Consider the following 144179-nt stretch of genomic DNA (forward strand, 5'->3'; position numbering starts at 1 on the left):
CTGATGAATTTTTTTCTATAGAAAAAAGTTGCATCAGGGGTCCTGATGAATTTTTTTCTATAGAAAAAAGTTGCATCAGGGGCCCTGATGAATTTTTTTCTATAGAAAAAAGTTGCATCAGGGGCCCTGATGAATTTTTTTCTATAGAAAAAAGTTGCATCAGGGGCCCTGATGAATTTTTTTCTATAGAAAAAAGTTGCATCAGGGGTCCTGATGAATTTTTTTCTATAGAAAAAAGTTGCATCAGGGGTCCTGATGAATTTTTTTCTATAGAAAAAAGTTGCATCAGGGGTCCTGATGAATTTTTTTCTATAGAAAAAAGTTGCATCAGGGGTCCTGATGAATTTTTTTCTATAGAAAAAAGTTGCATCAGGGGTCCTGATGAATTTTTTTCTATAGAAAAAAGTTGCATCAGGGGTCCTGATGAATTTTTTTGCTATAGAAAAAAGTTGCATCAGGGGTCCTGATGAATTTTTTTGCTATAGAAAAAAGTTGCATCAGGGGTCCTGATGAATTTTTTTGCTATAGAAAAAAGTTGCATCAGGGGTCCTGATGAATTTTTTTGCTATAGAAAAAAGTTGCATCAGGGGTCCTGATGAATTTTTTTGCTATAGAAAAAAGTTGCATCAGGGGTCCTGATGAATTTTTTTGCTATAGAAAAAAGTTGCATCAGGGGTCCTGATGAATTTTTTTGCTATAGAAAAAAGTTGCATCAGGGGTCCTGATGAATTTTTTTGCTATAGAAAAAAGTTGCATCAGGGGTCCTGATGAATTTTTTTGCTATAGAAAAAAGTTGCATCAGGGGTCCTGATGATTTTTTTGCTATAGAAAAAGTTGCATCAGGGGTCCTGATGAATTTTTTTCTATAGAAAAAAGTTGCATCAGGGGTCCTGATGAATTTTTTTCTATAGAAAAAAGTTGCATCAGGGGTCCTGATGAATTTTTTTCTATAGAAAAAAGTTGCATCAGGGGTCCTGATGAATTTTTTTCTATAGAAAATAGTTGCATCTGGGGTCCTGATGAATTTTTTTCTATAGAAAAAAGTTGCATCTGGGGTCCTGATGAATTTTTTTCTATAGAAAAAAGTTGCATCAGGGGTCCTGATGAATTTTTTTCTATAGAAAAAAGTTGCATCAGGGGTCCTGATGAATTTTTTTCTATAGAAAAAAGTTGCATCAGGGGTCCTGATGAATTTTTTTCTATAGAAAAAAGTTGCATCAGGGGTCCTGATGAATTTTTTTCTATAGAGAAAAGTTGCATCAGGGGTCCTGATGAATTTTTTTCTATAGAGAAAAGTTGCATCAGGGGTCCTGATGAATTTTTTTCTACAGAAAAAAGTTGCATCAGGGGTCCTGATGAATTTTTTTCTATAGAAAAAAGTTGCATCAGGGGTCCTGATGAATTTTTTTCTATAGAAAAAAGTTGCATCAGGGGTCCTGATGAATTTTTTTCTATAGAAAAAAGTTGCATCAGGGGTCCTGATGAATTTTTTTCTATAGAAAAAAGTTGCATCAGGGGTCCTGATGAATTTTTTTCTATAGAAAAAAGTTGCATCAGGGGTCCTGATGAATTTTTTTCTATAGAAAAAAGTTGCATCAGGGGTCCTGATGAATTTTTTTCTATAGAAAAAAGTTGCATCAGGGGTCCTGATGAATTTTTTTCTATAGAAAAAAGTTGCATCAGGGGTCCTGATGAATTTTTTTCTATAGAAAAAAGTTGCATCAGGGGTCCTGATGAATTTTTTTCTATAGAAAAAAGTTGCATCAGGGGTCCTGATGAATTTTTTTCTATAGAAAAAAGTTGCATCAGGGGTCCTGATGAATTTTTTTCTATAGAAAAAAGTTGCATCAGGGGTCCTGATGAATTTTTTTCTATAGAAAAAAGTTGCATCAGGGGTCCTGATGAATTTTTTTCTATAGAAAAAAGTTGCATCAGGGGTCCTGATGAATTTTTTTCTATAGAAAAAATTTGCATCAGGGGTCCTGATGAATTTTTTTCTATAGAAAAAAGTTGCATCAGGGGTCCTGATGAATTTTTTTCTATAGAAAAAAGTTGCATCAGGGGTCCTGATGAATTTTTTTCTATAGAAAAAAGTTGCATCAGGGGTCCTGATGAATTTTTTTCTATAGAAAAAAGTTGCATCAGGGGTCCTGATGAATTTTTTTCTATAGAAAAAAGTTGCATCAGGGGTCCTGATGAATTTTTTTCTATAGAAAAAAGTTGCATCAGGGGTCCTGATGAATTTTTTTCTATAGAAAAAAGTTGCATCAGGGGTCCTGATGAATTTTTTTCTATAGAAAAAAGTTGCATCAGGGGTCCTGATGAATTTTTTTCCATAGAAAAAAGTTGCATCGGGGGTCCTGATGAATTTTTTTCTATAGAAAAAAGTTGCATCAGGGGTCCTGATGAATTTTTTTCTATAGAAAAAAGTTGCATCAGGGGTCCTGATGAATTTTTTTCTATAGAAAAAAGTTGCATCAGGGGTCCTGATGAATTTTTTTCTATAGAAAAAAGTTGCATCAGGGGTCCTGATGAATTTTTTTCTATAGAAAAAAGTTGCATCAGGGGTCCTGATGAATTTTTTTCTATAGAAAAAAGTTGCACCAGGGGTCCTGATGAATTTTTTTCTATAGAAAAAAGTTGCATCAGGGGTCCTGATGAATTTTTTTCTATAGAAAAAAGTTGCATCAGGGGTCCTGATGAATTTTTTTCTATAGAAAAAAGTTGCATCAGGGGTCCTGATGAATTTTTTTCTATAGAAAAAAGTTGCATCAGGGGTCCTGATGAATTTTTTTCTATAGAAAAAAGTTGCATCAGGGGTCCTGATGAATTTTTTTCTATAGAAAAAAGTTGCATCAGGGGTCCTGATGAATTTTTTTCTATAGAAAAAAGTTGCATCAGGGGTCCTGATGAATTTTTTTCTATAGAAAAAAGTTGCATCAGGGGTCCTGATGAATTTTTTTCTATAGAAAAAAGTTGCATCAGGGGTCCTGATGAATTTTTTTCTATAGAAAAAAGTTGCATCCGGGGTCCTGATGAATTTTTTTCTATAGAAAAAAGTTGCATCAGGGGTCCTGATGAATTTTTTTCTATAGAAAAAAGTTGCATCAGGGGTCCTGATGAATTTTTTTCTATAGAAAAAAGTTGCATCAGGGGTCCTGATGAATTTTTTTCTATAGAAAAAAGTTGCATCAGGGGTCCTGATGAATTTTTTTCTATAGAAAAAAGTTGCATCAGGGGTCCTGATGAATTTTTTTCTATAGAAAAAAGTTGCATCAGGGGTCCTGATGAATTTTTTTCTATAGAAAAAAGTTGCATCAGGGGTCCTGATGAATTTTTTTCTATAGAAAAAAGTTGCATCAGGGGTCCTGATGAATTTTTTTCTATAGAAAAAAGTTGCATCAGGGGTCCTGATGAATTTTTTTCTATAGAAAAAAGTTGCATCAGGGGTCCTGATGAATTTTTTTCTATAGAAAAAAGTTGCATCAGGGGTCCTGATGAATTTTTTTCTATAGAAAAAAGTTGCATCAGGGGTCCTGATGAATTTTTTTCTATAGAAAAAAGTTGCATCAGGGGTCCTGATGAATTTTTTTCTATAGAAAAAAGTTGCATCAGGGGTCCTGATGAATTTTTTTCTATAGAAAAAAGTTGCATCAGGGGTCCTGATGAATTTTTTTCTATAGAAAAAAGTTGCATCAGGGGTCCTGATGAATTTTTTTCTATAGAAAAAAGTTGCATCAGGGGTCCTGATGAATTTTTTTCTATAGAAAAAAGTTGCATCAGGGGTCCTGATGAATTTTTTTCTATAGAAAAAAGTTGCATCAGGGACCTGATGAATTTTTTCTATAGAAAAAACATGCATCAGGGAGCTGATGAATTTTTTTCTATAGAAAAAAGTTGCATCAGGGACCTGATGAATTTTTTCTATAGAAAAAACATGCATCAGGGAGCTGATGAATTTTTTTCTATAGAAAAAACATGCATCATGGACCTGATGAATTTTTTTTATAGAAAAAAGTTGCATCAGGGACCTGATGAGTTTTTTTTCTATAGAAAAAAGTTGCATCAGGGACCTGATGAGTTTTTTTCTATAGATAAAAGTTGCATCAGGGGTCCTGATGAATTTTTTTCTATAGAAAACAGTTGCATTAGGGGTCCTGATGAATTTTTTTCTATAGAAAAAAGTTGCATAAGGGGTCCTGATGAATTTTTTTCTATAGAAAAAAGTTGCATCAGGGGTCCTGATGAATTTTTTTCTATAGAAAAAAGTTGCATCAGGGGTCCTGATGAATTTTTTTCTATAGAAAAAAGTTGCATCAGGGGTCCTGATGAATTTTTTTCTATAGAAAAAAGTTGCATCAGGGGTCCTGATGAATTTTTTCTATAGAAAAAAGTTGCATAAGGGGTCCTGATGAATTTTTTTCTATAGAAAAAAGTTGCATCAGGGGCCCTGATGAATTTTTTTCTATAGAAAAAAGTTGCATCATGGGCCCTGATGAATTTTTTTCTATAGAAAAAAGTTGCATCAGGGACCTGATGAATTTTTTTCTATAGAAAAAACATGCATTAGGGACCTGATGAATTTTTTTCTATAGAAAAAACATGCATTAGGGACCTGATGCATTTTTTTCTATAGAAAAAAGTTGCATCAGGGACCTGAGGATTTTTTCTATAGAAGAAATTTGCATCAAGGACCTGATGAATTTTTTTCTATAGAAAAAAGTTGCATCAGGGACCTGATGAATTTTTTTCTATAGAAAAAAGTTGCATCAGGGACCTGATGAATTTTTTCTATAGAAAAAGTTGCATCAGGGACCTGATGAATTTTTTTCTATAGAAAAAAGTTGCATCAGGGACCTGATGAATTTTTTTCTATAGAAAAAAGTTGCATCAGGGACCTGATGAATTTTTTTCTTTAGAAAAAAGTTGCATCAGGGACCTGATGAATTTTTTTCTTTAGAAAAAAGTTGCATCAGGGACCTGATGAATTTTTTTCTATAGAAAAAAGTTGCATCAGGGACCTGATGAATTTTTTTCTATAGAAAAAAGTTGCATCAGGGACCTGATGAATTTTTTTCTATAGAAAAAAGTTGCATCAGGGACCTGATGAATTTTTTCTATAGAAAAAAGTTGCATCAGGGACCTGATGAATTTTTTTCTATAGAAAAAAGTTGCATCAGGGACCTGATGAATTTTTTTCTATAGAAAAAAGTTGCATCAGGGACCTGATGAATTTTTTTCTATAGAAAAAAGTTGCATCAGGGACCTGATGAATTTTTTTCTATAGAAAAAAGTTGCATCAGGGACCTGATGAATTTTTTTCTATAGAAAAAAGTTGCATCAGGGACCTGATGAATTTTTTTCTATAGAAAAAAGTTGCATCAGGGACCTGATGAATTTTTTTCTATAGAAAAAAGTTGCATCAGGGACCTGATGAATTTTTTTCTATAGAAAAAAGTTGCATCAGGGACCTGATGAATTTTTTTCTATAGAAAAAAGTTGCATCAGGGACCTGATGAATTTTTTTCTATAGAAAAAAGTTGCATCAGGGACCTGATGAATTTTTTTCTATAGAAAAAAGTTGCATCAGGGACCTGATGAATTTTTTTCTATAGAAAAAAGTTGCATCAGGGACCTGATGAATTTTTTTCTATAGAAAAAAGTTGCATCAGGGACCTGATGAATTTTTTTCTATAGAAAAAAGTTGCATCAGGGACCTGATGAATTTTTTTCTATAGAAAAAAGTTGCATCAGGGACCTGATGAATTTTTTTCTATAGAAAAAAGTTGCATCAGGGACCTGATGAATTTTTTTCTATAGAAAAAAGTTGCATCAGGGACCTGATGATTTTTTTTCTATAGAAAAAAGTTGCATCAGGGACCTGATGAATTTTTTTCTATAGAAAAAAGTTGCATGAGGGCCTGATGAATTTTTTTTTATAGAAAAAAGTTGCATCAGGGGCCTGATGAATTTTGTTCTATAGAAAAAAGTTGCATCAGGGACCTGATGAATTTTTTTTTCTATAGAAAAAAGTTGCATCAGGGACCTGATGAATTTTTTTCTATAGAAAAAAGTTGCATCAGGGACCTGATGAATTTTTTTCTATAGAAAAAAGTTGCATCAGGGACCTGATGAATTTTTTTCTATAGTAAAAAGTTGCATCAGGGACCTGATGAATTTTTTTCTATAGAAAAAAGTTGCATCAGGGACCTGATGAATTTTTTTCTATAGAAAAAAGTTGCATCAGGGACCTGATGAATTTTTTTCCCGTTGGGCATTATTTAAATACCGTATGGCTACAGTTTATACAACGTCGCCACGGTAACAATCTTTGTCACCGATAATTTCAACAAATGGTGTCACCATAAGGCGAAAAAAAATCAACGTCACGTATAGAAAAAAAAATCATCAGGTTCCTGATGCAACTTTTTTCTATAGAAAAAAAAAACTCATCAGGTTCATGATGCAACTTTTTTCTATGAAAAAAAAAACTCATCAGGTCCCTGATGCAACTTTTTTCTATAGAAAAAAAATTCATCAGGCCCCTGATGCAACTTTTTTCTATAGAAAAATGTTGCATCATGAACCTGATGAGTTTTTTTTTTCTATAGAAAAAAGTTGCATCAGGAACCTGATGATTTTTTTTTTTCTATACGTGACGTTGATTTTTTTTCGCCTTATGGTGACACCATTTGTTGAAATTATCGGTGACAAAGATTGTTACCGTGGCGACGTTGTATAAACTGTAGCCATACGGTATTTAAATAATGCCCAACGGGAAGCAATCAGATTCTCATTTGATATGAATAAATGTGGTTAAACCGGAGCAACTTCAAACAATACACACGTTACAATATGGGACATGGAGAGGAAATGGAGCTGTTGTCAAACATTTGTTTCAATCAACTGATTCAAGTATGAGTGTGTGCACATATACACACATTTGATTAAACAGAGGCTATTGGATTGAGTTTCAATAAATTGTTACGCTGACTTGAACATTTAAATGTTTCTACCATCCTGTAAAATAGCCGATGGCGAATATTGATTGTCCTTGTCCTTTAACTATTAAATTTTTTATTTGGCTCTTTGTGTCCTGATTCTTAATGGTTTATTTAACTGCACATATTTTCCTTTATGGAGTTTGGCATTTCATGTGCATTATGCTTTTCGTCTTAAGGCGAACAATCATGGCCAATATCCCATCGATTGACTTTGACAGGTTTATTTCTTTCTGTTTACTTTTACAGCTGTAAGGGGTTTTAGTTCACCTGAGGTAATCAAAAATTCTGTGAATCATTCTTGTGTACATGACAGAATAAACTAGCTAAGGCAGAATAACCTAGCTGGTCATTCCATTGGCTGATGTTATTTAAAATTTAATTTCAAATCGATTCAATAGGTATTCTAAAAATGAATTTGAGAGAGATATTGTAGGTGACCTATAAGGATCTATGTATGTTTTCAGCAGAAGCTGACTATTAACAACCCAGACAAATTTGAAGGAAGGGGTTATTTGCGATGACGTGATTTCATGTCATCTTTTGCATTGGTTCAAAGGAAGTCGTGAAAGATCCGATTTTTTCATTAGGATTTGAACCAATGCAAAGGAAGTCGTGAAAGATCCGATCCTTTCATCAGCATTTGTACCCATTCCATCGATCCAATAGAGATGATGTTTGTGTTTTTATTTACACACCTGTTTATTTTCATTTTGGTATGTTCCAGTACTGCAAAAATCTACTAATTTTTACTATTTTTTCTGATAACATAAAGGAAAAATTGTTATCATAGTAAAAATTAGTAGATTCTTGCAGGTTCTGAAAGTTGTTAGAACTGTCGTCGTGATGTTGTCTTACATTTCCTGTATATCAGACAAATAAAACTTCTAAACAATTGGTATTGTATGAAGCTCGAAATGTCTGCAATAAAAATGAAGTCCCAATCATCGAGCTAAAAATAGAATCGGACTGCACACATTGCTATTTTAAAAGTTCCCTTGTCTGTTTTAAATCTGACATAGAACGAAATCAAACAAATCTCGCTTCTTGTAATTTGAAAAAAGTCCGAAACGAAAAGGAACAAGAATCTGAAAATAAAGAAGAAACGACTTTTGGGAAGAAACAATTAAAAATAAATTAATTAAGCATAAATGGTATTTTCCAGAAAAAGTCTCTCCTCCCCGTTCATTACATTTTGTTCTTAGAGATCCCTAAAGCAAGCCGGGTTGTAGATCCCTACATATTTTTGTCGCTAAACAAAAGAGTATAAATTTCCAAAATGTTGTTATAAAATAACAAAATTATAAAATAAAAGTAATTTACGAAATAAAAATACTTAAAGGAGTGCATTTGGAGTCCATGTCGAAATCTGAACTGATAATGGGAAGATAATAGAAAAACCTTTTGTAAGATGAAAGAATATCAGTTGCGGAGAACGGAGGAAGTAATCTTTTGCGTTGCAGCGGTGGTTATTACATTGCAATTTTGGATGTAAGCTGTTTGCTGATCAATAAACTGTAGTTTTTTCGTGAATTCGTTTGAATTAATAAAGAGTTTTGTTTGCCCATATTTCAATAGAGCATTTCCATTTTCCAAACAAGACATGAAAATGTCATGCCAAGGGGTTGGTGACAATGACATGTCAAAGCATTGGTTAAAATGACATGTCAAAGAATGGGTGAAAATGACGTGTCAATGCATTGGTTAAAATTACATGCCAAAGCATTAGTGGAAATGACATGTCAATGCATTGGTTAAAATGACAAGCTTAGGATCCAAAAAAGAACGACATCTTTTGGGGGTCACGCTCATATAAAATTCATGAGTGAAAATGACAAAAAGATGACATGCCAGATCACTTGCACCCATGATTCAACTCATGATTTTTCATCGAATATTTTACTGGGAAGTAAAAAGTAGTTAAGTTCTGCCGGACCGAACTTTTTGTACCCTCCACCATGAAATAAGGTGCCGTTATTTAGAATTTTAGTTAAAATCCTCAAAATAACGAAAATCGTGAGGTACCGTTATACGGGGGCTATATCAAAACAAAGACCTATTCTTACAATTTTTGGTTTAAAAGTGTTGTTACCACCGAGAACTACAAATGTCAAATTACAGCTAGATCCGATAAAAATTGTAGCTAAAACCCTCAAAATACCGAAAATTGGGAAGTACCGTTGTATGGGGGTTATTCTAAAACATAGACCTCCCCCTCCCCGAAAAACATCAGCCTACTATGAAAAAACAAAAGAAGAGAAAAACAAACGCCTCTAATGTTGTCGAGCCCGCAAACGTTGTAAGGACCATGATCTGCGAATCTGCACCTAGTATGTTCGCACTCTTTATAGATAAGGTCTTCGCATTGACAGACGTACTTGAAAAGTACAAGGCCGATGTTACAGCCATACAGGAAATACGATGGATTGGGAAAGTCGTCACAACAACACCTAAAGGTGACGCACTGTATTATAGCTGCCATGACGTAAAGCATGAGTTTGGTTGCGGATTCGTAGTTAGTCGGAGACTAAAACATCTGAATCCATCTTCACGCCAGTGAATGAAAGACTTGCTGCAATTCGTATAAAAGCTAAATTCTTCAACATCAGATTTATTTGCGCTCATGCTCCCACTGCAGACAAAGACGAACAGACCAAAGATATATTTTACGAGCGCTTAGAAGAAACATATGACCGTTGCCCTGCCCATGGCATTGAAATCATTCTAGTCTGGAAATTCAGTCTCCACAGTGAAACATCTGACAATGGTATGAGGCTGATAGACTTTGCAGCTGCAAAAAACATGGTAGTTAGCAGTACCAGATTTAATCATCTCGATATTCATAAGAGCACCTGGCTGTCTCCAGATCAAAGAAGAAGTAATCAAATTGATCATGTTGTGATAGATGAAAGACATTCATCCAGCGTGTTGGATGTACGATCGTTCCGAGGCGCAAACATTGATTCGGACCACTACCTTGTTGCAGCAAAGGTACGCACCCGCTTAAACGTAGCAAACAAAGTACGAACAGACACAACACGAAAGTTAGACATCGGTAAGCTGCAATCACAACAGATAGCCACAGCATATTCCCCTCAACTAGCCCAATTGCTTAATCAAAGCACTCCTCATCCCGATAACATATCAGCGCAATGGCAAAACATGGCCCACTCCATGCAAACAGCGAACGACTAAAGCCTATGGTCAACGAGATAATTAGACCATACCAATGCGGCCTTAGACCTGGCAAGTCCACCATTGACCAGATATTTACCCTGCGGCAAATCCTGGAGAAGACCCAAGAGATGCAGATCGACACCTACCACATTTTTGTCGATTATAAAGCAGCCTTCGACAGCCCGTTGCGTTCAAAGGTATTCAAAGCAATGTCTGAATTTGGTATCCCCGCAAAGCTCATCCGGCTTTGTAAAATGACTTTAACTGACACGAGGTCCTCAGTTAAAATAGGAAAGAACCTCTCCGAAGAGTTTGGTACCAAAAGAGGTTTCAGACAAGGAGGCGTGTGATCTCTTCAACATCCTGCTGGAAAAGGTTATTCGAGAGGCAAACGTCAAAAGATGTGGCACAATCTACACCAATAGCCTCATGTTACTTGCTTATGCTGATGATAAAGACATCATGGGACGATCAGTAAAAGAAGTAACAGATACCTTTATGAAGGTCGAAGGAGAATCTGCTAAAGTGGGTCTGGCGGTAAACGGCGGGAAGGCTAAGTTGATGGTGTCGACGCGCAATGCGTCCATTGAGCTCGGACCGACTGTGGAAGCTGGTTCCTATAATATTGAGGTAGTAAAAGACTTCGTCTACCTCGGCAACTCCGTAAACACAACAAACGACATCAGTTGTGAAATAAAAAGAAGAATTGTATTGACCAACAGATGATACTTTGGTTTAAGTAAGCAGTTTAAAAACAAAGCCACATCTCGTCAAACAAAAATAACGCTCTACAAAACACTGATACTACCCGTGCTGATGTATGGCTCCGAAGCCTGGGTACTTGCGCAAGCAGACATGGCAGTGCTTGGTGTGTTTGAAAGGCAAATTCTTCGAAAGATCTACGGTCCGATTTGCGTTGACGGTGAATATCGACGTCGTATAAGCCACGAGCTATATCAGCTATATAAAGACATGAATATAGTTAAACGTATCGAGATGCAACGATTGCGCTGGCTAGGCCATATCATAAGAATGAGCGATGATGAACCCGCTAAAAAGGCGTATGAATACATGCCACATGGCGGTGCACGCAGAATCGGCTGACCTAAGCTTCGATGGAGCATACAAGTGAATGAAGTAATGAAAAGGCGCGGTATTCCAAAAAGCGAAGCGAAAAACAGAGAGGATTGGAGATATTTTCTTAGTTCGGCTTATAGAACAAATGTTCTGTAATGGGCCAGCTAAGTAAGTAAGAAGTGTTGTGACCACTGAGAACCTAAAATGTCATATTACAGCTAGTTATGTTTAAAATTTTAGCTAAAGTCATCAAAATACCGAAAATCGGGTGGTACTCTTATATGAGGGTTATACCGGAACATGGACCTATGGTGACGGTTATAAGTGAAGATGTTTTTACAGCTAAATAGTTTAAAAAATTTTACCTTAAAATACCGAAAATCGCGAGGTACCGTTCTATGGGGGTTATACCAAAACATAGACCTAGTTTGACAATTTTTGATGGAGAAGTGCTGTGACCACTGAGAACCTCAGATGTCAAATTACAGCTAGTTCGATTAAGAATTTTAGCTAAAATTCTCAAAGTAGCGAAAATCGGAAGGTACTGTTATACGGGAGCTATACCAAAATATATACCCATGTAGACAATTTTTGGTGGAGAAGTGAACCTCATATTCCAAATTCTTTCCGTAATTTGGTTAAAAATTGTAGATAAAATCCTCAAAATACCGAAAATCGGGATATACATTATATGGTGGCTATATCAAAACGTGGGCCGATATAGCCCATTTTCGAACACTTCCTGCCTATGCCAAAAAGACACTCTGGTGCAAAAATATAATGCTCTAGCTCAATTATTGTGAACGCTAGAGTGGGTACAACAGAGGGACATTGCTATATCCACTCATAATTTGATCCTGATCAAGAATATATATACTTTATAGGGTCGCAAGTTTTTACTTCAATACGTTACAAACGGAAAAACAAACATAATATACCCTTTATACTATGTTGGAGGTTATAAACATAGCGTACAGTGTGAGTTTGGTAAATATTTTTTAAGGATCGGGAGATTTTTTGAAAACATTTCAAGGAACAGCTTTTCAATAAATAATAAAATTTTCTCTTCTTCTTCTAAGTAGGCTAAAACAAGGCATTTTCTCTCGAAGACGGTCTTGAGATGGACTTCGAAGTGGCTTGCCGTTTGGACGCTTCAAGATTCAACGGTCAGTGTTTTCTTGAATCCGCAAAAGAGATATCTTGGTGGAGCTAAAGACTTGTCTCGTCGATCCAGCGATCTCAGTCACTGGTAATTTTGTCAGTCATACACTTTCCCAGGATAAGCTGAGCTGCCTGTGACATTCTTGTGTCTTCTATCCCTATCAAACCTTCTAAATACCTTCTATCCATAGAATACTATATAAACGTATTCTATCTTAAAAGGACCTCATACATGGGTCTTTGTTATATTCAATCCAATCAGGACCTTAACTATCTTTGCAATATTTCTCTCCACGCGTAAAGCATTTACCCCTTTAGTTATAACATAAACGACTTGCATCAATTATTTCCCGCAACGTTTGCCATCGTTTGCAAAGCTTTTTCTCTGTAAGTTTCCTAACAGAATTTCCATTTAACATTGCATTAACATTATTGGAAAGCAGCTACACATCTAGTTAACATTCTACATGCTAGCCACTGCCACTGCACACACAATGATAAGATGAAAGAGCAACATGTTTTCCGATGGCGCGGCTGTGGCGTCGTGCAATTTTGTGAATGGAAATGGAAGGAAAAATCAAAAGTTCATGCAACTTGCAAATGCAAAAGGAAACCAGCCAGACAGACACACACGTCGTGTTGAACACAACAAAACGCATTTTCGCCGGCAAAACATGAAATAGTTGGCAAAAAAACGTTGAAACGTGCACAGCATAACGACGAAACGAAGTGGCTTAGCGGTTACGTGTAGACAGGCAAATTATAATACGAAAACACATGCATCAGAAAACAAGCACAGAAAGAAAATAAACACAACAGAACCACAACGATAGAAAGACCGCATTACCAAAAAAAAAAAAAATCCAATCAAAAGAAAACAACATTCTCTTCTCCCCCCAAAAGAATAACAAAAATTATAACAAATGTGAAGTGTTTACAAAAAATGTTTTCTTTTTTTTAATGATACACATATCAAAAGAAATAAAAAAGCGTGTAAAAAATCTCTTCGAAAATAAACAAATTGAATTTTGTTCCGAAATATAATTTGAAATTCAAAGATTTTAAGTAAGAAAAAAATCAAATTTAATTTAAAATCAAAAAAACTTACCAAAGGAAAAAAGGAAAACTTAGCAAGCATTCGTTGTCGGGTTTTTTCTGACATGAGCTATAGTTCAAATAAACTGTCTCAAACTTATGAAAAAGTTCTCGGCCGCAAAAGTGCAAAGGAATCCGCACACACACCAACAAAGCCAGAGGAAGACTTAAAATAAAACATCCAAGACGTTACAACGGCAGCAGTCTGGCACAGTAACAAAGGAAACGGAAGTGTAAAACAAAGTTTTATTCCTTCTTCTTGCTCTTTCCCGTTCGTTTATTGCTGGTTGTTTGGTTAGATGTATTACCAAATTCCATTATCCATCAAGTGTTAAAGAGTGTAAGTTTTGTTCAATTCCCTTTACATGTTTTCGAACTTTTGTAGCTGGTAAGGACAACCAATCAACCCTATCCCCACCACCAACCATAGCCCGCACGTTCAAGTCTCCTGCTATAGGACTTTCAATTGGTTTTTGTTGTTGTTTTTTTGTCATCTTGTGGTTTGTCGATTCCATGCTCTGACATTGTTTTTTTTCTACCCTGTGCTGCGATTCATTTAGCAAGCTTTGTTCTGAAGTGGAGTGTAAAAAAATCTGTAGCTAGCAAAAAACCGAGAAAAAAGAAATGCAACAACACCCAACTTCCCACATACCACGTTCCAGCTATGAAAGCATGTCATGTGTTGCATGCATTTCAAATAAGAAGAAAATAAAATGAAGTTGAGTGGAATAACCAGTTTGTGTCGAATCGTGAAAAAATTACTTTGATATGGCAAACGATTTGTTCTTAGTGGAAGGTATAGAGGAAGAGAGTGGCACCCTATAGTGGGCCAGAGGAGTTTCACTGATAAGATCCGGCTTAAAAAATATACAAAAATTGCAAAATAGATATCAGTAGAGTATTTTCTATTTAATCCATGTCCTGAGGTATATACATATAATATTTTATAACTCCCAAGTTATAAAATATATTATATTAGAATGAATCCGAAGCTTGCCAAAAGATTTATCACAGACAGTAGGAGCAAAAATTTTTTGAAATTTTCGTAAATATAAGTGAGATAATAGGTCTGTTCGATAACTTCACACGTAAAAAGTACTTGCAAATACTTGCAACAACTTTCCATTTCTCGTTTACTTAACAAGTTTGTTATCGAACAGCATTTTGTAAAATTTTTACTAATTTGTAGAAACTTTTGTGTTATCGAATAGACCTAATAATTGAAATGTGTTGAAAACAAAGAAGATGAAAAATAACAAAATATGTAAAAGGAAAACAAAAAGAAATCGATGATTTTCTTTAATAAGTTTACAACTGTTTTTGCATTTGTCGGAACGCCTACGTTTTTGACAATCAATGCATAAACTCAATTGTCATGTCATGTGTAAACCCAGGGTACTAGCATGAGCCAGACTCAAGTGCGAAGTATGTCGCCTAGTGTTTAGTCATGACTATTTCTCTGGCATTATTTTTCATTTACAAAAACCTTGTGATTATTCAACTCATCTCGAAAGAGAAAAATACGAAAAAAATCAATCAAAGGATTTTTTGGATCTTTTACAACCTTTTTTGACAATAGAGGACGTTCCGGTTGGAAAATATGCCTAAAATATATTCATAACTAAAACCGCTTGATATGGTTATATATGCGTTTAAACTAACACGTGGACAATAACAATAATTTGAAAGGAGATTTCCTGTCCACAGATAATTGTAAAAAAGTAAAAAAGTGTCAGTCGGCTATGCCGACAGAGATATACCCGCAGCCTACATGAATTGAAACTTTCATCTACGGACAGATCAAATGTATTTAGGGTCTTTTCCGAATTTTGTGGCCCTTTTTGGACATTTAAACTTACAGACAAAAATGTGGATTATGATTAAAGTTTAAAAGTGTTGTGGGGGAGGTACTTGAAGGATGGACCGACATGGAAGTGGATATTATTTTGAGAGTCATATCTTTTCGATAGTATGTCAGGAAGCATGAACTTGTTCACGGAAAAACATAATATTGCTGTAATCAGGACCGCAACGAATAGCATTGGTATACATTTCCAAAGGATCTTGTAACAAACCCTAAACTGCACTTAAACAAAAATTTTGTTCTTTTTATTTGAAAATTTTGCCTATTAGGCGAAGGTAATTTTTTTATTAATTTTTAATTAATTTCTCGTTGAGGACGAGCTTACTGACCAAGATGCTTTTTGAAAAACCCACACAACCACCACTGTGTGACATGACATGTTTCGCCTTTGGTTTAGGAAGGCTCCTCAGACACATCGATTGTGGGGCGGCTTCGCTATCATCTAACTTTTTTCCTCTTTCAAATGCAATTTGTTTTTTTACAAAGTTGAATTTTTTGTTCAAATCTTTGTATGGCTTTCATGACAAACGCTTAGCGTAGCCTTTGAAAGTTATTAGTTTGGTTCTGAAAACAAACATGCCGTGACAACACTTTTTCCATGTGGTTTTCAAGGACGTGGGTTCGAACCCCAGTCTGGCTCAAGCAGATTTTTATTTTTATTTGAAAATTTGAAAATTTTGCCTATTAGGCGAAGGCAATTTTTTATTAAATTTAATAAATTTCTCGTTAGAGACGAGCTTACTGACCAAGATGCTTTTTGACGTGACATGTTTTGCCTTTGGGTTAGGAAGTCTCCTCAGACACATCGATTGTGGGGCGGCTTCGCTGTTCTGTTGTTCTTTTGTAGGGGGTTACCTTAATGAGAGAACCAATATGCGATTTTTTTAAATTTTTCTGGGGGGATGTACTGGAAGTTGTGGACGGGCAATACCGGAACTGAAACTAAGTTTGGACAAAATATGAGTTCGAGTTTTATAGTGCGCTGCAGCCCCTACACATGGTGTCATAGGGATTTTTTAGAACTTTCGGTCTATTTTCTCAGGAAGTATTTACTTGCCCCTGAAAAAAATTGTATCATCGTAAAGGGGGTTAGTGAATGCAAGTTGCTTAAACAAAAATCAAGGTGATTTGAGAGTAGGTCTTATAGTGAAATTTGTCGCAGTGGACAAATATAGTCCATATTCGAACCTGATCTACATATACCTGTAGTGGAATTCTGTAACTCATTTTTCGAGTTACCGACAAATATGGGTAAAATTAAAATGCTTATAATTTCGGCAATTAAGGGGTTAACCCTAGTTGTGCAGACTAAAAACCCATTTTTCATGAATTTTTTTCAAAGAAACTACAAATATTTTTTGGTAGATGTTTTTTCCTGTTGAAAGAACACATCTTAAACTACTTCTGGAATTTTTGTTGTTGAAAAATGTTGCATAGTTTTGTGGTAAATGGTTACCTGCCAAACCCCTTTTTTTGTAAAAGCGTTTTGCGGTGCCAACGATAGCTCGAAAACGGATGGGCCGATCTGCGTATAATTTTGTAGGCGTTTTAAGAACCAATAATCTTGTCTTTAAGCGAAACTGAATTATAAAAAATCGATTTTAAACAAAATTATGAGCTGTCAAAGTCAAAACTTCGATTTTAGCGAAAAAATTGACCGATTTTTTTTGGCCAAAAATCGGCCAAAAATTTTTTTAAAGAAAAATCTGTCTCGCTTAAAGACAAGCTTTTTATTATGTATATAATAAGCTCAATTATATGAAGATCGGTCAATTCGTTTTCGAGCTATCGTTGGCACCGCAAAACGCTTTTACAAAAAAAGGGTTTCGAGAAAAACGCGTTTTAAGTTGAGCCTCTACACACACAACGGATTCTTCAATTTTAAACGGTCATATCTCAGCCAATTTTGCTCCCATCTACTTGAAAATTTTTGTGGTATACTCTATAATACCTATACATCAAAATAACCTAATACAACTTTTTCCCATTTTTTGAAAGTGACAAGTAGGGGTATCCCCTTAACGAAATATGTCGGTAAGATAACAACCAAAATAAAGCTGTTGCTATATCCTATCGATATCAACATTCATGTCAACTTTTATTGATACTTTTCACTCAAAATTTTGCGTTTTAATGTTACCGATTTTTTGTCGGTAACTCAAAAAATGAGTTAGAGAATTCCACTACTGGTAGATATATTAGGATGTCTAAAGTATGGACCAAACCGGTCACTCCCTTCAAGAGTTATCGTGCGTACAATTTTCCGAACCTTTTTCAACATTTGTGGGGAGGGAACTGAAAAGGTTGACCGATATGGCTTTTTTTCGAACTTAAACTAAGTTTGGGCAAAATAATATGAAGACCAAATTTTGGGCCGAACCGGCAGATGCGTTCGAGCGTTTTTTTGCGCTCCAACCACTACACACGGTGTCATAGGATATTTCCTCATGAAGTATGGACTTGCGCCTGATAAAACTTGTACCGCCGTGTGTGGGGGCAGTGAGTAAAAGTACAAGTTGCTACACCAAAAATCATTCGAGAGTAGGTCCTAAACTGAACTTATCCGAAATGCGGGAGGTACCCAAAGAAGTGGACCGATTGAGTTCATATTGGTCTGATAGAAATTTGACGACGTGCAAAGCATGAACCAAATCGGTCACTCCCTTCAAGAGTTATCGTGCGTACAATATTTCCGAACATTTTCGAACTTTTGTGGGGGAGGTACCGGAAGGTTTGGACCGAATTAACCCATCTTCGAACTTAAACTAAGTTTGGACAAAATATTACGAAAGGCAGATTTGGACAGAATCGGTTGATCCGTTCGAGAATTATCGTGTGCTCCAGCCAGCCACATATTGCTGAATCAACTCCAAATTGTCTGAAACGGATTTCATACTTGGAGTCTAAAACCATTATTTCGATGAGGCACATTTGTGTGTCCGTCCGTGGAGAGGTCGGAATGGACAAAAAAACTTATTTGGAGAAAAAAGTCAAAGTTTTATTCCAAAGCAATTATCTCAGCGTCTATAAGGAGTATACCAAAAGAGTATACCAAATGAAAGTAGAAAATATCGCCTTTCTAACGATGTAAAGTAGGTTGTCGTAGGTGGTCAATCAACGAAGATATCGCAATAGTCGCTAAAGAAACCCAACTTTTCATTTTTGCGATTTTTATTATAATGACGAATGCCACAGCTTTGGTTGGGGACCTTCCAAAAGCAAAGCCTGACTATGAAAGTAGAAAATCCCATTTTTACAATGATGCAAAGTAGGTTGGCGTAGGTGGCCAAATAGCGGAGATATCGCAATAGTCGGTAATAAATCCCATTTTTCCATTTTTTATAATCACGCTACAGTTCGCAATTTTGATGGGATCGTCACGAAATTTTTGGAGGCTAATGGGGCTCCCAGTGAGGAAGAAGCCTATTGGGTGTGGTAATAGTCGGATAATGTTCAGGGGTCGGAATGGGTAACGTATGTGAAGAAAATTTAAAGTTTTATTCATATGCGAATTTCTCCGCTTCTATTTGGGTATTCCAAAAGGAAAGCTCGTCAATGAAAGAAGAAAAGTTCTCCTTTACATTGATGCAAACTAGGTTGGCGTTGGTGGTTAAAAGACGGAGATATTGCAAATGTCGGTAATGAATTCCATTTTTTTAATGATGCTGTAGGTCCCTTACCTCCTAGTATTAAAAAAATCTTTAAATAACCTATGTTTTTTGGATCTAAGAAAATTATATTTTTAAAAGAAAAAATATACTCTAAAAATCCATGTTTCTTTCGTCCAAGGAAAAGTTACTTTTTTAAAACCACGTTTCTTTAAAAAATCCCCGTGTATTGAGCTCAAAAAAAAATTATTTTGAAAAATTCTTTTTTTTTTTTTTGAAAAAAATATTGTTTAAAAATAAATTTTTCTTACTTTTATGGCAAAAAATTCTTAAAAATCCATGGTTCTTACTTTTGTGAGAAAAATATTATTAAAAGTTCCATGTTTCTTAGTTTTATGAGAAAAATATTGTTTTTAAATCGACGTTATGTGGTTACTTAAATAAACATTCTTTAAAAAATCCAGTTCCTGTGGTTATCTAAAAAATATTCCTTGAAAAATCCATTTCCTGTGGCTACTTAAAAATATTCTTTAAAAAATGTTCGTCATGTGGTTACTTCACAAAATATATTCTTTAAAAAATTCACGTCCTGTGGTTACTTCAAAAAAGATATTCTTTAAAAAATTCACGTCCTGTGGTTACTTCACAAAATATATTCTTTAAAAAATGCACGTCCTGTTCAAAAAATATATTCTTTAAAAATCCACGTCATTTAAAAAATTCACGTCCTGTGGTTACTTCAAAAAAAAAATATTCTTTACAAAATCCACGTCCTGCGGTTACTTCAAAAAAATCTTTAAAAAATCCACGTCCTGCGGTTACTTCAAAAAAAATTCTTTAAAAAAAAAAATCTTTAAAAAATCCCACGATCTGTGGTTACTTCAAAAAATATATTCTTTAAAAAATCCACGTCCTGCGGTTACTCCAAAAAATATTCTTTAAAAAATGCATGTCCTTTAAAAAATTATATGACCTGTGGTTACTTCAAAAAAGATATTCTTTAAAAACACTGTGAACACAAATTTTGGGGAAGATATAATTCCTTTTGGATATGAAAGCCCTTGGTGAGTATATTAAGAACACCGAAGGACAGATCCGCCGTGAGTCGAACTTCCGCGTTATGGCGTGATGAATTTTTTGCTAGAGACCCTGTAAGCCATCAGGAATTAGCGTTATATCTTTGTTCACTGTTGATTTAGCTTATTTTTGAGATGACATGTCTTCAGTGAAATCGAATGAGTATTATTTTCGACCTTCTAACTCGCTTCCTTCAATGTCCTTTTCATCCTTTATTTTAAAAGCCGCTATAAAAGTAGCACAACATTACGTTTTTCAGCTTTGAAATGTTCTGCAAAAATGTCGCTCAGAAAATTTTAGGTACTGCTCTCACTGACAACTAATCGAGTTTGTCCAAAAAAAATTCGTTAAAAATACAAGTCTTGTGGATACTTAAAAAAATTAAAAAAAAATCCAAGTCTTGTTAATATTTCCAAAAAAGAATCTTTAAAAAATTCAGGTCTTGTGGATACTTCAACAAAAAAAAATCTTTAAAATATCCACGTCTTGTGGATTCTTCAAAAAAATCTTTAAAATATCCAAGTCTTGTGGATTCTTCAAAAAAATCTTTAAAAAAGTCCACGTCTTGTGGATTCTTAAAAAAAAAACTTTAAAAGAGTCTTGTGGATATTTCCAAAAAATCTTTAAAAAATTCAGGTCTTGTGAATAGTTCAAAAAAATCGTTAAAAAAATATTCTTTAAAAAATCGAAGTCCTGCGGTTACTTCAAAAAAAATCTTTAAAAAATCCACGTCCTGCGGTTACTTCAAACAAAATATTCTTTAAAAAATCCACGTCCTGCGGTTATTTCAAAAAAATATTCTTTAAAAAATGCACGTCCTGTGGTTACTTCAAAAAAAAAAATATTCTTTAAAAAGTCATATGACCTGTGGTTACCTCAAAAATATAATTTAAAAAAATTAAGCTTCAGTGTTTTATTTAGAAATGCACTTAAAACTAGGAAATGATTTGTCGCTTAGCCTCAATAAATATATCCTTTCCCATGATGGAATCTCTCAAATATAACGCTTACATTTAAATTATAAATGGTGGCAAAATTAAGCGGCAAGCATTTTATTTGAGAGATTCCATCATGAGAATGAATATACTTATTGAGGATAATCGACAAATTATTTTCTAGTTTTAAGTGCATTTCTAATAAAACACTGAAACTTAATTTTTTAAATTAAATTTTATTTTTAAGTTTTTAGTAAATACATTTTTTTGACACTGAGAACAAAATTATAGTCAATTTAGGCCGAAAGTTTAGATAAAAACTTTAAAATGCCTGAAATCGTGTAGTATCGTTATATAAAGGCTATACCAAAACCTGGACTTATGTTTATATTTTTTGGTGGGGAAGTTTCTGTACCATTGTGGACTCCAAATGCCAAGTTACAGCCAATTCTAGCTGAAAATGAAGATAAAATCTTTAAAACGCTTGAAATCGGGTGGTACCACTATATGGGGCCTATATCAAAACCTGGACCTATGGCAACAATTTTTGGTGGAGAAGTTTTTGTACCATTGGGGACTCCAAATGCCATGTTACAGCCAATTCGGCCTCAAAATGAAGATAATATCCTTAAAACACTTGAAAACGGGCCGTACCGTTTTATGGGGGCTATACCAAAACCTGGACCTATATCCACAATTTTTGGTGGAGAAGTTTTTGTCCCATTAGGAACCCCAAATGCCAAATTACAGTCTATTCGGGTTAAAAATGAAGATAAAATCTTTAAAACACTTGAAATCAGGTGGCACCGCTATAAGGGGGCTATACCAAAACGTGTACCTATGTCCATCATTTTTAGCGAGGAAGTTTCTGAACCAAGGGGGGTTCAATTGCCCAGTTACAGCCAATACGGCCTAAAAATGAGAATAAAATCCTCATAATACTTGAATTCGGATGGTACCGCTATAAGGGCTCTATACCAAAACCTGGACCTATGTTCACAATTTTTGGTAGGGATATGTCTGTATCATTGGAAATCCTAAATGCAAAATGACAGCTAGTTCGGGCAAAAATGAAGATAAAATCCTCAAAATACCTGAAATCGGGTGGTACCGCTATATGGGGGCTGTAGAAAAAATGGGTTCATATTCATATATTGTCATTCCAATCTGAAAAGTGTGCAAAGTTTCAGTTCGATTGGTCAACTGCAACTGCGTTAAAAATGTGTTACTAGATTTGAACTAAATCGGGTGGTACCGCTATTTGGGGGCTATAGGAAAAATTGGACCCATATGGGAAGTTTCAGTTCAATTGGTCAACTGCAACTGTGTGGAAAATGAGTTACCTGTTTTGAAAAGCAAGTTAAATAAACCACCATAAAAACACTGTAAAAATGGTAAAAATTGACCAATCTTTGTTTTAATTTCATATTCATGTATTGTCATCCAAATCTGAAAAGTGTGCAAAGTTTTAGTCCGATTGGTCAACTGCAACTGCGTTAAAAATGAGTTACCAGATTTGAACTAAACGGGCACCAAAGCAAGTTAAATAAAACACTGTAAAAATCCATCCAAAAATAATAATTAAAAAATCCACGAGTTGTGGTTGCTTGAAAAAAATATTCATTAAAAAAATCCACGACTTGTGGTTGCTTGAACAAATATTTATTAAAAAATCCACGTGTTGTGGTTGCTTGAAAAAATATTCCTTAAAAATCCGCAATTTGTGGTTGCTTGAAAAGATTTTCATTAAAAAAACCACAACTTGTGGTTGCTTGAAAAATATTCATTAAAAAATCCACAACCTGTAGTTGCTTGAAAACATTTTCATTAAAAAACATCTTATGGTTGCTTGAAAAAATATTCCTTAAAAAATCCACAACTTGTGGTTGCTTGAAAAAATATTCATTAAAAAATCCACAACCTGTAGTTGCTTGAAAAAATGTTCATAAAAAAATCCACGACTTGTGTTTGCTTGAAAAAAATATTCATTAAAAACCCAGACTTGTGGTTGCTTGAAAAATATGGATTAAAAAATCTACGACTTGTGGTTGCTTGAAAAAATATTCTTTAAGAAAATCCACGTCTTGTAGTTGCTTAAAAAATATACTTTAAAATATCCACATCTTGTGGTTCTATAAGAAATCCACGTCTATAGGCTCTTAGACTAAATAAAAGCACGGAGTAGAATCTTTGGTCCTATATTATTGAAAATTCCACGTTTCTTCGTTCCTTGGTGCTAGAAAAAGATTTCAAACAAGTGCTAGAGGTGTTCGATCGAAGACACAATTTTATCGAACAATATAAAACCACGTTCATTGATGTGTGTGTTTAACAAACAAATATTACTTCCTTAATTAGTGAAGGGTATTCAAAACTAAATAAAATTGTGGTCTTTATCTAAAACGTTAAATGACATTTATTGTTGTGGTTGTTGTTTCTGTTTTATTGTTGAACAGCTGCTACTGCTGCTGTTGATAGGAAATTGAATATTGTGTTTTTTCTCGATAACAATCAAGTTTTGTGGTACAACTGTGTGGTGGTATTAAAGTTCGTGTGGCATAGGAAAACAATAAAGTAGATTATTTCAATGAAAATCCGTTAGCGGAATTAAATTCCTTACACAATTTACCAGAAAAGTCATTATCACAACAATATAAATAATAAGTTTTAAGAACTTTAAGTTTATCTTGGAAATTTTCTAAAACCCCTTTGCAGGTAAGCTATTTATCATAGAATGCCAATGGTAGGCAAGTGGAAGTAACTTTAGAACATGCTAAATGTTTGTTAATTAAATTGCTAAAACTTTAATACATAAGCTAAGCGTGCTGGGGAAATGTTTTAATTTATGAGAAAAATAGAACCAAAGGAATTTCCAGTACAAAGGAGATAAATTTGTATATTCTTAGCATTTACATTGCCTTAAGCCATAATGATGAAGTTCTTTTAAAACTTAAATCCTTTGTGTAACAAAAGGGGAGGGAAATGTAATGAATTTCCATGAAATAAATGACCATTTAGGAATACGAGTGTGTATATGTGTTCAAAGTTACATGTATAATTTTACTAAAGGAATGTTTCCCTTTGTGACATAATACATTAATACAAAAAAATTTTGAAATTAAAATTCCAAATAGCTAAGCTAGAAATTGTTTCCAAAATGTGGATAAAACTAATTTGTTATGTAATTACATAGAATGCCTGAAAGTGTGCTTTATATTACTGTTTTTAACATACAGAAACAAGTATGCTATTAAATATTCCCAACATTCTGTGAAATTCTATTCAAATGCAAAACATTTCTTCTTTCCATGTGATTTTTATTCAATTTCAATAAAACTTTCTGCATGACAGATCAGAATTAATTATTGCCTTGTGTACCAAAATTTTCCTAAACCTTCCAAAATATTCCCAAACAAAACAGCCAATATTTCAAGAATTTTAAGTTCGTAAATTTTGTTATTAAAATTTTAATTTCGTACTTATTTTATTCAAATTCACCTAAAGCCAACAACAGATTGTTCTGGAGCTCTGGTAGTTGACTTTATTTTCAGAGATTAAAATATTTTATTAGTCCCCCGAAAAGCATACTGTAACATTTTTAAATGTAAATTAACACCACAAAATTGGATGGCTAATAAATGAGTGCTTTCATTTTGTCGTCTGTCTGCATTCGAAAAAGGACATCTACTAAAAACGTGACAATCATCTGTAAATTCTTTAAAGCCACCACCAGATTTATGCAAATCCCAACAAATGTGATTTGGTGTGTTGGCAAAACTGTTTCATTATAATGACATTCATAAAGCTATGCTGCTCTCTGGATGTCGTCTGTCTGCTTGACTGCTGCCTACTAAACACAAACCAAAATTGACAAAGTTAATTTGTGGCACAAACATAATTTCCTTGCAACAACACGTACTCACACATATACAATTTATGGCTATTGTAGGGGAATGCTGACAGGACAGATGGGAAAATTAAATATTGTATTTAACCCTTAAACAGCTGACATGGAGATCTAGGAATTATAACATTTTGGATTTCTAGATTATGACCTCCAGTTTGAAATCAAAATGGCACAAGTAGTGCTATATTGAAGATCTCCATATTGGAGATACCCAGACATTTTGTGAACCCTGAAAAATGTTATGTCCTGGTCGGGGTGATTTGGTTTCTGCTCCTATACAAAGAATCAAAATCATAGATAATCTCAAATTTATTCCCATTAGATCATATAAGGGTTAAATAACGGTATTGCTATTTCAGTCATTCATTATTGGCCATAATTCTCAAAGCCTGCTTACGAACAGGTTCTTAATTTGATTAATATTAATAAACCTACCAATCGGCCAGATCCCTTTAGTACATACTTAAAAGTCAACTTTATTTTGAACACAAAGTTAATTTATTAAATTAATATTTGAAATTAATTCCTCTTCAAGTGCCATTATAAATTTGTTTAACAATTAAATTTACATTTTGTTGAAACTTTATTACCCAAAATGCCAAAGATTCTAACAACCGTTCTGGTGGTCATAAATTTGCTATCTTCTTATGCAGTGTGCAAATGTTTGCCAGCAGCTGTCATTAGGCAACGTGTAAATATTTACAACATATTTTGCAGTTATCATTGGATGGACCATTAATAGAGTATTTATTAAAATGTTGGCCCGAAATTTAGTGGATTAGTAAATATCACAAATTGTTTATTTTATAATTGCACAAAACATGCGGTGGAATATGAAAATCGTGTTAGGAAATAACAATTTAAATTATTACAACTTAAAATGTAATGGAAACATTAATAATGTATTTCAAATTGAGGAAGAGCATTTAAATTGTGGATATTATTTAAGATTTTGGCAACATTTTATTATGGCAGGTGGCTAAAGTTGCAATGATATAATTTTATATTCGAAAAGACCATATTTTCCGCACAAACAGAAATTTTCCAACAACCCTCTTGACCAAGTTGAGATATTCTACAGGCAACAGAAGACCTCGTGAGGATTTCTATAGGCAACAGAAAACCTATTTAGGTATTTTATAGGTAACAGAACACCTATTGGAGGCTTCTATAGGAGGCTTCTATAGGAACTACAAAAACTTCTGTAGGCAACAGAAAATCCTTTGACGTCTTCTGTAGGCGACGGAAGAAATTTAAGTCTGAAATAGGGAAGAGAAGAATTTTGAGGCCTTGTATAGGCAACAAAAACCTATTGAAGCCTTGTATAGGCAACAGAAGACCTAATGAGGTGTTACTTAGGCAACAGAAGACCTACTGAAGTCTTCAATAGACAATACATGACATTAAGAAGATGTTTTTTGTAGTCTTCTATAGGCAATAGAAGACCTCTAGACAAATTCTATACACAACAGCGGACCTCTTGAGGACTTCTATATGTAACAGAAGACCTTTGATGTTTTCTATGTACAACAGGGGTCTTCTTGAAGGCAACAGAAGACCTCCAAAAACTTCTGAAGGGAACATAAGAATTTTTGAGGTCTTATATAGGTAACAGAAGATCACTCAGGTATTCTATGGACAGAAGGGCAACACTAGAGGTTTTCTGTGTCAACCGACCTCTTGAGGTCTTCGGACTTTGCTTAAGACCACTTGAGGTCTTCGATATATATCAGAAGTCCCTTCGAGGTCATTTATAGGTGAAAGAAGGACTCCAGAGGTATTCTATAGACAACATAATACCTTTTGAGGTTTCCAACAGGCAACAGAAGACCCACTGAGTTCTCCTATATACAACAAAAGACCTCTTCAGGTCTTCTATAAACAAAAGAACACCACTTGAGGTTTTATGTGGCAACATATGCATTCATGAAGTCTACAGTGGGCAACATAAGACCTCTTGAGGTCTTCTCTTATAGAGCCCTTGAGGTATTCTATAGGCGACAGAAGACCTCCTGAGGCCCTCTATAGACAACATAATACCTCTTGAGGCAACAGAAGATACATTGAGTTCTTTTATATCCAAGAGAAGACCTCTTGAGATCTTCAATAGGCAAAATATTTCCTCTTGAAATCCTTTATAGGCAACATAAGACCTTTTGAGGTTTTGTAGACAGCAGAAGACTTACTGAGATCTACTGCACGCAGCAGAAGACCTATTTAAGTTTTTGTAGGAAACGGAGAAGTTCTTGTTGCCTCTATAGGTAACAGGAGAATTCTTAAATATTTCGATAGGCAACAAAAGATCTCTTAATATTTTGTATATTATGAAGAAGATGTCTTGGGGTCTTGTATAGACAACAAAAGACCTCTTGACATCTGCTATAAGTCACAGAAGACGTCTTGAAGTTTTCTTGAAGTTTTTAGAAAACCTCTTGGAATCTGCTATAGACAACAGAAAACATCTGGTGGTCTCCTTTAGAAGACAGAAGACCCGCATAAAGTCTTCTTAACAACATAAGTCCTCTTGAGGGCAGCTATAGGCCATAGACTGATTGAAGTCTTCTGTAGACAACAGAAGACTTATTGATATCTCCCTAGGTTGATAGGCAATATAAGACCCCTTAAAGTCCTCTATACCTAGCAGAAGATGCAGAAGATCTCATGATGTCTTCTATAAGACCACTTGCAGTCTTCTGTAGGTCACAGAAGACCGCTTGACGTCTTCTATAGGTAACAGAATACTGTTTGAGGTCTTCTTAAGGTAACATAAGACCTCTTGAATTGTTTTGTAGTCATAGAGAAGGCATCTTGAGGTATTCTATTGTTAACAGAATAGGGTTCGAGGTCTTCTTAAGATAACGAAGACCTTTTTGATGTCTTCTTAAGGTAGCAGAAGACCTCTTGATGCCTTCTATAGATAACAGAAAACAACTTGACGTCTTCTGTAGGCAACAGAAGAGCTCTTGAGGTCTTTTGTGGTCAACAGTCGACTTCTATATACTGGAGAGGGCATCTTGAGGTCTTCTAGTGGTAACAGAATATGGTTTGATGTCTTCTTAAGATAACGAAGGCCTTTTGAGATCATTTGGGTGTATTAGATGAACTCTTGAGGTCTTCTTTGGGCCACCGTAGACCACTTGAGGTCTTATTTTGGGTTACGGAAGACCTCTTGAGGTCTTTTATAGGTAACAGAAGACTCTTTGAAGTCTTCCTAAGGTAACAGAAGACCTCTTGATGCCTTCTATATCTAACAGAGACCACTTGATGTCTTCTATAGGCAACAGAAGACCTATTGAGAGTAGTAGTCAACGGTCGACTTCTAGAGTTCTTCTATATACTGCAGAGGACGTCTTGAGTCTTGTATTGGTAACAGAATACAGTTTGAAGTCTTCTATAGGCAACGAAAGACCTTTTAAAGTCTTCTATTGGTAACAGAATACGGTTCGAGGCATTCTTAAGATAACGGAGAGAGATCCTTTCTTGAGGTCTTCTTTGGTTTACGGACGACCTCTTGAGGCCTTCCTTGGTTTACGGAAGACCTGTTGAGGTCTTCTATAGGTAACAGAAGATGCGGTCTTCTTGAGGTAACAGAAGACCGCTTGAGGTTTTCTTGAGGTAACAGAATTCCTCTTAATGCGTTCTTTACCTAGCAGAAGACCACTTGACGTCTTTTTAGGCAATAGAAGATCTCTTGGGGTATTTTATAGAAAACGGTCGAGTTCTTGAGGTCTTCTGTATTCAGTAGGCAACATAAGAACCCTTTGAGATCTTCCTTAAACAAGAGAAGACCACTTTTGGTCTTATAGAGGTTTTCTCTAGGTAACAGAACATAACAGAAAACCTTTTCGTATCTTCTTAAGGTAGCAGAAGACCTCTTGATGCCTTCCATAGGTAACAGAAAAGAACTTGACGTCTTCTGTAGACAGAAAAGAGCTATTCATTTATAGGTCTTTTATATACTGCAGAGGAGGTCTTGAAGTCTTTAGGAAACAGGAGACCTCTTGATGCTCTCTATTGGTAACAGAATACGCTTTGAGGTATTTTTAAAGTAACAGAAGACTTCTTTAGGTCTTCTTGGGATAACGGAAGACCTCTTAAGGTAACAGAAGACCTCTTGTGGTCTTCTATTGATAACAAAAGACCTCTAGAAGTCATTCTTGAAAGTCTTCTTGAAATCTTCAGTTTGAGTTCTTCCTTAAACAAAAGAAGACATCTTTTGTAAACGAAGACCGTTTCAGTAATGGGATTCTCTACGTAATTTTTTGAGTTACCGACAAAAATCGGTAACATTAAAACCCAAAATTATGAACCAAAAGTTTAATAAAAGTTGACAACACTGTAACTATCGGTAGAGCTTTACGACTAGTTTTTATTCGTCGCTAGCTTACCGAAAAATATCGTTAATTACCGAATTTATAAACATTCTCATTTTACCGATTTTTGTCGGTAACACAAAAAATGGGTTAGAGAATCGCACTACAGGCCTTCTTAAGGTAACAGAAAACCTCTTGAAGTTTCCTATATGTGACAGAAGACCTCTTGAGGCCTTCTTTGGATAACATAAGACCAATTGAGGTCTTCTTAAGGTAACATAAGACCTCTTGAGGTCTTCTATGGGTAAAAGGTGGTCATCTTGAGGTGTTCTGACACTTGACTTTTCCAGTTCGTATATATATTAGTCGAATTTGTGTTAGTCTTTGATCTACTGGGTTGAATTTTTGGATGTTTTACAGACGCTCAGATAATTTAGCTTAGTCTTATGACAGTTATAACTTTATTTTCTTCTCATTCTTGAATTGGTCCTAGGGATGGCGATCCCGAAATCCCGAACTTCGAAAACCCGGGGTTTTTTGGGATTTTGCAAATCCCGAATCTTGGGCTTTATTTCTTTCGGGTCTTGAGATTTTCAATGTTACTTATTGCATTTTATTCACATATGGAAAATAATCATCTGTAAAATGAGTTGTTGAAAATAGAATTGATCAATTACGCCACTAAGGGTATAATTGTATATATATTTAGAGCATGTTCCATAAATGAATACACCAAACAGAGTTTCTTAAAAAGTAGTTTAAATATGAATGAACATTATACTTTTGAAATAAAAATGCTGTGATAACTACTTCAAAGCAATGCAGGTCATTGGAAATACCATACGAAAGCTATCGGAGTTATACCCCTAGAACTCGCTTCGCGTCGTTAATAGGACCCTAAAAACGGCAACTCAAGGTGAAACTAGGCAAAGTGTCTACAAGGAACATCGGTAATTTAATAACACAAAGGTCGTAGTGTTATAAGAAAACATCTTACGAATAAGCTTTTTGTTAAGGGAGTAATTTCTTAGGGTTCGTTGGATACAGCTTTATTTTTCATAATATTATTTTGTTTTTTATTCAAATACTATTTTCTAGAGTTGGGCAATCTCGTTCAATTGAACGATCCGGATCACTGTCCTCTTTCGAAAACGAATGAGTAACATCATAAAAACCAAAGTGTGAAATTAAGTATACGCAGTTTTGTCAAAGAAACCACCGGTGTCCATTGAACGAGATAATGATCCGGATCGTTCATTTGAACGAGATTGCTCATCTCTACTATTTTCCTATTCTAATTGGATTAATTTATTTCATTTTTCAATTAAAACTGAAATTTTTAGTTTACAAAATACTTTTAAAGCGGCAAGTCCCGACAAATCTCGCAGTCCCGAAATTGCCCCGAAAAATCCCAAAAATCCGGCATAAGGAATTTTGAAATCCCGAATCCCGGGATTTTTGGAAAACTTTCCCGTTCGACATCCCTAATTGGTCCACATGTTATTTTCAATCCCTTGGGTTACTTAATTGTTTCCTATCTCTTATTTACCTGTTTAGCGACACACAATCGGCGGTTAAGGGAACGGATGAGGAAGAGTGGCGTCTTCCGAAACTATAGTCTTCCCTGTCTTCGTCCATAGTAATCAATTTCTTTATCCACTGTTGAACTTTTAATTCTTCAAATATTGAAGCAACAAAATATGGACTTTAGCTGTGTTTAGTTCAGCTTTATATTATTATAAATATTTTAATGAAAATGCCCATAAAGTGTGCCTAAAAGCAGACTTTAAAATATTCATGTATATGTGAACGTAAAATATGCTATATATTTTTATGTGAACAAATTGAAGTAATTTGTTGTTAAAAATGATGTACCAAACACCCAACACACTGTGTTGATTATGTTCATAATATACGTATACGTAAACGAGTCATAAAACCAAGAAGGTTCTACCTGTTTGGTAGTTGTTCAATAATTTAACAAAATATAGGTTATAAAAGGAAAGTGTGATGCGTGATAAGTTTTATGAGGTAGTTTTAAATTTAAAATATATATTTTAGCTTAAAAACACATCACACAAAGCTGAAATCATTTTACGAACATTAATGTTAAACCCTTTGATGTATGTTTTGCAATTTTCCAAAAGGAATTCAACAGTCTCAATATCTTAGATCTGAGTCCAGTAATACATATGAATGAGATGAATGCAACAATCAGAAGCACAAGAAGAAATGGGAAATGCGAATACAATTACTCTTTCTCTGATTCTGTTTGGCACTTCCGTTGCTCAGAAACATATTAAGCCACAGACACCATACATATGTGCAAATGTATGTATGTATGTAGTGTAAACCATGATAACATGAAAGCTTTTAGTTTGGATTTGATGACGACGAGCCAGGAATTTAGCGCCAAAAACAACCGGCTGGTACTTGTGTTTGTGCCTTACGTTCTTCATATGGTTTCCTCATATTCATCCCATTGCAGTTCTCTGAATTGCTTTGTGTTGCTGCATGTTGTGGCAGATACCTACCACATATCCTTTAATTTCATTCAATTTCATAGGAATAGAAAACATATTCAAAGTTGTTGCAACATACTATGCCACTCTGAGGATATTGGCTCACACTAGCCAAAATGCCGGAAAGCTGACAAAGTATTTCATGCGGAAATTGACTGGAGCTACGTGGTGGCTGTTAGCTGCCATATAACGATTTATGAACAACACAATGCAAAATGTCGACATGCAGACACTACTAGGATGAAGAGAAAAGTCGTTGTACGAAGACGATGGTGATGATGACAACACGATATTGGCATGTCTTGAGTTGTGAACTATAAGGAAGAAAATGAAAAGGAATAACTCACGCACACATGTAACTGCAACAAAAGCTATTGCCGGCCATAGGAGCAAATCAAGAACGGAAGGAAATGGTATTCCACTCTGCCATGTTTAGATGAATGGAATATCACTAACAGCGATCATCAGGAAATTAGTTTGGTAATCAAATAAATGATGGTAACAATATAGTTTCAATAAAACTAACAAAACTATTGTTCAGTACGGGGGAAGAAGGTGTTACTGAGGATTTTTAAGACAAGGACTTTTATTTGCATAACCTCAACTTAATAAAATTTGAGAAGTAAAAGTTGAGAACTAAAAGTTAATGGAGAAATGGGAATGTAAACATTTAACAATTTGAAAGCGAATAATTATGACCAAACTAGGCACCAGGCCGTATGCTGTATGGCAACACTTATACGCCATAAAGTTTGCTCTCGAAATATTTCTAACACATACGAATATATCTTTTATTTTTGCATATTTTCTAAAAATTCGAAAGAAGCTATTCCTGCCATTTCCGGAAATGTGTATTTGTCTTTAATATTTCCCCTAACCCTACAATGAAGATTTATTTTTCTTTAATTTACCCGCCATATCTTACATACACGTTAACTGCATCCCACCATAAACTTCTACTGTCATTTGGTATGTGGAAAAAAATGCCATAAACTCCATATTTATATTTCAGTAAAAAATATTTATGGCATAACCACAATGACATTTAAAAACACACACACACTCTCACTTTCCTTCGAAGAAAGCAAGCATGCAAAACAGAATTGTTTGCACGAAGGGAAAATATGACAAATGTGTGAAGGAAGATATATTGTCGTTAATCCACATGCTGAGTTCCATTTCCGATTGTTTGTGTTCCATTTTCGAAGTGTTGGGGAAATTTATAGCTTTTTTTTATAAAAAGGTGAAGTATTGATGACTGATCTGAGTTTAAATGTAAAACATGTTAGCCGAATTGATGTATTTTATAGTACATACTTTTTCTCAGAACTGCTTTTTCTGACAAAAACCTTCCAGTCCTGACGGAACATTTTCTACATAGAAAAAGTGTCCTGACGGAACATTTTCTACATAGAAAAAGTGTCCTGACGGAACATTTTCTATAGAAAAAGTGTCCTGACGGAACATTTTCTATAGAAAAAGTGTCCTGACGGAACATTTTCTATAGAAAAAGTGTCCTGACGGAACATTTTCTATAGAAAAAGTGTCCTGACGGAACATTTTCTATAGAAAAAGTGTCCTGACGGAACATTTTCTATAGAAAAAGTGCCCTGACGGAACATTTTCTATAGAAAAAGTGCCCTGACGGAACATTGTCTATATAGAAAAAGTGTCCTGACAGAACATTTTCTATATATAGAAAAAGTGTCCCGACGGAATATTTTCTATATAGAAAAAGTGTCCTGACGGAACATTTTCTATATATAGAAAAAGTGTCCCGACAGAACATTTTCTATATAGAAAAAGTGTCCTGACGGAACATTTTCTATATATAGAAAAAGTGTCCTGACGGAACATTTTCTATATATAGAAAAAGTGTCCTGACGGAACATTTTCTATATATAGAAAAAGTGTCCTGACGGAACATTTTCTATATATAGAAAAAGTGTCCTGACGGAACATTTTCTATATATAGAAAAAGTGTCCTGACGGATCATTTTCTATATATAGAAAAAGTGTCCTGACGGAACATTTTCTATATATAGAAAAAGTGTCCTGACGGAACATTTTCTATATATAGAAAAAGTGTCCTGGCGGAACATTTTCTATATATAGAAAAAGTGTCCTGTCGGAACATTTTCTATATATAGAAAAAGTGTCCTGACGGAACATTTTCTATATATAGAAAAAGTGTCCTGACGGAACATTTTCTATATATAGAAAAAGTGTCCTGACGGAACATTTTCTATATATAGAAAAAGTGTCCTGACGGAACATTTTCTATATATAGAAAAAGTGTCCTGACGGAACATTTTCTATATATAGAAAAAGTGGGGGAAATTTATAGCTTTTTTATAAAAAGGTGGAATATTGATGACTGATCTGAGTTTAAATATAAAACATGTTAGGCGAATTGATGTATTTTATAGTACTTTTTCCCAGAACTGCTTTTGGTAAAAAACCTTCCAGTCGAGAAAATGCCCTGACGGAACATTTTCTATAGAAAAAGTGCCCTGACGGAACCTTTTCTATAGAAAAAGTGCCATGACGGAATATTTTCTCAAGAAAAAGTGCCCTGACGGAACATTTTCTATAGAAAGAGTGCCCTGACGGAACATTTTCCATAGAAAAAGTGCCCTGACGGAACATTTTCTATAGAAAAAGTGCCCTGACGGAACATTGTCTATATAGAAAAAGTGTCCTGACGGAACATTTTCTATATATACAAAAAGTGTCCCGACGGAACATTTTCTATATAGAAAAAGTGTCCTGTCGGAACATTTTCTATATATAGAAAAAGTGTCCTGACGGAACATTTTCTATATATAGAAAAAGTGTCCTGACGGAACATTTTCTATATATAGAAAAAGTGTCCTGACGGAACATTTTCTATATATAGAAAAAGTGTCCTGACGGAACATTTTCTATATATAGAAAAAGTGTCCTGACGGAACATTTTCTATATATAGAAAAAGTGTCCTGACGGAACATTTTCTATATATAGAAAAAGTGTCCTAACGGAACATTTTCTATATATAGAAAAAGTGTCCTGTCGGAACATTTTCTATATATAGAAAAAGTGTCCTGTCGGAACATTTTCTATATATAGAAAAAGTGTCCTGACGGAACATTTTCTATATATAGAAAAAGTGTCCTGACGGAACATTTTCTATATATAGAAAAAGTGTCCTGACGGAACATTTTCTATATATAGAAAAAGTGTCCTGACGGAACATTTTCTATATATAGAAAAAGTGTCCTGACGGAACATTTTCTATATATAGAAAAAGTGTCCTGACGGAACATTTTCTATATATAGAAAAAGTGTCCTGACGGAACATTTTCTATATATAGAAAAAGTGTCCTGACGGAACATTTTCTATATATAGAAAAAGTGTCCTGACGGAACATTTTCTATATATGGAAAAAGTGTCCTGACGGAACATTTTCTATATATGGAAAAAGTGTCCTGACGGAACATTTTCTATATATAGAAAAAGTGTCCTGACGGAACATTTTCTATATATAGAAAAAGTGTCCTGACGGAACATTTTCTATATATAGAAAAAGTGTCCTGACGGAACATTTTCTATATATAGAAAAAGTGTCCTGACGGAACATTTTCTATATATAGAAAAAGTGTCCTGACGGAACATTTTCTATATATAGAAAAAGTGTCCTGACGGAACATTTTCTATATATAGAACAAGTGTCCTGACGGAACATTTTCTATAGAACAAGTGTCCTGACGGAACATTTTCTATAGAAAAAGTGTCCTGACGGAACATTTTCTATAGAAAAAGTGTCCTGACGGAACATTTTCTATAGAAAAAGTGTCCTGACGGAACATTTTCTATAGAAAAAGTGTCCTGACGGAACATTTTCTATAGAAAAAGTGTCCTGACGGAACATTTTCTATAGAAAAAGTGTCCTGACGGAACATTTTCTATAGAAAAAGTGTCCTGACGGAACATTTTCTATAGAAAAAGTGTCCTGACGGAACATTTTCTATAGAAAAAGTGTCCTGACGGAACATTTTCTATAGAAAAAGTGTCCTGACGGAACATTTTCTATAGAAAAAGTGTCCTGACGGAACATTTTCTATAGAAAAAGTGTCCTGACGGAACATTTTCTATAGAAAAAGTGTCCTGACGGAACATTTTCTATAGAAAAAGTGTCCTGACGGAACATTTTCTATAGAAAAAGTGTCCTGACGGAACATTTTCTATAGAAAAAGTGTCCTGACGGAACATTTTCTATAGAAAAAGTGTCCTGACGGAACATTTTCTATAGAAAAAGTGTCCTGACGGAACATTTTCTATAGAAAAAGTGTCCTGACGGAACATTTTCTATAGAAAAAGTGTCCTGACGGAACATTTTCTATAGAAAAAGTGTCCTGACGGAACATTTTCTATAGAAAAAGTGTCCTGACGGAACATTTTCTATAGAAAGAGTGTCCTGACGGAACATTTTCTATAGAAAGAGTGTCCTGACGGAACATTTTCTATAGAAAGAGTGTCCTGACGGAACATTTTCTATAGAAAGAGTGTCCTGACGGAACATTTTCTATAGAAAAAGTGTTCTGACGGAACATTTTCTATAGAAAAGTGTCCTGACGGAACAGTTTCTATAGAAAAAGTGTCCTGACGGAACAGTTTCTATAGAAAAAGTGTCCTGACGTAACATTTTCTATAGAAAAAGTGTCCTGACGTAACATTTTCTATAGAAAAAGTGTCCTGACGTAACATTTTCTATAGAAAAAGTGACCTCACGGAACATTTTCTGTAGAAAAAATGACCTGACGGAACATTTTCTGTAGAAAAAGTGTCCTGACGGAACATTTTCTATAGAAAAAGTGTCCTGACGGAACATTTTCTGTAGAAAAAGTGTCCTGACGGAACATTTTCTATAGAAAAAGTGTCCTGACGGAACATTTTCTATAGAAAAAGTGTCCTGACGGAACATTTTCTATAGAAAAAGTGTCCTGACGGAACATTTTCTATAAAATAGAAAAAGTGTCCTGACGGAACATTTTCTATAGAATAGAAAAAGTGTCCTGACGGAACATTTTCTATAGAATAGAAAAAGTGTCCTGACGGAACATTTTCTATAGAATAGAAAAAGTGTCCTGAAGGAACATTTTCTATAGAAAAAGTGACCTGACGGAACATTTTCTATAGAAAAGGTGTCCTGACGGAACATTTTCTATAGAAAAAGTGTCCTGACGGACAGAAGTATTGTGTTTGCTTATTTTCTTTGGGACCGAGGCTGAAGGTATATCTCTGCCGTAGAGTTGATACTTTCTTAGTTGTTCTAATGAAAAAGTGTCCTGATTAATTCTTTAATTCATAAACTGGTATTTGCGTATAAGTATTGTCATAAATATACGACCTATGATGCGTATATCGCATTTTTTATGACATAATTTTTATAAGTAACATTTCACTAATTCCTTATCCTTTTTACATACAATTTTATTAGACATATTAAAGACTTAATGCCAGGATTTCTCTCATTAAGTTTGCTACATAATTTGTATTTTTCAGTTTGAATATTTGCATAACAAAATTCCATTCGCATTGTTTTAGATAATTAACAGGAATAATGTTGTAGCTGCAAACATTTCACTTGAAACCGTTATTCCCAGTGGAAGTTTTAATTTTCCATTCTAATTTAAATTTATGCTCTTTTACATCGACAACAATTATTGGGGAAATCCTTGAACTGCACACTTGTCCTTAACACAAAGACATATTAATTGGATCTGTTGCTGGTGCTGCTACTCGTGCATTTTCTCTCTCTCTCTCTTTCTTTCTATTACTGATTCCCATTCGATATCCACTTGACAGTCATTGCAGCAGAAATAGTAAGGAAATGGAAAAAAATCTAATAACTTTTAATTAAAAGAGTTGAAATTCAAGTAATATTGCCAAACGCAATGATGATGCCCCTTATCATTTGGATTTTTTTGTGTTTTTTGCCTTCATTAATGATGGAGGTTTGTTGTAGGTCCTTTTTGTTTCATTTGTTTTGTTTTTGCTTTTGGGTTCTATTGCTACACTTTTACGTTTAATTTGATCATTAATCACAGTCAGCCTGTGTAATACAAGTAACAATTGATGATGATGCTGCTGCTGTTGTCGCTACCCTTAGCGACAACGACGAAGATGATGATGACGATGCTGACGACAATGACACAGCAAGCAACAGACTTACACAATGCTACAGAAATATGTATTAGCCTTTAGCATTCTCGTGTTACCTTATTGCAGACCATAATATGCCGGTATTCCCTCACTCTCTCTCTCTCTCTCTCTGTCTGCCGTACGTTTCCCCTCCTCAAATATCTCCCAATGAAACACAATGCCATATTGTTAAACATAACTAATTGATGTTATAATGTTTGTACAATAACCAAGAACAACCGTAGCAAAGTGAACTATTATAGTGTATGTGTGTGTGTGGGCAATGAACTAGTCAAGCAGAGAAAGGGGTTAATCAATTGGCAAATGTGAGAGTGGGTTAAGTGGGGAGTAGGAAAACGAAATGAAATAGAATGTTAAATTAGAAATTGGCAATAGAATAGATTGAATGAACTTAACTAATTTTAGGAAGACTGCAATGCAAATATTAACAAAAACTGTAGGATGCCCTTGTTTGGCAATTATTGAGCTATTGTTCTTCCTACAATTAGAGATGCGCCATGGAATTGCAAGGGATTAAGTGGATATTATTACACCAGGATAAAAATATAATGCATTTTCGAAAGTAATTTTGCAATTAGAGATAAGGTAGCACAGAAGAAAGCTGAACAATTGAAATTGAAATTTCCGAACATTTCAAACAAATACCTAAATGTGAATGTATGTATTAATGTGTGTATGTTCTGTCTAAAGGGTTCTGTCTCAAGTGATATATTCCTGGAAATTTGCTCATTAAAGATAAGACATTTTTTGTAATAACAAATTACTTACTCGACCTCTCAAAGTTTTACACGACACATGTTAGAGTTATCTCTATGGTCACCGTCCACTTCTGATTAAAGAATGACCAAGAAATGTCATGGATGCTGCTTGTTATCTATTTTCTATTGCGTCATCCATAGGAAGTGTCCAATTTGCCTCTTTTTATTTCTGCTTTAGTAAACTCTCGTCAGTTATTTTTGGAAAAGTAAATGTTATGAAAATAATAAGCCAACATGTGTCCTTTAAGGAAGACACGATAACATGATAAGGGTTTACCATATTCCCAAAAAATATTGACATGTCCTATTGCATGGCTTATTTTCCAAAACAAATTTTTCTTGGTAGACATTAGGAGAGCATTACGTTTTATTTTTGGAAATATCCTACAAATGTCCTTAAAAGGAATTAAAATCTTCATTACCAATTATATTGGCTGCCATTGAGAAGATTGCCACATACCGTTTTGGGAATATTCGTTACGACGAGGGAAAACCAAATTTTTTATTGCTTGCCAACACTCACTTGTAAGGGCTATCATATTACTTAGGGTGCCACAGGCAACATTAAACGTGGAAGTTGTGGTTATACGTTTATCTCAATTTTGGCTAAATTTACTGAGTTTTTGATTATTCTACAAGTGACTGTTTCTATAGAAAAAGTCCTGGCATGACGTTAAAAAAACAAGTAAGAAAGTATCAGTCAGTTCTGCTGACAGAGGGTATATCTCTCGGACATAAAGAAAAGAAGCAAACGAAACACCTTTGGCGCCTATAGGTTTTTTTTTTACTTTTTGGGCCCATTTCGCAGAAAGTATGGATTTGCCCCGAAACAAAATTGTACAATACAAACATGTTGCCGAAAATTTAAAAACGATCCCTGGCGAGTCCTTAAACATCACTATTTTTAAACTTTTTGTGGGAGGTAAACGAAAGAGTTGTCCGATGTAGTCGATATTTGAAGATAATTCGAGGCTGTAAGAAATAATACGAGATGTGCAACGTTTGGACTACCTCGATTTCTCCATTCAAGGGTTATCTTACGTACTACCCAATTTAGTATCGTACCGGCTTTTTTGGAGATTTGGGGTCATTATCTCAGGAAGTAAGGACTTTTGGAAGAAATATGGAGGCCAAAACCTTCCAAAAGCCGAAAATCGGGAAGTACCGTTCTATGGCGGCTATATGAAGGCGTGGACCTATACCGACAAAATTCTAGGGGAAAGTTTTATACCTCCAGCGAAGGCTAAATATTAAACTATAGCAATTTCGGAGGAATATTGAAGCCACAACCTCAAAAATGCCGAAAATCGTGTGGTACCGTTATATGGGGGCTATATGAAGGCGTGGACCTATACCGACAAAATTCTAGGGGAAAGTTTTATACCTCCAGCGAAGGCTAAATATTAAACTATAGCAATTTCGAAGGAATATTGAAGCCACAACCTCAAAAATGCCGAAAATCGGGTGGTACCGTTATATGGGGGATATATGAAGGCGTGGACCTATACCGACAAAATTCTGGGGGAAAGTTATATACCCTCAACGAAGACTAAATACCAAATTTTAGTCATTTCGGTGTGATAATGAAGCTAAAACCTTAAAAATAAGGAAAATCGGGTGGTAGCGTTATATGGGGACTATATCAAAATGTGTACCGATATGGCCCATTTGCAATACCAAACATCCGAGGAGTAAAAGAAACTTCTATACTAAATTACAAAGCTCTATCTTAAAAATTGCGAGCTATATCTTGATTTCAACAGACGAACGGACAGACGGACATGGTTATATTGACTTAGAATTTTACCGTGATCAAGAGTATATATACTTTATAGGGTCTCCGATGAATATTTCGATGTGTTACAAACGGAATGACAAATTTAATTATTCTCTCCATATTATGGTGAAGGGTATAAAAAAACTGTGCCGTTGTAAAGCGCAATGATCTGTTAACTTTTCACAAATTTTGTGTTGAAGGTACCCGATGGCCGGAAATATGGACTATTCCAACTTAATACATGACTAGATGAAATAATAGGATGTGCAAAATATGAACCAATCACAATTTCCCTGCTAGAGTTATCATGCGGATTTTCCATTTTTTGTTGGAAAAAATTTACAGGAAAAAATTGTACAGTTGTAAACTGCTGAAATTAAAAATTAAAAACGATTCGAGAGGAGCTCTTAGATTTCACCCGAAGGAATGGAACGATATAGTCTATATTCAAAACCGAAGCCTTAAAGTAATATTACCATATGCAAGGTTGTGATCAATTATGTTACTCACTTCGAGAGTTATCGTACACACCATTTCAGTGAAGAAGTTTTCAACTTTTGTGGAGGAGGTTCTGGTTCCGAACCGAACTTAAACTAAGATTGGCCAAAATATTACAAATGCCAAATTTTGGACCGGATCAGTTGCTTCGTTCCAGAGTTATCGTATGCACCAGCCAGCCAGTCAGACAGACATACGGAGGACATCGATCAATCGACTGAATTGACTGAAACTGATTTCGTCCAAATATACTCGTTCTTTTGATGAGACACTTTTTTTGTCATATCAAAGTGTATATACCCCCTTTAGCCTTAAGGCTGAGGGTACAGAGAGTCTTACCTTAACCTGTTCTATAAAAAGTTTTCTCGGTTAACAGTGTCCTGGCTGCACTGTTACAAGGGAAAAAAATGCTAGCTGGATTTCATTTTGTATAGAAAGTATGCTGGATTTTCGTTCTCCAGACTCCAGAATTGACTTTTTTGTTTGCATCATTTTTTTTCGGAGAAAATATCTCCCATGGAGTTTTTGAATAAAGTCTTTCTATAGAAAAGTCGTTTGACTGTAGTATTGGAAAAAAAATGTGGATAATTGAATTTTTCGTAACGACTCTGTTCAATGAAATATGCGAAAAAATATTTTGACTTTCTGAAAGGTAGAAAAGTCTCACGGTGTCCCACTATCCTCCAGAGGCCATTAATTACTACCCAAGAGGTCTACAATGTTTCTTCAACTGCACTCCAAGTACCGACAAGGGACGTAGACCTTATGCCTACTTTACAGCTTGCCACAAAAAAATATTACAAACGCGGGCAACCTAAACATTCTGTCGAATTTAACTTCAAGTAGCTTGGAGTAATTAGTAGCCGAAATTATTCTATGGTCCACCAGGACATTCCGTGTCATTCACATGTCCACACTCTATTGGTGAACTGTGTAGCGTAGATTCAATGCCGTTAAAATCTATTAAACATCCCAAAAAGGACAAGGGAGATTTCTCTCATATCAATGAGCGCATCCGATTCTTATTATCTCGATCATATGGGATGTAATTTTGTCGGCGAGTCCGAATGGCGTGTATTAAAACCCCACTTGTTAAGAAGTCTAACATGGCTAAAATACTCAGGAATTGTCGCCTATATTACGCTCAAGGGTATTTACGTTTCATTTGAAAATGTGACGTTTTCTGGCCTGGACATCCAAGAAGGGCATTCAGTATGCAAGGCGGGTGTGTAAGTTAGTATTCTATGTTTAACAATTCGCAAATTTCATCAATGAAGGGACCCGACGTGAAGATTGTACAATCATCGTTATAAATACAAGTAGTTAAACTGATCCTGAGTTATCACACCTCCATGAAAAACTTCCTGTTTGACTCGACGGAGCTTCGAACTTTTGTTCCTGAATTCTACGTATGACTGGCCTCCTCACATATACAGAATTCAATATCTAACGATTTAAACTTAGCCGATGTGTGCTTTGATCGATGTCTTCAAAGTGTTTGGCGAGTGTAACGGTATCAAAGGCTTTTGATAATTCAAACTCCACCAATACATTTCTATGGCACAGCCTGTTTTGTTTAAGTTTGTGGAGACTTTTGTCCTGTTTTCAGAATCCATGCTGCTTATCGGAACCTGGTGAGATATTTCTGAAGTTGGCGAGGAAATAAGCTTCAGTGACCTCTCATTCTGACGATAAAGGTGATATTGTTTTGAATGATTCATCTTCTGCTGGCATCCTTATTAGCTTCAGTGGAACGATCAAACTGTCATATTTCATCACTATAGAAATATGAGGGTGACTATCCAAAATTGGTGGACTTTTGTAAGATACCCGACGCAAGCTGTTTAAGCTTAACTCCATGCTGGTAATCGACAACTGGATAGATATTTCTGACTGCTATCTCTGCTTCTACTTACAAAATTAAATTGGTTTGAATGGTTCATCTTTTTTGGCATCATAACTAGCTTCAAAGCGGGACTATGCTTTTCTATTTGTATAGTTTAGGAAGTTGAGGATTGCTTTCGACAAGTTGAGGACTTTTTGAAGATACTTGACTCCTTGCTCTTCCGGCTGTTTAACAGCTTGCAGAATTCCTGCATATGTTCGCTAACTGTAGAGCTTTTCTCATTCAGATATGGAATAAAGCTCCAGAAATATCTGCTCCTTGGAAAAAGTTAAATAATTTTGATTTGACACAGCTCTTGTTGTACACTTTAGTAAGATGTCTAATTGAGTGCTCGGGTAAGATACTCGTTTATAGGCTCAGCCGTTTAAAAAGCCCGCAGAATATATGCTGGTGATAGGCAACTGCGGTGTTATTTCCAATCCCGGGTAGGAGTGAAGCATCAAAACAAAAATGTTCTCTATTTACCAGCTCCAGTTCGGCGATTCTGGTCCCATTTATGTTGGTTCGGCTAGTCTCGCCTATTCTGCTGTGAAATTTGGTCTTTAAGGTCTGCTGTGAAATGTTGACTGCATACTCGTATGTGGCCATATAGACTCTCGAGAGGACTCAACAGAAACGTATAGGTATTTACAATAATTAAGTCTTAGTCAAATATGCTTCAGTTCATCTCAGAACATCATTACTTAACATATATTTTTTACGGATTTTGGTCCATTATCTCAGAAAGTATAGACTTGATCCCGAAAAAAGTTGCTCATCGAAACATACTGGGAAAAAATCCAAAACTTTCCGAATATCTCCTTAAATTGCACTTTCAGGGACAAATTTAAAATTTGGTGTGGGATGTACCGGAAATAGTGGACCGATATAGTCCATATTCCGTCCTGAACTATTTTTATACCCTCAGCATTTATGCTAACGAGGGTATATACACTTTCATAAGTGCAAAATATGCTTCATCGAAATAATGGTTTTAGACCCCAAGTATGTTTGGACGAAATGTGTTTCAGACAATTTGAAGTCGATTTAGCAATGTCTGTCCGTCTGTCTGTCTGGTTGGTGCACACGATAAATCTCGAACGGATGAACAGATTTGGTCCAAAATTTGGCTTTCGCAATATTTTGTCCAAACTTAGTTTAAGTTCGAAGATGGGTTATATCTGTCCACTCCTTCCGGTAATTCCCCCACAAAAGTTCATAAATGTGCGGAAAATTTGTGCGCACGATAACTCATGCAGGGAGTAACCGATTTGGTCCACACTTTGCATACCGTGAAATTTGTACCAAACTTAGATAAGGTTCCAATATAGACTCAATCGGTCCACGCCTTCGGTTACTTTCCACACAAAATTTCGAAAAGTTCAGTTTAGGACCTGCTCTAGAATCGTTTTGATTTTTGTTATAACAACTTGTATTCACGGCCCCCATACGGCGGTACAAGTTTCATCCGGAGCAAAACCATACTTACTGAGAAAATAGAATGAACGTTTCAAAAAACCCATATGACATTCGATCCAAATTTTGGCCTTCATAATATTTTGTCCGATGTGGTTTAAAATTTGGCCTTCGTCATATTTTGTCCAAACTTAGTTTAACTTATAAAATGGCCCATATCGGTCTTCCACTTAGGATACCTCCTCCACAAAAGTTCAACATTTGTGTCCAAGTGCAGTTTAGGGTCTGTTAGGAGATCCTTTGGAAATTTATACCGACATTGTTTTTGTGGTCCTTTTTACAGCCATATTATGTTTTCCGTGGACAAGTCCATGTTTCCTCGCATACTGGTCCAACAAGTGTACGATAACCCACTGAAATGACTAGTGAGCTCGATATCTATCGAAAAGATATGGCTCTCAAAATAAGATCCACTTTCGTAATGCACTATGTCGGTCCATTCCCTCCTCCGCAAAACTTTGCAACTTTAATCCTAATCCACATTTTATTCGGCAAGTTCAAATGTCCAAAATGTGGCACAAAATTCTGAAAAGACCCTAAATACATTCGATCTGTCCGTAGATGAAAGTTCCAATTCACATGGGCTGAGGGTATATCTCTGTCGACAGAGCCGACTGATACTTTTTTACACACAATTTTATCAAACAATTTTGAACTTTCGTGAGGGAAGTACCTCAAGGTGGCCCATCTTTGAACTTAAACTAAATTTCTATAAAATATTACGATATCCAAAGTTTGAGAAAAATCTGTTGATCCGTTCGTTGTTATCGTCAGCTCGTCCTCAAATTGTCTGAAACGAATTTTGTCCAAACATATTTGGGGTCTAAAACTATTATTTCCATGAGATACGGCTTTATCGTATGAAAGTTTATATAAAAACGTCAGTGGAGTTTTAAGCTGAATTTCCTTACAGGAATAAACTTTCTGTTGTAGGTATATTTATTTTGATTACACTATTCAACAGGAAAATTATTAACCATATTCTGACACCGCAGCGGGATAGAAGACCAAAAATAAGAAGACAAGTGTCGCGGCGTTATTCCCTATCACTTCCCCTTTCGCGGTTATGGGCCCCCAAAGACCTGAGGCCTTGATGTCAAAAGGGATCATTTTATCAAGCTCATATCTTCTACACCTTTGAGAATTTGAGTTTACTCGTTGAAGCAAAGTTGTAGCTCTCGACTTAAGGAATAATAATTGTGAACACATAAAATCAATTCAACCTCATCTTCAAGGTCAAAATCGTCAAGGTCAAATTTCCCATATAATTTTTTCTCGGATTTTAGGCTACAGATATCAAACCGATCAGAATTGATGCAAACAAACATCTGCAAAAATGTACCTTAGGTCTCAATAAACAACTTTCTAGAAGATACGAACTCTGTAGAAACGGTTCTTAATGACCAAAATAGCAATACAATTGCGATTTTTATCCTCTTTTATCAGTTCCTGCTCCATAGATATTAAACCATTGAAAATTCAAGAAAAGAATTAACCACATTAATTTAGCAAAAATATCAGTAAACAACTTTCTGGAACATACGCACTCTCTGAACGCTCCATAATGTTGAAAATAGCGAAGAACTTTTGCAAATATTCGATTTTTGTACTTTTTTCTCAGAGTCTGGTCCATAGATACCAAACCGTCCAATATTTAAGGATACCGTCAACTACAAAAATGTACCTAAGATAACAATGAACAGCTATTTGGAACATATGAAGTTTCTAGGAATGATTGTTTAAGCTGAAATTCACAGACAATTTTGTTACTTACGGACCTGAACAGGAAATAATGATTTAAAATGATCGAATTTTGAGCTTGAAGGACCGTTCCTGGGATATTCATATGTTCTAGGAAGTTGTTTATTGAGATCTTAGGTACATTTTTGTAGTTGATTGTACTCTTAATTTTTGGGCGGTTCGCTATCTGCGGACCAGAATCGGAGAAAAAAGTATAAAAATCGAATATTTTCAAAAGTTTTTCGCTATTTTCGCCAATAAGGAGCGTTCATAGACAGTTGGTATGTTCCAGATATTACTGATATTTTTGCTACATTAATGTTTGCTTCAATACTGATCGGTTTGATATCTGTAGCCTAAAATCCTAGAAAAAATTATAAGGGAAATTTGACCTTGACGATTTTGACCTTGAAGATGATGTTGAATAGATTTTATGTTTTCACAATTATTATTCTACAGAGCTACAACTTTGCTTTCACGAGTAAACCTTTAGAAGACATGAGCCACATATGTCTCAGGTCTTTCTGGGCCCATAACCTCGAAAGTTGAAGTGATAGGAAAAATCACCGGAACACGCGTTAATAAATCATGACTCAAAAAATGACACACAGTGTTATTATACCCTACAACACCTTGTGGTAAGGGTTATTATGTCTTTGAGCATTTGTATGCAACATACAAAAGGAAACGAGATAGAATCACAGTTCCTTATAGGGATATACAAACAATCACATTCTGAGTTGATTTATGGATGTCCGTTCGTCCGTTCGCAACGTACAGGTCGCATTTAGAACGCTTCTGTTTTTGGTGAAAATCGGTTCAGATTTGGATATAGCTCCCATATATATTTTCGGCCGATTTTATGTATTTGATGCACAAAGCACGCTATTTACATACAGTTTGTCAAGTAATTGTTTTCGAACCAAGAAAACTAACATTTTTCTGTATTAATCTATGAAAAATTACTGATAATTGGGATAAAAATGTCGGGTTTTTTGCAAAAAATAGTTGGTAGACTTATTAAAGACAAGATAGGATGTATAAATAAAAATTGACCCACGTAGTCCAAGAAAAGATAACGAAAACCCATAACTACATATAATTCAAGCTGTCAAATAAATGTTTTCGAAATTTAATGCAGGTTCCAAAATAACCCATATTTTTGGTAAATTCTTGAACATCATGACATTTTATGAATGCTATTCTTAAAAAGGGTATAATACTAACAAGTATCAACAATATTAGGCATATAATATCCCTACTAGGAGGTTTACCATATGGACCAAGGGAGTACCAGGTCATATTACATTTAAACAGGGTCCTATAGGTCTTATACCGGGAATATCTGAAAACTAAGGCGTTTTATGAGTTTTTTTAGTTCACCAGGATGGACTGTTATCAATTACTATAAATATTACCCACAGAATAATTAGATCAGGGGTGTTGCCAGATCTACTAAAAGGTGCCAGGTTATAAACAGTAAACGAGGCCACATGGATCCATCACCAGGGCTTAAAATTTGTTTATTTAACACAAATTGAATTAAGGGATAAGGGAAATAAACCAAAATATGACATAAAAGTACAAAAATCGCTTAGAAATGCATATATAAGATATTGTCAGTCTATGCTGATTTTTAATAGACCTCCGATTTCCACTGTTTATAGTCAGTTCAGAGGAATTCTCTAAATTTTTTTGCTTCCATGCTAACACTGAAGCATTATTTACCCATCAACATAATTTTCCCCTTAAAATGTACTACAGTAGTACTGCAGAGTACTGCAGAGTACGCGAAATATGTCGAAGTATGCATTTCTAAAAATTGTCGAAACCTTTACCCCATACATTTCTAAGCAATATTGGTCTCCTACTGTGATATTTCCGATTGTTTACTGAAATGCCATTATCTCTTAATTAATTTTAAGTAAAAAAAACAAACTTCGGTGCCTGTTTTGGGGCACAGGAGGCCTCGTTCACTGTTTATATAACCTGGTACCTTTTTAGTCGATCTGGCAACCCTTCTGATCTAATTATTCTGTAGGTAATTTTTATTGTAATTGATGGCAGTCCATCCTGGTGAACTAAAAAAACTCATAAAACGCCTTAGTTTTCAGATATTCCCGGTATAAGACCTATAGGACCCTGTTTAAATGTAATATGACCTGGTACTCCCTTGGTCCATATGGTAAACCTCCTAGTAGGGATATTATATGCCTAATATTGTTGATACTTGTTAGTATTATACCCTTTTTAAGAATAGCATTCATAAAATGTCATAATTTTCAAGAATTTACCAAACATATGGGTTATTTTGGAACCTGCATTAAATTTCGAAAACATTTATTTGACAGCTTGAATTATATGTAGTTATGGGTTTTCATTATTTTTTCTTGGACTACGTGGGTCAATTTTTTATTTATACATCCTATCTTGTCCTTAATAAGTCTACCAACTATTTTTTGCAAAAAACCCGACATTTTTATCCCAATTATCAGTAATTTTTCATAGATTAATACAGAAAAATGTTAGTTTTCTTGGTTCGAAAACAATTACTTGACAAACTGTATGTCCGATATCAATGAAATTTGGAATGTGTACCGCGATTTGGAATAGAAATAAGTGTGCCAAATTACATCGAAATCGGTTCAGATTTGGATATAGCTCCCGTATATATTTTCGTCCGATTTGAGCTATTTGATGCACCAAACAAGCTATATATGTCCAATTTTGAAGAAATTTGGAATATGTGACGGAATTCGCTCTAAAAATAAATGTGCCAAATTATATCGAAATCTGTTCAGACCTCAATTTAGCTCCCATATATATTATACATGTGCTCAGTGGTGTAGGGTGTCATAGAGTCGGAACCGCCCGACTTTGATCCTTTCCTTACTGTGTTTGTAAAGGATTTAATGCCCTACCCAGATTTGTTGCTGATATTTGTCGTACTTTCGTCGAGCTTTCATTACTATATCGCTCGAAGCATTGTTTGAAGTTGGCTTACCTTCCGAAGGCAAAAGAAAAAGGGTTCTGAAAAAGAGATCTTTGCAGAAACAAGTTATTTCATCGCCATCAAAACTTTACACATTCTTTTGGAGAGTATATTTTTTTTTTAATTTACGAGAACAATTTTCAATATACATATGTACAGGAATGAACCCTCGACTTTGCTAAAACCCTGCCAAGTTATTGTGCTTGTTTTAACATTAGCATAGCAGATATCTCATTAGTCAAATTGTCTTCCTATTTATTCTATCTAGCTTGGTGTTTTTGTTTTTTGCTGCTTCCACTCTCGATTCTAAACTCAATTTATATGTTCGAGTGGTTTGTTTGTCTAAAAGTCCTTAGTCTATTTCGCAGGCGTTGTTTGTGTCTAAATGTGTGCATTTGTATTTACTAGTCTGTTTGTCATTTCTGGCTTGTTGTTGGCTGCTCTTGTATTCGTTTCTGTTTAATGTACGTTTATTTATTTTGAGGTCATAAGCCTTTATTAGCTTTTTTGTTGTTTGTAAACTGTTTGAAAATATGTGTTTGTGAGCGGTGTTAATAAAATGACGTTTCAACGGCCACCATATGTGGTTCAACAACGCCGACTACGACGACGACAACTCATTTTTGTTTGGTTTCACACTCTATTGAATTGCTCTTTGCCTTTTGATAATAACAATTGTTTAGTGTCAGTCATAAACTATATATTTACCACAATTATGTATGGAATGGCATGACGAACCGGTACAGGGAGAGAGAGGCAAACGGGAATTGCTTACTTGCAATATTGGCAAAATAAGTCACACGACTATGGCCTCTATCTGCACACTATTTTTTCATTAATTGATTATTTTTTGTTTGCCTATGTAGCTGGTTGGTTGCTGTCGTCTATGTTTGTTGTTAATATCAGTAGTTTACTAGCTATTACCAGCTAACTGTCAGTTTCGACTTGCCAAGGAAAGGCGGTGTTGCAGTGGAAAAAATCGATTATGACAATGTATGGTAATCTAATGCTGAATTCTGTGTGAAAATTAAAATTGCTGGCGAACTGATAACATTGTTTGTTAACATCGTAAAAATATTTAATAAACCCTAATAGGAATTTATTAGAGGAAATTGCAATAGGCCATTTGTGATGGCTACGTTATTATCATTCGATTATATCAAAAGCAAACGTTGTAATGGCTGAAGGCCATTTATGTTTGCTGAATATTAATTTTTCCCGGCATTTTTGTGACGAAATTCGAAATAAAAGGGGTTTCATGGAATGAGTTGAATTTTAGTAATTGCAAAATTTGACGGCATGTGAAGGATAAAACTTGGAATATTGTTTAAATAATCCACGTTTTGTGGCCTGATGGTCCATGAAAAAAATTGTTTAAATAATCCACGTTTTGTGGCCTGATGGTCCATGAAAAAAATTGTTTAAATAATCCACGTTTTGTGGTCTGATGGTCCATGAAAAAAATTTTTTAAATAATCCACGTTTTGTGGTCTGATGGTCCATGAAAAAATTGTTTAAATAATCCACGTTTTGTGGCCTGATGGTCCATGAAAAATATTGTTTAAAAAATCCACGTTTTGTGGCCTCTTAGTCCATGAAAAATATTGTTTAAAAATCCACGTTTTGTGGCCTCTTAGTCCATGAAAAATATTGTTTAAAAAATCCAGGTTTTGTGGCCTGATGTTGCTTGAAAAATATTGTTTAAAAAATCCACGTTTTGTGGCCAGATGTTGCTTGAAAAATATTGTTTAAAAAATCCACGTTTTGTGGCCTGATGTTGCTTGAAAAATATTGTTTAAAAAATCCACGTTTTGTGGCCAGATGTTGCTTGAAAAATATTGTTTAAAAAATCCACGTTTTGTGGCCTGATGTTGCTTGAAAAATATTGTTTAAAAAATCCACGTTTTGTGGCCAGATGTTGCTTGAAAAATATTGTTTAAAAAATCCACGTTTTGTGGCCTGATGTTGCTTGAATTTGAGTTCGTTGATACAATTTTTTAATAAATTCACATCTTGTGGTTTCCTCGAATTTCCGCTGTTCCTTACAATTTATTATTTAAAAAACATGAATACAAATTTTGATACAGTAGTATGTGGTGTTAATGACGTTTTGAACATAAAATTTTATTAACCACATTAAATTCAAATTCTCGATTTTATTGTCAATCTCAGCTAAAAATCAAATAAATATGTAAATTTATTTACACTTGGGAATATACTCTTACGCGAATGTGGCTAATAAAATGCGGTGTGATATGAAACCAAGCTGTTTTGAATAGTCAATGATGTTGTTTGTTTACAAAACCCACCAAGTTAATTTCACGTCTTTTTTGTGCTGAATGTAAACTATGAAACTAATTTCAATGGCTTTTGTATAACCGGTTCCTATTTGCATCTACAGATCACTAACAAAACAATGTTGTGGTTGCACATTGTGTAATGCAATCAATGGTAACCAAATATAACAAATATAAGTACACACACACATACTCGTACATATTTGTGTATGTGTATTTAACAAAATCTGTGCTGCAACCAAATTGTTAGTGGCAAACATTTCAACAGTAAATTTATTACTTTGTAGCTGCAAACTAAAATATATTTCAAATACATTTGCAAACTGAATGGCTAACAGACCTCAAAGTGTATAAGTGCGATGAGATGCATGTATGGGTGTTTGTTGATGGGTGTGTGGGTGTATATTGCCAGCTTTGATTTCCATGAGTGTTACCATTTCGAAACATAAAAAGTTTCTACCAAAATCGTTATACGTAAAACATGATGAATAAGAAATGTTCCCGAAAGAGAGAAAATTGGGAAAATGTAGACCAGAGTGAGGCAGAGTAAATGTTTGGATCTCTCTTGTGCTCTCAATGAGCGTAAATTTGTTGTTGTTTAAATTTTAAATATTTGGCCCTTTTTCTGACCAATGTTTGTTTAGGAATATCCCAAAATTGCTCCAAAATCCTTGCCCAAAATCCATATCATTTCAATCGACAAACCTCAAAGACCATTTTATGATGCTGTATTTTCTACGAAATCCTTTCATGTTATTGTGTGGTTGCTTGTTCTGCTGCCGAATTGCTGCTGTAATATTTCATAAAAATCTATTTTAAAATCATTGTTGCATCATCGTAAATCTCAGCAATGATACTTAAATTTCATTTGCTCCTGGCTCTACTTGGAAAATGAATGAATGTGGGAAGGACAAGTTTTAAGTTTATTTAAGTAAACTTTAATTGATCTAATTTATTGGATTAAAATCTCTTATCGGTTAATTATGTCGTCGTCGTTGTTGTTACATAAAAATTCCCCAGGCTCTATAAAATGCAAATAACATAAAAGGATATTACAATCACTGAAGATTAGTTTGTTACAACTTATGGATGACAAGCCATGGGAAAGAATGATGGTCATGAGGGATTAGTTAAGAGGGCAATTAAAAGCAAACAAGATAATACTGACAACCAAGTGAGTGGGAAGTTTTATAAGATTTATAACAGGTCATAAAATATGAAAAGATGGAGGAAAAAAATTAATAATTAATTGCATTAAAATTAAGAGAATTTATTTCTAACATATTAATTAAAATGTCTAACATGTATCTGATTCAAAGCAAGTTTAGATAATAATTTATCGGATTTTGTTTGCCATCTCTCAAAACAAACTGAAAACAACTTCCTTCCTATTTGGTTTGCAATTGCATTTGAAATCCAATCTCTTACTCAACTTTGTTGTCATTTAATTAAAACTTTGTATCAATCGTTTGCAACGACTATCGACAAGATTGTTTAAAGGAATTTTTTTTAACACTTATACCAGACGTTAGGAAAAAAAAAAACAAAAGGTAAAGTATTCTTCGTATAAATCCTGTTGACATAAGTTTAAAGTATGCCTTGGGTAAAAGTACGTTTTTTGAAATCTTTTAAAATCAGATTAAGATGTGCTCTTTTTGGAAATGCCAGACATGTCATGAAAACAACAACGGATTGTGAATTTAAAGATATTTTGGACATTTGAGTTGAAAGAGAGATTGACTGGAAAAGAGAAAGGGGATTTAACTTGACTTCACTTCTAAAGAACAAACTTCTTTCAATAGTGAACATATTGCATATTGAGATTTTTTAGATTTCTTAATGGGCTATCGAGTTTTAACAATTCAGCATCAAGTTTTTCTTTATTAAAAACGAGTTAACCTGTTTTTTGTTAGGGCTTTCTTTGCATTAAAAAAGAAACTTTAAAGGAATTTGAGGTATTTATGACATGTTTATACCGCCAGCCTTTATGTTAACGAGGATATGTACACTTTGATACAATAAAAAGAACATGCTTATCGAAATAATGGTTTTGGTCCCTATGTAATTTTCGAGGAAATCTGGTTCAGTCGGTTTAGTCTTATCCGTCCCTCTTGTCTGTATGTCTGTCTGGTACAAATGACAATTCTAGAAAACAGTAACCAATTTGCCTCAAACTTCGTTTTTTTAAAAGAATACTTTTCAAGGACCATCCACAAAACTTCGATTTTTAAAGAATATTTTTCAAGGAACATCAGGCCACAAAACGTGGATTTTTAAAGAATATTTTCCACAAAACGAGTATTTTTTAAACAATATTTTTCAAACACCATCAGACCACAAAACGTTGATTTTTAAAGAATATTTTTCAAGGAACAGCAGTCCACAAAACGTGGATTTTTAAAGAATATTTTTCAAGGAACAGCAGGCCGCAAAACGTGGATTTTTAAAGAATATTTTTTCAAGGAACAGCAGGCCAAAAAACGTGGATTTTTAAAGAATATTTTTCAACGATCAACAGGCCACAAAACGTGGATTTTTAACGAATATTTTTCAAGGATCAACAGGCCACAAAACTTGGATTTTTAAAGAATATTTTTTCAAGGAACAGCAGGCCACAAAACTTGGATTTTTAAAGAATATTTTTCAACGATCAACAGGCCACAAAACGTGGATTTTTAAAGAATATTTTTCAACGATCAACAGGCCACAAAACGTGGATTTTTAACGAATATTTTTCAAGGATCAACAGGCCACAAAACGTGGATTTTTAACGAATATTTTTCAAGGATCAACAGGCCACAAAACATGGATTTTTAACGAATATTTTTCAAGGATCAACTGGCCACAAATCGTGGATTTTTTAAACAATATTTTTTCAAGGAACAGCAGGCCACAAAACTTGGATTTTTAAAGAATATTTTTCAACGATCAACAGGCCACAAAACGTGGATTTTTAAAGAATATTTTTCAACGATCAACAGGCCACAAAACGTGGATTTTTAACGAATATTTTTCAAGGATCAACAGGCCACAAAACGTGGATTTTTAACGAATATTTTTCAAGGATCAACAGGCCACAAAACTTGGATTTTTAAAGAATATTTTTTCAAGGAACAGCAGGCCACAAAACTTGGATTTTTAAAGAATATTTTTCAACGATCAACAGGCCACAAAACGTGGATTTTTAAAGAATATTTTTCAACGATCAACAGGCCACAAAACGTGGATTTTTAACGAATATTTTTCAAGGATCAACAGGCCACAAAACGTGGATTTTTAACGAATATTTTTCAAGGATCAACAGGCCACAAAACGTGGATTTTTAACGAATATTTTTCAATGATCAACAGGCCACAAAACGTGGATTTTTAACGAATATTTTTCAAGCAACATCAGGCCACAAATCGTGGATTTTTTAAACAATATTTTTCAAGCAACATCAGGCCACAAATCGTGGATTTTTTAAACAATATTTTTCAAGAAACATCATTCCACAAATCGTGGATTTTTAAACAATATTTTTCAAGCAACATCAGGCCACAAATCGTGGATTTTTTAAACAATATTTTTCAAGCAACATCAGGCCACAAATCGTGGATTTTTTAAACAATATTTTTCAAGCAACATCAGGCCACAAATCGTGGATTTTTTAAACAATATTTTTCAAGCAACATCAGGCCACAAATCGTGGATTTTTTAAACAATATTTTTCAAGAAACATCAGGCCACAAATCGTGGATTTTTAAACAATATTTTTCAAGCAACATCAGGCCACAAATCGTGGATTTTTTAAACAATATTTTTCAAGCAACATCAGGCCACAAATCGTGGATTTTTTAAACAATATTTTTAAAGGACCAGCAGGACACAAAACTTGGATTTTTTAAACAATATTTTTCAAGCAACATCAGGCCACAAATCGTGGATTTTTTAAACAATATTTTTAAAGGACCAGCAGGACACAAAACTTGGATTTTTTAAACAATATTTTTCAAGCAACATCAGGCCACAAATCGTGGATTTTTTAAACAATATTTTTCAAGCAACATCAGGCCACAAATCGTGGATTTTTTAAACAATATTTTTCAAGCAACATCAGGCCACAAATCGTGGATTTTTTAAACAATATTTTTCAAGAAACATCAGGCCACAAATCGTGGATTTTTAAACAATATTTTTCAAGCAACATCAGGCCACAAATCGTGGATTTTTTAAACAATATTTTTCAAGCAACATCAGGCCACAAATCGTGGATTTTTTAAACAATATTTTTAAAGGACCAGCAGGACACAAAACTTGGATTTTTTAAACAATATTTTTCAAGCAACATCAGGCCACAAATCGTGGATTTTTTAAACAATATTTTTCAAGCAACATCAGGCCACAAATCGTGGATTTTTTAAACAATATTTTTCAAGCAACATCAGGCCACAAATCGTGGATTTTTTAAACAATATTTTTAAAGGACCAGCAGGACACAAAACTTGGATTTTTTAAACAATATTTTTCAAGCAACATCAGGCCACAAATCGTGGATTTTTTAAACAATATTTTTCAAGCAACATCAGGCCACAAATCGTGGATTTTTTAAACAATATTTTTCAAGCAACATCAGGCCACAAATCGTGGATTTTTTAAACAATATTTTTAAAGGACCAGCAGGACACAAAACTTGGATTTTTTAAACAATATTTTTCAAGCAACATCAGGCCACAAATCGTGGATTTTTTAAACAATATTTTTCAAGCAACATCAGGCCACAAATCGTGGATTTTTTAAACAATATTTTTCAAGAAACATCAGGCCACAAATCGTGGATTTTTAAACAATATTTTTCAAGCAACATCAGGCCACAAATCGTGGATTTTTTAAACAATATTTTTCAAGCAACATCAGGCCACAAATCGTGGATTTTTTAAACAATATTTTTAAAGGACCAGCAGGACACAAAACTTGGATTTTTTAAACAATATTTTTCAAGCAACATCAGGCCACAAATCGTGGATTTTTTAAACAATATTTTTCAAGCAACATCAGGCCACAAATCGTGGATTTTTTAAACAATATTTTTCAAGCAACATCAGGCCACAAATCGTGGATTTTTTAAAGAATATTTTTCAAGCAACATCAGGCCACAAATCGTGGATTTTTTAAAGAATATTTTTCAAGCAACATCAGGCCACAAAACGTGGATTTTTTAAACAATATTTTTCCAGGACCAGCAGAACACAAAACGTGGATTTTTTAAACAATATTTTTCCAGGACCAGCAGAACACAAAACGTGGATTTTTAAAGAATATTTTTCAAGGACCAGCAGGGCACCAAACGTGGATTTTTAAAGAATATTTTTCAAGGACCAGCAGGGCACAAAACGTGGATTTTTAAAGAATAATATTCAAACACCATCAGGCCACGAAACGTGGATTTTTAAAGAATATTTTTCAAGGACCAGCAGGGCACCAAACGTGGATTTTTAAAGAATATTTTTCATGGACCAGCAGGGCACAAAACGTGGATTTTTAACGAATATTTTTCAAACACCTTCAGGCCACAAAACGTAGATTTTTAAAGAATATTTTTCAAACACCATCAGGCCACAAAACGTGGATTTTTAAAGAATATTTTTCAAACACCATCAGTCCACGAAACGTGGATTTTTAAAGAATATTTTTCAAGGACCAGCAGGTCACCAAACGTGGATTTTTAAAGAATATTTTTCAAGGACCAGCAGGGTACAAAACGTGGATTTTTAAAGAATATTTTTCAAGGACCAGCAGGGTACAAAACGTGGATTTTTAAAGAATATTTTTCAAACACCATCAGGCCACAAAACGTGGATTTTTAAAGAATATTTTTCAAACACCATCAGGCCACGAAACGTGGATTTTTAAAGAATATTTTTCAAGGACCAGCAGGGCACCAAACGTGGATTTTTAAAGAATATTTTTCAAACACCATCAGGCCACAAAACGTAGATTTTTAAAGAATATTTTTCAAACACCATCAGGCCACAAAACGTGGATTTTTAAAGAATATTTTTCAAACACCATCAGGCCACAAAACGTGGATTTTTAAAGAATATTTTTTTAACACCATCAGGCCACAAAACGTAGATTTTTAAAGAATATTTTTTAAACACCATCAGGCCACAAAACGTAGATTTTTAAAGAATATTTTTGAAACACCATCAGGCCACAAAACGTGGATTTTTCAAACACCATCAGGCCACAAATCGTGGATTTTTAAAGAATACTTTTCAAACACCACCAGGCCACAAAACGTGGATTTTTAAAGAATATTTTTCTAAAACCATCAACAAAACGTTGATTTTTAAAGAATATTTTTCAAACACCATCAGGCTACAAAACGTGGATTTTTAAAGAATATTTTTCAAGGAACATAAGGCCACCAAGCGTGGATTTTTAAAGAATATTTTTCAAACACCATCAGGCCACAAAACGTGGATTTTTAAAGAATATTTTTGAAACACCATCAGGCCACCAAGCGTGGATTTTTAAAGAATATTTTTCAAACACCATCAGGCCACAAATATGATTTTTTAAACAATATTTTTCAAGGGCCGTCAGACCACAAAACTTGGTCACAAATCCATTAAAGTTTGAAATTAAAAATATTTAAGGATATTCCTCATTTTTAGGAATATTTGTGAAGGACTTTCCAGAACCATGCATTTCGAAGCCTATGCAGGTTCAAGTTCAAATGACTTATTATCCGTGGAAAGCCCACATACACTCTAACGACAATATCAAGAGAGGCAGAATGGTCAATAGTTTTTATTTTAAGTACCGTCCTGTCAGCTTCCGCACCTTTGTTTCTTGGAAACTCTTTGGCTACCAAAAGCCCCTCAATAACCGCAAATAGGTGGTAGTTGTCTTCTTCATTTTAACAATATATGACGTAAGGTATATCAGGTTGACGGTCCAGGTTTAAAACGCCAATGATAGCTCTATCTCGTTCACACAGATTGCGCCATAGTATTTTGTATGCGGTGATAAAGTTGTGTTTTTATACCTACACATCTTTAAGATACCTTGGTATATTCCGCTTCCGCTTTATTATCCGTTTTCTATTAATTAGCCTATTTATATATATTTTTATCAGATTCATTAGTTTTTCCATTCTTAACACCGATGAGAATATTATCCATACCAAAAATATAACTTCTCTAATGAAATTAATTAAAATTTTTTTTACCTGTCTCTTTTCAGATTAAGTCATCAAAGGAAAAGCCACAGCTTAAGCTATCTCAACTTTAAATTGCAAAAAAAATCCTGACAATATGTGTCAATCCAAAAAGGAAAAATTATCTCAAAAGAGGACATGCAGTCAAACATTTAGGGTCTCTTTGTGAGTCCGCATAACCATATCAACGTTCCATTTCATTTGTTAAAGTCATTCGCCATCAAAATGATGACTGATACAAAAGACAACAGGAAACATGTTCATATTCAGCAATTATCGTTTACAATGAAAGAATATTCTGCAGATAGGAGATGTTTCTACTCCTTATGGTCGAGGTTGCTGTGTCTTATAATAGCAACAAACTTTTTCAGTTGTGGATCATCATGGACCCTGGCAATAGTACAACCAACAATGGCAGAAATGCAAGCAGATTTAGAGCATCACAGTATAAAGCAAGCATTTCACACTAAAACTTTCATCACAAAGGAAACAGGAAACACAACCACCGGTGATGAAACGACGACGACAGCAAAGGGCCATATTGCAGTTACTCAAAGTGTTGTTGGTGACTTAGAGATTCCCGGTGTCAGCGCCAAGGGAAGTAATGAAAGTATAAATAATAACTTTGGCCATTTATATAAACAACACAACAAAGAGGCAAAAGTTTCATTAAAGCCGTCGACGACGACGAATTCAAGCTTCTTTTCATTTGGCAGTGAGCAGCAGGATGTGGTTGAGGCTGCAACAAAACCACAACAGAAACCATTTACCACAATAGAAATGGAAATGAATTTACATCTACGTAAAGGAGGTTATACACCCAACAGCAGCATCAGCACCAATGCCGCGAACACAGCGAGCCCAATTAGTAGTAGTACTACCGCACCATGGCTACCGTGGGATTTTAATCATACTGTGGAACTCACGGAGAATACCTTTCACCAGGAATGCATGGAAAATCGCAATTCCCTGGCTCATGTCTTTACGGTGGCTTTGTATTCGGTGGTTTGTGTGGTGGGCTTGTTCGGCAACACCCTGGTAATATGGGTGGTGTTTCGTTTCTCCAAAATGCAAACAGTTACGAATATTTATATCCTCAATTTGGCCATTGCAGATGAATGTTTCCTCATTGGCATACCATTTCTATTGTACACAATGCGTATTTGCAGCTGGAAGTTTGGCGAGTACATGTGTAAGGCCTACATGGTTAGTACATCGATAACCCAGTTTACATCATCCATATTTTTGCTAATAATGGCGGCAGATAGATATCTGGCAGTGTGTCATCCCATAGAATCGCCACGCTATCGTACGCTGCGTATTGCCAAATTGGTATCAATGATTGCCTGGATCACATCGGCCATTCTGATGATGCCGGTCATATTATTTGCCAGCACAATACGACAAGAGGATGGCATTAACTTTTCATGTAACATTGATTGGCCAGAGGTGTACAAGAAACACTCGGGCACCACATTTATACTCTACACATTCCTGTTGGGCTTTGCCACGCCGCTGTGTTTTATTTTGGTCTTCTATTATTTGGTGATTAAGAAATTGCGCAGTGTCCAGCAGAAACACAAATCCAAGGAAAAGAAGAGATCACATCGCAAGGTTACACGTTTGGTGTTGACCGTCATAACGGTTTATATACTCTGCTGGCTACCGCACTGGGTCTCCCAGGTATCGTTGATTAACTCTTTTGTGGGTCATCGAGAATTGACAAGGGTAGAGATTTTACTATTTCTACTCTTCGGCTGTCTGGCCTATTCAAATTCCGCCATGAATCCCATACTCTATGCCTTTCTAAGTGATAATTTCCGTAAATCATTTAGCAAGGCTTTCAGCTGTGTAACCAGTCATGAGGTGGAGGCCCAGTTAATTAACGAAAATAGTGTGGTAACACACAAACGCACCGGCAGTGGAGCCAAGCAACGAAAGGGTTCAAGACGTGTTTCAGTGCCGAAGACAGGCCCTGCACCACAACAAAATAATTGTTTTCTGGCACCCACAATTGTCCACAACAGTGGTGGCGGCTCATCATCGGGCACGTCAGCATCAACGGCAACAACTGCAACGGATAAGTCGTCGAATAGTAATCAGAAACCGAAAAAGGAAATTAATGGTGGTGTCATATGTACCACAACAAAGGATGGTGAAAAAATTACAGTGGTGGTGAATCAAGAAGTGGAGGAGGTGCAGGAAGTGGGAAATGCCAATCAAGGGAAAATGGAAAATCAAACAAATGTGTAGGTGGTATGTGATTAGAGGAAATATTGGGTACATGGAAATGAAAGAGATTATATTAAGCAGCCTAAAAGTATGCAATAGGGCAGTGAAAGATTTGGAACGTAAAGGAGTCAGCTGTTTGTAAATCTTCAGTACTATGATTATGCTGCATACATTTAGGGATTTTGCAGGCAATGGCGATTTATAAGGAATTCAGCTAAAAATATGCAACGAACCTGTAAGAATTTTGAGAGATTCAGCTGTTTGTACATGTTTCTAAATTTAAGTGTAGATTAATGATACATTTGTTAAGGCTTTGAAAAATAAAAATTGAAGTATTTAAAAAAAAACTTTTTTATAACAACCCCGTTTTGAGTTAAATGTTTAAAAAGTTAATTGCCTAAACATATGTAAACTGCTTATAATGTATATTTTGTTTGCTGATTCTTAGATTTATGTGCTAACTTTTAAATAAAATTAAGAAAACCTTAATGAATTTAAACGAAAATAACGCATTTATGATAATAAGCTACACAGTAAGAACTTCCAAAAGTTAAAATCAAAAAATGTATTTTAGCCTTAAAAACTGTTGTGGAATATTAGAAAATTATATAAGTTACAAACTAATATGTGGCTAGCAAACTGTTTCATCCACCGAAACACAAGTAGAGGCCCGAGGCTGAATCATTCTATTGAGCATCGTTACATGTCACGCGTTCCCACACAGAAAATAAGGTAAATCAGATTAAGGCTTAACCCTACTGTTGTCCTGTAGTTGTTTATCTTACAATGGCTGACATGAAACAATGATCAACAGGTTAGATTCAGGCAAAGGTCTTAAATTGCAAAATGCTGAAAGAACATTTCAGCCTAAAATTATGCAGCACACATTACTACACTTTGTAATCTGCCATATGTTTCATAATTTGTTAATTCTAAATTTAAAATGTTATTAATAAGTTTTTTTAATATCTATAAATATGAATTTTGAAAATATTAATAAGTCACCAAAACCATAAAGAATTTAAATGAAATTTAAAGCATTTATGAATATAAGTTGCAAAAATTAAGAATTTATAATAAACAAAATTATGTACATATATAAACAAAAATCTCCCATAAAACTAAATAAAAAATAATATTTATAGCAAATTACCTTTTAAATTATTTATGGCCACTAAACGAAACATGAATCTCAAGAGATTTTACTCACAATTTTTTCAATGTTAAATAAATAATGACCCCTACATGATGACTATACAAATTTTATTTATGCCCTACGAAGAAAAAAACTTGAAGTCAGCAATTATGAGATTTACAGATTTTATTTACTATCTAAAAGTCAATATATTTAAAAATAGGTCGTTAGGATTGGGTGTTGCCGCCCGCCTCTTTCACACTAAGCAACCTAATAATTCTTCATTTTCTCACATTGTACATTTTCATTTCCCATGTTCCCCGTCTCTCCCTTTCGTTACTTATTTATTATGTATCAAAAGCACCGCCTCGTAATAAAATGTATAAACTGTATGTAGATTTTATGGACATAAATATACAATATAAGTTTAATTTATGTATGAGAGTCAAGCAAAAAAAAAAAGGAAGTTGTAATTTATGGAGAAAAAAGGGACAAAATTGTGCTACGTTGAAAAATGTAGAAAACAGCAAAAACATTATTCAAGGGATTAGGTGTAAATTTTGTTGTTAAGGTCGTTTTAGTAAGTGGTTTATTAAAAAAAAAATGTAAAAATATGTATGTAGAGAATGAATGGTGTATTTTCGATAATTTAACTAATAATATGAATGTAATAAATATATATTAAAAAGGAAAAGGAAGGGTTCCATGTGACCAATATTAAAGACTATTAAATCTAAGAAGATTATATAATTATTGAAATTTATGAGCAAATAAATGAAAAATGAGTAGCAGTGAAAAATCGCTACATGTCCATATAAACATATGCCAAATTAGGCCTGTTGTACGCTTTAAGCTATATTTTTATTGAAGAGGTTAGATATAATTGTTTATTGATTTATCATTATCAGAATTTTGTACCCTTTAGAAAATCTCTATGTCTTTAAAATAATTTAAGTTCGTTTCCCAGGAGCTGGCTTCTGAATTTTGCAAAAGCTGGTCAATGACAGAGAAAGTGTTCAAGGTTTCGTCGTCCTCTCCACATGCCCTGCATTTGGCTTTTCCTACACAACTTATTTTGTGCATGATAGGAGAAAAAATACCACAACACTAACAAATGGGGAATATTGCCCTGATACCAAAAATGTGTTCTTAAGATCGATTCAGTGAAAAAAGTTCTCACACCGAAAGCGATTTCTAAAAGCCTTTTTATGTTGTGGTATTTTTGATATTTGCAAAAAATTCAAAAAAGGTACAACCCTAATGCACCTGCATCTGTCTCGTTTTAAGCTTATAGTGGATATTTTTTTGCTGAGTTTTAGATTTATGTGCTAACTTTTAAATAAAATTAAGAAAACCTTAATTAATTTAAACGAAAAAAAAGCATTTATGATAATAAGCTACACAGTAAGAACTTCCAAAGTTTAAAATCAAAGACTGTTTTTTAGCCTTAAAAACTGTTGTGGAAAATTAGAAAATTTTATTAAAGTTCCAAACTAATATATGGCTGGCAAACTGTTTCATGCACCGAAATACAAGTAGAGGCCCGAGGCTGAATCATTCTATTGAGCATCGTTACACGATACGCGTTGACACACAGAAAATATGGTAAATCAGATTAAGGCTCAACGTTACTGTTGCCCTGTTGTTGGTATTACCCTAATGCACCTGTCTCTGTCTGGTTTTAGTATTTCACACAAGGTAACTACACTTGTTTCGGGTGTCCGATTTCATTTATTGCATCGTCCTTAATATAGTATGGTCTAACTTCGATGGTCTCTTTTGATCCACTCACTACCGGAATTTCTACGGACCAGCCAATGCTTTGATACCCCATTCCAGTTACCAAAATAGTCCTGATTAAAGCACGCTACAATTGCAAAGAATTAACTGGGCACTAAGCTGATATCAAGATTTTTCATTGCACAGGAAACCTATTAGTTAACAAGCAAAAAAGTATCAGTCGGCTTTGCCGACAGAGATAGACCCTCAGCCCATGTGAATTGAAACACTTTTGGAACATTTGAACTTGCCGATAAAACTGTGGATTAGGATTAAAGTTCAAAAGTGTTGCGGAGGAGGTACTTAAAGGAATGGACCGACATAGTCCATTATCTGAGTGGATCTTATTTTGTGAGTCATATCTTTTCGATAGATATCGAGCCCATTAGTTATTTCAGTGGGTCATCGTACAACTTTTGGACCAGTAAGCATGGACTTGTCCACGGATAACATAATATCGCTGTAAACAGGACCACAACCAGCAGCATCGGTTTACATTTCCAAAGGATTTTCGAGCAAACCCTAAACTGCACATGGACACAAATGTTGAACTTTTGTGGGGGAGGTATCCAAAGAAGAGGGCCGATATGGACCATTTTAGAAGTTTAACCAAATTTGGACAAAATGTTAGGAGATCCAAAGATTGGACCAAATTATTTGACCCATTCAGGAGACATAGTGCATATCATTTTAGTGACATTTTTTAAATGTTTAGGGAAGTACCGGAAGCTGTGGACCGGTGTTGCCCATCTTCGAACTGAAACTGAAGTTTGGACAAAATATGACGGAGGCCAAACGTTGGACCAAATCGGTTGTTCAGTTCGAGAGTTATCGTGCTCTCCAGCCACAACATATGGTCCCATAGGGGTTTTTACACCTTTCGGGCTGTTTTCTCAAGAAGGGCTTGCCCCTAAAAATGTGTAAAGTATGGACCAAATCGGCCACTCCCTTCAAGAGTTATTGTGCGCACAATTTTTCCGAACATTTTTGAACATTTTTGGGGGAGGTACCTGAAGGAGTGAACCGATATGGCCCATCTTCGAACTTAAACTAAGTTTGGACAAAATATTACGAAGGCCAAAGTTTGGACCGAATCGGAAGATCCGTTCGAGATTTATCTTGCGCTCCAAACACTACATACTGTATCATAGAGGTTTTCTGCACCTTTTACGCTATTTTCCCAGGAAGTATGGATTTGCCCCTGATGAAGCTTGTACCGTCGTATGGGAAGCAGGGAATACGAGTTGTTGCAACAAAAATCAAAGCGATTCATGAGCAGGTCCTAAAATGAACTTATCCGAAATTTTGCGTGGGAGGTACCCGAAGGAGTGGACCGATTGAGTCCATATTGGAACCTCTGCTAGAAATTTCACGATGTGCAATGTTTGGGTCAAATCGGTTCCTCCCTTCAAGAGTTATCGTGCGCAAAAGTGTTCCGAACATTTTCGAACTTTTGTGGGGGAGGTACCGGAAGGAGTGGACCGAGGTAGCCCATCTTCAAACTAAAACTATGTTTGGACAAATTATTACGAAGGGAAAATTTTGGACCGAATCGATTGATCCATTCGAGAGTTATCATGCGCTCCAGCCATCCAGACAGATGGACAGACGGACGGATATTGCTAAATCGACTCCAAATTGTCTGAAACTCCAAGTTGTCGTCCAAACATACTTGGGGTCTAAAACCATTATTTCGATGCCCGTATGAAAGTGTATATACCCTCGTTAGCATAAATGCTGAGGGTATAAAAACAACCAAATTAGTTGGAGAGCAATTTAAAGTCAAAATTAAAATTTTGAGTTTCTTTTTTTTGCTTCCAAATATGAGTGTTTTTGAGTTTTTCATATCTTCCAATCTGTTGAAGAAAGGTCAAACTCCAATAAAAAAACCGAAAAATGCAAAAACTTAAAAAAACATGGTGCTATTGAACCAAATTTAAATGGAAGGTGCTTACACCTGGGTAGTTTTTGCGGATTTTGAAACTACAATGTTCATAGATGAAAAAAATCAAAAAGAAGAAAAAAAAAATCCGGAGCGCTTTTTAAATAAATCGCGATTCAAGTTGACATTTTTAAGGGGTTTTTAGGTTTTCACGATTTTGCTTGAAAACCGCAAGTCCTATCGAGATGAGACTAAAGACTCTTTGAGGGCCTCTACAAAAACCTGGCATTTATTTTTCGTCAATGTGCGCCCTATTTACTTCCATTTTCTTATTTTTATGATGGTTGTTATTGGAACGGCATTGCACCTTTGATAGAGATCGTAATTGCTTATAACATTATCTATGAACTACTGGTTGAAATATCACTCTGATATGGCATTGTCACGCCGCTGAGACTATCGACAGTTTTCCAGCTCTACACACAAATGTTTGATCAAAAAGTTATAACAAAATTTGTCTTTATAAAAATGATCATAATAACTGTCAAACGGGTCAACCGATTTGTCCAAAATTTGCTTCTTATATTATTTTGGCCATACTCAAATCCACTCTTTCGGGTACCTTCCCCAAAAAAGTTCAAAATTTGTCGCTAAAATGGGGCGCACGATACCTCTTGAACGGATTAACAGATTTGGCCCAAAATATGGTTCTCGAAATATTTTGTCCAGACAAAGATAAGTTTTGAATATGGACTATATCCCTCTATTGCTTCGAGTAACTCCCACACAAATTTCTAAAATGTTTGGCACTAGTGCAGCTTAGGTACTCTTGCTGCATCAACATGCTTTTTTGCAGCAGGTTGTGCACGCGTCCCCTTTCACGGCGGTACACTCAAATGACTGATGAGCACGAAAACTTACGGTTCGAGTATCCGATTTGGCTGAAACATTTCTCGTGGTAAAATTTCTTCCAAACTTAAACCAAGTTCCAAGAATGTATTTATTGGAAAACATCTTCAGGTTCCTGCCTCACAAAAGTCCAACATGTTTTAATTAATTTAATTAATGGGGCTATATTATCTAAGGAGATTCTATGATATCTATCAAAGTCCTACAAATCAACCGCTATGCGACGATCGTTTCGTTAACTGATTAGGGTAGCACCATCAGGCATATTAGATGTTGCTGGACAATTTTCTACATTTGGAGCCTCTATTTATACGCAGGGTGCGACTTAACTAACTTTAAATGAAAGGTGCTTACACATGGTTTTCACGGTTTTGCTTGGAAACCGCAAGTCCTATTTAAATGGAACTGAAGAAAATATTGTAGCAGTAAACATTTACGACAAGATTCACCTTTATGATATTTTCCTAGGTTTTACCATTTTTGAATGTGGCCTTAACTAACTTTAAATGAAAACCGCTTACACCTGGTAAGTTCTTTTTTTGGATTCTGAAACAGCAATGTTCAGAGATAAGAAAAATCCATAAACAAGAAAAAATCGCTGGAGGGATTTTTAAATAAATCACGGTCAAAGATCACATTTTTAAGTTTATTTTAGGTTTTCAGGATTTTACTTGGAAACGGCAAGTCCTATCGAAATGGGACTAAAGAAAATGTAACACAGGTTTTTCACCGCTATAACATTTTCTTTAATTTCATTTCGATATGACTTGCCGTTTCAGATTTAAATCCTTAACACATAAAATAAAGTTAAAAATGTGAACTTTGACTACGATTCCCACGATCTCTACAGCGATTTTTTCTGCAGTTTCAGAATCCCCAAAAAACTTACCAGGCGTAAGCGGTTTTCTTTAAAATCTAGTTAAGGGCACCATACATGACATTGTTTTATAAGAAGAAGATACAGTCAGTACATTGTCCCAATTTGATCTTCTATATCTCAAAAATGGTAAGACCTAGAAAAAAGTTATAAAGGTCAATCTTGTCGAGAATTTTCACTGTTATAACATTTTCTTTAGTCCAATTACGATAGGACTTGCGGTTTTCAAGGAAAACCGTGAAAACCTAAAAATCCCTAAAAATGTGAACTTTGACCGTGATTTATTTGAAAATCCCTCTGGCGATTTTTTTTTTTTGTTTAGATTTTTCTCATCTATGAACATTGCAGTTTCAAAATCCGCAAAAACATCCCAAGTGTAAGCAACTTTCATTTAAAGTTAGTTAAGGCGCACCTTGTACGTACAGTATTGCGAATTTGCATGTGTGAATTTGAATTGAAGGTATATTTCCAACGACGAGTCATTTGTTCCCCTTCTTTTTCTAGAAATATTTTTTTTTAATGTAACATCACATTATAATCTATAGCTACTTTCCTAGTAGATTGTGTATCGAAAGATTTGTTGGATTTGTGGATTGTAGTTTAGAATGCTAAGACGTCAGCAATATTTTTTGTTTGTTGGTGATGATCCCGGTTGAAATGCTTTTTGCCATTTTTGTTTAAGTGCAGTTTAAGGGCTGTTCGAGAATCGTTTGCAAATTTTTACCATAAGTACTTCTTGTGCTCCTGTTTACAGCGATATAATGTTTTTCGTGGGCAAGTCCATGCTTCCTGACAAAATGGTCCAAAAGCTCTAAAAATCCAACTAAAGTAACTGATGGGCATGATAATTATCGCAAGAAGTGATTGAAATTGGTCAAAATCCATACTGACTCTCTCTTAAAAGGAGTCGTAATCGATCTTCCAAAATTATGTAAAAATCGATGATGGGCAATATCGTTCTACTACTTCTGGTACCTGTCCCACAATTGTTCAGGAACATGTTTATACTTTTTCTCTAATAAATTTGAAACTTTATTTCGGATAGTTCATTACAACAGTAATGTTTTGGAAATACAACCCATACTGGCTTTGCTTCTCTCCACTATGTCACACGTTAAAGGTATACCTAAAGTTTTTAATATTGGTAGACATGGAATCAATCCAATAACAAAATATGATATATTTACTTATTTTTTAATTAAATAACTGTAACTCTATTTAATTTTCATAATTATAATTCAAAGAATAGCTATGTGTAAATTAAATTTATTTTATAAAAAATAAAAATGAAAAATATGCATTTTAATACTAAAATTTAAAAATTATAAAAAACCATATTTAATAAAAATTGTATTTAAATTTCATTATAATAGACTTCAAAAATTCAATATACATACATATATCTTCAATAAATGACATCAAAAATTTTAATACCAAAAGAGCGGCAGCAGTATTTCAATGTTCATTATTTCTCATTGTATAACCGGATTTGTTGTTGTTGTTTTGTTATGTAAGTACATATTTGAAAAGTTAAATGTGCACATTGACATTGGCGAAATTTATTACCTGCTCATTTCGTTCTGGTCACAGCGTTAGAGAATATTTCTACATAATCCTTTTGGGGGGTTTTTAGACATCAAAATGAAAAACGGTATGTGCCACTGGCGAAACAGCAAAGCTATTAATATGGTGAAACGACTGGGTGACTGCAACTCAATTGACATTTGATATTACAAAAAAGGAGGGGGGGGGGGGGTGGAAGAGGAGTCATATTGTTTACAAGCACTTGAAATGAAATCACAAAAATCCTTTGGCTTTTGACTCTTCTACTCTTTTTCCCCAGCCAAACTGTTGGCGTATTCGAGTCTAGCGGATTTCGGAAGCTTAGTTATATTTGCCACAATTGCCACACGTTACCGATGATGACATTGTATGGCAAATTGTTGGGGTGATACACGGCGTTATTGTGACTGCAGTGTTTATTTATTTTCACATTGAAAAGCCAACATTCGTGACAGATATTATTGCAGAAGTATTAACGGAAATATTGACATTTGAAATCCTGGAATAACGAGGCCTATCAAAATGTTTTCAATTTAAATAGTAGGAGGGTAATTTTAATATTAAAGATGTGAAATATAAAATGTATAAAATTTATCAAGGAAATGGTAGGCAATGAAACTACAACTGTTTTGGGTCCTTGCAAGAGGTGGATGAAGCTTGCACATAAGTTATGCAGCATCATAGAGTAGAGATTACATACCATATATTGGGAGGTTGGTATTACAATGGTTCATCTCGGAAAACTATATTGTAAACCAAAGAAATTACATGAATTTCAACAGGATAACTAATAAAAGGCAGACATTTAAAAAAACCAAATCAAGTTTATCAAAGGACGACAGACATTACTCCCACTTACATAATTATTTATGTCCGTTTCTGAGTACAAAGACAGTGTTGTTCGTCCTTTAAATAATCTTTCATTTCTTTAGTTTACCTTATTATACCCTCCTCCATAATATGGAGGGTATAATTAAATTTGTCATTCCGTTTGTAACACATCGAAATATTCATCGGAGACCCTACACGGTGCTCTTGAAATAACTTTAAATGGAAGGTGCTTACACCTGGGAAGTTTTTGTGGATTCTGAGACTACAATGTTCATAGATGAGAAAAATCAAAAAACAAAAAATCGCTGGAGCGCTTTTTAAATAAAACGCGATTCAAGTTGACATTTTTAGGGGTTGTTTAGGTTTTCGCCATTTTGCTTGGAAACCGCAAGTCCTATCAAAATGGGAATAAAGAAAATGTTGTAGCAATCAAAATTCTAAAATCAAAATGGTACAGCCTGGTAACAAATCATCAATCCCGTAGAGAATTTTCACAGCTACAACATTTTCTTTAGCTCCATTTCGATTGGACTTGAGGTTTCCAAGCAAAATCATGAAAACCTAACAAACACCTAAAAATGTCAACTTGAATCGCGATTTATTTAAAAAGCGCTCCGGCGATTTTTTTGAACATGAACATGAACATTGTAGTTTCAGAATCCGCATAAACTTCCCAAGTGTAAGCACCTTCCATTTAAATTTGATTCAGGAGCACCGTGCCTATAAAGTAAATATATTCTTGATCAGGGTATAACTCTAAATCGATATAACCATGACCGTCTCTAAGTCTGTCCGTCTGTTGAAATCAAGATACAGCTCGCAATTTTTGAGATAGAGCTTTCTAATTTGGTAAAGAAGTTTCTATTACATTTAGGATGTTTGGTATTGCAAATGGGCTATATCGGTCCACGTTTTGATATAGCCCCCATATAACGGTACCACCCGATTTTTGGTATTTTGAAAGTTTTAGCCTCATTATAACCCGAAATGGCTAAAATTTGGTACTTAGCCGTCGTTGGGGGTATACAACTTTCCCCCAGAATTTTGTCGGTATAGGTCCACGCCTTCATATAGCCACCCATAGAACGTACCTCCCGATTTTCGGTGTTTTGAAGGTTGTGGCCACAATAATCCACCGATATGGATGAAATTTGGTATTTGATTTTTATTTGGGGTATTAAACGTTCCATATGAAATTTGTCGGTAGAGGTCCACGGTTTCATATAGCCTCCATAGAACGTACCTCCTTATTTTCGGTGTTTTGAATATTTTGGCCTCAATAATCCTTAGAAATGGTTGAAATTTGGCGTTTATTCTTCGATGGGGATATAAAACTTTGCCCCAGAAACTTGTCGGTACAAGTCAACGTCTTAGTATAGCCCGCATATAACGGTACCTCCCTATTTCCGGCATTTTGAAGGTTGAGGCCTCAATATTCCACCGAAATGGCTGAAATTTGATATTTGGTCTTCATTTGGGGTATATTTGAAGGTTTTAGCCTCATTATCACATTGTTGAGGGTACAAAACTTTTTTCCTAGAAATTTGTCGGTATCAGTCTACGCCTTCATATAGACCCCATAGAACAGTACCTACCGATTTTCGTAATTCTGAAGGTTGTGACGTCAATATCCCACAAATAGACTGAAATTTGTTATTTAGTCTTCCATGGCATTATAAAATATTCCAGAAGAGAATTATCAGTATAGGTCCGGTTTTCCTATATCCCCCATAGAAGCGTACCCCTTGATTTTCGGTATTTTGAAGGTTTTACCGAAATATCGGAAATTTGGTATTTAATCTTCTTTGAGTCTAAAAACTGTCCCCCAGAAAGTTGTAGGTATTGATCGATGTTTTAATATAGCCCCCATGGAACGGTACTTCCCGAATTTCGGTATTTTGAAGGTTAGCCACATTGATTTAGCGAACTTGCTGAAATTTGGTACTTAGTCTTCTTCACAAACGAAAGGAAACTAATTGTTCCAGTTTAGTTCAATACAACTCGTGGTGGAGGGTATAACAAGTTCGGCCTGGACGAACTTAACGCCGTTCTCACTTGTTTTTATTTACACTGTTACTTTTTAAGGTAAATAAAATTTCCTTCCTCACAGAAAAGGATTGAAATTGGTTGTAGCCTGGCCTTACCTAAATTATTACCGGTTAGCATGTTAATTCATTTTCTCAACAGTTTTGTGGGCTTTTGTAAAATTGCTAACCTTTTTTCGGAGATTTTATTGTAAAACCTGATACAAATACTAAATAATCCAAATAAAGTAGGTCCCATTTGATTTATTTTACCCAAGTGAAATGAAGAGTTAATTTGTATTCCTTTTACTCATGAATTTAGTTTGGCATCTGTCATGTTCTTCCTTAAAACCCAATGAACGTTTTGCTAAATTACGTTTTTTTTTTGTATTGGGCAAATATTTTATGTTACAACCATTTAAATTATTTATGTTTTCGTTTCGGGTTATGGTTTTCACAACACCAAAGGATTTCTTGGAATGCTGATAGAATATAAATCAATAATTGTACTATGAGCATTGAAAATTTCAAAATTTATAGTAGGAAACTTTATCACAAAAAATTTTGTAATAGATATTGTGGTTATGTGATAAAAAATTAATTTTGTTTCCTTGAAAAGAAAAATGAGCATAAGTATGATTAATATTCGGGTAAAGAGAAGTGGTTTTAAAAAAGGACAACAAAGGCGTGTATTATGAACACAAAATAAGTTTGAACAAGTCATTCAAAGGTTATCCATTAACAAAACGGTGGTTGACAGTGCATTAGGGTAAAATAGTCCTACATACAAACATACGTACACTGAGGTGGCAGTCGCTGGCCGGAACGTTGATGTTGTGTGGTTCGAAGCAGCCATTTTCCTGGAACTAGAGATAGACCCAGAGCCAGATTGAACAGAAGAATGAACATACAAACATAATAATAAACACTGTTACAACAACATAATATGATTTATTTCACTAGAAGTATTTTCTCTAAGGAACAACTAATTGTTTGAAATTTGATCAATGCAAGTATACCATTAATACCCTAGACAGACGGCAGCGTTAATTTGCATTAACTGTCTTAATTCAAATTAATTCGTGCATTATCCACATTCTTAATGCACAAAATCAAAGGGAATTTAAACTGAATTTAGGTTTTTCAATATGGCTATGCTGTAAAAGAGAGCCCATATTCATGTAGGAGAGAGAGCATATTCATGCTCTGAGACACAATTTGCATTGCAAACAACAACAAAATAGTTGTTTACCAAGAAACAGCTGTTTCGAAAATGCAGAAACTGTCATCTGTCAGGTTAATATTAAATACACATCTTAATGCAAATTAACGTTGCCGTCTGTCTAGGACAGCGTCAAGCTATCTACAAATTTGTTCGATTCCATATCGGTTAGTTAATTTAGACGTAGTACATTTCCCTAGTATTTCTTTAACTTTGTTTCCAACAATTTTATTAAACTTCATTATTATTTCCTTGCGGATTTTCTCAGCGTCATGGAATTTCCAGTATTTTTTTTTTTTTTTAACATCCACAAATTTAATTTCGAGATGTTAAGTCTTGCAGACATCTTTAATGTATGGTGTGACACATGAGAAAAGTTCATTGCTGTGCAACAATGTATGAAACAACTTTTAAAACGAATAAAATGAGATCAACAACTTTAAACAACATAAACACACACACTCATACACCCACTTTAATAACAAACATTGAGGAAAAAATAACGGCGAAATAAAATTACTTACAGAATTCACATGTATGAGAAATTCAAAGATATCCCGGAAAATGTGACCTACATTAGAAAATGGGCTGCAGGAAGTTTTTTATAGAGAAGCTGAAGGAAGTATTTATGGACGTGCTGAAGGGAGTCTTTACAGATGAACTTAAGGGAGTCTTTCGTAGACTAGCTTAAGGAAAGTAGTCTCCATCATTGGTGTCCAAAGTAAATGAGAGAGAATTGATGAGAGAGTAATGTCCATTTGCTTAACAACGGCTGGCATAGCTCTCATTTGAATTCGTTATTCTCTGTTGTTACGACAACGTGCAGGCGTTGACATCAATGATCTCTATATGTGGGATGTGTGGAGTCTTCGTAGAGATGCTGTAGGGAGCCTCTATAGACGAGCTGGAGGAAGGCTTTATAGACGAGTTAAAAGGAGTCTTTATACACAAGCGGAAGGGAGGCTTTATATACGAATTAAATACGACTTGAGGGGAATCTTTATAGACAAGCTTAAAGGAATCGTTATATAGAGTCCGTATAGACGAGACGAAGGCGTCTCTATAGACGAGCTCAAGGAAGTCTCTATAGGCGAGCTGATGGATTATCCATAGATGAGTGTAGGGAGTTTCCACATATGAGCTGTAGGGAGTCTCTATACACCAGCTGAAGACACTCTCAATAGATGGGCACGGCGTGCCTTAACCAAATTTAAATGAAAGGTGCTTACACCTGGGAAGTTTTTGCAGATTCTGAAACTACAATGCTCATAGATGAGAAAATATCAAGAAACAAAAAAAAAATCGCCGGAGCGATTTTCAAATAAATCGCGATTTAAGTTCACATTTTTAGGGGTTCTTTATGTTTTCACAATTTTGCTGGGAAACCGCGGGTCCTATGTAAATGGGCCTAAAGAAAATGTTGTAGCTGTAAAAATTTTCCACAAGATTGGCCTTTATGATATTTTCGTAGGTGTTACCGTTTTTGAAATATAGAAGTTAAAATTGAGACAATGCACTGACTGTTTCGCCTCCTAATAAAACAATATCATGCTCAGTGCGCCTTAACTAACTTTTGATGAAAACCGCTTACACATGGGAAGATTTCGCGGATTCTGAAACGGCAATGTTCATTGATAAGAAAAATTAAAAAAATCAGAAAAAATCGCAGGAGGGATTTTTAAATAAATCGCGATCAAAATTCACAATTTTAGGGTTTTTTTAGGTTTTCACGATTTTTCATGGAAACCGCAAGTCGTATCGAAATGAGTCTAAAGAAAATGTTGTAGCTGTGAAAATTCTCTACAAGACTGACCTTTAGGCTTTTTCGTAGGTTTTACCATTTACGAGATATAGAGGTTCAGTTCAAATTTTTAGGTTTTTATCTTAAGTCTTCAAGATTTTGCTTGGAAACCGCAAGTCATATCAAAATGGGACTAAAACAAATGTTGAAGCTGTGAAAATTTTATACAAGATTGGATGATTTATTTTTTCCTATGTTGTACCATTTTCAAGATATATAAGTTTAGTTTAGGAAATTGCAGTAATGGCATTGTTTTATAAGGAGGCGATACAGTCCGTGCATTGTCTCAATTTGAACTTCTATATCTCAAAAACGGTAAAACCTACGAAAATGTCACAAAGGTCAATCTTGTGGAAACTTTTCACAGCTACAATATTTTCCTTATGACAATATACATAGGACCTGCGGTTTCCAAGCAAAATCGTGAAAACTTAAAGAACCCCTAAAAATGTGAACTTAAATCGCGATTTATTTGAAAATCCCTCCGGCGATTTTTTCTGATTCTTGATGTTTCTCATCTATGAGCATTGTAGTTTCAGAATCTGCAAAAACTTCCAGGTGTAAGCACTTTCTATTTAAAATTAGTTAAGGCGCACCGTGTGGGCTGAAGGAAAACTTCGAGTTTAAAGGAGTCATTATAGAAGAGCTGAAAGAGGGCTTTATTGACGAGTTAAAGCGAGTCTTTATGGACCAGCTTAAGGGAATCTTTTTAAACGAGCTGAAAGAGTCACAAAACATAGAGTCTATGTGGACGAGCTGAAGCGAATATCTGTAGACGAGCTTAAGGAGGTTTTGTTTTTTTTGCGAGGTGAAGGAAGTCATTGTAGACCAACGTTCTATCTTATGGAAGCATCATCTCATGTCTATGAACGAATATTTTTTAGCTTCTCTCTGCCTATAATGGGCTTGCCGATATAGGGGTTTTCTCTTATATCCCCCGGACGTCCACTATACAGCAATTAGGATGGCTCTCGCGGTAACACCCGAGCAAGTACTGCAACGAAAGTATGCCATTGTGTTTCCGTCTAGGAAGAATCTTCGTCTCCTCTTGCAGAATGTCCACTGATGGCATGAAGAGGCAACCTGTTTCAGTTCTCAGGGTTGCGTTCTTATATTCACAGACCACACGGATGCCGCTTAGCTCACCACAAACCGATTCATGGCATTATATGTGATCAACAAGGTTTCTTTGCCTGCATCGAAAGTGGTGCCAACTAGGGATTTTATGACCTTGTTCCTACATTTCAGCTTGTCGCAGGTAGCTGTGTCATGTGCGGACTTCGTCAATAAACTGTCGAATGTTAACCCTAGAATCTTGGGGTAGTTGGTGATCGGAATTCTGCTACATCGGCCACGACATTCAGAGTGGTCGTACACTTTATGGCGGATAATTACATATTACTCGCGCGAAAGAAGTTGTAAGGTCGAGCAAATAGGAGTTGAGCCTTTTACAAATTACTTGAAGGAAGGCACTCGACGGCAACATACAATCAACCACATATGTGACGATGCCGCTTCGAGGGGGTGGAATACAGGAAAGGTTGAGGTTAAAAAAATCCGGGCATGGCTGCTCAGCTCCTGTAGAATTCTACTGTGTTTCGATTTCTTGTTCCTGAATTCCAAATACTATTGGCGACCGCATATATAATTATTTATGGTGACTAGTAGGAGTAAAGCCCCATGAATCGTAACACGTAGTATAGAAGGCTATTCGCATTGTCACTCCAGGGGTTGGTTGCTCGATAAATTGGCAATTAAAATAACTTGTACACATATTCGGTCTGGTCATTGTAACATCGCCAAACGTGACTGACGTCCAAATATCCTTCTTCACAAGGTTCGACAGTGACTTAGCCATTGCCAATAATTCGCTTATTTTGGCAATAATGTTGTATCTCATTACGCTTATTTACTAGTTTAGCCCCCCCTGCTGTGAAATTTGGTTTCATTTCGGGTGTTCGACCAGCATGTGTATAGCAAGCGGCTGCAGGTGTGATGATGTCATCAGAATAATAGGACTGTTCTCTAGAGCGATGAAAAGTGAAACTCTGCCAATTAGCTTTCCCATGATTGATGAAAGTGTGGAGTTCAGAGGTGCTAAAATCGGGTGATCTGCTGATAGAAACAAATGAAGGCTGCTAGGTTAGGCATATAACCTTTAGTACAGCTATTAATCTACTGGAGGTGAGATTCAGGTCTGTGTGGAAAAGACTGGTGAAACAGGAATGCTAATCCAACACCTCCATCCATCCAAATGAAAATTTGTTGCAAGCATAATAATGCTGTAAGCTGACTAATATAAGTTCAGAATTTCCTTCATCTTACCTCTGAATTCACGGAAAATAACTGAAAAAAGTATGAATTTCGAGTGGATGGATCAGCAACGACCTGAGTTAAGTACTGCATGTGAAATTGCTGTTAGGGGGCAACAGGGGAGTCTCGTATTCTATGACGACGACTCATTGGCGCTGTGTTCTTGTAGCATTCAGCAATATAGACCCTGTAATGGATATACAGCTGGACGAGTCCAGAGCATCCCCTCATGTTCACCCACACCCTTTATTGCATCTCATCTTAGTTTCAGTGTGGTGGCCAAAAAATTCGGAGTAGGCATTCCGGGATATTCTGCTCCCAACACAGAAAAAATATGAAAATACAGACATATGTACACTGGAGCGACAGCTGCTGGCCGGAACGCTGATGTAGTGAGGATCCAGAAATGGGAAAAGTCTGATTTTTTAGAAAAAAAGTCTGATTGTTCTGTTCTTACATTTAAACTACTTCCATCTGTAGGAAAAAATCTCTCTTTAAGGCTGAGACACTTTTTCTATAGATAACATATCTTTTAAAGACTTGCAAACTTTTTCTATAGAAAAAAAATCGTTCATCAAAGATGTGGATCATGTTTCAATAGAAAATATTCCATAGTTGGTGATAAAGTATAAAATTAGAAATTAAGTTATGATGTCAGAGAGGAAAAAAGTCTCAACCCAAGTCTCAAAAAAATTTTGTCTATAGAAAGTCATAGGAACTTTTTTTTAAATATTCAGATCTGAGGTCACAGGAAAAGTTTGCTAACTTCTCTTTAGGACAACTTCTGAAGAACGTTCCTTAATAGGGAAAAAAAATCTTCCGCGCATGAGCAATTTAAGGAAACGTAGTTTTTGAAATACAGACATAGAGAAGTCTCCCCTGTCCCGCCTGGGATGTTTGTGGAACAATTATATATAGTTTTTGAAATCTGCGATTTATATTGTGTTCTAGAAGAACATCCTTGCTCAGGCCTGAAGAAATTGTATCTAATATTTCTGACGAGCTAAAATAAAAGTTCTGTATTGGCTGAACTTTCATAAACTAGGTAAAAATAACAGTCTTTCATATCTTTGTTATGGAATTAACAAAGTTAATAAGCTGAAATATGGGGACTGACAAAGAGCGTAGTAAGCTACCTTAAACACGAGGTCTTTTTTGAGTTCGGCTCTAAAAACAAAAGTTCTGTTATAGCCATCTCAGTAAATAATTTCTTAGTTTCAACAAAGACTTGAAATGACCCACACATTTCGCTATTTCTAGCATATAAAAATGATGTATTTTATGCTTAAATTCTGATATACACACACATACATACGTATGTTCGCATATACAAAACACATACACAATTTAAACACATTTGCAATGTGTTTATTGTACATACATGTGGTTTATGTTATAACAAGTTCAAATACTTCTTAAAGTTTATTTTCTTTATTTCCTCTCTCTCTCCATCCCTTCATGGTTAATGTTATAACATAAATAACAACCCAGAGATGGTTAAGATGCGGAAGAACAATAAGATTTATAAGTTCACGAAGTATATATAGAGTGTGCTGTTTGTGTTGCTGGTATGGCTTGACGTTAAGTCAAGTCAAGTGTAAGTTAAATTAACTAAATAAATGAAGAGGGTCGATATTGTGATAGTGAGTATGTGAGTAGGATATACATATGTATGTCTGTAAGTGTTTGTAATAATATTTTGTTTGAGTAGAGATCCGATGAAATGAAAATAAAGACAACAATTTATTGCATTTAATCTTGACCTAGGTCAGTAGGTGACATAATAAAGCGACTTAAGTACATACTGTAAAAGTTATTTAAGATGAGACTGGAGCGGAATACTGTAAATTTAAACCTTCTGATATGGGGTTTAGGTAATCAGTAAAAAATGCACGTAACGTAAGACGAATGAAAAGAGAAGTGTAGCAAAAAAAAAATAAACAAATAGATAAATAAATTAATTATTAAATAAATAAATAAAATGGGTACTCTCCGGACACCCTGGGCTGCAATCGTCCCTCCACTCAATGTATGCTCACTTCTTTGTTAGGCTTTTAAAGGGGACAAATGAATGAAAATTAGTTTATTTTGTTTTTTCTCTTCCTTGCTTTTATATGGGCCTTTAATTTAATAAACTACTGTCATAAAAATTAAAAACAAAAAACAGAACAAATCCCCATTTTGTATATTCATATCTGCTATCAACAATGTCAACTACATACATTCGCAAATACCTGCGCAGGGTATTATAAATATTAATAAAATTTATTTATTCATTTTATGTCGTACTTGTTTTTTTTTGTTTTGGTATAAGCTCGGCTCCCCTTGTAGCCAATATAGTGTGTTTCTTTAACATGGAATATTGGCTTAAAAACAACAACATCGCTGCTGTTCTGTTTACTGGATTTAACTTTAATTCAATTTATCAAGAGGTACCTGCCAAAATATGCCAGCAGCGCTACATATTCTCTTTACTCTTTTTTTTTTTTTTGGTATGTTGAACATCGACATGATCCATATCGACCTGAACTTTTGATACTTTTTTTCTGGTGGCTGCGTAGCCACGTTTGCCATTTCACCATTAAATAAGCCACTTTAAATAAAAGAGCCGGTGGAGATAAAATTAAAATCCCATCAAAATGTGTCGTCAATGAATAAGCTGCTGCCTTTACAATTTTTTTATATAGGAAGTGGAAAATACATACAATGTTTAAAAGCTGGGAATCTACTATTAAAGCCTTATGAAATATGTATAAGTAAGTATGTATAATTGAAATGCTAGAGTAGTTTGTAAATGGTTTCACAAAACAATAACAAGGTCCATTAGCCCGGTACGGATGACAGCTTTTACACATTTTCTTCCCTTGTGGAACAAATGTCCAATAACCGAAACTCTCTTCGTCCCAGCAAAAATTTGGTAAGCACATGTCATTACTTCATGCATTACCGAGTAGATAGTGATCATTACACTCCGCATTATCGGGCAGTGCATATATAATGGTTTAGACATAATTAATTACTTCCTTACTTACTACTTACTTACTTACTAAGTAATGAGTACGGTGGCAAAGAGCTAGAGTGTCCGACTACCAATCCTAGGGTTGTGTGTTCAAAGCTCACCGTCGGCATGGGAGTTTTTTGTTTAAAAATTACGAAGAAATGTTGATGTACATGGATGTGTTTAAGAGAACTCTTACTGTTCGTACGAGTGGCCTAGTGTGTAGTGTATTTGGCTACAAATCAGAAGTTTGTGTGTTCAAAACCAGAAGAGAGCAAAATAAAAGAAACAGAAAAAAAACAAACAAAAAAAAAATATGGTGTGTTGAATTCGGGTGACGTAGGGGATGGAAGATACCAAGGAACGGTCCGGACCGGTTTTAACATGGCAAAGCCCAGGATTTATCTTGGCCCCTCTTTCATTTCAAGTGGACACTGACCTCCCCGTGGTGTCACCTGGGGAACTGCCTTTAACACCCTTTAAAGGTAGTGAGCTAACATGTGCCGCGCGTTCACCCATAAGAACGTTAAAAAATTGGGTTTGGGAAACGAAAGAAAAGAAAAACAAACCCCTCTAAAGTTGACGAACCCCGCAAACGTTTTAAGGACCATGATCTGCGAATCTGCACCTGAAATGTTCGCACTCTTTATAGAGAAGGTGCAGTCTTCGCATTGGCAGACGTACTTGAAAAGTACAAGGCCGATATTACTGCCATACAGGAAATACGATGGATTGGGAAAGGTGTCACAAAAACACCTAAAGGTGACGTACTGTATTATAGCTGCCATGATGTAAAGCATGAGTTTGGTTGCGGATTCGTAGTTAGTCGGAGACTAAAACATCTGGTATCCAGCTTCACCCCAGTGAATGAAAGACTTGCTGCAATTCGAAAAAAATCTAAATTCTTCAACATCAGCTTTATTTGCGCTCATGCTCCCACTGAAGAAAAGGACGAACAGACCAAAGATATATTTTACGAGCGCCTAGAAGAAACATATGACCGTTGCCCTGCCCATTATATTAAAATCGCCTAGAATGATCGTCGTCAACTTTTTCCAAAATTGGAAAGGAGAATATCTTTGGCCCAACAGTCGGGAAATTCAGTCTCCACAGTGAAAGATCTGACAATGGTATGAGGCTGATAGACTTTGCAGCTGCAAAAAACATGGTAGTTAGCAGTACCAGATTTAATCATCTCGATATTCATAAGGGCACCTGGCTGTCTCCAGATCAAAGAACAAGTAATCAAATTGATCATGTTGTGATAGATGGAAAACAATCATCCAGCGTGTTGGATGTACGATCGTTCCGAGGCGCAAACATTGATTCGGACCACTACCTTGTTGCAGCAAAGGTACGTACCCGTCTAAACGTTGCAAATAAAGCACGAACAGACACGACGCGGAAGTTGGACATCGATAGGCTGCAAACACAACAGATAGCCACAGCATATTCCACTCAACTAGCGCAATTGCTTAACGCGAGCACTCCATGTCCCGATAACATAACAACACAATGGCAAAATATTGCCCACTCCATGCAAACAGCCGCAAAATCCATACTTGGAGTCCAGAGACATCCACAAAGGAATTCATGGTATGACCAGGAGTGTCGTGCTGCTACCGAAGAGAAACATACGGCATATAGAGCTACTTTACAATCAGTAGCAACGCGTAGCGCACGAGAGAGATATCGGGAGAAAAGGAGAGAAGAGAAACGTCTTTTCCGCAAGAAAAAGTGAGAAAAGGAAAAGCGGGAGTGTGAAAAAATCGAGATGTACAGGAGCCAGAATGAAGTCCGAAAATTCTATCAAAGAGTGAAACATCAAACAGATGGCTTTTCTACAGGCACATCCTCCTGTAGAGACCAGCAAGGTAATCTGGTAACAGATACAGATAGCGTGCTCAGGATATGCAAAGAACATTTCTCCAATCTGCTGGTATCCAATAGTAGCTAAGACGATGATACCACAGATCCAATCCCAGAAGATGGTATAGAATGTATACCGCCCGGCCAAGATGAGGTAAAAACAGCAATCAACCGGCTGAAGAATAATAAAGCAGTAGGAGCGGATGGCTTACCAGCCGAGTTGTTTAAAACCGGAGCCGACGCGCTGATAAGGTGTATGCATCAGCTATTTAGCACCATCTGGCAGGGAGAACGCATACCGACGATTTGAACCTGAGCATTCTATGTCCCGTCCACAAGAAAGGAGATAAGACTGTATGCTCCAACTATAGGGGCATAAGTCTTCTCCCTATTGCCTATAAGATAGTGTCAGGAATATTGTGCGAACGACTAAAGCCAATGGTCAACGAAATAATTGGACCATACCAATGTGGCTTTAGACCTGGCAAGTCCACCATTGACCAGATATTTACCCTGCGGCAAATCCTAGAGAAGACCCAAGAGATGCAGATCGACACATATCACCTTTTTGTCGATTATAAAGCAGCATTCGACAGTCCCCTCCGATCAAAGGTATTCCATGCAATGTCTGAATTTGGTATCGCCGGCGTTGTAAGATGACTTTAACTGATACTAGGTCCTCAGTTAAAATTGGAAAGAACCTCTCCGAAGAATTTTGTACCAAAAGAGGTTTCAGACAAGGACAGATTTTCGTGTGACCTATTCAACATTTTGCTGGAAAAGGTAATACGAGATGCAAATGTCAAAAGAAATGGCACAATTTACACCAATAGCCACATGTTACTTGCCTATGTTGATGACATAGACATCATGGGACGATCAGTAAAGGAAGTAACTGATACCTTTAGGAAGGTCGAGGTAGAATCTGCGAAAATGGATCTGGCGGTAAACGGCGAAAAGACCAAATTGATGATGTCCGCCCGCAAAGCGTCCATAGAACTCGGACCAACTGTGAAAGTTGGTACCTACAATTTTGAGGTAGTTAAAGACTTCGTCTACCTCGGCACTGCCATAAACACAACAAACAACATCAGTTGTGAAATAAGAAGAAGAATTGTATTGGCCAACAGATGCTACTATGGTTAAAGTAAGCAATTTAAAAACAAAGCCACATCTCGTCAAACAAAAATAACACTATACAATACGCTGATACTACCCGTGCTAATGTATGGCTCCGAAGCATGGGTACTTGCGCAAGCAGATAAGGCAGTGAAGGAACCACGAGCTATATCAGCTATACAAAGACATGAATATAGTTAAACGTATCGAGATGCAACGATTGCGTGGGCTAGGCCATATCATAAGAATGAGCGATGATGAACACGCTAAAAAGGCGTATGAATACATGCCACACGGCGGTGCACGCAGGGTCGGCAGGCCTAAGCTTCGATGGAGCATACAAGTGGATGAAGAAATGAAAAGGCGCGGTATTCCAAAAAGTCAAGCGAAAAACAAAGAGGAATGGAGATCTTTTCTTAGTTCGGCCTATGGAACAAATGTTCTGTAATGGGCCAACTAAGTAAGTAAGCAGTAAGGTGTGTTGAATTTGAATATAATTCACCTCAATTGTTCTAATACAACATATCGCTCATTTACTCAAAGAGTGACACTTCTCAAAAAATCTACTTTCGAGAAAAACGGGTTTTAAGTTGGCGTTTGAATTTTGACTTCCCAAAAACTAAAATAACGACATGTACCGTATTTTGTAAACTGCTAGCCAGATATCAGCGCTAAATTTCTGTGCAAATTCTAGCATGATTTGAAGTGTTTTAGTTCTTCATAAACTCATAAAACTTTTGTGTTGAATTATTCAAAACTCGTAGTAAATAAGCTGTAACTCGTTGAGTTTTAGAGATATCAGCATAAAAATTTGACACAAGGTAAAGTAGAAGTCGTAGAAAAAATAGAAATTGCTAACTCAGAAAATGCATTTTTTGAGTTATGCTACTCTTTGAGTAAATGAGCGATTTGTTTTTAGCTTTTTTCGACTATCGGTATGTAGTTAAATATAAACATATTTAAGGAAGTACTTCCTTCCTATGACATCCCCACCTAAATAAATAAAATAATAATAAAATAAAATAAAAATAATGACTTTTACGGTCAATTTGTAAGTACTCGTAGTTACTACTGTCAAAATTTGCTGAATAAAGTCATTACTTGGTTATGACTTTTTTGCTGGGATAGTGTTGCTTGCTTTTATTGCATTCAAATTAAACCTTATTTCTATTTTGAAAAATTTTCAATATTTTCATTCGTATTATTTTACTCCATATTTTTTTGAGAAAAATTCTTGTATTAGTTTTTTGGAAATTCTAACGTTTTTCTGTGTGTCAATTTTATTGTCCAAACTGCTTTTCTTGCAAATTCTACATTTTGTTTGTTTAACAAAACATTTTTGCCTAGTTCGCAGCTATTAAAATTTATCGTTTCTGGCCGTTAATGGAATTCCGTTATGATGAAAGATTATGGGCTTTTAGGCAATATAGAAGAAGAAAAACAACTTAACTGAAACAATAAAGACACTAGATAAAAAACTCTTTGCAGGAATTGAGGGTTGACAGTTTTCAATGGCAAAATATCGGCAAAATCAACAATTCTCCTCTTTAAATAATAAACAGATTTTGCATTAGATCGAATGGCTACTATTATTAATGGCCCATTGACAGAAGAAAATTTGTCAAGGAAAGGAAAAGCTTGTGGAAAATTTATTACATTCAAGATATTAACAGATTTTCCGATATGTTGTTACTTAGCAGTGAAGAGCATCAAGCTGTCTTCTAAAAGTGTACTTAAATGTATTGAGTGTCAATCAAACAAAAGCTAAGATTTTATTTTTAAGGGCTCTTGACCTTGAGGCTTATTGCTGCTGCCGCTGCTGTTTTTGTTATGTGTTCTCGGTATGGCAGACAGATATTGTTTGAGCGACAAACTCAATGGCACTTCAGTGTTATCAACATTAATTTGAATATTTGCTTTTGTGTACTTTGTTTTGTTTTTGTTTTATAAAACAGAATGCATAAAGAAGCACATTGACGTGGAAAAGTCACTTGAAGCTGTCTAAACTACCCTCACCATAATTGCAATTTAATGAAGTGTTTAACGAAAATTTAAAAGAATTTTGCGTTCTTGTCTGGTAATAATTGCCAAAAATAATGTGAGTTCTTGAAGAAAACCCAAACACGTGTTTCATTATCCTCAATAGATGGATATATCTAAAATAACCAACACTTCAGGGGTCATGTGAATGGTATGCTCAACTATCCGACGAGAACCAACCTAGCTACCACAATGCATATCTTTTGATGCTACACGGCTGTTAGTGCTCAAGAAAGGGTCTCTTGAATGTAATTTGTTGTAAATTGATTTGTTGTAGCTTCTGCTACATTGTCAATAAAAGTAAATATTTTGCCCAGTAAATAAAACAACAGCCATGAAAACATATAATAACAACCATACAATATTTAAATATTTACATTAATTAAGGACCACCATTGTAAAGAAAACAAACTGGGATGAGTAGTCGTTGCATCTATTGAATGACCCCAACGACGATGAATAACCATGCAGATTATAGACATTTTGTATCTAGGTAAGTATTGCATAATTCTATGACATATACGACAAACGTACTGTGGAGACAAATCATGAAGATGAACCCATCTTAGTCAATGAAAATAACTCCCAGATCCTCGAGAAGCTGAGGGAACTTTCCATCAAAGTTGCCACGGGACACCACATACCTGCTCATCGAATACCCGACATCAGACTTAATTTCGTAGCAAAAGTGATGGACTAGCAAAAGAGTGTGATGAGTGTGTGAAGTAATACAAATCTTGTAGAGGATTAGGTATATTGTGGGAAACGGTTAACTCACTCTCGAATCGTGGAAAAAAGATGATAAAGCGACTATTATTTTGAAAGGCGACACAGAAGAGATGCGCGTGCTATTTAAACCAGCAATTTGTAAAGCACCTCGAGAGTGATTGTACAAGAAGGAGTGTGCCGAGGAGGTACCACCAAAATTTACTACGAGCAATGTTGTAGACGTCATACGAAATCATACAAAGTGTTGGGCCCACACAGAATCTCGATGGAAATGCTTTAGCAACTGCTTGATTCCAGGGGTTGAGAGTGGCAGGGTGGTCCCGCCACTGAAGCCAGACAAGATTGCAAGCAGAGGCGAATGGTACACGCCAATTCCCTCCTGTCCGGCTGAAATGAGGCTCCCCTTAGCATATTGGTAAATGGGGTTACGATACCGTCTACTAACTACTCCACGATATTGGGTGTAATAGCCTATTTATATTACAGCTTTCTGTCGGGCTAACCTTCTTTGTGAGCATTTATTGGAAATATATGTGCAATGGACTAGGGAGACTTCTATCAAATCAATTAGAGCACCCCGATTCATATTAGCTCAATGAAATGGGACCTACAGTTTATCGACGAGTCCGAACAGCGTGTCCTAAGACGCCACTTGTGGAGAAGTTTTACTTGGCTGAAATACTCAAAAAATGTCGCCAACATTACTGTAGGGGTATTTTGTTGAAAACGTTTGATGTGACCTGGCGAACCCACGACCTTAACGGGCAAGGCGGGTGTGCATTAGGGTTTTGACTTTTTTACAACCGCATATCCCTTTATCATATTTTGACGAGCTTTTACCTAAGACTAGATAAAAATTTAATTATAAGGTGATTCGATGAAAAAAGTTCGCGCACAAAAAGCTTTTAAAGTTTTTATATATGAACTTTTTTTAAAAATTTGTTGGTGTCACTTCAAGCACATGTATAACTCAAAACTAGCTTCAAGGCCACACGACCTAACTAAAATGACATAAGCTTTTGTTTCTCATCAATTTTATCGACATATTATTACATATATATCATTTAATATCATATATACCTTTATTCCATATATCATATCAATTGAAAGTGGTTTGTGCGTGACCTTTTCTATATTTAAATGGAGTTAAAGTTATTTCAGTTATTAATAGGCAAAAGTTCATTCATTCGTGCAACAGGTGCATTCATTCGTGAGAAAAAAATTTTTCCCTTTATAGTATTTTTTCAAAAAAAAAAAAAGAAAAAAAAATCAAATTGGTTTGTGCGTGACCTTTATTAATAATTAAATGAAATGAACAATAATTTTGGCATTAATAGACAAAAGTTCCTTCATTGTCGCTATAGGAACTTATTTTTGAGAAAAAGTGTCAAAAAGTCATAACCCTACTGCCCATATTGTACCAGAAGTCTGGAGTATTGACAGGGTGGTCCCGCCATTAAAGACAGGCAAGAATGCCAACAGATGCGAATTGTACAGGTCGATTTCCCTGCTGTCACTAGCAAAGATTTTTAAGGCCCTACTCTTCCCAATAATGAGAAGCAGTTTCACAATTGCCCAAAATCAGCATGGTTTCCGGAAAATGTACAGCACCACAACAACAAACGACACATATCCGTCTTATCGCCTTATCGACACATATTCGTCGAGAACGATGCAAAGGCCTTCCCTACCGTCAATCATGCTCCATGCTTTACGAGGACATATAGAAGACTTCCCTCCAGCCGTGTTTGAAAAGTTGGATAATGAAATATATGTGTGGCGCCAGTTGTTTCTGGTATTCAGAAAGAAGAAATACAAGACCCGAAAAGTGAAACAGGAGGTTTCCCAAGGCGGAGCGATATCTCCGGAACTGTTTAACCTTAATTCTTCTGAAATTCCACACCATCCAGACGGCATAGATATCGCAATGCATGCGGATGATTGTACGATCTTGGCGTCGGGTCCTATCGTTGATGGCATAGGTGATAAGGTTAAAAATGTGTCGTTAATACAGTTCTTCCAATACAAATATATGCCGCTAAATCCATTGCCATACAATTCGCCACATGGACGGCTGAAATGAGTCTCCCCGTTAACATATTGACCACTAACTACCCCAAGATGTTGTGTGTAACATTCGCCGGCAGGTTTAAGTCGTGGCGTCGGGTCCTATCGTCGATGACTTATGTGATAGAGTAAGTGTGTCGTTAGTATAGTTCTTCCAATTGAGGCAGATACAAATATATGCCGCCAAATTCGTTGTTCGTGAGAGCAAGCCACATAAATTTGCGACAAGATCAAAGGTAGGAAAAGGTTATAAAGTCGCTGCCCGGTAGCACATGGGGTGCTGACAATGTAACCTTGTTGATCTCTTACAAAAAATATGCCGGCCCGTTCCTAAGCTATGCGGCGACAGTGTGGTATGCAAATGCTAGTGCAAAGAAGTGAAAGAATATTCAGCAGTGGACTATCTTCATGAGGACACGAAAATTTCACCGCTGCATCAGTATATGCATCAGTAAAATGCTGTCGAGCAGGTACTAGCTTGGAGTTTAACGCCGTGATTATCACTGCCAGAATCTAGTGGCCAAGCTTAATAGACTCATGCATGTTAGGAGAGATCTTCATGATCTGGCCCTGAACAGAGATCCAAAGGTATAAGAAAAAGCCTCTATATCTACAAGCCTATCATGAATGCTTGGATAGCAACAGAAGAACACCAGCTTCCAAGGCAACAATATGATTGGTTCTAGCACAATTAATATCCGTACGATCTCATTAAGATCCGTCCGATACAACCAACCCAATTTGATGGCACGATACCTAACAAATGTCCTGCATTTGGATTGGGACCGCGCGACACACTGCACTTGTTTAAATGCCCAGCTAAACCCATTCAACCGTCTCTGGATTCTTTATGAACGCAGCTAATCCAGATTGCAGAAGATTTAAAGAAGTTTTGCAATCAATTGTAGTCTTTAATGGAGGTCTCATTAAAGACTACAATTGTGTTTAATAGAGAATGCCTTCAATTTACAGAAGACACAGTGAAGGTAATGTATCCATAGAAGATCTGTGTGTGAAAGGTCTTCTACCCCTAGGGGGTCTGTAGATGCTCTGCTATACGTAAAAGCCTATTGAAGGTGCTCTGTCTATTGAAGGCCTTCTGTCATGAATAGAAGAAGTTATAAAGGTTACCTGTCGACTGAATACTTTATACATTTCTGTCTGTTAGATCTGACTTTTTCGCACAGAGGACCTGTATAAACACCGCTTTCCATATCTACATAAGGTTCAGTCGGTGGTATATTCTCAGGAGGTTCGCATAAGTTGTACACCCTCATCCTTATGACAAACGGATTTCAAACAATTTGGAGTCGATTTAGCCATGTCTGTCTGTATGACTGGCTGGAGCGCACAATGGTTTGACCAAACTTATATCAAGTTCGAAGATGGACTATATCGGTCCACAAAATTTCAAAATTTTCGTCCATGATAACTCCCGAAGGAAGTAACCGATTTTTTCTATACTTTGGACATGGTAATATGTCTACTAGACATAAATTAGGCTCGAATGTGGATTCTATCGATGCACTCCTTAGGGTACCTCCCACACAAAATTTGAGCCCAGTGCAGTGTAAGACCTCAACTCGAAATATTTTGAATTTTTTGCCCCAGGTTGTACTCGCGGCTGCTATTACTACGCTTCAAGTTTTTTTTCGGGGTAAGTCCATACTTACTGAGAAACTGTAAAACACCCGTAGGGCCACCATATGTAGTGGTTAATGTGCACGACAACTTTCGAAGCAGATACTGCGTTGGTTCAAATTTTGCATATCGTAACATTTCTACGAAGCTTAGATAATCGTCGAAGATGGTGCATATCGGCTTAATCTTTCCGGTCCCTCACCCACAAAAGTTCAGAAACATTCCCTAAAATAGGTAGGCGTGATATCTTTCATTATCTTTATAACGGGGGATCCAACAAGAGGTACTTTTTTACAACAGCTTTTTTGACAGATCATGCGGGAGTAGTGTTCATGTTATTTTTTGTTTAGTACTGATTGACATTTTATCATGGAAAAGCTTACGTCTCTACAGCTTTTACAAATCGTTCAATTTTGTATGAAAATTAGCGGTATGTGTTTCGAGCCTAATTTTGTTCAGCGATGAGGCACATTTCTGGTTTTATAGGTATGTAAAGAAGCAAAATTGCCACATTTGGGAAGAAGAGCAACTTAAAGAGATTCAGGAGCTGCCACTTCATCCAGAAAAAAATAAAGGTTTGTGGGTCGGTGGAATTGTACGAGGGCGGTTCGGAAACTTCTTAGCCTATCAATGAAAGCGAGTAGTAAGTTTTTCAAAAATATTTTTATTTTTCAATATAATCTCCTGAAACTTCAATACACTTAGTCCAACGCTTTTCTAGCAATTCTATCCCTTGATTAAAATAGTTTTCCTCAAGGTCTTCAAAATAGTGGCTTACAACTGTAAATGCTTCTTCATTTGAGGTAAAACGCTTGCCAGCAAGGAATTTTTTTAGATTTGGGAACAAGTAAAAGTCACTGGTAGTCCGGTCAAAATAGACATGCGTATAAGGGGGAAATAGCAAAAATTCCCACAAAGCTGAATTTTGGTGGAGAGCTAGGGTTGGCCATTAGAAGCAACGTCCTAAAAGTCCCCATCGATCCCATGTGTGCAAAACAAGTTATTCGGGGTCAAAGGTCATTTTTGGAGGCATTATTCAGTTTTTTTAATTTTTCTCAAAAACGGTAAGTCTTAGCAAAAGCCGGCTAAGGTAAAAGTTGTAGATTTAATAATTGTCTACAAGAGTGGTCTTTATGATTCTTAAAAAAGACTTACCATTTTCGACATATCGCGATCTAAAGGTCAAATAAAAAATTAGCAGCGTAAGTACATTGTGAGGCGAACCAGTTAAAGTAACGACACTATGTGTTAGATACTTCCGTAAGCTTTCAAACGATGTCCACTTTGCAGTAATCGGTTCAGTAGAACCGGGTCTAACCCGGTTTTTAAATTTGGCCTTTCTGGTCGAATAACCGGCGAACCGGATCTGCAACCGTTGAAAATTATACATTTCCGTAATCAGCGCAACAATCCCTACCTTCGGACAAAACTTGAAAAAAATCGGAGAGTTTTCGTTGGGGTCGTTCCCATTGGGCTTTCGATTATACATGTGGGTTAAATAGACTATTTTTGCATAAAATGACTCTAACATTGAATAACTCTACTAAACACGCTCCGATTTTATTGGAATTTTTTTAGAACATAGCTGTAATTTCGCTCTTCAAGAAAATATATATTTTTTGGGGGAAAGACCCGATTACTTCTCTTATTTTAGCCGGTTCGTCTGAATATGTGCATATTTCCCTTATAAGTGCATAAAAATCATGTGTTTTTTAGAACAGCTATATCTCAAGAATGGTTCCTTCTAGGAAAAAAAGTTATAAAGGTCAAACTTGTAGATAATTTTTCTGTCTACAATATTTACTTTAGTCACTTTTTGATTAGATCAACCGTTTTCAAAAAATAAATCCGAAAACCTAAAAACACTTAAAATTTGACCTTTGACCCCGAATAATTTTTTTTTGCACACATGGGATCGATGGGGACTTTTAGGACATTGCTTCTAATGGCAAACCCTAGCTCTCCACCAAAATTCAGCTCTGTGGGAATTTTTGCTATTTCAATGTCTATTTTGACCGGACTATGGGAGCTAAATCAGGAGAATAAGGTGGGTGGTCAAGCAACTCGCACTTTAATTCGTTGATTTTAGCCATTGTTAAAACACTCTTGTGCGCTGGTGCGTTGTCTTGATGAAAAATTATTATACCCTCAGCCTTTAGGCTAAAGAGGGTATTTACACTTTGATACGACCAAAAATGTGCCTCATCGAAATAATGGTTTTAGACCCCAATTATGTTTGTGCGATATCCGACAATTTTGAGTAGATTTAGCAATGTCCGTCCGTCTGTCTGTCTGTTTGGCTGGCTGGTGCGCACGATAACTCTCGAACGGATCAATCGATTCGGTTCAAATTTTGGGTATCGAAATATTTTGTCCAGATTTGATTTAAGTTCGAAGTTCGGTTATATCGGTCCACTCCTTCCGGTACCTCCCCCACAAATGTTCAAAAATTGTCGCAAAACTTGTGCGCACGATAACTCTTGAAGGGAATAACCGATTTGATCCATACTTTGCACATCGTGTAATTTCTACCAAACTTAGATGAGGTTCCAATATGGACTCAATCGGTTCACTCCTTCGGGTACCTCCCACACAAAATTTCGGAAAAGTTCAGTTTAGGACCTGGTCTCGAATCGCTTTGATTTTTGTTTACGCAAGTTGTATTCACTGTCCTCTATACGACGCTGTAAGTTTCATTAGGGGCAAGTCCATACTTCCTGAGAAAATAGCCTGAAAGTTACAAAAAACCCTATGACACCGTGTGTAGTGGTTGGAGCGCAAGATAACTTTCGAACGGATCTGCCGATTCGGTCCAAAATTTGGTTTTCGTAATATTTTGTCCAAACTTAGTTCAAGTTCGAAGATGGATTATATCGGTCCACTCCTTCCGGTACCTCCCCCACAAAAGTTCGAAAATGTTCGGAAAATTTGTGCGTACGATAATTCTTGAAGGAAGTAACCGATTTGGTCCATACTTTGCACGTTATGAAATTTCTACCAGACATAGATGAGGTTCCAATATGGACTCAATCGGTAAACTCCTTCGAGTACCTCCCACACAAAATTTAGGAAAAGTTCAGTTTAGGGCCTGCTCTCGAATCGCTTTGGTTTTTGTTGTAAAATCTTGTATTCACTGTCCCCTATACGAGGGTACAAGTTTCCTCAGGGGCAAGTCCAGTAGCCTGAAAGTTGAAAAACAAACCCTATGACACCATGTTTATGGCTGCCAAAATTTGGCCTTCGTAATATTGTTTCCAAACTTAGTTTAAGTACGTAGATAAGCCATATCGGTCCACTACTTCAGGTACCTACCCCACAAATGTTCTTAAATGTTCGGAAAAATTGTGCGCACGATAACTCTTGATGGGAGTGACCGATTTGGTCCATACTTTACACATTCTCATAATATCTACCAGATACAGATCAGGTTCGAATATGTACTATATTTGTCTACTCCATCCCGTACCTCCCACACAAAATTTTGGATAAGTTCACTTTAAGACCTGCTATTGAATCACTTTGATTTTTATTGAAGCAACTTACATTCGCTGCCTCAATTACGATGGTAAAAGTTGTTTCAGGGTCAAGTCCATACTTCTCGAGAAAACAGCCCCTATGGCATCCCCATGGTCTATGTCGGTCCATTCCTTTAAATACCCTTTCCGCAAAATTTTTGAACTTTAATCCTAATCAACATTTTTGTCGGTTCATACGACCAAAATTTTGAAACCCCCTAACTACATAAGTTTTTTTTGTGAAAGAAGTGTTTCAATTTGCACAGGCTGAGGGTATATCTCTGTTACTTTACTCTGATACTTTTTTACTTGTTTTTTTTGTGTTGTAAGCCAGGACGTTTTTCTCGAATTTGTACATTTAATTGATCCAAAAGGTTGCAATAGTACTCTGAATTTATTGTATTACCCTTTTGCAGATAGTCAATCAATAAAATACCTTTGAAGTCCCAAAAAACCGTTGCCATAACCTTACCAGCCGATTGAATTGTTTTTGCCTTCTTTGGGGCACTTCCTCCAGCTTCAGTCCATTGCTTGGATTGTTCATTTGTCTCTGGACGCTTAAAATCCATTTTATTTCGCTTAAAACGATCCAAACAAGCTTGAGAAATGTTCATTCTTATACGTTTTTGATCGACTGTTAACAAATGCGGCAACCCATCTTGCAGAAAGCTTTTTCATCTGTAGTTCTTCATGCAAAATTAAATGGACTCGATCATTTGAGATGCCCATGATATTAGCAATTTCACGCACTTTTATTCGTCGATCATTTAATACCATATCATTCACTTTGGCTACAATTTCTGATGTTGTTGCTGTTTTTGGACGTTCACTACGTGGTTCATCTTCAATGCTTGTACGACCACGTTTAAATTCAGCAACCCAATTTTTTACTGTTGCATATGAAGGAGCACTTTCACCTTACACATTCACCATATCATTATGAATTTCTTGTCCCGATAAATCTTTTTTATTTAAATATTTAATGACAGCACGCATTTCTAATTTTTCCATTGTAAAAAAATTGCGGATGCGTCTTTTTTGAACACCTGTTTCTATATAAAATTTAACATGTGTTCATAACAGAGATGGATGTTTCCAAAACAATTAACTTCTTTCTGTTTATACCGCGCTTTTTGTGCTAGGCTAAGAAGTTTCCGAACTGCCCTCGTAGGACCCTATTACTTCAAAATGATGCCGGATAGGACTTCATCGTCAATGGCGACCGTTGTTGCGCCGTGATAACCGACTATTTGATGTCCCAAATTGAAGCTCGTAATCTCGGCGACATTTGATTTCAACAAAACCGCGCCACTTCCCACACATCGCATCAATAAATGGATTTATTGAAAGAACACTTCGGTGAACACGTTTTGGACCAGTCGATTGGCCACCAATATCGTCTCATAACACTCCGTTAGACTCTTTCCTGTGAGAATATGTAAAGTCAAAATTGTATGTGAATAAAGCCGCTTCGATTCCGGTCTTGGGGGAAAACATCAGACGTGTCATTCGCCAGTTACCAGTCGAAAAGCGTGAACAAGTCATTGAAAATTGGACGGACCGTCTGAGATGTAGCCTCGGCCAATATTTGTTAGACATAATCTACAAAAAATAAATACCATCCAATGTTCTTTCAAATGAAAATAAACATTCCCATTCAATTTGATTTTTCTGTGTTTTTTTTTTCTTTAAAGAAAGTAGGAACCTCTAAATGTATCACCCTTTATTTTGTCCCTAGTGAAAGTTCGAAAATGGGTCATATAGGTCCACACAAGTTCATCACTTTTGCTTTGGAAATTTTTTCTACTGCTACTCATTATGGTCCTGTTTACAGCGATACTGTGTATTTCATTGGAAGGTCAGTACTTCCTGATATGATGGTCCAAGAGCTCCAAATTATACGGTCATTTCAGACTGGCGGGCAATATATCCATCGAAAGGAATGACTCCTAAAATAGGGTCCTTTTCCAAAATGGACGTTGTCGTTTATTCCCTTAAACAAAAATGTTGAACTTTTGAGAGGGTTGGACCAGTGTTCGAACTTAAACTAAGTTTGGACAAGTGATATTGCCAAAACTTTTGATATCCATTTTTTTGTCGGCAACCTCTTTTATACATAATTTTTAGGGAAAAAGACGGTTTTGTAGTCGGTATTCGATCTGTCCATAGAAGAAAGTTTCAATTCACACAGGCTGAGGGTACATATATCTCTATCAGCATTCATGGTAGAACAAATACAAGGTAAAGTTAATACTACAACAAATACAACTCGAACAACAACAAAGGAATTTGTTTTTGTTTGTAACGTTACTGCCAGTTGTATTTGTAAACAAAACAAGGAAATGTCTATAAATTATTGGAATTTAAAAAACTAATAATTTTTCACATTTGGTTGAATATTTTGGAAAACATGAATGAAAATTCGTTACATTTTCAATTTTTATGGTTCCACATCATTCCACTAAATGCATAAATTCTCGCAGAAAATAGAATTCTTGCAGAAAAGTTTGGGGTGTTTCAATGTTTTGTTTTAGAAATTAAAGAAGCACATGTTTATTAGGGCTTTATTTTTTTAAATTTTAACAAAATACCTCACATATTAACAAACGTTGTATCGCCTCTACAAGCGGTGATTTACTGCGCGGCTTATCGTTCGAACTTGGAGGAGGTTACATATCATTGATATGAAGAAGTCTTTCTGGGAAATGGTTTTTTCCGAATGATATATTTTTTTCTCAAAAAATATATGTCCCTAATGTACATCGAAATAGAAATGAATGTATAAAATGTCATATGAAATTTGACACTAACACTACAACCCAGTTCAGTCAGCTGGGTATTGCTGCTACCTTTTCTTGTTCTACCATGATCAGCATTGTTGACTGTTACTTTTTTACATGTTTTGAATACCATACATACCCTGCAGAATTTTGTAGTACATATGTGTCTTAAAAGTTTTGATTATGTTCTCCATTGTTTTCGGAACTCCACGGATGATACATATGTTCGTATTGTATATTTTAATATACATATGTTTGTACATATACGACAGAGGTGATATTCCAGAAAGAACATTTTTCTAGCACCGCTCTGTACTATATTGCGTCTTTGTAACAAAGATTCGTTTTTAATCTGATTGTACATCGCTTTGGGTGTCATAGCTGAGATTATCTCTTTATATTGTGAGTTTTGTTCGTAATACACTCTGTGTGATTTACGTCGTCCTTATTTCACATTCGCCCGCCCACCTGCTATTTTTATTGCCTTGCCTTAGTCAATTTAAATTTCCATTTGTACTTGTTGTCTACATTATACTATTCTTCCATTGAGCAATAACAATGAGTTTTTACTTTAATATTTTTGTTGTCTACATAATTTAAATCCGCTGGCCCAAACAAAGCGACAGTCTATACCAAACTTATATGTCTATAAAGTTCCGTACACCGGTATGAGTTTCTGCAGACATCGCAACAAAACAAAAACTTGCAACAAGTTTGATGGCAACCCAAAGCTGCACAGCTGCAAATGTTAATAAACATTTAAGAGAAAAATAATAACATGCAAAGAGAAATATCCGACCAAGTTGTGTGCAGAAATGTTACAGCCGAAACGTTTTGTTTTTATTGTTGGCCAAGATTTACTTGACTTGCCTTTGTTGTCTTTGTTTTTCTGTTTTTACTTGGCAGTGAAATTTGATTTTTGCTTTATTATTAAGTTTTTGTTTTGTTGCTGTTTTGGTGTTATTAAATATAACACAGACAAAAGCGAAAAAAAGATTTTCTTTTGATGTTGTTATTCTGTGCTTTCAGCAAAGGAAAACTATATTGCCAGTATCTGTGTTGGTGCGTGTGTGTTTGTGTACACTTGTGATATTGATATTGAAATCATAAATCCCCAAATTAATTATGTGGCAATGAAAACATCCACAGCTACTTGTATGGTTTGCCTTTGCTTATGTATTCTCAAATATAATAATGAAAATAACTTATTATTATTATTTTAATATAATTTTTGTGAGTAAACAAAAAACTTAATTTCTCCAGGGTATATTGAACTTTTAACCCCAAATACTAGAAATTTGTTTTTGCTTATTTGCATAAAAAGAGGAACACAAAGCCTTATAAAATTTAATAAAAAGAAGAGGCCATTATTTTATGGAAATTATGGTCATGTTGTACTACTTTAAGTATGCACCACATTTATACATACACCAATACACATTTACAAGTTTTACAAAAAACGAACTTAAATGTTGACTTTACTAACTAACCATGGTAATAAACATTTGTAGTTTATGCGTGTCTTAAATCTTCATTTGGTTGGTTGGTCATGGTATTGCGGACTCTCTCCTTTATTTGCCATAGTCATTTACCAGAGTTTATTGTCTCATAAACACCTCAGTTCTAAAACAAACGACACACAAAAAAACTTGAATCCAAAACAACCAACAATCCTTTATTGTCTAGTGGTTGTGTATGTACGAGTTCGCATGGTTAGAATGCTTTGTAATTTGGCCAATAACTAACTAACGGAGAACGTTAGTGCTCTAGTCACTAATAAACGTTTATTGCTTTTTGTACTTGTTTCAGTCCTTTGAAGTGTGCTGGCTGGCCATATTGGCCTGAAGTCAAACGTCACATTTCATAAAGGTGGGCTTAACACAACACAGTCAGTCAATAGTTAAGGCTGTTGTTATGTATCCTTATTTTGAGCACCTTATTTATCCACTGCAATTGTTCACATTGAGGAAGAAAAAAACTTTTGCTAGGAAATAACTTTCGGCGCCGCCAATAACAAACGTGACAGAACACAAACATTTGACAACCTCAAAAAATAAATATAATAAAAGTGTGCAAATAGAAATGACAGTGTTGTCTCGTTGTTTCGTTATCTATGTATGTACAATAGGTCATATTGACGACAATTGGGTCAGTACTGAGTCAGTACCAGTACTATTGACTTACTTACTTAGTTTGCATTCTACAGAACATTTTGCTCACTTATTCAAAGAGTGACACATCTCAAAAATCAAGTTTAGAGAAAAACGCGTTTTAAGTTGTCAATTAAAAGTTGACATCCCAAAGTAAAAAGCTTCTTACAAAAAAACAAAAAAAAAACAAGTAAAAAAGTGTCAGTCGGCTTTGCCGACAGATATATACCCCCAGCCTATATGAAGCGAATCTTTCGCCTCCGGATAGATCCAATGTATTTAAATATCTTAAGAATTTGTGGCCCTTTTTGGACATTTGAACTTGCCGACAAAAATGTGGATTAGGAACTAACTGCACTAAGACACAAATATTGAACTTTTGTAGGGCAGGTACCCTTAGGGAGGACCGATATGGGCCATTTTAGAAGTTAAACTAAATTTTGACAAAATATTAGGAGATCCAAAGTTTGGAACAAATTGGTTGCCCCTTTCAAGTGATATCGTCCTAGCACTTTAGTGACATTTTTTAAATATTGGGGAGAAGCACCGAAATTTGTGGACCGGTATTGTCCATGAAACTAAGTTGGTGACATAGGGGTTTTTACACCTTTCGGGTTGTTTTCCCAAGAAATATAGTCTTGCCCCTGAAAAAACTTTTAACGTAGTAATGGAGGTAGCGAATGCAAATCGCTTTAACAAAAATCAAAGTGATTCGAGAGCAGGTCTTAAAGTGAACTTATCCGAAATTTTGTGCGATAGGTACCAGAAGGAGTAGACATATTCGAACCTGATCTATGTCTGGTAGATATTTTAGAATGTACAATGTATGGAGTACATCGGTCGCTCCCTTCAAGAGTTATCGTGCGCAAAATTTTTCCGAAAATTTTTGAAGTTTTGTGGGGGGAGGTACCTGAAGGAGTGGACCGATATAGCCCATCTTCGAATTTAAACTATTTTTTGATAAAATATTACGAAGGCCAAATTTTGAATCGAATCGACAGATCCGTTCGAGAGTTATCTTGCGCTCCAACCACTACACAAGGTGTCATAGGGCCTTTTTGCACCTTTCCGGCCATTTTCTCAAGAAGTATGGACTTGCCCCTGTTGAAACTTGTACCGTCGTATGGGGGGAAGTGAATACAAGTTGTTGCAGCAAAAATCAAAGAGATTAGATTAGATTAGATTTATATTTATTGAGACTTTTTGTTTTCAGTAATAAAGTATATAAAACAATTATTGATGAGAATACTTAAAACTATATTGTATTATTTTAATGTCATGGCTAAAAGATTTTGCAGCTTGCTTACACATTTAAATGATGACCATTAACAATTTTATAAACAAAAACTTCTTTAAGTGTACAGTGCTTGCTCCCGGCACTTAGAGAAACTTATAGAGTTGTATCTATGTGTAATAAAAAAAAAACTTAAAAACTACTTATTTTACTTAAACTAAGGATAAAAAAACCAAACTAAATAATAAAAATAAAAAAAAAAAAAAATTAACCCCTATGCGTACCGGGAGTAGAACATATATAGAAATCGTAACTAGGACTATCGATTTGTTCTTGTAAAATACCAATAGCAGAAAGATAGTTCGTGTTTGTCCAGCCAATTTCTGATTCGCTTTCTAGAATATTTTGGATTAAACAGTTGTCATGATATGAAAGTCTTTCAACAAAACGTTTCATTAAATTTAGGGAATACTGTGACAAAGGTGTAATTTTGCTTTCTCTATAAATATATTCATTAGAGTATCGCTTATTCAATGCGCTAAAATTTCGTCCTAAACACTTGCGGAGAACGTGTCGTTCAAAAATCTCCAAATTTTTCATTGTGGTTGGTGATATACAAAACCAAATTGTAAATGCATACAAAAGTACGGGACGTAAACTCACTTTATATAGATAAAGTTTAGTTTGTGTAGACAAAAATTTACTATTAAAAAGAACTGCAAAGGCGCCTTTTATACGATTGGCTCTTTCTAAATTATATAAAGCGTGTTTATTAAACTTCAACAACTTGTTAAAATTAACGCCAAGGTATTTTAAATTTTCTTTAAAATCGATTTTGTTACCATCCAAAGATAAATCTAGTTTCTTACTTTCTGGTACCACTGTATATTTGCATTTACCTGAAGCATTGCGAATGCATATGGCATTACTTTTTGAAACATTGATTTTTATTCCCCATTGCGAATAAAAATTGCTAACTTGATTTAGATGCGTCGAGACATGTTGCAGAGCAACTGATGGAGATTCATCATGAGCATAAAGGAGTGAATCGTCTGCATAAAGTATTCCCTTGGACCCATTTACTTCGTGAGGAAAGTCGTAAATCGAAATGTTGTATAAGTGGGGAGCCAAAATAGAGCCTTGGGGCACACCGCATGACATAGAACCCTCAGATGATACTGCATTTCCTATCTGAATACAGAATTTTCTCTCCTCGAGAAAACTCTTGAAAAGTTTAACAATCGAAGGATGAAAACCAATAGAAATCATTTTGTATAAAATACCATTATGATACGTCTTATCAAAAGCTTTTTCAATATCAAGAGAAACAGCAACTGTGCAGTTGCGTTCTCTTAGATTTTGAATAATGTCGTTGTGAAATTTCAGAAGGGCGTGAACAGTGGAATTTCCTTTCTTGAACCCAAATTGATAATGTGAGATGTAGGAATCTTCCAGACCTGCATTCATTTTTTCCCTAATAACTTTTTCGAACAGCTTGCCAAGATTGGAAAGTAATGAAATTGGCCTCAAATTATTGACATCATTACTACCACATTTTTTCTGAATAGTTACAATTTTTGCAATCTTCCACGCTTTTGGAAAATAACCATTATTCAGACAATTATTAAACAAAATAGTTAAATATTCGAAAGCCTTGACGGGAAATTTCTTAATAAGGAAATTGGATATATTATCCACACCACAAGACTTTTTATTATTAATAAGCTTTACAATTTCTTGAAGTGAATTTAAAGTTGTGAATGTAGAGCTATTCTGATTGTTCAAGGCACTTGTAACGCCATTAAAGACAGTCGTAGTATCAGGAGCACTAGATATGGTCTGGTTTATCGTGTCATCTATATAGGATGTATTTCTATTTGGAGGAGAACTTTGATATACGGACGAAAAATGATTTCTAAGAACTTCTAACTTTTCATTCAAATCTGTAATGTTATTTCCATTTACCGTGATGTCCGTCACCTTTGATCTTTTCTTATTCCCTATAATCTGAAATATTTGCTTATATGCCCAAGGACCAGGTCTTATTTCCCTTAGTTTAGAATTAAAGACATTAGCTTGCTCTAACTCCGCTTGCTCTTTAATTATTATTTGAATTAATTTAATTTGCTTCGAGATCATCATATATTCAGGATCTCTTCTAGTTAGGGTTCGAGCAAATATCCTTTTTAAGTCTCTTTGCCAATTGTACTTAATTTTGAGTAGATTCTTCAAATGATCCGACGCTACAAACTTTGAATTTCTCCTATTTTGCTCATTTGTGTGAATTTTTAGAATAAAATTAAATGACGTAACGAACTCATCGATATAATAGTCAATTTCACTGTTAGATAAATTTCGATCAATAGGAGGAAAATGACACAATAAAGCATTCATGAGATCAAACCTAAACACATCCCAATTTGTGTTTTTAAAAGAAGTAAAGCTTTCGGGCGAATCTAGGATGAAGTCAAATTGTGAAAAGGAAATTTTAAGTTGCAGAGGTAAGTGGTCTGAAAAAGTGGAGAGAGTACTAGTTGTGAAATTTTGGTTGCAAATCAAATTGGTACTGACGATGAAGTGATCTAAGTGGGAAGAACCACCCGGATATGTAGGATATGAATCGCAAATTCTCGAAACATTCAAATTTTCGGATGCAATCCAGTTTGAAAGAACCTCACCATTATAGTTATTGGTGGTATCTCCCCAGGCAATATTTTTAGCGTTTAAATCGCCACCGATTATTAAACCATCAAAATTTTCCGAGAACGTTTGAATAGAGGATAAACCGTTACAAATAGATCTTCTATCAAAGTTACTAGGAAAGTAAATAGACCCGCATAAAATTTTCCTTACTGAACCATTAATTTTTACGTTAACCTCCACAAATAAATGTGGAAAACTTAATCCAGGAATACTAACTTTTGTACAAGTAATGTTTTTACTGAATGCTACAGCAACCCCGAGAGGACTACTATCCCTTAAAATAACGTAATTATCTAAATATATGGTAGTTCCTTCAGGTAAGTGTAACTCTTGTAGGAAAGCTACATCAACCTTAGAATGGCGCAGAATTTCATTAAGTTCAATTTTTCTACTAACGTGGACGAGGGATCCAACGTTATACGTAATTAAGTTCAAACATTTATGGACAGTAGACATCTTGGACAACTTTTACTAACTTTAAGCATTCAGCTTTAGCTTCCTCTTTTGACATTTTTTGGTAATTGCTAAGAAAACGTTTTACCCTTTCTTCAAGGGTCAATTGCTCCGGATCACATAACATTTGTGCTACATTTAAAAATTCTTGAATAAATCTAGGTTTCTCTGGTTTGTCGCAAAAAGTATCAGTTCCTCTAAGAATTTTAGCAAATGAACTGTTTGTAGTAACTGTGTTTGTTGCATTGAGAGCTCTAGCAACATTGCCGATTGCAGCAGTTTTTCGTGCTTTAAGATCTTCAGCGGCCTTTTTCCTATGTAAGACATAATCTTTGTAAGCGGTACATCCCCTATAATTTGCAGTGTGACCATAACTATTGCAATTAACACAAAAAACTTTATCTTCCGAACCTAATTCACAGGCACCACGTTCGTGTTTTTTATCACATTTGACGCATGAGATGGGACGACTACAATTTTTTGAGAAGTGTCCCCACTGTTGACACCTATAGATTTCGTTTACTCTGCGATTTACCTTTAAAGTAACTAAAAATAATCCAGTATCAATGCCATTCTTTTTTGAGAAGTCAGTAGAAAACTTAGTGACTGACTCAACAGTATCGGGAACAAAATAGTCGATCTCTGACTTTATATCATCGGGATTTGTCTTATAATATAATCCCCTACAGATTAAGCTTTGACGTTTAAACTCCTTAGGAGTGTAAGAATAAGAAGAAATCTTCTTTTCTTTTAATAACTGCATCATTTCTGCATGTGTCGAGGCATCTTTCAAGAATAATTTGCTTCTGGTTTTTGATTGATTTTTAATCTTAAATTGGATGTTTTTGGATTTTAGCTGTTCAATAAGAGAATTTATATTGACGTTCTGCAGAAAAATAGGTGGACAAAACGAATCTTTCTGTTCTGCTTTGGTCTGCATATTATCTTTAACGTTAGGAACATTATCATTTACAATGAAATCTGATTCTATATCCAAATCACCTAACAAGGAAAACCTATTTGAATCTTGCGAGTTATTATTTAAGCTATTTTGGGATAATCTTATTTCAACATCACCTTCATGTTTGCGCTTTTTCTTGTTTTTAACCTCTTGAAAACCTTAATCCATAGAAGTAGTTGAAATTGTTCGCTTATTCAAGTCATCCAATACATTATCCATTGAAATTGCAGTATCTTCATCTAACATATCGACCGATTGCTCTAGATCTGGGGTTCTTTTTAATTTGCTTATAGTTGAAAGCGTAGCACGCGGTGCTTTGGGTACAGATTCGGGTTTCTTCCCACACAAAGATTGTTTGGATTGAGCTCCTGGAGATGCTTCATTCAAATCACGAATTTTTGTTGCGTCAGACAAGGAGGACGATCTTCTTCCAACAGCTCGAGTTTTTATTACACCAGAAATATTAGGAGGTCTCCCTCCAGCTTGCAAAAGTGTAGGGAGTTTTCCCATGATTTATGCAAGCAATAAAAGTCTTAAACGTTTGTATATGTTGCTGATTGTTCTTTTATTCAAAGATTTATTTTGAAAAGATTAGAAAAATTATTTTTTAAAAATTTTTATATTTTTTCGTTTTTTGATTGGAAAAACACAACCGACAGTTTTCACAGTCAATATTCCAATCAAAGAGATTCGAGAGCAGGTCCTAAACTGAACTTATCCGAAATTTTGTGTGGGAGGTACCGGAAGGAGTGGACCGATATAGCTCATCTTCGAACTTAAACTAAGTTTGGACAAAATATTACGAAAGACAAAATTTGAACCGAATCGGTTCATCCGTTCGAGAGTTATCGTGCGCACCAGCCAGCCAGACAGACGGACGGATATTGCTAAATCGACTCCAAATTGTCTGAAACACATTTCGTCCAAACATACTTTGGGTCTAAAACCATTATTTCGATGAGGCACATTTTACCCGTATGAAAGTGTATATACCCTTTCTAGCCTAAAGGCTGAGGGTATAAAAAAAATCTACTTGGACCATCCTTTGTAAGGAGCTAGCCAGATATCAGTGCTAAATTTCCGTGCAAGATCAAGCATGATTTAAAGTGTTTTAGTGCTTCATAAACTCAAAACACTTTTTTGATGATTAATGCCAAACTCATAGAAAACAGGTAAAACGGTATCAGTCGGATTTGCTGACAGAGATATACCCTCAGACTATGTGAATTGAAACATTCATCTACGGACAGATTGAATATATTTAGGGTCATTTCAGATTTTTGTGGTTAGACATTTGAACTTGCCGACAAAAATTTGGATTGGGTTTAAAGTTCAAAAGTCTTGCGAAGGAGGTAAATAAAGGAATGATCCGACATAGTCCATTATGGAAGTGGATATAATTTTAGAGTCGTATCTTTTTGATAGATATCGCGCCCACTAGACATTTCAGTAGGCCATCGTGCAACTTTTGGACCAGTATGTCAGGAAGGATGGAAAAGGAAGTATGGTTCACGGAAAACATAATATCGCTGTAAACAGGACCACAACGAACAGCATCGGTATACATTTCCAAAGGGTCTCCAAACAGACCATAAACTGCACTTAGACACAAATGTTGAACTTTTGTGGGGGAGGTACCATAAGGTGTAAATCGATATCGGAAATTTTAGAACTTAAACTAAATTTGGACCAAATTGGTTGCCCCGTCCAAGAGATATTATGCATACCATTTTAGTGAGATTTGTAAATATTGGGGGGAAGTACCGGAAGTGGTTGCCCATCTTCGAAATGAAACTAAGTTTAGATAAAATATGACGAAGGTCAAATTTTGGACTACGTATGGGGCCATAGAGGTTTTTACACCTTTCGGACTGTTTTCTCAAAAAGTGTGGACTTGCCCCTGAAAAAACAGTTAACCTGTTAATTGAGGCAGCGAATGCATGTTGTTTCAACGAAATTCAAAGTGATTCGAGAGAAGGCCTTAAGTGAACATATCCAAAATTTTGTGTGGAAGGTACTCGAAGGAGTGGACAAATACAGTTCATTTCAAACATGATATACATCTGGTAGATATATTAGGATGTGTTAAGTATGGACTAAATCGGTGATTCCCTTCAAGAGTTATCGTGCACACAATTTTCCGAACATTTTCGAACTTTTGAGGGGGGGAGGATCCGGAAGGAGTGGACCGATATAAAGCATCTTCGAACTTAAACTAAGTTTGGGCAAAATATTACGAAAGCCAGATTTTGGAAAAAATGTCAACGTAGGTCCGCTTTGCACGCTGAAGGTCATGGGTTCTATTCCCCGGCCAGTCAACATCAAAATTTTCAACGGTGGCAAAATACCCCTCAGTAATGTTGGCGACATTTCCTGTGTATTCCAGCCTTGAAAAACTTCTCCACAAGTGGTGTCTTAAGACACGCCGTTCGAACAGTAGGTCACAGTAGGTCATTGATATGAGAGAAGTCTCCCTTGTCCCGTATGGGATGTTTGTAGAACAATTATATATATATATATATATATATATATATATATATATATATATATATATATATATATATATATATATATACATATATAGGTCCATGTTAAGCAAAAATCGTCAACATAGGTCCAGTTACGGTAGAAAACCCATATTACGGTTCCTCCCGATTTTCGTTATCTTGAGGGTCTTAGCAACATTGTTTGTTGGACAGTAGACACAAAACATTCTCACTAAAAATTTTCAATATAGTTCCAATTTTTGGCCCACTTAAGCGTACCTCCTGATTTTCTGTATTTTGATAATTTTTAGCTTTATTTCTTGATCGAAATTGCTGTAATTTGACATTCGAAGCTTCTATTATGCACAACAGTTTTGGTATAGGTCATATTTTGGTATAGGCCCAACATAACAGCACCTCGGGAAACTACCCGAAATCTGACTTTTGAGAATCTATGAAGTCACGAAACTTCCCAACCAAAAATTGTAAACATAGGTCCATGTTCTGGTATGGCCCCCATATAACAACAGTACCTCCCAATTTTCTGTAGTTGGTGTTTACCTACATTGTTTGACTGCACTACCCGCAATTTGACGTTTTAGATTCCCTGAAGTCGCAAAATTTTTCCATCAAAAATTGTCTACCTAGGCCCACACTTTGTTATAGCGCCCATATAATGGTGTCACTTGATTGAATACATTTTTTAGATTAGATTAGAAAATTTAGGCATTTGGGTTATCCGTTGTCGAAAAAAGTTCGCCCTTTAAATTGTGGACAGGAAAGGAAACTAATTATTTCATTTTAGTTAAGAATAATTTATGGTGGAGGGTATAAAAACTTAACGACTTTTTACTTTTTCTAACTCATCTTCCACTTGTTTACTTCATCTGAGCCTTGACCTTCCAGTTCTGGTGTCACAACTGATGTTTATTATTATTATTATTTATTAATAGATTGATAGTTTACAATTGTTTTAAAAACTATGTTGAGTTTATACTATATTATTTAATATGCAATCTATATTTGGCGTAGCGAGAATGCTGTATGCCACTAGTGAGAATATTTCATTAACAGTCAAAATTTGTTAATAAAAGTTGCCTATATTTTATGCAGTTTTCTAAATATAAATAGAGAGAGTGTAAATTCGTGCCATTTAATATAAGTAGTACTTCATTTTCATTTAATATAATTTTATTAAAATGAATTTTTCTAAATTCCTTATAGACAGGACATATACCAATAAAGTGTAATGTGTTTTCTGGTTCATTGGTGTTACATATGGAACAAATGCCATCAGCGTTATTTTTAAAAGCTTTTGAATTCAAATCAAGTAGGCCGGATCTAGCTTTTATTAGTAAACTGGAAGCACGAGCCGAGAAATTAGATGTAAGTTTTGGGAATGCATTATAACATAGCACAGGATACAAGTCGTGGAATTGATAATTTCTGGCTAGAATTTGGAATTCATTTCTTTCGTGCATATTTAATGCAGAAATTATATCTTTCCAATGTGTACATAATGGTAAACTGTTGTTCGTAGTACTATAGTTCAGAGTTTGACATAAATTAGACCACTCCTTTGCCCATGAAATTTCCAGTTCCAAGATTTCCTTAGCTAAGATGCGTGGTAAACGGTTCTCATTAAGCTGCAGAACTTTATTTATATAGCAAAAATGCGACTTGAGTGTAGAAGAGTAAAGAGTATTTAGTCCAGTTTCCAGATACAATACATAATTGGGGGTATTGTTGGGCAGGTAAAGCATTTTTTTAATGAAAAAGCGAAACAATTTTTCTACTTCGTCGTATTTATTGAAGCCCCAAACTTGCGAAGCATAGCACAGTATTGATTTGGAGCATGTTTCAAAAATTTTTATTTTATTATTTTTCGAAATTTTTGGGTTCTGTATATATTTGGACCATGCCGAATTGATAGCAATTTTGGAGGCAGAAAGTTTATCTTTCAGGTGCCTTTTAAATGAAAGGTTGTATGTAATATCCACACCGAGGTATTTGTAATTATTAACAATCTCTATATTTTGATTATGAAAGTGAAAGTTAAGATTTGAGGAGAATCGTGTACCCTTTCGAAATAGCATAACTTTTGATTTCGACAAATTTACTTTGAGGCTCCATTGCAGACAATAGTCATGCAATATATTGATCATATTTTGTAATTCAGTAGGAGAATCGGATAACAGAACGATATCATCTGCGTAGAGTAACACTTTTATAATGACATTTGCAACATTTATACCTCCAGGAAGAATACTTGGTAAATCATTAAGATATAGTGAAAATAAAACAGGACTTAAAATACAACCCTGTTTAACACCTGTATCCACCGAAAAATAGTCTGAGTAGCTAGTGCCGTCCCATACTTTACTTCTAGTGTTGTTGTATAAAAGTTTAATTATTGTGACAATTTTTCTTGAAAGGCCTAAAGCAGTGAGCTTGTAGAAAAGGCTATTTCGGGGTATAAGATCGAATGCTGAAGAAAAATCCACGAAAAATGCATATGTGGTTTTATTTTTATGTTGGTTCAAATTTACAATGCTTACGAGGTTAAATATATTGTCTATCGTTGAATATTCCTTTCTAAAACCAGCTTGAAATTCATTCAAAATATTATGTGCTGTTAGCCAGTTCGATATACGATTCAAAAGTATGGAATTGAAGATTTTGCAGATAGAATCTATTAAAGATAGACCTCTGTAGTTATGAGGATCGTTTGCGTCACCTTTCTTATGCAGTGGGATAATTATAAACTCTGTAAATGAAATTGGTATCTCTTCCCTTAAGAATATACAATTAAAGACTTGTAAAAGTTTGTGTAGAAATGTTCTAGGGGCAAATTTATAAAATTCATAGGGAATCCCATCCTGGCCAGGAGATTTATTCAGCTTTAATTTTCTTGTGACATTGTATAATTCATAGAATTCAATAGGCGAATCTAAAAATGGATCTACAAAGAATGGTAAGCACCAGTTAATATCTTGGGTATCGTTACTTTCACATAAAAGTGAGCTAAAATGATTCATAAAATCCTCAGATGTTAGGTTACCTTTAGGTCCCTTGGTATGGGTTTTCAGTGATTTTGCTAAGTTCCACCAGTCCTTGCTAGATTTGACGATATCTAGTTTTTTAAGATTATTATTAAAATAGTCTAATTTTTTTCTTTCGCACAGTTTATGGAATCGACTTTTAGCTGAGTAGTAAAGGATTCTGTTAGCTTGTGTATTTTCCCTCCTACATATGCTAAGTCTTCTACGCATTACTGATCTTGAGCGAAAGCAAGACCAATCGAACCATTTTTGTCTGGGTTCAAAGGATTTACGATGGTGTCTTCTGAATTGTGATTTTTTGATGGAGCCGGTTATAGTATCAATCATTTTATCAGCTGAAAGATTGTTTATATGGGATAAATCAGGCGACATATTATTTAGGTTTTGAATATACATGGTTTTGAAAATATCATTCCAGAATTAACGATGTGTGATATTATTTGTGCTCTCAGTAGTGTTACTGTGTTTGGGAATTTTAATTTTCAGACAGAGAGGCATATGATCTGAGTATGTTACTGAAGGTATTTGCAGTTTTTCAACATATTGCAAGAAAGAAGTAGAAGTTATACAGTAATCTATTACTGATGTACCCATTATTCCACTGAATGTAAATTCACCTTCACTGTCCCCTTCAACTCTACCATTTAGAACAATACCACCTATATTTTCAATAAGATTCAAAAGTTGCTTACCTCGTGCATTTGTAGTAGAGTCTTTAGATTGACGGTTAGAGAAAATATGAGGTGCATCACTTAGTATATTGTTATCAAGAAACTGGTATTTTCCCATTCGGGCATTCATATCACCCATTATACAAAAATGTGAAGGACAAAGATTTGATAAAAAGTTGTTGAAGTTTTCAGCATCGTGCTTCCAATTTGTACAATTCAAATATATAGGTATTAAGTGGACAGTATTACCATGAAATTTGGCAGTCATGAACGGAAAAGTGTATGAGCTAATGATTTGAACATTGAATTTCTGTTTTATTTCACGTTTGACTCCATAGAGACATCCACCACTAGCTCTTCCATATCTGTTAGCTTTAACTGCATCAACCCAATACGTACAATAATTTTTAAAAATGATGTAAAGTTTGCCTGTTTATTCGCAACAACATGTGTCTCAAATAAAAAGAATATGTCAAAATCATATAAGAAATTTAAAAAGTTACCAGAATTAATAGAACTTTGTAAATTAGACACATTGTAGGATATTATATGGCACGAATCAAATTGCTATTGTGAGAAGGCATTCGTATTAATACTATTTGATTTGGCGGGTTTTTTTACAAATAATATCAAAAGAATTATCAGTTTGAGATAAGATATTAGAGAGATAATCAGCATCTTTCTGTGAGGAAGCAAGAATTTTACCATCTAGCCATGTGTATCTTGTATCATTGACAAATATGCAAAATTCGCCTAAACGGACCTTAGCGTTAGCTTTGGTGTTCGATAAGACTTTGGCTATTTTTCTGAGGTTGAAACGAGTTGTTTGCTCTACGGAAGTGTAATCCTTTTGAATATAGATACCTTTCCCAATCACGTTTTTTCTCGCCTCCATAACACGTTGGGCTTGACCATGGGTTTCGAGGGTAAAAATAAACGATTTATCAGATTTCAGCATTCTTACTTTCGTTATGTTTACATCCACGTTCAGATCATCTTTACATATTTTAAAAAAATTCTGCTTGGCAAGTGAAATATTATTGGATGTTATGCCGCTCGCCACTACATTTGCAGACCTGCAACGTCTGTCAATCAGCTCGATGCGGTTCGTTAGTTTTTGAAATTCGATTTTGAGTTTGGAGTCACAACTGATGTTGTTTGCTGTGTTTATGGTGTTGCCGAAAAAAATTATATGAACCAACTTCCATAGATCGTCATCAGGACGAATCTGATGACGAACTGTTTATTCTCCATCAAACTTCTTAAAGTTATCAGTTACTTATCTTACTGATCGATATCGTCAGAATAAGCAATATAGTCAATATCGTCAGCATAAGCAAGTACAATTTGGCCATGGTTTATATAATGCAATTTCATTTGACGTTTGCATCTCGAAAGGCTGTATACTTGTCTGAAACTTCTTTTGGTACTAAACTCTTCGGAGAGGTTCTTTGCGGGAATACCAAATTTAGACATGACTTGGAATACCTATGAACATAAGGGGCTGTCGAAAGCTGCTCTATATTCGACAAAAATGTGGTAAGTTTATATCTGCATCTCTTGGATATCTTAGAGGATTTTTAACAGTGTTAATGGTGGAATTGCCGCATTGGTTTGATCCAATTATTTTGTTAACCATAGGCTTTAGTCGTTCGCACAATATCCGTCACACTATCTTACAAGCAATAGGGAGCAGACTTATGTCCCTATAAAAAGAGCACACAGTCGTATCTCCTTTCTTATGGACGGCAGACAGGATGCACGGCAAGAGTGCATCGATCAAATTTAATCTTAGTATGTCGATAAAGGACCATCCCATCGTTCAAAAAAGGGCCTTGTGCCAGAAAAAATAAGCCGTGCGTATACTAATGATGCAAGATCGCCAAATCTAATGAATGTTATTCATAGAAGAAACACTTCGAAGCCAATGGATGGCTGTTTCTTCGGTTAAACTGACTATGTGACTGCTATACGGCTTGAGGAACGTAAGACGGTTAATTCTGAGTGGTACACTAAAATTTGTTTGCCTGAAGTCTCCTGAGAAATTCGAAAAACGAACAAGAGAAGACAAATCATTGTGCACCATTGTCATGGTGAGCTCTCACACACCTATTCAAACCAGCGCATTTTTGACCAGACAAAACGTGCAATTGATGGGTCATCCGCCGTACAGCCCTGTCTTATAACCCAACGACTTCATTGGATTCCCGCACATCAAGAAAAAATGTGTGATCAATGATTTTCGTCGCCAGAAAATGCTGTTTAAGCGTTAAAAACCTTGTTTTGGAGGTGCTTTAATCGGAGTGGAAAAAGTGCTTCAACAATGGTTTGAGCGCATGAAAAAGAGTATAAATTATGCTGGAGACTACTTTAGATAACAATAAAATCGTTTTTGATGGTAAATATTCGCGTTTCATCGTTAGGCCAAAAACTTTCCGTGTTCCCCTCGTAGTGTTAGATAATAGCTTCTAAGTCCATATTTACATTAAGCAATTTTCCTTGCGGCAATTGCCAGTTTGAAGGAGGAAGAGATGAGGCATGTGGTAACCCTTTGCCTCTCAACACCCTCTCTCACCAATAAACTGACAATTGCCGCAAGGAGAATTGCCTAATGTAAATATGGACTAACAAATGTTTTCTCCATATCCTGGGTCTCAATTCTGTTTCAAAGACATAAATACAACTAAGACTAGACAAAATGCATGCAACAAAAAAATGTTTACGAAACTTTGTATAGAAACATTACCCTTAACAGGTTGCAGTTAATTCAAAATCACAACCAAGGAGGAACATTTCATGTAATGGTATCAGAAACGAAATTTATGAATTCAAGGATCTATTCAAGAATAATTCTATGTCAATTGGATCGGTAAATTCGGTTAAATACGTAAAAATGTATAAAAGAAAAAAATTTTATATCACCATATCGTAATATAACATTATGTTAAATTCAAAAGCCATTCACTGAAGAATGATAGCAAAAAAATGTCTTATCTTGTTGTATTTATGTCTTTGTCTGTTTCTATGAAAATGTGAAATGAAAACTTTTATAAAGAAAAAAACTGTCAAATGAAAAAAAATATAAAGGAAATATTTTTCATTTCAAATTTTTATAGAACAAGAATGCAGCCCCTGTACACACTATCTGTATCAGTTACCAAATTACCTTGCTGGTCTCTACAGGAAGATTTGCCTGTACCAAAGCCATTAGTTTGATGTTTCATCCCTTGGTAGAATTTTCGGACTTTATTCACTCTCCCGCTTTTCCGTTTCTCTCTTTGTTCTGCTGAAAAGACGTTTTTCATTTATCCATTGCTCCCGATAAATCTCTCTGCTCTACGCGTTGCTACTGATGTTTCACTGAATTTCCCGACTGTTGGGCCATAGATATTCCCCTTTCCAATTTTGACATTAAAATCGCCTAGAATAATTATAATGTCATGGACAGGACAAGGGTCGTATGTTTCTTCTAAGCGCTCGTAAAATATATCTTTGTTCTGTTTGTCCTTGTCTTCAGTGGGAGCATGAGCGCAAATAAAGCTCATGTTGAAGAACTTTGGTTTTATCTGGAGACCAGATATTTTAACCTCCGACCAACTGCAAATCCGCAGCCAAACTCATGCTTTATGTCGTGGCAGATATTGTACAGTGCGACACCTTTACCTTGTGACGCCTTTCCTTATCCATTGTATATCCTGTATGGCAGTAATATCGGTCTTGTATTTTTCAAGTACATGTGCTAATGCCTAAAATGCACCTTCTCTATAAAGAGTGTAAACATTCCAGGTGCATACTCGCAGATCGCGGTCCTTAAACGTTTTCGAGGGTCGTCCACCTTAGAGTGGTTTGTTTTCCTTTGCTTTTCTTAGTATGTTGCTTTTTGGAGGGATTTGTTACTATCCCAATACCCAACCCAAGTTCTGGATTTGGATGAATGCGCGGCATATTTTAGCTCACTACCTTTAACTGGCATTAACGGCAGCTCCCCAGGTGAAGCCACGGGGAGGTTCGTGTCCATTTGAGGTGAAAGAGGGACCAAGATGAATTCTGGGCTTTACCATGTTAAAGACGGTTAGGGCCGTTGCTTGGTATCTTTCAACCCCTACGTCAACAATTGGGTTGTTAGATATTGAAATTTGAATTTAAATAAAACTTTTTTTGCTGAGTGGACTTCGCAATGGCTCACATTGCCAGCTCCCTTTGTTTTTGTATTCGATCATCACAACTACTTTGCAAAGGTTCTAAAAACTGTTTTCCTGATGATAACAACTACATTCATTTGTAACGTTTTATTCGCTGCTCAAACACAATTAACACATGGACTTTTTTCGTTTTATTTATTTACATTTGCATGGATAATGAAATTTCTTTAAAAGAAAATTTCCTTAATAAATGTCCTGGCATAACCAGCATAACTAACTAAACAATGAAATTCGTTTTGAGACCAGAAAAAAATCACTCTGTAATTTGTAATGTTCTTTTATCTATAAAAGAGTAACATTTCATTCCAAATTGCTTTCCTAAATGTCTCCACATGAATTTGAAATCCTGCATGGGGAGTGGCTACAAGAATAACAAAGTAATGAAAGAAAGAACGAAGGAAAAAATCACTAACGAAAATTAAATGACGTCTATAAATTTAACAATCAACAGCTGTGAAATGATTTCAAATGATTTTCCATCGCTTCATTTGAGTGTATGCGAGTGAGTGTGTGCAAATGGCACATCTATTATTTGGAATTTGTGCAAATGCGAAAAAAGTGTTGAGACAATATGTTGTCATATTAACATATACTACAAAGGAAAGCTGACATCAATGACTGCTATGCTAGATTTCTAGAGAAATTGCAAGAGCTTTCACGAATGTTTTGGAAGTGTTTCTTTAAGACATTAACACTGACAGCTGAGTTACATCAGAAAATTAAAACACCCACATAAGTGTTTATAGAAATGAAGTGACGTCTATTTATTCTCAAATTGATGTGTGTGTCTGATTATTCTGTTGTTGTTACCCGACATGTCGTTTATATTTGCAATTATTCTCGTCTATATTGTTATTTAACGTGTAATTAATTTTCGTTAAATATTTTCCCAGACATTTAATTGTGTAACTTTGACATATTAACTGACATTTCATTATTCAGGTGGTTATACTGAAACATTTGTCATTGTTGTTGTAACAACGTAAATAGTTCAACGTAAATATATTCATGTTCAGTTATCTGGTTCTGGTTCCTCTGTGTGCGAATTCAAATTCTTCAACCTGAACTGGCTGCGTCCATAAAGAATGGGGAAACAGATGAGTGCATTTGGTTAAACAGGTGCAGCGTCCAGGACCACATTTGAAAAAAAAAGACTTGAGCAAATGATAGACTCCCTCAGAGTGACTAACGCACCAACATTTTTGAGCACCACCGATCTAGAGGTATCCGTCTCTAGATACTAAAGATCTCTCTCACTCAAGCAGACCGTGAATTGTTAACATCTTGTAGTGCTGATGGACCAGTAAAATGTTCGCTTTCTCATAAAGATGGTTCACTATGGTCGCGATGGTTCACGTATGGAGGCACCCTATTACATATCCGTTCTGAAGTATTCTGGCAGGTTTAAATACTGGCGGCGCATATTTTACCACAGACCCAAGTGCTGGCGTTCCTACTTCTGATCTTGTTGAAAATATATCTGTGAATTGCGCGGACGTCTGAAACATGCTTTCGAAAATCACACCTAATATATTGGGGTAGTTAGTGGTCGGACTCTGTACGCTAAATTAAATAGTGAAGGTTCCTAGATCCTGCTTATCCACGTATACTGTGACTATCTTATAGTTTCTTCACCACTGAAAAAACTTCTGCCTGAAAAACACTGAAGTAATCATTTAGTTCCCTCGAACGTCTCATATTCCTCCGAGCGTTCATATTCAATACACACAGGCTGCAGCGCCTTCTTCCATCTTAGACCCATCAGTGGATAGGCTATCAAGAAATGGTCTGCCCTGCGTCCACTTACTCCAATCTGTGTTTAGTACCTCAGCTGTGTCAAAGTCTCTAGTTGGCCCCATGTCCATGTCTCCCTCATGCGGCATGGCTAACTATCCGATGTAAAATGTTTGAATACCCAAGCCCTTAACAAAGCCTAATATTAAGCTTCTTGAGCCTCAATGTACATCAGGATACTTGTTACTGAACTACAATATCCAGGAGTTGAGTATTTGGTATATCATTCCACAACGCCTGGGGCTGTTTTTTTACTGAGTAGGTAACCTGGACAGGTTCGAAGTATTACTTAGGGCCTGCCAAAAGACGAGGCTAACATAGGTCTAGATAGGGCAGACCACGGTCCTATACTGCCAATGTGTTACATGCGATTTGAGACCACAGCTATTCCCTATAGAGGCCCCTCTTAGTGTCCTCCTCGGCGTTCCTTCACTAAAATGCCCCTATATTTAGAATGACTACGTCATCTGCATTGGTAACTATCCTAGTTCCTAGTCTATCAAATTCGTTGAGTATCCCTTATCCACCAGAGGCCAGGGCAAATAGATATAACTCCTCCTTTTGGGGTGCCTTAAATGACGAACTACCTTACGGAACTCTCCCCAATGCTTGCATTGATTAGTCTGCTTTCCAGCAAATCCAATCATTTTCATGTCTACACTAGGATACGAATTGGCATCCTTGCACCATGGAGAGTGGGTTTTGCCAGTAGGTGTAGTGTCTCTAGGGCGGAGTTCGTCCACCTGCAATCACTTTATTTCGTGCTTCCAATAGGTTTTTTATGTTCTCTGAAATCTTGCAGCTGCATTAACTCCCTCTATTGCCTCACTTAAGTTTATCCAAAAATTCCTCTTACCTTTCCTCACTCTACTTATTGAAACAGTCCTTGTATAGGTCCAAATCTAAACTATGTTTGGTCCTGCTAGCCTTGTTACATTTCACTAAACATATTGACCTCTCCTAATTGGATATGTCAATGGACAATACTTCTCATAGCAATACCGGAGAACCCTTGTGAGATCTTAAACTTGTCTGTTAACCATTCGTACTGTGTTAGGTTCAGGAATTTTACCCAGTCTTGAAGAAACTGTAGAGTTGAATTATTTCATTTGGTCCTTTTTGATTTCCTACGAGACGCTTTCCTTTTGCATCTATATGAGACTTGAAAGTCTGTCTCCTTGTGATCAGAAAAGGACCACTCCTTCGATACGCTTCAGTCCGATATAGACGTATCTTCCATATTTGTAAAAGTGAGACCTCCTCTCTTACCCAATTGTGGAAGGTGCTCGTATTTCCCGAAAAAAAAATAAAATCGAATATATTTAGGCTCACCTCTCAGATTGGTGTCACTGGCAGTGGAGGAAAAAGGAAAGCCGAAGATTCGAACCCACACAACCACCAAATTATGTGACCGGTTTCGCTTTTAGGCAGCAGCTCATCAGACATATCGGTTGCGGGTGTGGCTTATTTGTCATCGAACTTTTGTTTTATGGTCCATTAGTTTGCGCACCAATTGATTTGGTGGGTCTGGTGCTCCCTACGGCAAATAGATCGGTCCACTTCTTCGGGTACCTCCGACACAAAATTTCGGATAAGTACAGTATAAGACCTCCTCTCGAATCGCTTTGACTTTTTACAACAACTTGTATTCGTTGCCCCCATTACGATGGTACAATTTTTTTCTGGGGCAGGTCCATACCTCCTGAGAAAATAGCCCAAATTTTGTTAAAAACCTATGGCACCATGTGTAGTGGCTAGAGCACACTATAAATCTTGAATAGATTAGCCGATTCGGTCCTAAATTTGGCCTTCGTAATATTTTGTCCAAACTTAATATAGGTTCGAAAATGAGACATATCTATCCTATCCTTCGGGTACCTCCCCACAAAAGTTCAAAATGTTCGGAAAAATTGTGGGCACGACAATTCTCGAACGGATCAACCGATTCGGTCCAAACTTTGGTTTTCCTAAAATTTTGTCCAAACTTATTTTAAGTTCAAAGATGAGTTATATACCTCCCCCACAAAAGTTCGAAAATGTTCGGAAAATGTATGCGCACGATAACTCTTGAAGGCAGTAACCGATTTGGTCCATACTTTGCACGTCGTGAAATTTCTAGCAGACTTAGATGAGGTTCCAATATGAACTCAATCAACTCCGTCCACTCCTTCGGGTACCTCCCACACAAAATGTCGGATAAGTTCAGTGTAAGACCTGCTGTCGAATCGCTTTGATTTTTGTTATAACAACTTGTATTCCCAGGGGCAAGTTCATACGAGAAAATGCCCGAAAGCTGAAAAAGCTCTAAGGGATCATGTGTAGTGGCCGGAGCGCGAGACAACTCTCGAACGGATCAGCTGATTCGATCGAAAATTTGGCCTCCGTAACATTTTGTCCAAACTTAGTTAAATTTCGAAGAAGGGCAAAGATCGACCCATTCCGGTACCTCCCATTCAAAAATCATAAAATTGTACGAACAACTGACTATGTTGAAATTATCTTCAATGATTTTTTATTAATTTTCTCGTTTAGAGTTATGCTTGATGATCGGAAATTATTTGCAAGTGAAAAAGGAAAGCCAAGGACTCGAACCCACATAGTCACCAAATTACGTTACCTGGTTTCACAGGTGGTAAAGCAGATCTTCAGATGTATCGACTATGTAATGGCTTCCCTGTCCTAGAACTTTTCGTTTTTCAAATGCAAATATGTTTTATACATTTACGCGGATATTTGGCCGCTGAAATGTATTTTCTTCACGACAATCGCTTTTTTGCGCTGCCTTTGAAGTTATGAGTTTTGGCTTTGAACGCTAACAATTTTAGTTTAACTTCGAAAATGACCCATATCGGTCTTCTCCTTCTCGAAGATCATTTGGAAATTTATACCGATGCTTCTCCATGTGGTCCTGTTTGCAGAGATAATATATTTTTCGTGGGTAATTCCATGCTTCCCCGCATAGCGGCGAAAAAACTAAGTTATACGGTGACCAACTGAAATGACTGGAGGACACGCAATCTATCGAAAATACATTACTCCCAAAATAATATTTTTTCGCATTCCTCATACGTGCACTTACCTTCAATATGTCAATCGAAATTTTTATATATGTCTTTAAGACTCCAATTTGTATTTAATTTTTATTAAGAAAGTTTTTGCAAGATCCCACCTACTACACAAGGATTCCATTAAGCCTCTTCCTAACACATTGCAAAATATTTATTTGCCTGTAATTATCCATCTGTTGTGGTTCTTGACACTTTTAATATCCTTTGGGAGGTTATACTCGTACATGTTTACAATGTCATACCCCATGCCATTTGTTCATCTTGTAATGTGCACACATACATATGTATGTATGTAAGTGTGGATGTGTGAGCGGTTGCCTTTCTTAAACATTTTTCCCCGAAACTAAATTTTGTTGTTTGTATTAAAAGTCTTATGTTTTGTTTTAGTGTTTTTATTGCCGGCAATTGCAATTGTTTGCAGAAAGAATGTGTCGATAAAGAGAAGATGTGAAATTTATAATGTCTGTTTAATTACGTTCTTGACTAAAAGTATTTAACATGTGGCCCCCCAAATTGCCTGTTTGTCTAAATATTGATTGTTGGAGCAACAATACCAGTAACAACAACAGCAACAACAAATGATATTTGTACACCAAATATTGGCAATATTATCATCAATAACACAAGTGAAAGAGCAGCCGTAGCAGCCAGTCATCAGCCCCATCATCATCATCGACAACGGCAATTCTCAAAAATAACTAAGCAACGAACGATATATTTGAAGTGAGAGGGTGGCAAACAAAAGCAAAGATATGCACAACAACCGAACAAAAAAATTTTAGACACTCCAATAAAAATGCTAATTTAACAATGCAATTATAAAGATTGAAGAGCACTCGCGTCCAGCACTCACGGTCCCAGCCTCATCCCTGGCTACGCCACTTGTTCAACTGTCAGTTTGCAATTTAAAATATAATTATATTTTGTTTCTAACAAACAATTTCGTTTCCATTTGTCGATGTTGTTGCTTTTCTTTTTTTTGGGTTCATACAACCCACCGATACCACCAGCAACTTATTCGAGAGCCAGAAACTGTTGAAGAAAAAATTAAACTGGAAAATAAAATACCTAAAATTATGGCATTCTAGAGAAAAATAACAAAAACAAAAATAAACGTTTTCTTTCTATAAAACAAAACTGAAATGAAGTGGTATTTAGCTGAGTTGTGAGTAGGCTGGAATGTTTTTATTGTTTTATTATTGAATTTGGGGAATTGTTTTTTCAAATCCAATTCCAATGAATTTTTAGTTTCAGAAATTGTAATAGTTTTGTAAGAACTATCTTCTGTTGGTTAATATGGACATTTCGAAACAGGTTTGCAGTAAATGGAAGATTGTGGGGATTGTTGGTTTTTTTAAAGTGGTTTTATTTTTTAAACACATTTCCATTAATGAAATTAAAATACCATCAAATTTAATCAAGAAAATGTATTTGTGTAGAAAACCCATGTAACGTTTGTTGGTTTTATAGTGAGGATTATTACTTAACAGATAAATGCTGACAAAAAACATGAATTTAATGGACATGTAGATAGGTAGATTAAGGATACTAGTCTCCAATGGTGTTCTTAAATGCTTCAATAACCAAGTAAAAATTCGCAGAAAGACTATTACCCTCAACCTGTGTGAATTGAGACTTTCATCTATGAGCAGATCGAATACGGGGTACACAACCTAAATTTTTTCAGCAAAAAATATGCATTTAGTGGGTTTTCAGAATGTTGTTGCCTTTTTTGGACGTATGAACATTCCGACAAAAATATGGAAACGTGACCACGAAAAAGATGAGACCGTTGTAATTAGAGTCACAAGAATTACCTCCGATGAATATATCTACACTGTGCAACATTTTTAAGGTGATCTTGTGCAAACAATTCGAACTGAGGATTTTTTGAAAGTACAGACCCAAACGGCATGAAACCCTAGTTGGGTTTTGTTGTGTCAGATCCAGCTCGGATTTTATGGCCCCATCTAAACATGGTTAAATATTTAGTTTTTAAAGAAATTCGGGGCTATATCTCTGAAACTAATGCGAATCTTCTGACCTCTGAAGCAAATTTGTAGATAAGGACAATAATAAAATATTTGGAGAAATAATGAACTCGAAAACTACACTTATTGCCTCAATTTTCAAAATATATTAAAAATTCCACAATTTTTATACATTTCGCACCGTATCTCCAAAACCGTTAATTTTTTCTGAATATTTTTTTTTAGAAAAATATTCCCTGGAATGTAATACACAACTCTTCAGAACATGTCATTGTTTTAAAATGACTCTATGCCGTTGATTTCAGTACATTTTTCAACGACGGTTTAATAAAAATGTCAATAATGAAGTGAAATCCGAAATGCGAAAATAAACTGTTGGTGTGAACTGTGTTTGAAATACGTGTTGTAAAAGATATGATGCAGAATACCGCTGAAACAACATGAAGTAAGCATTTTAGAGTTTCAGAATGTTCTAAAGAATTGTTGAGAACTTTATTTGGAAGATTTTTGCAATTTCAGCAATTATGTAAAATTTTCTATAGTTTATAGATTTTGATGCCCTAGATGGAGTTTTTCTTATGTAGTTTTTTAAAAGATAAGTTCTACTAGTTTAGGGCTACAATATTGCTAATGACAGCAAGTTCAAATTCCTATTTGTTTCTGAGGTAAAGGCCTGATAAATGCAAAAAAGTGTAGATTTAGCCCGGTTTAGATGAAGCCATAAAATCCGAACTGGATCTGACAGGACAAAACCCTACTAGGGTTTTTGTAGTCTAAATATGTACTTTCAAAAAATTCATACTACACGCAGAGAAAAAATATTTTTCGCTTTTGTTGGAACAAAAATATAAATTTTTGTTCCAAAATTGTATTTGTTTTGTTCAAGCATTGCATTGCAAATCCAAAAATACAATATTTTGCTCCAAACATAAAAAACAAAAACAACTTTCGGAATTCCGCAATATTGTAAAAATCATTAACAATACCGATTGATAGGAACTATCATAATCTAGAGTTTTTACAAAAAATATTGTCTTTTAAAAAACTAGCTTTTGTTGTAGTTTTAAATACGTATTGTTATTTTGTTTTTTCAGTAGATACACAATTTTGGATTGAAAATGTCTATTATTAGTTCAAAAATACATATTTTTGACTATACTCTCTCCCGTTAACTTGTTGAGTATTTGCTCTGGATTCTAGTCGCTGCATTCTTGTTTTGCTCTCTTTAGTTTATGTGTGGCAGCCGGTGAAGTTATTTGTGTTTGCGCGTTCTTTGTCCCTAATTAGTTTTTGTTTGGCAGTCAAAGAAAGTGGATCAAAAAATGTAAAACATTAGTGATTATAAACTCCGAAAAACAACATTCCAAGACAAAAATGCACAGAAAATCTAATAATAAAAGTGTCATACATTATTAAATCTATTGAATTCTTTATTATTTTAAAACTGTCGGTGTTTTCTTTTTTTATGGCGTTATCTACTTTTGTCATATAGTTTTTGTTTTGTTTTTTGGTTTTCTCATGTGTTTTTGTGAAGCGGTAAATATAAAAGTGGTGGTTGAAGCAGAATTTGCGTTGCAAGGAGATATTAAAGAAGAATTTCGATAATTCATACATCTTTGACACAATAAATTAAAATTTCTTGAAAACGTCGATCCCTTTTGGGTTCTTTTTGTACTGAATAATGTTTACAACACGCGTTTGTAGTTTTGACCAAAACTATTGTAAATATAGATAATTTTACCTCAACTGTTCTGAATTCTAACAATATTTATTGTCCATTTTACCAATACTATTTTTCATTGTTGTTTGACACCACCTCTTTTGAATCTCTTCTTCTACTATCGTATGTAAGTTGTTATGTGTGTGTGCTTTGTGGAGAGCTAAAAAAAAAAGGTGGTTGAAACTTATTATACGAAGAGAAAATAGAAATAGTTTTTTTCCTTAAATTTGAGTTTTTGTGAACGAATTGTCGGAATTCTATTTTAATTTAAAATATAAAGAGCGAGTTGCAACAGTCTAATAATTTTTGCAATGCATGCTCAATGAAAACCAAGGAAAAGACTATTGCTGACACTTGTATTTTATTGCGTAGTTTTGTGTGTCTGTTTTTAACTAACTTCATGATGCTATTTTTTATTTAGCGGGTTAAGGAGTGTTTTGCTGCAGACTTTTTAAATTTAGTTAAGAAAACATAAAACTAATCAACGACAGCTGAAGTGGACATTTTTAATAAGAATACTCTCTAAACCAGTTATATTCAGTAATTTGGTGCAACAATACATTTCTTCAACCGATTTTGTTTTGGGCATAAAATTAATTAGTAAGTATCTTCTTTTTGTACTTTTACTAAGCGATATTTCTAACATATTTTCTTTTTTTATTTAGCTTCAAATTTTACTAACGACTTGGATTCACAATTTTCCTGACCGAATAAATTACAATAAATAGTTTACCAACATGCTTTATTTGCACATCAATCTTTGTTAAACTAAATAAAATTAGCGTCAATTGAAATTAAAATTATCTCATATCAGGTTTATTTAAAATTTTTAAAAATCACATATGAAATAAATAATAAAATGAAACTTTTTATATTTTTTTAAATGTAACACATTTAAAAGGTAGGTATGCAATTTTTATTCCAACCATTTCGCATTGCAACAACAAGTATTGTTACTTCTGACCAAAACTATTGTGAATTGCAAAAATAAATATTGTTACTTCTGACCAAAACTATTGTGAATTGCAAAAATAAATATTGTTACTTCTGACCGAAACTATTGTAAGTTCTAACAATATTTATTGTCCATTTTGACAAAAACTATTGTTAATTGCAACAATAAATATTGTTACTTCTGACCAAAACTATTGTAAGTTCTAACAATATTTATTGTCTATTCTGACCAAAACTATTGTTAATTGCAACAATAAATACTGTTAATTCTGACCAAAACAAATGTAAGTTCTAACAATATTTATTGTCCACTTGGACCAAAACTATTGTGAATTGTAACAACATATATTGTTACCTCTTACCAAAACTATCGTACTTACATGTTTGGTCCAAAGCGTTATAGTGTCAAAGTGACAATACATATTTATATTTAGAACACATAATATAGTCCAGTGTGACAATAACGATTGTTGGATTGACAATACTACATAAGGAATCCAACAATATGTTAACAATATATATTTTGCTCTTGGAATATTGTTGGATCAAACATATTTTTTTCTCTGCGTGTAGAAGTTGTTTGCATTTTCAGTGTTGCATAGTGTCTATACAATCTTCGAAAGCGTTTCAACTGCACTTAAGCGAAAAGTATAACCCATAACCATATTTTTGGTCACCGTAGAAGTTTTTAAAGCATTTTGACCACTATATCGAGAAGCATGGCCTTGCCCACGAAAAACGTTCAAAACCAGACAGACGTACATACGGACGGACATGGTTTTGAAGTATAGACATAAAGTCGCGAGGGCAACCTGTCGCAAAAGATTTCAAAACAAGTCCTTGAACTTTTGTGTAACAGGTAGCCTATGGAGCGGGCTGATATAGTCCACACTCCGACATGATAAATGTCTGCAAGAAATATTACGAAACACCAATTTTTAGACCAAATCGATAGATCCGTTCTTGAGTTTTTGTGCGCGCCATTTTAGCGAAAAAAATGATTATACCGAATGGTCCATCGTGGATCTAATTTTGGACATAATATTACGAAGAACACATTTTAGACCAATCGGTTGATCCGTTCGGAGTTATCGTGGGCACCAGTCAGTCAGCCAGACGGACGGACGGACAGGGATAAATCAACTACAAACGGAGTTTGTCCAAAAATATCTACCATTATTACGATCAGGCACATTTTATTCCATCAAAGTCGCTAGGGCAAGGATGGATGATATTAAACAATATTATGATGTAATTGCCGTGGTGATATCGTGTGGTGGTAATTCCTTCTCGTTGCAGCCTAAAGGCAAGCAAGTTTCCTGCTTCATTTCTGACAAAACAAAAATAAAAGAATAAAGAAGACATTTTCGAAGTGGGTTGCCCTTTTCTTTTTTATTCTTTTATGTGAAGCAAGCAAGGAAAGCAGGCAAGGCAGCTTATGTTGCTAGGCCTTAAGGCTCTGTTCGATCAGGGATTTAATAGGGTGTTTACTAGGGTTATGACTTTTATACAAACTTCGTATCCCTGTATGATATTATGATGAGTTTTTACCTAAGATTACATAAAATCTTAATTATAAAGTGTTACAATAAAAAACTTTTGCACAAAAAGCTTTTAAAGTTTTTATTTTTCAGAATTTTTGAAAATTTTATGAATTCACTGTAAGCCGATATTTAACTAAAAACAATGTATAGGTGCACACGACATAACTGAAATGACATAACCATTTGTTTCTCACCAATTCTATCATCGTATTATTACATATATATCATTTTATATTATATAACGTTCTTCATATATCATACAAATTAAAAGTGGTTTATGCAGGACCTTTTTATACCCTCCACCATAGTATGGAGGGTATATTAAGTTTGTCATTCCGTTTGTAACACATCGAACTAATCATTTGCGACCCTATAAAGTATATATATTCTTGATCAGGATAAAATTCTAAGACGATCTAGCCATGTCCGTCTGTCCGTCCGTCTGTTGTAATCACTCTAGCGTCGGCAATAATTGAGATAGAGTGCTGAAATTTTGCACCCTAGGGTCTTTTTTCCATGGGCAGGTCAAGTTCGAAGATGGGCTATATCGGTCCACACTTTGGTATAGCCCCCATATAACGGTACCTCCAGATTTGAGATATTTTGACGTTCTTCGCCACATTTGCAGACCGAATTAGCTATAATTTGGCACTTAGGGTTCCTAGTGATCAACAAACTTATATCCCAAAGGATATGGGCATAGGTCCATGTTTTGGTATAGTCCCCATATAACGGTACCTCCCGATTTTCGGTATTTTGAGAATTTTAGCTGCAATTTTTAACCGAACTAGCTGTAATGTCGGTATTTTGATAATATTAGCTACAATTTTGTCTATTCAAAAATAATTTTGAGGGTCTACATTGTTTTGATGAAACTATCCTCAATTTGACTCTTGAAGTTCCCTGCAGCTATAAAACTTTTCCGCCAAAAAATTTAAAGATAGGTTGACTCTTTGATATAGCCCCTTAGGTGGTACCTTTTACCTAGCTGAACACATTTTTTATATAAGATTAGATAACACTGTGCAACAAAATGGAGCTGAAAGTCTGGGCCACGAAAAATTCCTCTTGGGAAAGAAAGGCCTTGGTGAGTATATTATGAACCCCGAAGGACGGATCCGCCGTGAGTCGAACTTCCGCGTTATGGCGTGATGAAATTTTTGTTACAGACTCTGTGGGTAATCAGGAATTAGCGTTATATCTTTGTTCACTGTTGCTGAAGTGCTCTACAAAAACAACAAACAGGGTCTCTTGCAAAAACTTCATCACGTCATAACGCGGAAGTTCGACTCACGGCGCATCTGTCCTTCGAGGTTTTTAATATACACACACCAAGGGCTTTCATCTCCAAAAGGAATTATCTGTGCCCCAACATTTGTGTTCACAGTGTAATTTAAGCAATAGTGGGAGGCAGTAGGAGTCTATCCATTGTCGAAAAGTTGTTACACCTAAAATTCTGAAAGGACCCTAATTATTCCATTTTAATTAAGACTATTTTATGGTGGAGGGTATAAAAAGTTCGGCCCGGCCGAACTTAACGACTTTTTACTTGTTCAATATTTAAATGGAATAAAAATTATTTTAGTCATTAATACGCAAACTGTCATTCATTCGTGCAACAGGAAGTTTTTTGGAGATTTTTTTTTTCCATTTCATAGTATTTTTTAAATGTTTTTCAAAGGGTTTGTGGGGAACCTTTTTTATTTTAAAATGGAAATGAATTTTATTTTAGACATTATTAGTCAAAAGTTTATTTATTCTCACTATCATTTTTGAGAAAAAAAAAATGCCAAAATGTCATAACCCTAATGTTCACCCATGATTCACAGTATTTTCGTCTTGAACATTGGAGAGCATAATAGGTGTTCCCTTGTCTCGGTTTCTTCTTCATTTTCGCATAGCATTTATCTGATTTTGCAGTGACTCGTGAATATTTTTATACCCTCAGCATTTATGCTAACGAGGGTATATACACTTTCATACGGGCAAAATGTGCATCATCGAAATAATGGTTTTAGACCCCAAGAATGTTTGGACGAAATGTGTTTCAGACAATTTGGAGTCGATTGAGCAATGTCCGTCCGTCTGTCTGTCTGGCTGGAGCGCACGATAACTCTCGAACGGATAAACCGATTTAGTTTAAATTTTGGCTTTCGTAATATTTTACCCAAACTTAGTTTAAGTTCGAAGATGGGCTATATTGGTCCACTCCTTCCGGTACCTCCCCCACAAAAGTTCGAAAATGTTCGGAAAATTTGTGCGCACGATAACTCTCGAAGGGAGTAACCGATTTGGTCCACTTTGCCCATCGTAAAATGTGTAACAGACTTAGACAATATTTCAATATAGGCTCAATCGGCCCACTCCTTCGGGTACCTCCCACACAAAATTTCGGAAAAGTTCAGTTTAGGGCCATCTCTCGAATCTCTCTGATTTTTGTTTTAGCAACTTGTATTCACTGCCCTTCATACGACGGTACAAGTTTCATTAGGGGCAAGTCCATACTTTCTAAGAAAATAGCCTGAAAGTTGCAAAAAAAACCCCTATGACACCGTGTGAGGTGGTTGGAGCGCAAGATAACTCTTGAACGGAACTGCTGATTCGGTCCAAAATTTGGCCTTAGTAATATTTTGTCCAAACACAGTTTAAGTTTGAAGATAAGCCATATATGTCCACTCCTTCAGGTACCTCCCCCACAAAAGTTCAAAAATGTTCGGAAAAATTTTTCATACGGTAACTCTTGAAGGGAGTGGCCGAATTGGTCAATACTTTACACATCCTAATATATCTACTAGATATAGGTCAGGTTCAAATATGGACTATATTTGTCCACTCCATCCGGTACCTCCAACACAAAATTTCGGATAAGTTCACTTTAAGACCTGCTGTCGAATCACTTTGATTTTTGTTGAAGCAACTTGCATTCGCTGCCTCAATTACGATGGTAAACGTTTTTTCAGGAGCAAGTCCATACTTCTTGAGCAAACATCCCGAAGGGTGTATAAACTCCCTATGGCACCATATGTAGTGGTTGGAGATCCACTTAATGGTCAATGTAAATCCATTCCTTTTAGTATCTCCTCCGCAAAACTTTTGATCTCTAATCCTAATGAAAATTTTTTTCGGTTCAAATTCCCAAAAATTTTAAAAAAGCCTAAATACATACGTTTTTTGAAAAAAAAATTGTTTAAAAATATACAGGCTGAGGGTATATCTCTGTCGGCAAAGCCGACTGATACTTTTTTACTTGTTTCTGATAATTTTTAGTTTCAATGTGGCCAACCATCTCCGAACGCATAACAACCTCCTTACTAACACTCCTCACTCAAAATTCAAAGAGAACTTGATGCAAACATTTAGAGACGATACGAGACATCAATTTAAACTGTGCTTCTGTGTTGGAGGTACTCGAAGGGGTGGACAAAAATATCCTCGTTACCCTCAAAGACCTCAAAGATCTTCTTTTCATAAAAGATCATCGGGGCATTCTGTTCACACAGATCTCAAAGACTATTGTCCATCAAATATCTCAAGCCATCTGTCTATAGAACATCCCAAATGCCTTGCCTCTATATAGCTTTTTAAAGTCTACAGTCTTATTTTCGTAGGAGACCTCAAAGACCTTCTTCCAATAGAAGACCACAAAGGTCTTGGGTTTGTAGAATGTATTCCTGCTCTATATCTATAAAAAGACCTTTTATGTAATCTGTCTATAGGAGACCACAAAGACTTTCTGGCATAAGACGGGAATACACGCGCACACCCTACCACAGGTAGATCTCGTTGTCCTGAAAACAAAAATATATATACCGTTTCTGGGAAGTCCATACTTCCCGAGATATAGGACTTTAAAGTTTCAAAAATATGTAGCCGAAGACTGGTACATGGCTGAATGAATTGGATAATAATGCACATGACCCTACTACGCAGTCTTTGCTCTTTAGAAAATTTATTTTATCCTTGCATTAAGCTATTTAATTGGCCTTAATGGTCCTTCTTTTGATTTTAAATCTGAACATATCCTAACAACTTCCATAAAGTTGTTTAAAATAAAAGTTTCACATACATATCCACATATCTTGCTATGTGAACTAAACTAAATTTCAATGTCCAAATATACACATTAGGGTGTACTAAAGAAAAAAAGATTTTTTTACAAATACACATCTTCCAATTTTATTCCCTGTGATCAAAAAACTCTAAACATATAAATTATAATGATTAACGATGATGAGTGGTCTCATTGCTCGTCCAATCGATTTTAAGAGTACCAGTTCATAATTGTGACCTTAAAACGATTATTACTACTAAAAATCGGATCAGATGTTGTTATATATGTATAACTAACCATATAGGACAAAGATACATCAAAATCTTCATAGCCGAATATTGAAACCTTTTTGTTAGGCTTATCCTTAGGTCACAATTATGAAGTGGTAAAATTATCATATCCATAAGACAATAAGTCTGCCTGTACAACAATTTCGTAAAAATCCCCTATTGGCCCCATACAAATTACTCAAGTCTCACTTGGCATGTGTTATCATTAAACGGGTATTGGAAAGAAATGCTTATGCTTTTTCTTGAGATATTCTACTAAATAAATTAGATACAATTTTTTAATCTTCATAATGTTTTGTATTAAACGTTTTTTTATTTAATGAATAAATGTAGGTTATGCATTTCAATAAAAAATATTTTTTGTGGTCATCCTAATACACATACAAACCATAACGAGGTTAACAAAAAATATCACTCCTCAAAGTATGCTTTAACGATATGTTATGTTGCTTTCAATATGACCCAAAATGTATGCCACATGTGTTGACAATATTTTGAATTTCGAAATAATAAAAGGAATAACAGAGAAAAGGAGAAACAAGTTCAGAGAGTTTATGAGTCAAAGGGTCACATGGCAAGCAAATTATTTTAGCAAGCAATATGTGTGGCTGGAATATTATTAAACGAATATTTATTGGGATGAACAGACAAAAACATTTTTTTAATATTTCAAAATACCTGGTTTCCCACCAGTTTAAAGTATTTCATTACACACCAATATTTTGGTCAATTATGTTGCTGATTCTCTGGTTTTGGCCAGCAACTGATATTAATTCAATATGTTACCATAAGGGTTAATTACAACCCTAACCAAACAATATAAAATATCATAAAATCTGTGTCAACCTTAAGAGAAACCAAAAAAAAAAATTAAAATCTTTTATGTTATGTCAAATTTATGACCAAAAATATAAAAGCTATGAAACATAATTTAATCTGAAGTTTAACATAATTTGCCATGTTTATTAAATTCCATTTAAAGAAAATGTTTCTTCTCTTAAGGCTGAGATACATACATATTCTTTTGCTTAATCCATTTCTGGTAAAGACTAACCTGATCTTCATTTTTTTACCTGAAACGCTTAAAGCATGAATACAATGTTGCTTTAGTATCTCCGCCATTCGTTCTTATGAACCTTCCATTTTTTGACATTAAGTCACTTTGGATGGTAAACTATGTACCTAGTTTCCTTTTTAATGAAGCCTACATGAAATAAACTGCATTCGTTTTCCAACTGCAAGACCAGAGATTAGCCTTAGGCTATACAGCATTAGTAAGCAACTCTGATATGAATTCTCTGATTCGAGATTCTTTTTTTAATTTGATGCACATACCAGAAAATTTCTGTGCAAAAGAAAATCTTTTTGGTTTCTTTTAGGAATAGAGAGAAAAATACATAATGGGATACAGGGCTTTATTTTTTGCAACACACAGCCATCAAAGTGCACAGTGGGTGAATTGAGGAAGAATGGATGATAAATAATTTAGATTGCTGTAAGTGAACTATTATTACTGCAGTCGACTACAGATCCAAGTGACTTACATCTAATACATCTATCGTTAGATAGATGGGCTCAAAGGCCATCTATCCTTGGATATATAGGCTCAAAGGCCATCTATCGTTGGATAGATGGGCCCAAAGGCCATCTATCGTTGGATAGATGGGCTCAAAGGCCATCTCTCGTTGGATGGATGCGCTCAAAGGCCATCTCTCGTGGGATAGATGGTCTAAAATGCCATCTATCGTTGGATGGATGGGCTCAAAGGCCATCTATCGTTGGATAGATGGGCTCAAAGGTCATCTATCGTTTGATAGATGACCTCATAGGCCATATATTATAGGATAGATGGGCTCAAAGGCCATCTATCGTTGGATAGATGGGCTCAAAGGCCATCTATCGTTGGATAGATGGGCTCAAAGGCCATCTATCGTTGGATAGATGGGCTCAAAGGCCATCTATCGTTGGATAGATGGGCTCAAAGGCCATCTAGCGTTGGATAGATGGGCTCAAAGGCCATCTATCGTTGGATAGATAGGCTCAAAGGCCATCTATCGTTGGATAGGTGGGCTCAAAGGCCATCTATCGTTGGATAGATGTTCGCAAAGGCCATCTATCGTTGGATAGATGGGCTCAAAGGCCATCTATCGTTGGATAGATGGGCTCAAAGGCCATCTATCGTTGGATAGATGGGCTCAAAGGCCATCTATCGTTGGATAGATGGGCTCAAAGGCCATCTATGGTTGGATAGATGGGCTCAAAGTCCATCTATCGTTGGATAGATGGGCTCAAAGTCCATCTATCGTTGGATAGATGGGCTCAAAGGCCATCTATCGTTGGATAAATGGACTCACAGGCCATCTATCGTTGGATAGGTGGGCTCAAAGGCCATCTATCGTTGGATAGATGGGCTCAAAGGCCATCTATCGTTGGATAGATGGGCTCAAAGGCCATCTATCGATGGATAGATGTTCGCAAAGGCCATCTATCGTTGGATAGATGGGCTCAAAGTCCATCTATCGTTGGATAGATGGGCTCAAAGTCCATCTATCGTTCGATAGATGGGCTCAAAGGCCATCTATCGTTGGATAAAAGGACTCACAGGCCATCTATCGTTGGATAGGTGGGCTCAAAGGCCATCTATCGATGGACAGATGGGCTCAAAGGCCATCTATCGTTGGATAAATGGACTCACAGGCCATCTATCGTTGGATAAATGGACTCACAGGCCATCTATCGTTGGATAGATGGGCTCAAAGGCCATCTATCGTTGCATAGATGGGCTCAAAGGCCATCTATCGTTGCATAGATGGGACCAAAGGCCACCCGTCGTTGCATAGATGGGCTCAAAGGCCATCTATCGTTGCATAGATGGGCTCAAAGGCCATCTATCGTTGCATAGATGGGCTCAAAGGCCATCTATCGTTGCATAGATGGGCTCAAAGGCCATCTATCGTTGGATAGATGGGCTCAAAGGCCATCTATCGTTGGATAGATGGGCTCAAAGGCCATCTATCGTTGGATAGATGGGCTCAAAGGCCATCTATCGTTGGATAGATGGGCTCAAAGGCCATCTATCGTTAGATAGATGGGCTCAAAGGCCATCTGTCGTTGCATAGATGGGCTCAAAGGCCATCTATCGTTGCATAGATGGGCTCAAAGGCCATCTATCGTTGGATAAATGGACTCACAGGCCATCTATCGTTGGATAGATGGGCTCAAAGGCCATCTATCGTTGGATAGATGGGCTCAAAGTCCATCTATCGTTGGATAGATGGGCTCAAAGGCCATCTATCGTTGGATAGATGGGCTCAAAGGCCATCTATCGTTGGATAAATGGACTCACAGGCCATCTATCGTTGGATATATGTGCTCTAAGACCGTCTATCGTTGGATAAATGGACTCACAGGCCATCTATCGTTGGATAGATGGGCTCAAAAACAACTATCGTTGCATAGATGGGCTCAAAGGCCATCTATCGTTGCATTGATGGGCTCAAAGGCCATCTATCGTTGCATAGATGGGACCAAAGGCCATCTGTCGTTGCATAGATGGGCTCAAAGGCCATCTATCGGTGCATAGATGGGCTCAAAGGCCATCTATTGTCGGATAGATGGGCTCAAAGGCCATCTATCGTTGGATAGGTGGGCTCAAAGGCCATCTATCGCTGGATAGATGGGCTCAAAGGCCATCTATCGCTGGATAGATGGGCTCAAAGGCCATCTATCGCTGGATAGATGGGCTCAAAGGCCATCTATCGCTGGATAGATGGGCTCAAAGGCCATCTATCGCTGGATAGATGGGCTCAAAGGCCATCTATCGCTGGATAGATGGGCTCAAAGGCCATCTATCGCTGGATAGATGGGCTCAAAGGCCATCTATCGTTGAATAGATGGGCTCAAAGGCCATCTATCATTGGATAGATGGGCTCAAAAGTCATCTATCGTTGGATAGATGGGCTCAAAGGCCATCTATCGTTGTATAGATGGGCTCAAAGGCCATCTATCGTTGCATAGATGGGCTCAAAGGCCATCTATCGTTGGATAGATGAGCTCAAAGGCCATCTATCGTTGGATAGATGGGCTCAAAGGCCATCTATCGCTGGATAGATGGGCTCAAAGGCCATCTATCGCTGGATAGATGGGCTCAAAGGCCATCTATCGCTGGATAGATGGGCTCAAAGGCCATCTATCGCTGGATAGATGGGCTCAAAGGCCATCTATCGCTGGATAGATGGGCTCAAAGGCCATCTATCGCTGGATAGATGGGCTCAAAGGCCATCTATCGCTGGATAGATGGGCTCAAAGGCCATCTATCGCTGGATAGATGGGCTCAAAGGCCATCTATCGCTGGATAGATGGGCTCAAAGGCCATCTATCGCTGGATAGATGGGCTCAAAGGCCATCTATCGCTGGATAGATGGGCTCAAAGGCCATCTATCGTTGGATAGATGGGCTCAAAGGCCATCTATCGTTGGATAGATGGGCTCAAAGGCCATCTATCGTTGGATAGATGGGCTCAAAGGCCATCTATCGTTGGATAAATGGACTCACAGGCCATCTATCGTTGGATAGATGTACTCACAGGTCATCTATCCTCGGATAGATGGACTCACAGGTCATCTATCCTTGGATAGATGGTCTCAAGGGTCATCTATCCTTGGATAGATGGTCTCAAGGGTCATCTATCGTCGGATAGATGGACTTACAGGCCATCTATCCTTGGATATATGGACTCACAGGTCATCTATCCTTGGATAGATGGACTCACGGGCCATAAATCTTTGGATAGATTGGCTCAAAGGTAATATATCGTTGGATATATGGGCTCAAAGATCATCTATCGTTGGACAAATGGGCTCATTAGATATATGGGCTCAAAAGCGTGTGTGGTTTATCTTTCTCTTCTCTAACGTTTTGCAACATTTTTGAATTTTAACACCAATGTCACATGTCTAATTCGAATACAACCACATCCACACACGTTACACTCATTACTTACATATGTATGTTAACACTAGTTACATTTCATGGATGCATTGCTTCCTTTTTATTCCGCAATGTTGGTTCTTTTGTTATAAGATGTTGCCTTAGTATGCTACTATCGTCGTTGTAGTTGATTTTTGTTTTATTGTTGTCTCAACTGCTACAACAGCTACTGTTTCTGCCTTAGGTAATTTTTGGAACTAGTTTTGTAAAGGACTTTATAAATGTCGTATGTGTGGAAAAGTGTTTGTAATGGAAGTTTGGCTGCGGGTGTGTGTGGCTAAAACTTGGATTTGTTTGTTGTTCGTAAATTTGTTGTTGATGTTGTTTTAAGTAGAAATTATTTTAAATATTTTTTTCGTATTTCTTTGCTTAGTTTATCTCTGTCAAAGGTGTTGTTGCTATACCACAAATGTGAAAATAATGTCCACTTTGCTTTGTGGCAAAATAAAACTTGTATGTTCCAAGCAATTAAAAGTTCAAAATGTTGTATATAAATTTTAACGAATATTTAAAAAGAAAAGGGGTAAATATGCAAGCTTGGCACATGAAACTTAGATATTAGGAAATAGAAAATGTTTTTGCGTTTGTTTTTCATATTCGGCTCTTTGAAGTTCATGGTCACCTAAATTTATTTTTGGTCTTCTTGTTCATTTGCTGCCATCTTCTACTCATTAAAACTTGAAAACTTTTCCGTATTGTATTTATCCCAGAGAAATAACATTGTGTTGTCAATACTTTAATTCTTTTTTCAGAAAGTTTCAAAATAGCATCTTCAACAAAGAGAAAGTATAAAAGGATAAAGCTATTGTGTGAAAGTATTTCCTTACGCTTTTTGAGAAACAAATTTGAGAAACCTTTTTCGCTCCCCGTGCTATGTATGTACATAAAACAAAAACATCTTCCCGCTTATTGCAGGCAATTACCTTCTAAATTTGCTTGTTTATTTTCTTGGGGCGTACTTAAGATAAAAACAAACAAGGAACGAGGAAACGAGCCATAGGGCAAAGAATTCCTTAAATATTGCTCGTTATAACAACAAACATCATGGTGAACAATACGCGTCAGAGTTTTATGATTTGTTTATACTTTATTTTCACGCTAAAATGTGTTGTATTCTTTCTTCCTTCAACTTTTGTTCTTAAAGGGCTAAATTTTGTTGCTGTTTTATGTCACTATTGTTGGAAATTGAGACATCAAGGAAGACGTAAGAGAAATGCGAATGTGAAAGAAAGAAGAAGATGCTTATATGTGTGAACGAGTACATATTTTGCATATATATTTTTAAACGAAATTTTTGTCAGTTTTGAGGTATCAAATCAGATTTTTAATGTTGACATTGTTTCAAGGATCTTTAGAGAAAACATTTGAATTATTTTGAAAAATGTTAATTCAACATCCATCGGAGTAAAGACTTTAATTTTTCGAAGAACCTTCAGACGAATTTTGTTCGGGGGACCAAGGAATGTGCCTTTTTCAAGAATATTTTTCAGAGAGCATGAAAATAGAATCACTAGACCAATAATTTTAAACCTTTTAAGGATATTTTTCGAAATCATTGAAAACAGTTTCCTTTTTTATGTTGTAATGGAATATTTTTTTTAAGGGTTATCATAGGAGTAAATATTCATTTTTAAGGGTCATAAGAACAATAACATTGTTTTTAGGGATTATTTTTCAGTTGAAAGTAGAACAAGAATAAATTATAAGTTAGCTTAACATATTTCATGGGTGGTAAAGGCAGTTGCCCAGGTTGAAAAAATTGCAGCAGGTTGTCCTTGCAGCTACTTTTTTGACGTATAATTTTATTCGGGGCCACGTCCACATTTCCTTAGATAACACTGTGCAACCTTTTTAAGGTGATCTTGTGCAAACAATCCGAACTGAGGATTTTTTGAGAGTACAGACCCAAACGACAAGAAACCCAAGTTGGGTTTTGTTGTGTCAGATCCAGCTCGGATTTTATGGCCCCATCTAAACATGGTTAAATATTGACTTTTTAAAGAAATTCGAGGCTATATCTCTGAAACCAATGCGAATCTTCTTCTGACCTCTGAAGCAAATTTGTAGATAAGGACAAGAATAAAATATTTGGAGAAATAATGAACTCAAAAAACTACATTTATTGCCTCAAATTTCAAAATATATGCAAAAATGCAACAACTTGTATACATTTCGTTAGAAAAATATTCCCTGGAATGTAATACACAACTCTTCAGAACATGTCATTGTTGTAAAATGCCGTTGTTTTCAGTATATTTTTCAACGACGATTTAATAAAAATGTCAATAATGTAGTGAAATCCGAAATGCGAGAATGAACTGTTGCACTGTGGTTCCGCCCGTGGACAAAAATCGAAAATTTTATTGCGACAAATTTAATTGCGATTGAAAGGAATATTCTCTAAACACATTATATTTGTAGTATCCAATATTATTTTTGACAATTTACAGCGGTAATATGCCTAGTTAAGTCGAAGAAATTGAAACTTGTATGCGGTGGCTTAAAAACGAAAAATAGATCCGCAAAGCATTCGTAGTTTATGAGTAAAATTAAAAAAAAATTGAAGAGGTAATTGTACAAATTCCAAAATGAAACTTATAGTTGAATATGTTTTTACGAAAAAACATATTGAAAATTCGTTTTCTAACTTCCTTAAAAATAAATTCTTTGTAAATGACTTTTTGTGCTATTTTAAATATCATTACTATAAATTTATGTTGAGTTTTACTAATGTTGGCCCCGTAAGGGCAAGTCCATATTTTTTTTTTAAACACATGGGAAAGTCTCTAGTTTACGATAAAACTAGATCCAGCTGCCCCCAGCTGCAACCCTGTAAGTTATTCCCCTTATACCACGCCTGTAAAATCGCCAAAATACCCAAAATCGGAAGCTACGTTTTCATGGGAACTATACCTAAACGTGGACCTATATTGAACCGTTTTTGCAAGGAGGTATGTTGTTCCCTCAGAACTCACAATGCAAAATTACAGCCAAATCGGTTGGAAAATTTGACTAAAATCGTCAAAATACCGAATATCGGGAGGTACGTTTATATGGGAGCTATACCTAAACGTGGACCTATATTGAACATTTTTTGCACGGAGGTATGGTGTTCCCTCCGAAGTCAAAATACAAAATTACAGCCAACTCAGTTAGAAAATTTGGCTAAAATCGTCAAAACACCGAATATCTGGAGATACGTCCATATGGGACCTATATCTAAACTTGGATTTATAATGAACATTTGTTGCAAGGTGGTATGTTGTTTCCTCAGAACACAAAATGCAAAATTACAGCCAAATCGATTGGAAAATTTGGCTAAAATCTTCAAAATACCGAATAGCGGGAGGTACGTTTATATGGGAGCTATACCTAAACGTGGACCTACATTCATTAAAATTGTATTTCTCTCTTCTGGGCACGTTATAAAACTATGTTTAAAATTTAGAGGCGGTAGCTCAATAATAACTATTTTTGTCACTCCTTTCCATACAAGTGGGACCACTGTGTGTTGGTGTGAACTGTGTTTGAAATACGTGTTGTAAAAGATATGATACAAAATACCTCTGAAACAACATGAAGTAAGCATTTTAGAGTTACAGAATGTTCTAGAGAATTGTTGAGTACTTTATTTGGAAGATTTTTGCAAAAGGTTACTTGGTTCAACTCCCAATAGTTTAGCCGATACTGAACAGAATTTCAGCAATTATTGAAATTTTCTATATTTTATAGATTTTGGAAATGGAGTTTTTCTTATGTGGTTTTTTTAAAAGATAAGTTCTACTAGTTTAGGGCTACAATATTGCTGAAGACAGAAAGGCCAAATTCCTATTCGTTTCTGGGATAAAGGCCTTATAAATGCAAAAAAGTGTAGATTTAGCCCGGTTTAGATGAGGCAATAAAATCCGAACTGGATCTTACAGGACAAAACCCTACTATCGTGTTTGTAGTCTAAATATCGCTCATTTACTCAAATAGTGACACATTTGAAAAAATCAAGTTTCGAGAAAAATGCGTTTAAAGTTGGCGATTGAAATTTGACTTCCCAACATAGAAAGATTATTACGCAAAAAACAAAATAACTACGTGGACCATATTTTGAAAACACCTAGCCAGATATCAGTGTTAAATTTCTGTGCAAGATCAAGCATGATTTGAAGAGTTTTATTGGTTCATAAATTCCAAAAACTTTTGTGTTGAATTATACGAAACTCCTAGTAAATCAGCTGTAACTCGTCGAGTTTTAGAGATATCAGCATGAAAATTTGACACAAGATTAAGTAGAAGTCGTAGAAAAAATAGAAATTGCTAACTCAGAAAACGCGTTTTTTGAGTTATGCCACTCTTTGAGTAAATGAGCGATATGTACTTTTAAAAAATGAATACTAGAAGTTGTTTGCATTTTCAGTGTTGCATAGTGTAATAGTCCAAAGGATTCCTGTCGGCACCAACTGAAATCACTGATGAAAGCGATAACTTACGGATTGAGTATCCGAGGTGGCCCAGATGTTGCACGACGTAAATAAACGTTTAAGTTGCAAGAACGTCTATTTGGGAAAAAACTTGTGGTACCTGCAAAAGAGATGTTATCTAAAAAGCAGTTTAGAGAATGTTCGTGGATAGTTTTATATATTTTTTCGCAGAAAGTACTCTTTCTGGTCCTTTTTACACTAATATAATGTTTTTTCGTGGGCAAGTTCATGCTGATGGTATTTAACTGTCGGCAAATTAGACTAATTCTTGATTATTTCTGTAAAAAATTCTGCAAAAATCCTTTGACTAATCTGTAATGATGACAAAAAGGTTCTTATATTATAGCATAAATTCAATATTGAGCAGATTAGAAGACCGGTGCATTCCTACACAAGACCAGACCATATTCTTATAGTAGACCAGAAGGCAGACTAATAAAATACCAGATCCTTTTCCCATGAAAGGTGAGAAAGAATATTTAAAAATATAAGAAAGTATTTTCTTGTGGATAAAAAGGTAAGAATACCAAAGGGAATAGAAGACCAAAGGGACTGCCTGTAAACTGTCAATCCGTTTTCGTATAGATGACCTAAGGTATTCCTATATACAACTGAATGTAGAGCTTTGGCCTACACGAAAGGTGCGGAATCCATAACTAATACCGACCAGTGGCCAAGGCATTGTGCTGGGGTATGTTCAGCTGGGATCAAGATCCTTACAAGAATTTGACATCAGAGAGAGAGAGAGATAGATAGAGCGCAAAACACAAACGCAACCAACTTTGGCGAAAACGACCCGCAAAATGCACGTTGATGTCGTTTTACAACACCTCTTTGACTCAAAAGACGACACACAGTGTTGCCGCGTGGACAAAAATAAAAAAATGTGATATTAAATTTTATATATGCTTATGTTTTATTCTTACAGTAAACACATCCGATACAAGGAATCTGAAAGAATTTTGTCGATATGTGCATCCGTAATGAAGTTATAGCTCTTTAAATATGAAAAATATTTCCCAGGTAATCTAAGGCGATAATCATATGAAAATTAGACGACATTTAAAATAACATTTTCTGAAAAATTTGTTGATAATACTAAAAGTTTTGGATGGGGATTTGATGAGTGGGCTATAAATGTAACGTTTTATTACAAAAAGTTGACATTAACTGCACATGGGCAATGTACCGTTATCAAAAAATCAAAATTTAAATTTGATTAAAAAAAATCAAAATTCTAAATATTTAGTAGAGCAGATCTTTTGATTGCCACCTATTGCCACCTTGGCTCCTGTTTTTCGTTAATTTTAATCGAATAGCCTTCAAATTTAATATGTGATATTTTCTTAGGATCCTAAGTAGTTTCACCGATTTTAGCAATAATCGGTTCAGATTTGGATATAGCCCCTATATATATCTTTCTCCGATTTTGCTATAATTCGATCAATTTTTGATGAATAGCCTTCAAATTTAACATGGGATTCCTCAGACCCCTATTCAGTTTTACCGTTGACCTGGGTTAATGAATGTTTGCACAAGTACTTATGAGGGCACAGGCCTAAGAAAACATCCCATGTTAAATTTGAAGGTTATTTTTCACAAATTGACCGATTTATAGCAAAATCGGTGAAAGATATATATGGAGGCTATATCCAAATCAAAATCGGTAAAATTGAACAGGGGCCTGGGGAAACGTCCCATGTTAAATTTGAAGACTATTCATCAAAAATTGAGCGATTTATAGCAAAATCGGGGAAAGATATATATGGGGGCTATATCCAAATCTGAACCGATATGGACCAAAGTTGATATTTTTCATTCCTGTGCCCTCATAAGCACTTGTGCAAAAAATCATCAACCTAGGTCAACGCCTTCTATTTTTGCCCACATTTGTATGGAAGCGGTAACACTGTGCGACACAATCAGTTACGGCAGTCCGATGCACACTGATGTCTAGTTTAGAATCCCACATGATTCATAACACAATATAACCCGAATGCTTCTACGATGACATTATCATATGTGGGACAGTGGCTTAGCCATAGTGCAGCTTGACGAATATCGATGACAGAGCTTTGCATCAGCGGTAGGCCGTTGAACGGGTACGATGCTTATGTTGGAGTCAGCATTATCAGCACGTATGTTGTTGGCGGCTTTAGCATAAAAACGACCCGATGAACGGTGACGGCACATAGTTTGGCTGCAGCGTGTACCAGCAGCGATTAGATGAACGGTGACAATACGTAGTTTGGCTCAGACGACGACACAAGCTGCTACGACAGTGATGGCCCGATGAGGTCTGATGTCCTGTCTTATAGCCAAGTGCACGTTTACAACTCCACTTTACTCAGACAACACCACCAGCTTCTGAGACTGCGTTTACAACCAACTTCTGCTTCGGTCATAACCCCATTGTATGCAAGCTTTACAGCGTTCTCGTCACGTATATAATACGACAAAAAGTATGTTATACATATACATCCACAAACATCATAGTCCCCTCTATGGAGAAATAAGATTTCTCTCAGATGAATGAGTGCACCCCGATTCATATTAGGCCAACGCTGTGGGATCTACTATCTTATTTCCGAGTCCGAACGGAGTGGCTTAAAACTTGGTAGATACTTTTTCGTGGCTGAAGTACTCAGGAAATGTTACGCCCACGCCCACTTTTAGTCCCACTTTTTTCCAATTTTCAATTGTTATCATTTCTACAAAAACTACTGAACCGATTTTTCTGAAATTGCCAGGGAATGTACAGGGATGGCCCCCGGTTAAAATAGGCTACTAATTTTGTTGAATTTCAGAAGGGGCGGGGTACTTCCCCTATACCTATATAAAAGACAATGTGTGTATGTTTGTATGTTCCGTATAGACTCAAAAACGACTGAACCGATTTTCTTGAACATTTCAGGGAATGTACTGGTGAAAATAGGCTCTATATATATTTTTAATTTCGTTACATACCAAATAATACGTTACATACCAAAAATTACTGAACCGATTTTCCTGAAAATTTCAGAGAATGTACAGGAGGACCCGTGGTTAAAAAGGCTATACATTGTGTTGAATTTCGGAGGGGTTTGGTACCTCCACTATGTCTGATTTAATAAAACCGCTATTTTAGCAAAAATGAAACGAGTGACTGAATTAATTCTGTCGAACAACCACACTCTGAACCACCCCGTTCCGAACCACCCTGCTGCGGACTTGCACTCTCCGAACCACCCAGCTCCGAACTTCCACCCTCCGAACCACTCCGCCCCGACCTTCCACCTTCCGATCCACCCTGCTGCGGACTTGCACCCTCTGATTCACCATGTTCCGAACTTCCACCCTCCGAACCACACCCTCCCATCCTTCCCGCTCCGAACTTCTACATATCGAAACACTCTGCAACGAACCACCCTGCTCCGAACTTGCACCCTTCGATTCTCCGACCCTAGGTACTCATTTTGGGACCATAAGACCCGACCACGCCCAATTTCTATCTCTGAAACTTCTGAGCCAATTTTCCTACAAATTTCATGGAATGTACCTGGTGAAAATAGGCTCCATATGTGTCCCCTGGTGCTTGGTGAAAATATACTATCTATTTTGTGGAATTTCGGCGGAGCGTGGTTTGAAAATTAATTCGATAGACAATGGTGGTTGTGTCTCCGACCCGAGGGACTTATTTGTGGCTTTAAGACCCGGCCACGCCCACTTTTTTTAAATGTGTCATATCTTCAAAACTTCTAAACCGATTTCCATGTAATTTTCAGATGATGTACAGGGATGGTCCTTGGTGGAAAAATGCTATAAATTCTGTTAAATTTCGGAGGTGCTGGCTATACCCTGCGTCCTATTTTTTTAAATGCGCTATATATGTAAAATGTACAAACCATAAAATCCGACCACTCCTACTTTCTTAAATATGTTACAAATCAATGAAAATACCAGATGTTATTCATAGCGAAGTATTGGTCTTAAATAAGAAGGCAACATATCGATAGCTATAGCTTCATCAGGTATATAAGATGTACATTATAAGAAGGTGGAAGGACGACACAGTTGGCCCTTAAGCCACTGAACATTCATGTGAATGAAGGGCACATATGCAATATTAAATATAAGTTATCACCTGGAACCCATTTACAATGGTACATAATAATTTAAGAAGCAATTCACCTTTAGATTTCGGACAATCACTTCCAGTTATACTATTCCAGCAGATGAAATAAATGCATGCCTCAAGTCATCAGCTTTTTGGCTATATGTTAAAATTGCATATCGACACAAACAAATCTGAAGATTTTTTATTTATAATCACTTGCAGATCCCAACTAATTAGCGATGCAACAAAAATAGAATCGCTGACTTAAGGTAACATAAAACTTCTTCAAGGGCCAGCAACGCGTACCGGGTCGGCTAGTAATAGACAAAAATAATTTTCAAGTATTTTTTTTTTTTTGGTATTTTTTAAATTATTTTGTGAATGTGGTTTTATCGAATATTTTATCTAATCTCAAAAATAAAAGCTCATAAAAAAATTATGCATATATACGAGGTTGTAAAAAAGTCATCACCCTAGCGTACCTGTCATTACCAAAACAAGTAATTGTTGATTTTTAAAGAATATTTTAAGGGATACTGATTCGATCATTTTTATGGGATCCATTTAAAGCACAATAGATTAAAAACACTCAAACAATGAACGTACCAAATTCAAAATGTTGTCACCGCAAAATTGCTATTTGTATCCTTTTCCGAATACAACCGCCATTTAATTAACCTTAAAATATAAATGTCGTTTATACAATACAAAAGCCTTATTTAAGTCCTTATTTAATTCAGGCAAAAGTTTTGGGTATTTGCTTCTTTTTGTCACTTCCTTCTTTTCCCCCACAGGACTTTATTTTCCCTTTTAATGAACAAAAATGTGTTCACGTGTTGAATATTAAACATTAATTCTTCACCCTTTTTCCTTTTTCGTTGTTTTTTGGTGTTTTTGCTTTCCTTAATTTCCATAATTGTTTTCATAAAACAACAAAAAAACCAAGAGTCGCTTCATTATGGTTTGTTGATTATTCCTGAAATGATGTTACACAGCACAAACAAAATTTGAAGTGAAGCGTAACACTTTTGCTTTTTGTCTCATTTTCCTCGTGGCTTGAGGACAAAATCACACACACAGTTACTTTAATACGTAATGCATAAATTTATTTTTTTAGGAAGGTGTGTATATGTAATAACCCGCATTGAATGTATTACATTGTATCTCTCATCTTACCTTGCCCTTGTGAAAAACATTCACATGCCGAAACTATGATTTTATTTATTATAAATTAATTTTATTTAAATTTTATTCTAGTTTTATTTTGTGATTTGCAGTTCATCAATTCAAGGCAAATGGGGGAAAATAACACGACCTTCGTAACAGAAACACAACTGATAAAATATTCAGGAATCCTGGGGAAGTGATTTTTGTTTTTGATAAACAATGTTT

General features: G+C 35.6%; 1 protein-coding gene across 1 annotated transcript; it reads left to right on the top strand.

Annotated features, from left to right (window-relative positions):
• The first annotated feature begins 13015 nt into the window (after positions 1-13015).
• On the top strand, positions 13016-62404 carry LOC141404369 (uncharacterized). Its single transcript, XM_073987915.1, has 2 exons — positions 13016-13851; positions 58597-62404. Exon 2 carries the CDS (start codon positions 58796-58798, stop codon positions 60821-60823), a length of 2028 nt encoding a protein of 675 aa, XP_073844016.1. The 5' UTR covers positions 13016-13851; positions 58597-58795; the 3' UTR covers positions 60824-62404.
• Positions 62405-144179: the final 81775 nt, after the last annotated feature.

The sequence above is a fragment of the Musca autumnalis genome, unplaced genomic scaffold, assembly GCF_047663935.1.
Source record: "Musca autumnalis isolate F117 unplaced genomic scaffold, ASM4766393v1 scaffold_4, whole genome shotgun sequence".
Lineage (NCBI taxonomy): Eukaryota > Metazoa > Arthropoda > Insecta > Diptera > Muscidae > Musca > Musca autumnalis.

Bases quoted from the DNA above. Each gene is read 5' to 3' on its own strand.
- LOC141404369 (XM_073987915.1), top strand. From the start codon at position 58,796: ATGATGACTGATACAAAAGACAACAGGAAACATGTTCATATTCAGCAA.